Source organism: Lycorma delicatula, chromosome 2 (assembly GCF_047948215.1).
Source record: "Lycorma delicatula isolate Av1 chromosome 2, ASM4794821v1, whole genome shotgun sequence".
NCBI lineage: Eukaryota > Metazoa > Arthropoda > Insecta > Hemiptera > Fulgoridae > Lycorma > Lycorma delicatula.
This window is the reverse complement of record NC_134456.1, coordinates 162,474,494-162,618,672: the sequence shown is the minus strand read 5'-3', so window position 1 is coordinate 162,618,672 and position 144,179 is coordinate 162,474,494. Positions and strand designations below refer to the sequence as shown.

Genomic DNA, 144,179 nt, shown 5'->3' with positions numbered 1-144,179 from the left:
TATATAAAATGTTCATAAACAATGAAACAATAAAATAATATGAACAATATTTTTGTTAACAAATTTTGTCTGTGTCGGTGATTGTGTTATATAATAAACATTTAATGGCTAATGTAGCCAGGAAGAAATTTAAACAATGATTTTTGAAATATCCAGTCTAATCATTTATTTATTTTTTGGCTTCTGAAAAAAAGAAATCTATTATTTTATGTTTATTATACATTTAACAATATTAAAAAAAAGTGACCTAAATATAAACATCAAGAATTACATGCCAAACGAAAATATTACCTGTGTATTTTATGTATATATAATGTTTATATAAGATTCATTAATTCGAGTATATATTTATATAGGGGGCAGTCCAAAAAGTAATAAGACAACAGTTGTAGCTCGAAAAAACAATTTTCTTAATCTACATTTACATGTTTTTTTTCAAAGCAGTCTCCCTTAAGTGTAATACACTGCTTCCAGCGATTGATCCAATTTTCAAAAACGAAATTCAGGCCATATTTCTAAAGCATTTTGCATAACGCCTCCACAGTTTTTACGATCACTAGATTCGTCTCAAATTTTCGCCCTTTCAGTTCTTCTTCACTTCTGGAAGTCGCGCAGAGCTAGATCTTGGTTGTGTGGTGGAACCGTTTTAATTCTTTTTTCGTTCAAAAACTTGGAAACTGTCTGAGCGACATGGGGGCATGCATTATCGTGATACAGCAGAAATTCTTCAATTTATTTCCAGGACGTTTTTCTGAAGTTAGTTATTATCTTCAGCACTTTGATGACCAGAGAGCATTTACGATCATACCTGTTGCTACCTGATGTTTGTAAATTAATCCTTAATGATAAAAAAGATGATCATCATGACTTTATTCGCGCTGCGTGCATCTTTCGCTTTTTTCATAGGTGGGGAAGAAGTTGACTTCCATCGGGAGTTGTTTCATCTCGTTCATAATTGAACATCCAAGATTCGCCAACTGTTACCACATTATGCAAAAAAACGAATACGAAGAAAGGAACAAATAGCACTGCGTATTCGTCTTTGCAGATGAATACGCAGTACTCCACTTGATCAAGCGTTGAGAGTTGCGGATCGCAACGTTCAACTCGTTTCATAAGCATCCGGTCGCTCATAGTAATGTTTGCACTGCTTTTTGAGAGGCATAGCAGTTCCTTAGCAACACAACGACAATCAATACCAATACATTTCCCTAGCAATACCAGTATAATAATCTTCCTGAATGATGACCCACGCTGTGTACACCATAACGTAGTCAACCCGCTCTTGCCAAGTCTTTCGCGCTCTGTCGACCGGTTAAAAAAGTGGCACGCTAACGGAAACATGTTACACGAGACACACACTCTTCACTAAATGCTTCTTTCAATATTTCGTACTTATCGGAAGCTAATTTTTTTAAACGGACACAAAACTGATTCGTGTAACGTTGAGCGATATTTTTTCCATGGTGGGTGATTGCCCAACACAATTTATTCTAACGATCACTGAGACTTAAAGAATGTAACAATCAATTTGAAATTGACACTGGAAGTAGATAATAAATCTGAGTACTTGTATCCATGTAGGAGTGCCACTTTGTGCGCTTTAAATCTTCCTGCCAAAATCAGTCTCATTATTTTTTGGACCGCCCTCGCCTTTATATTTATATATACACTATACGAAATAATACTGCCTCACAATTTGCTAAATTAAAATAATTACCAAATCCACTGTTAAAAAGCCATTTATGTGAATCATTGTATGACTTCAATGTTTGTGTTAACTTAAAAGATTTAAAAAACTTTGAGTAAATTTTGTAGTATTTATTCTGATTCAGTTTGCCTCCATTAAATTCAATTTCTAATTTTCAAAAATAAATAATTTAAAAATATAAATTGATTATTTTCTGATTTTAGTAGTTCATCTAAGTTTTTTTTCTAGTAGGAAATTAAGAAAAAAAAATTATGAAAAACTTACCGTTTATAATTATGATTTGTTTATTCCGACCGGATAGTTTTGACCATTTTTCAAAAAAGTATTTTTACCTCCAATACAGTCAATAATAAAGCGACGAAAACGAAGCTGTTTCATTCCTGTACGTGATAAAATATTAATAAAAACAAAAATAAGTAATTAACACTAAAAAAATCTGAATCAAATCATTTAATTAGAAAAAAACCTCTCTATTATATAATATTTGGGAAGATATTTGTATAAAATATAATTCGAAATAGTAATAAATCTTCATCTGGACCAAATACTGTTTGAGCAACGATGAGGTATAAAAATTCCGAATTTATTATGTTAGTGTTGTTCCGTATCATGCATAAAATATAGAAAATTATAATGAAAGAATATTCGTGAAAACCATATATCGACAAAAACCAGGAATTATCATTGTATCAAATGCATAAATGCATCAATTAACAAAAATACAAGAAAGAGAAAGTTAAGATATCTTCTTTTATTTTAGAAAATAAGTAAATAAACTGCAATTTAAAATATCTTATTCTGTCACTTTTATTCTTTTTAGCGTACGTATGGCGATTCCGTAGTGTTTTCAACTTTAATAAAAAAAAATAAAAATAAAATAGAGAAAGAGAAAACAAATTCTCTCAGTTTTGTTTGATAACGCTAATTATTTTAGTTCATATGTTTAAAGGATAATTTTTTTTTCTTTAATTCATGAATTATAACAATTTCATCAAAACGCATCCTAGCAGTACAGTAATTTAAAAAAATTCAGATTACTTATTATATCACATTTAATATTTTTTATTGCTGCCAGTTCTTGGAAGCGTATACTACGTAATAAAAGCAATACAAAAAAAAGCTATAAAAACTATGTCGCTAAACTCTGGGAAGTGAACGCTGGTTTAAAAGTATAATCGTAAATGTTTCAATTCTGTCTGCCAGTCTTTTTTTTTCGTAGAAAATTGTATCTCAAAAACGAATTAGGTATAGATTTGTACATGAAAATAATCAACCGAATTACGGCTGAAGAAAGAAAACTAGAGTAATTATTTACAATGACTGGTAAGAAAAAAGTATTTAGATTGTTTTTCTTAGTGTACTATAGAAAGCTGTTAAAAATGATTTCTTCAGGTTTTCCCACAAATTGGTTGTTTAAACGTCTCTTTTACCATAAGATGGTTAAAAATTTACCTAATTAAATAGAATTCGAAAAAAATTGTATTGGCTAAGATATTAATGAATTAAAAATTATATTATGTTTATTTTAATGAAATAATGTAATTTCAAATCGGAAATATTTATTTTCGAAAAATGTCTAATTCGATTTTTTCCTTATTACATGAAAAAACACTTCCCAGAGTTTGGCTACATAATTCTGAAATATTGTCTTAACCATATTTCATAAATTATAAGGTTACATATAAAAACACTATCATATATATATATATATACAGAATGATTCAAAGAAACGAAAAATTTAAAAAATTAAATAACGTTAATGAAAAATTTTTTTTAGAAAATGAATTTTATTTCATGTAATTGTACAAATGTTGCCATTCTAGGATACATACATTTTAGTTTATTTTTTAAAGATGACATCTTGCAGGTGACCTCCTCTTCTACGTAAACACTCACGAAGTCTCTTCGTTAAATTGTTCATGGTTTGACGCAACATCTCAACTGGAATTTTCGCAATTGCTTCTCGGATCTTTGCTTTCAGTTCTTCCGTTGTAGCAGGTCTACTGTGGAACAGTTTGCTTTTAAGGTAACCCCACAAAAAGTAATCGCAAGCTGAGAGATCAGGCGATCTGGCAGGCCATCTAATGTCACCATTTCGTGAAATGACACGTTGTCCAAACAATCGGCGTACAGCTGCCATCGATATTCGTGCAGTATGTGACGTTGTTCCGTCTTGTTGAAACCAGGCTGTGTTAAGAATTGGTGGAAATCTCTTTTGTTGTTCCATAACAAAGGTTTCAAGCATGGCTACGTAACGAGCCGACGTCACTGTAATCGCAAGACCGTTGTCATCCTCAAAAAAATAAAGGCCTATAACACCGTAAGATGACATAGCACACCACACGGTCACTTTCTGGCTGTGCAACGGACGCTGGTGTAGCTGCGTAGGATTTTCTTGTGCCCAGTATCTGAAATTTTGCTTGTTAACAAATCCACTGAGGTGGAAATGCGCTTCGTCTGACATCCACAGTTCGTGAACAAACTCTTCGTTATCGTTTATCTTCTGAAGCGTTACATTACAGAATTGTACTCGCACAACTGCATCGTTCGGTTTCAGTTCCTGGACGAGGTGCAACTTGTATGGATGGTATTGCAAGTCCTTCACTAACATTCTTCGAACACTTGAATTATGCAATTGTAAGGATGATGAGAGACGACGGATTGACCGATGTGGACTTCGTGCGATAGCATCTTGTAAAGCTTGAACATTCTGTGGTGTACGGACGGTTCGCTCACGGCCTGGAAGTTTCTTTTTCATTGCCGAACCAGTTTCCTCAAAATTAAATCCATGTTTTAATTGCATGTGCTGATTGAACACGGTCGTGCCGTCCCAGATTAAAATGACGGCGAAATTCTCTACGCGCTCCCTCCACACTGTCATTGTTTTTGTAAAACGCTTTGATAGTAAATGCACGTTGCGCACCACTCCAAGGATCCATGACAACTAAATGGCAAGTTAGGTTAGAGAGGCTGGCGCCACTTATCGAGTGGTACCAATCGCCCACGGCTACCAACACAACTCTCCAAATTTCCCGTTTCTTTGAATCACTCTGTATATACACTGTATATACTGCGCTAACTGCAGTACATATAGTATACAATACTACATCATAGAGTATATATAGCATATTATACATATAATTAAGAAAATTATGTATTATATATAAAGAGCATTTAAAGACAAACCATTTTCCAAAATAGCATTTACCTTCAGGACAATTTATAACAAAGCGACGAAAACGAAGAGAATTCATTCCTGTAAAAATAAAAATAAGTTATTAATAAGTTAAATGATAATAAAATAAATGAATAAAAATCTGAAAAAAAGTTTACTTTGCCGTCTAGATAGCGCTGTAGCAGAGCCATAGCTTTCTCTAGTAGGGAAAGTATTGTAGTCGGTCCAATTTGGGCATATGCGGTTTTCACCGGATCTTGACGTTTTGACATCTAGGGAACCCAAAAAACCGGATGAAAATTTTCCGGATGTTAAAATTCGTATTTACGTGTGTTCGGTGTTGGCCTCTAAATCACCTTATATCTTCAGAACGACTGAACCGATTTTGACCAAACTTGGTAAGATTATATATATATATATATATATATATATATATATATATATATATATATATATATATATATGGGGCACTTATGCCATTATTTTCAATCTAAAAGGTCAAGGGGGTGAAGCTGTAGAGCAAGGCCTCCCTCAGTATCTGGAAATTTCCCCTAATCAAGGTCACAGGCACTTAAGGCGCTTTAGGCACATTTGTTAAAAATTAAAAAATAACAATATTTGTAATAAAATATCTTTACAAAATCGAACCCCCACCCTAAAAAAATGCTGTTTTAGTCGTCTGCTATATAGTGACGTCACAGGTGAGCGGTAGAATTAAATAAATGAATAATATTTAAAGTGAAAAAAGTAACTAGATCTGGCTGGGTGGGTCTCGAACTCGATCGCCCGGTTGACTCGGTACCTGGTGCGTTAAACCTCGCGGCTACTCCAGTCTGCCAACCGTACAAGCGAAATTTGTTCCATCTAAGTTGTGAAATTACATTAATTTAGTAAGTGCCGACCGTCGCCAATAGTACTGCTACACCCGCAGAAATTAAATATGGTGTGCGGCCGCGATTTAGTTAGAATCATTGAATTAAATAAACGAAAAAATATTATATTTAAATAAAATTATAAATATTTTTAATTAAGTTGTGTGTGTACGTGTGTGTAAGCTGTGCATCAGAAACAACCGACAGTGTAGGACTTTCCCAAAACGTGGCTTTAGCCCCATGACGGGATGTTCTACAGCTGTATTGTCAGCTTTTTTAATTCTAGAATAAATCACTTTAGAGATTAGCTTCTTATATAGTATAAGAGGGATGATAAACTTTGTTTGTCCCTTTTTAGAAGGTTTATAAGTCCGTTTAGAATTAAATAATAATCAGGTAGATGTTGATAAATAAAGATAACAGAAATCAATAATAGACCTTCGTCTAAATTAAATTTTGTTTGGTCAGTGATGAAAATACAAAATGTGTGATTATCACTCGCCAAAGTTTAGAAATGCAAATATTAAATGCGCAGTAATTCTACCTGGGGAGTCTTCAGTATTATTGGCTCTGCTAATAGTACAGTGGAGGGGATATTGTTTTGCGACAGGATGTGGTAGGTTGCCGGCCTCCGTGGCGCGAATGGTAGCGTCTCGGCATTTCATCCGGAGGTCTCGGGTTCGAATCCCGGTCAGGCGTGGCATTTTCACACGCTACAAAAATTGCCATCATCTCATTCTCTGAAGTAATACCTAACGGTGGTCCAGGAGGTTAAAAAGAAAAAAAAAAGGCTGTGATAGGTTAACCCACAGGGTTGGTCTAGTGGTGAACGCGTCTTTGCAAGTCAGATGATTTCGAAGTTGAGAGTTCTAACGTTCAAATCCTAGTAAAGGCAATTACTTTTATACGGATTTGAGTACTAGATTGAGGATACCGGAGTTCTTTGGTGGTTGGGTTTCAATTAACCACACATCTCAGAAATGGTCAACCTGAGACTATACAAGACTATACTTCGTTTACACTCGCACATATTATCCTCATTCATCCTCTGAAGGAATCCTGACGGTGCTTCCGGAGGCTAAACAGAAAAAAAAAAAAGAATGTGGTAGGTAGCAAACAAGAATCCAATTAATTACTTTGTTGCACTCGTATTATTAATTTTGCGTTCTTTGTTTCCACTTTTTATAAACAATATTTTTCATATCATACTTGTCATATTCATATATTTTTATATCATTAAGGCGGATAATAAGGCAATTTTCACTGGACTGCTCACTCACGTGCGTGCGTGCGTGTGGCGTATGTTTGTGATTATATTCTTCGTGCTTCCCTGACGATCTAGCAATTTCATCCCAACTCTGCGCGTCAACACATCTTCATAAACTTTGCTTGCTATAACCCGTTATATTCGATCATAATTAAAGGAAAAATATTCATAAAAAATTTGATTAACGTTAAAAAACCGAATCAAAAAACTGAAATACTGATACAACGAAAATTCAAACTGATGTATAAGGAAGTATTGGTTTACCTAAATACCATTAGTTTACTGGGTAATTTATCGCACAAAAAAGAGAAATATAAGTAATAGAATTTCAACTATAAAAAAATTTAGACCCTTTGCAAAGTCAACATCAAATTAATAAACACGAAATAGCCACCAACTTTCAGTAATGTTCAGATATTACGGCAGTAAGAATGCACAAAGGACCATCGGCAAGGATTCTTCTTACTTTGGAAAATTGAAGTTCTTCATATTTTTTATCTTTATATGTATTTTAAATATTGAGTTTAAGTGAATAACATTTAAAAATAAAATAAAAAAGAAATTAGAAACAACTAATAAAATTGTTTTAATTTTACACGGTATTTGTACAACAATACAATCGACCAAATTGGGGACAAAAACTGAAAAAATAATTTTGGGAAATCAAGCATTAAAAAACAAAAAATGTGGATTCAGATATTTACACCGATTACTAAGGAAATAAAGGATATCTTTACTAAGGAAAAGGAAGTTATTTTATAATTGGAGGAAAGGAAAACTAGCAAAAAATTATTATTTCAAATATCTGCCATAATAACAAAAACCCACCGGGTTTTCATCAGTTGATGAAGTCTCTCTTTACGGAGAAAATAGTGTTATAAATATTATTTAGCCGCCATTTTGTAATTTTAAAGCAATGTATTCAATTACGAGTACTTCATGACGTGTGAGATTTTAAACTTAATCTATTAAAATATCTCAAACCAGTCTTGTAGTATGACTTCCACAAAATCTAACATAGAAAGACAGAAAAGACAGAAAAGTAACATAGAAAGACAGAAAAGATATGTATTTATAGTAATTTTTTTTTTTATTCGGCAAGAAAGATTATTTCAGAAGTGTTCAGAGGGTCATAATTCTGATCTTATGCATTTGTGACAGAGTCTAACCATTGAATTATTCATTCTTTCCAACAAATATTAGTTCCCATTTATGACATCGACTGAGTTTCCAGTCCACAAAACTGGTTTTCAGCGCTGGCAGACAATCAGCCATCCTTAAGCAGGAAATGTCCACATTAGTTTATAGAAGATTCTAAACTGAAGTTTAGGTGTTATCGGCCAAAATTACTTCATGACTTAGTGAAGATGATTTTGACCGAAGGATGTGATTTTGTGAGAAATGTATTATTTGTTGCGAAGCATAATCTTATTTCTCTAGCTCAGTAATGCAGTCTGACCAAGTACGGTTCAAACTGAGAATGGCCTAGCAAACCTTCAAGATTGACATCGGTCTGATGAAAATCCTCATGGAATTATAGAGCTAGAGAAATGAGATTATGCTTCTCAACTTATAATAAATTTCTCACAAAATCACATCCGTCGGTCAAAATCATCTTCACGAAGTCATGAAGTAATTTTGGCCGATGATACTTAATCTTTTGGTCGTTTAGAATCTTCCATAAACTATTTTGGGCATTTCCAGCTTAAGGGTGGTTGGCTAGCTGCCAGGGTTTGAAACCAGCTTTGTGAATTTGAACCTTAATAGAAGCGTTTTTGGTTAGCGATGGAGAGCTCTTTATCAATAATATGTCTCGGTAACAAGTTGTGTGGATAGTTCCAGAGAACTATTCTATGATAGAGCATCTCTAACGCCACCAGTATTTTCAATTATCTATTTAATAAAATGTTGAAGGATCGGTAGTAGAAAATTAGGAAATATCGCATTGAACTCTTCATGGATGGCAGCAGTATCATTAATTTCTCATCGACAATGAAGGATAAAAAATCTTTCTTGTTTTGCGTACTTTACCCCTATTATTTTCAATTCAGTTACAGAAATGAACCGAACAGGAATTGAATAGAATTTATATCATTGTTTATTACAAACTGCAAAACCAAATTTCCAACCCGTTAAGGAATTTAAATCTACATGTAGATGAAATTAACTTTTCATCAAATTATAAAAATAATTTTTAAATATATATTTGTTTTTTATAGACTTTAAAAAAAGAAAAGTACGGTATTACTTTCGGTCGTATGGGGGGATTGGAGGGTGAAAATGAATTTTCTTTACGTTTTGAGGCATGAGGAGTATGAAAATACCATTTACTTAAAATGTATATATATGCTTATGTGAAAAACGTTGTGGCCCAAAAATCTCTAAAACTACTGCATCAATTTCACTGAAATTTAGATATGGTGTAGTACTGTATCTGAAGTTATGCCTGTGACAATTTGATGAAGATTGTCAGAGTCATTCTTGAGTTACGCTCAATTTAAGGTCGAAAAAATGTGAGAATATGTTCACTGTGTAAAGATGTATTTTTCATACGCGCTTATACAGTGAATTACAGTGGTGATTGAGCTGAAACTTGATATTTGTGTGTATGTTATACTGTTTAATAGAACGCATGTAGTGCACCGTACTCTGAAAATCGGTGCGTTTTTGACAGCAAAACAGAGGGCGTTCGAAACGAAACGTGTCTTCTTGCCCAGAACTGCACAACATTTTTATTTTCATACTAAATAAGTACCCGCTTCAATAAATTTGAACCGCTTTTTTCGTGATTTAGAGATAAATCGCATATTGCCTTATTCACCCTCAAAATTAAAAAAGAAATTAAGTCACTTCTCAAAAGAATTTCGATAAAGTCAAAATATTCAATTGCTACATGGAAATAGTACATTAGTATTTTATTAAGCTTAGCGTAACAAGGCATATTGTTTAGATATCACCGATGGTACAAAGTATAATAACACTAAATTAAATTTCTGAAATCTAACCGGGTGTGATCTTGGTATTTACTTCATATATATTAAAAAGAATGAGTTTATACATATGTAGTAGAAATTAGAAACAAACTTACTATAAAAAGACAGTAAATTAAATATGATTTATAACATAAAAATTATTACCTTTATTTGAGACAACCTTTGCTCCATCACTATTATAAGCATCGGTTCTAAAAGAAAAAATAAACAAGACGACGATTGCAAGCGCATAAAGGAGAATTGTTATTTGCTTCATAGTTTTTTTAGAATTAGATGGGTTCAGTGCAAAGACATAAAGTACAAATAAATATGTTATCTTAAAAATATTTTACATGTTCTGTTTCTAATAAACAATTGTAGGAAAAGGATTTATAACAGAAACTTCCTTGAAGTAGACACTTGAATGAAGACACTACATAAGGAAAAAACTGCATTAAATTAAAAAAAAGAAAAATTAAATAATTTATATTACATTAGTTTAACATTTTTAAACGTAACTGTTCTAAGACCAATCAATTTATCATAATTACTTTCTGTAGAAGTTTAAAGAAAGGTTTATTTTATTATAGTGGACCATTTTACAACAAATTCAGACAATTTTAACAAACTATATAGGATTATTTTTTTGGAAATGCGGTCGGTAAGATTTTTATAGGAATGAATAGAGTAGGTTTACATTGTGGTTGACGACCAAAAGGCGTTAAAAGAATGGCAAGCTTGTCAGAAGGTATTGATAGGAATACTATTTGTGTAATATGTAATGTCAGTGTAATAACTTAGATCTAACTGGATGAAAGGTTATGTTATATTTACATCTAATTCTGCAAGGGTTAATAATAGGGATAAGCGAAGCGGGAAATTAATGACACTAGTTAGGAAAAATATCAGTGGAAATGCAATGATTTTAAATTCAAATAACTACGGACTAGTATTTAAAATAACAATTTATTCATTCTTTTATTAGTTGGGAATATAAGTACGGAAGCCGATTGCATGTATGAAAAATGAACTGAGATGCCGTGTAACACATTTCTTAGAATTATCGGATTGGAAGATAAAGGTACTTTTATATTCGCTGGGTGAGTGTATGGAGTGAGGATAAGTTTTTTAAGTACGATGAAAAACTGTTTCATTATATAAATTTAATTGGTAAAGAGTATCGTGGAATATATGTAATATTAATAGTAAAAGAAATGGAATGTAATGGGATGATAATATTAAACGGAAGAAGCTCCAGTGATAATTCTAGTAATTTTACAAACCTAACCTTTATCGGTGCTAGCATGTTAGATATGACGGGAGTCACATCTGAACTTATTATAGTGCGGATGACTTACAGGCGATTCGGCTTAATACAACCGATGATTTCTCGTAATATACTGAGTGGAAAGGGTGACTGGACACAGTACAGGTATAGTAAAGTTATAATGTTAGTTTTTTACTTTTTTCCTTGGAAGAAGAATGGTGCTTGTTGTTTGTGAGCATGTAAGCATAAATTTATTTACGCATTAATATAAAAAAACAGAAGTAAAAAACTTTATAATCGTATATTTTTTGTGATACATTTTTTAGGTAATTTTTTCATTTTATTGTGTCTTGATCTAAGTAATAAACTCTTGCCGGCCTCCGTGGCACGAGTGTTAGCGTCTCGGCCTTTCATCTGGAGGTCCCGGGTTCGAATCCTGGTCAGGCATGACATTTTCACACGCTACTTGTCATTCATCTCATCCTCTGAAGCAATACGTAACGGTAGTCCCGGAGGTTAAAAAAGAAAGAAAAAAGAAATAAACGCTTATTTAATATTAATAATAAGAAAAGGAAAAACGCTTTAAGCAATAGTTAAGTAATGCTAATAAACGCTTTTAACTGTATACATATATTTTTATCTATCTATTGAAATTTGTTATTTAAAAGAATGAATCAAACATCCGCTTAGGTACGATGAAATCATTTCCAATGAAGTTTTACGATGAAGTCATTTACAGGATATAAAAACCAGTAAACTTAAATCCATTTCCTGGATCAACATAGAAAGAGTATGTATGATAAAAAAAAAAATTATCTGAATTTTGCATTTGAAATAAAGAAAATTATTCTCTTAAAATTATATCTCTTTTGTTTATATTTGGTTTTCATTATCATAAATATCAACATCCATCTTGATATTGTACCTGTTACCAGTTGCATTTCCACACCATCCTGGGGGTAGCAACCGCGGCGCGTAGAGATTCTTTTTACATGAGTGAATTCTCTCCCCTAGAGGCCTACTATAAAACACTCGAACCGGTTTTAATATGGTTTTTCGATTTTATACTTTTTTGTTTTTACCCTCTTATTCTTGCGAATGATTTTATGTGATCCACAAAGGAAGCATCAATAATATTCCCGGCATTAAGCCAAGATGGAAGGCTACAACTATAATTGAGACCTGTAACCAAAGATGTGGCTTCGTCAGCATCTTGCAGCAGACTGAGCTCTACAGCGGCAGCCCTCTTCGAGGATAGACTCTAATGACAATGGAATGTTTTCCTAGATGCAATTCCTACATTGTGGTAAATTGTGCGAGTTAATCTCTTCGTTGCATCAACATCTTATGCACAAATCGTTGAAGGAATAGTAAAAACCGTTAAAATAGTAAAAAGAAGAGGGTTAGCTTTGTTCCGTACGAGGTGCTTGCCGGCGTTGGAATATGCCTGTGTGAGATAAAAGCTATCGATGTTGTGACGTCCCATCGCAAAATACTTGCGAATATTATTTTGCTTTTCGCAGGCTACATCGTTGAAAATCATTATCGAATTTGGTTCCGCTTCGTCGGGCGCCATCACATGATCGTTTCAGAGTAGGCAAAATAACCGATCTCCGGTATACCAGTCATCACTTGTTCTAGAAATTTATATTTCGATTGGTAAAGCGATTTAGAAAACACGTAAATATTTCTGAACCTTAAACCATCGGGTGAAAACAAGTTGAATAGAACATTTGTTTTTCCGCAATTAGACGGTCCACAGATAATAGTTCTAATTGTATTCGGTAGAAGAAGAACATGACGTCGGTCTTTTCCCTCACCACACCCGGCTCCGGTATATTCGTCAAAATTTTGCAGCGTAATATTACCGACCTGTTGAAGTTCCAACCTCATGTTTATGACTGACTAGTTCACCGTATCAAATCCGCCTTATTTATCCAACTGTTGTATATTCCATCGAACCCTTGCCACTTTACAAATAATTTATCGCCTTTTCTTCGTAAGACATTCTCGATTAAATACACGTTATTTTTAACGTTAATTTTAGTGAGCTCTTCACCGTAAAATTTACCATTTGTCCAATTCGGCAAGTATCCTTTGGCGAAGGTTTTTTAAATTTGCTTTTTCGTACTCGATCGCCGACTTTAAATTTCGGTAATGTAGGCTTTCGATACAGTACCGTGTTGAGTCGTCTTAAAACGACGGATTCGTTTCTCTTATTTACATCTTTAGGTTTCATACCGATAGTACGACGGCGGGTACCGTTATATTTAACGATCAATTTCGGAAGTAAATCCAACCGCTTGTACTTCCCTGTACGGTAAATTTTCCCCACATCATTGTTTTCAGAGTTCGGTTAAAGCGTTCGACCATCGAAGCTTTTTTATCCGAATGTGTAGAATAGTGATTTATATTGTACGAAGCCAATAACTTTTTCACTGGTGGATTGTAAAACTCCTTGCCCGATTCGGTTTGAAAATGTCGCATCGAATGTTTATCCAATATAGGTTTAAGGACCTTGGCGATTTCCGCACCGGTTTTGTTTTTCACTGCCACCCCGATCGCCAGATTAGAAAAACAATTTATCATCGTCAGTATGTGACGATAACCTTTGTTGGATTTAGCATACGGTAACATCTCGACAAGGTCAACTGATACAGGTCTGAAATTCCTTTCAATTCAACGCGTCGTGTGGAGTAGTTTCGATGCGCCTGACGATGGAGCTAAAGAGCTCCATCGCCTTGACGTTCATTTTTGTACTGACCGTATTTCGTTTGTTGCTTGCTTTATGGATCACATAAAATCTTCGCAAGAAAAATAAAAGTAAAAACAAAAAAGGGTTTTGTTTTTATTTAGATTACAACCATTTCTCTTTTTTTTTCATTAATCGTTTGCATATACGATGTTGCTCTAACCAAGATTTTTCTATGATTTCCCTTGATTTTTCCTGGCTTTTTTGTTATGGGTGATACTGAACACCAGTAATTTCTACGTGATCTTTATAACGTATAATTATATTCTGGTCTGAATAAATATTTATTTATTTACTTTCTAAGAGCAAGTAATCCATATAATACAGTTTTGTAATGCTTACCGGCCTGTACCTTCAGCGATGTGTCGCTAAGCGTAAGAAAGCGATGAAGTTTTTTTTTATTGTAAAAGACTTTATAAGTATTGATATTTGAAAAATAAATAATTGCACTGTAATATTGAAATAATTGTTTTGCACTCGTGTTATTGTGTTATCGTATTATTCAAGTTCTTAGAGATTTTTACGCATTTTATTTTTTCTCTGAACGATAAGTAAAACAGTTTGTACTTTTTAAAGGATTTCACTTCCATTCCGTTTACAGGTTGGGCATGTATTTGATTTCATGAATAGTCTATAATATCTAGGTTATTATAAATCTTGTCACTAATATTAGCCTATTAATATAGTATTAGTATTACCTATATTAGGATACTGATAATATTAGTTTATTAATATTTATCATGTTACATTGAAATGATAAAAAAACAATAACAAAAATAAAACCGTGTTCAAAGGAAGTGGTTATTATAAATTCGAAGATAGTTAAAAAAATGCAATTTCCTACTTTTTATACCTGATGTACAGTGTATATCAATTTTCAGATATAAATATATTTTAGTCCATTACGCTGTACATTAAACAAATATATTTAATTTTTATGCTAATAATGAGAAAGATGACAATCCTCTTTTGTTTTCTTGTTATTTTTTTTAGCATCATCTGTTTTGGAACGGAGGCTTATAACAGTGATGTGGTTGCGGCTGTAGCTGTCTCTAAAAATGGTAACACATCATTTTTATGGTACCTTGTAATTTGTTTTTTTATTATAATTTTACTCTAATTATATTCGACCGTGCACCTAGCTGTTTAATAGTAAATTACATTATCGGTATGTATTACGGAGTAAATAACCCAGATTAATTTTTTTTTATTCACTTTTAGTAGTTCATGCGCTTAACGGGTGAAAAATTGGAAAAACCATATAGGTTAATAAAGGTTAGATTTTTCCTTGAATATTTGATGATCAGTTATTTAATAGCTGATAGCAACGTTGATGAGGTTGAAGTTAAAATCCTGTTAAATAACATGTAGCTAAATAGATATATTTTACTAGGTAGGTATTTACAGTTTATTATAAATAATTCTAAACTTTTTTCTCTTTATTTTATAACATAATAGATGAATGTAGAAAATGTCGAACACAATTAATTTATAGAAAATTTACGCAAAAACTAAATAAATAATTACACATGTTAAAAGCATTGTTATCATTATTAAACTTCGTAATGGTTAATTTTCTTTTTTTATACCGGTCGAAAATTTATACTGAAATTAAGTTTATAAATAATTTTTCGCCTTGTCCATTCAGACTAGAAGCTGATATTGTATCCTGTTACTACTTAACATACGCACTCCTACACGCGTGCGTCATTAACTGTGTTCAGTGCAAGGATATTCATGAAATTATAATTTTATCACTAGCCTTACTTTTATAAAAATTTTTGTTTAAATGTTATTAAAACGGGGATTTATTACTATTTTTTTTTTTAATTCCATAGAATTAGATAAATATATAATTCTATTTTGAGATTCCTACATAAAAAAAAAAATCATTTTGTATGTAACCTCCTATGAATATGTAGCTTTACAGTTTGTTTTAATTTAGTATAATATTCTTACAAACCCACAATTATGGGAATAAGCAAGAATTTTCCAATCGAATCTTGAACTGATTAACACGTTCTTCAGTATCTTGATACTAACATTAAACATTTCTATCTTTGAGTAAAAAGTATTTTAATCTTAGGAAAATATCTGATCAAGAAGGACATAAATGTTACAAAATTTTGTAATCTATAGCAAAACTCTTTCCAAGTTAATGGAAGTTTCAGAAATGCTAAATTTCTTTTGATGAAATATTCAGTTTCATTTTTTTTAACTCCGTATTTGCTGTAGTATTTGCTATAATTTTAATAAAAAATGTAGGCGATATGAAATGTTTTGTGTATTTTTGTATCATTTAATTGTACCTATTTTATTTTATCTGTAAGAAAAGAAGTAGAATTAACGTGATGAGTTTATTAATAATTATCTTGTTTTGACAGGAATGAGGTATCGTCGTTTTATTTGCATTCCTCGTATTTTTGATGGAAATTTACAAATTTCTCCGTTTGGTCATTCAATTTCAACTCATCGTTCATCCGTCGTGGGAAATTCAGGTATTTAAAGTAACTTTAAAGAACCGTACTAATAAATGACAATTATTATAGAAGTTTCATGACGATTCATGATGTTAGTAAGACATGATCTATAAAAGTTCTAAATTTAGATTTATCAAAATTGCCGACAATTGCTCATTAGCATGCGATGAAGTTTACTTCATGTTTGTGTAAGTAGGGGGACTATTGAAACTATTTTATTAAAGGTGCTTCCACTATAAGTAAAATTTTAAATAAGTTAATTTTAAATTATAAATTTACCCTTATCGAAGGCCTTCAATTTTTAGGATTATCCTGATGCATTCTAAGGTTGTGGAACCAATCAGGATATATAAAAAGATTAATTTATTTGTCATTTTATCTTACGGTGTTATTTGTGATTTTGCGATCCTCATAAATAATTTTCAAAGAACTTTTAATTTTTATTATAAAATCAAAATTTTTAGACTCAAATATGTTTATAAACGGGTCGACATGAAAATTTTGCTTTTTTAAAGTCGGCAACGCAGATTATCCATAAGGAATTTTCGTTTTGTATTCATATATTATGTTTTAGATCCAGTAAATGAAATGGTGGAGAAAATTATTCATCATCTGCTTGGAGTGAAATATTTTATAAACAACAGTGAAAGTTTTGGTGAATTCTGCGATTAATTCAATACCGTTTTGATATTTTTAACTTATTATTAATTATTACGACCTCGGACGTGCTACACACGTTTTTAAGCAGGAAGTTGGATAATTGTTTCGGCACCTGAAGTAGAGGATCAATTCCAATTCCATCCAAATTCCATTTTTTTATAGATAAAAAAAGTGAAAAATTTTGGGCTGGGCTGTTGAAAAATGTGCTGAGAATAAAGAATATGTAAATTGAGCCATTTTACTAAAAGATACTGATATAATAAAATAGTATATAAATATATTTCATTGTGATCGATATATATGATAACACTCAGATCCCGTCAGGAATATATCATAAAAAAGGTATTCCCCAGCATTTGCCTGAATGGATCACTGAAAACTGCTATAAATTTTTGATCACAGCATCCCAAAGTACAGGATTTATTGTAAAATAAAAAGATTTGATTATAATCCATATTATTTAAAATATAAACCCGATCAAATAATATTACGTATATAAAGATATTAAATATAAAATATGACAAAAAAATAAATCACAATTTAGAAGGCACAAATGAAAATTATTTGAGCACATATTTTATGAATTTATGAACAGAGATTGAGAAAATTCAGGGTTTTTTAAAGCAAAAAGATTACAATTAGTATCATTTAAAAATTTATCAACAGAATAATATTATTTCTGTAAAATAGATTATATTTTAAGTAAATTCGATAAGAACATTTTTTAAATGGTTCTGTAATTTATTAAAAATAGCAACGGAACCATAATAAGGCCCTTCTCGTAAGCCGAAGTATTCTGTTAAGATACATCAAAAAAGTTATGTTGTCTGATTTGAAAGGCAACATTGTCTTTTGAACTTTACATTACAAAAAAGTGTATATATATATATATATATATATATATGTATACAAAATAACTAATAATTGGTAAGAAAAACATTTTCATTACGTGAAGTACTGTGTCCCTCAGTAGGTAGGCAGTAATAATCACGATACAGAGTGACTATTGCGCATATTAAAAATGAAAGTTCTTGTTTTATTTTACGTAATATTGTGCAGATGAATTGTTTCTTCTCTATCTAGTGTTGAGAATGTTACAATACCGTCCTTTAAGCAGTGCATTCCATTCTGCAACCGAGATTGAACTAAAGCAGAGAAAAGCGATTATAGCAACTCATAACGCATATATTTCTTTAATACTGATAAAAATTTATGCAATTATGTAAGCTGATGTTATTTAACTCATGATGTTTTTAACTTTCTTACTTCTAATAAATCTATATATTTATTTTATTTTACTACAGTAAAAATTAATTATTATACATAATGAAGAAATATCACAGATATCTTTCACACCACACATTCTTATCCTGTATATTTTACCCAACTCTGTTCAAACTGCATTTAATTCCTATGAAGATATACTGATTCCGATAAAATTTCATACACCTTACCAAATATTAGAGATTTACTGTAGAAATAAATGTTGATCGATAGTTTGAATATTACATTTTTTATTTACTAATATATTTTTAGTTTTTAATGATAACTTATTTTTTCCTTTTTTTACAGGAATTGATTCGAAACGTTATCGTCGACTTATTAAGCCTTGTTCTAATGATTTTAGTCTTTTTTCTGGAAATATACAAATCAGTCCTTTAGGAAGTGCGCTTTCAACTTTTGGGTCAAAAATTCTTGGTAACTCTGGTATAAAGAATTAATCTTATTGTGACTTATGAGGGAAATTACCAGATGTAATTCACTAAGATGCAACAGATATATTTTTACTTTTGTGAAAAAGTAGAAACAATGTTAATGCAGAGGATTGAAATTACAAAATGGTATTGTTTTTGCAAATGTTATTAAAATATTATTTAATTAATAAAACTTTGACTTATTCAGAAACTTATAAGCATACCCTTAGGGAAAGCAGAATATTAACAGTTAAACAGTTGAATAAGGAGTTGTACTTCGGTTTGTGTAATATATCGAAAGCATGTTACGCATTAATGAATTATAGAGGAAATAATTCTCTTGCCATTTATTATCCAATATTTTTGTCATAATGAATGATGGATAAGTTGAACACCAGCATGGAAGAGTCGCATGTATTCAGGATTAATGATTAATTTTGTGATGTTAACATTTGGATGTAGTAAAACGGTAGGATGTTTCACTTGGTAGTGTAATATAGTGTTGCAGTCTGCCAACTACATGTAATAATACTGAATTATCCAGATATGGGGCAAGTGATATAAGTTTCTTTGATTAGCAATAATTTGATTATTTTTAAGTTTGTTAATTTCATTACTGAAATACATGTATTGTGATTGTTGTATGAAAAAGTTAAGATTATGGTTTAGTTCCTTTGTAGTTAGGGAACCACTGATTAATTCAGATTGCTTTCATTTAACATTGTAAAGAAATCTAAAATAGAAACTAAATGTGCGAATTAAAGTATGTAGTGATGAAAATCATTCTGTATAATCGAAAACAATATTAGATATGAATGATGTTATAATACTCGTATGTTTGCATTTTTCTATTAGACATTCAGTACTTATATTAGAGTTATTAAGAGTAATATCAATATCTTTGGTCAATGGGTAGAAGTTTGTGATAACCAATGAGGACCATGCCACAAAAGTGACATGTCAATTAATTAACTTGGTGAACAACTTCTTGACAATATGTCGGCTGGATTATCAGAGGATTTGAAGTAATACCACTTAGCATTTGTGGTAATTTGTTGAATTTCAGAAATTCTATTGTTAATGAATGCTTTCCAAATAGATGGTTGTCCATGAATCTAATGTAGTACTTACTATCCAATGTAATAGAATCAGTGTATGAATGGTAATTGTCAAATTATATGTTTAAGTCTTTGATTACCTTAGATAATAAACAAATAAGTATTAAAACACCACAAAGTTCAAGTCTTGGAAGTGTAATTTGTTTTAAGGGTTCTAGTTTTGACTTAGAACAAAGTAAGTTAGAAGAAATTGTATTTTTAGTGTATACAGTTCTTATGTAAATACAACAGCCACAGTCCTTGAGGGAGGCATCGGAAAATCCATGTTTTTGAATAGAATTAATTCTACTATCAATATTGGGTTTGATGGAATGATATATTTTAATGGATTCAATTAAATGCAACTGGTTTTTTAAATTGAGCCATTGCGTCAGTAACGTTGGTAATGTTTGGTCCCAATTAATTTCAATTGCCACAATGATTGCATAAAATGTTTATGTGAGAAAATAATAGGACCAGTGAGTCCTAAAGGATAAAATATCCCTGCTATGATGGAAAAAATATTTATTTTAGTGTATGTTTAGGAATCAGTGTCATGAGTAGTTTGGAAAAGTAATTTTTCTGAGGAATTATTCCACAGAACTCCTAAAGTATGTAAGTTCTGTTTTTAATTTGAAGAAATGGAAGTATTGTGTTCAGATGTAGAAATGATGTCATTATTGGAGAATCATTTATGTAGAGGAAAACCATATTGATTTAATAATTTAAGAAGATGAATTTTTAATTGAATAATTTCATTAAAATTATCTCAACAAGTTATGAGATCATTAACATAAAAGTCATTTCAAATGGAATTACATGCAAGTGGAAATTCATTTGCAATTTGAATTAAATACCATGTAGCAAAATATGGTGCACAAGTGGTCCCATACATTATGTAATGCATAATGTTTTATCTCCTGATCTGGAGAATCAGGTCATAGATACGTTGTAAATTGGAATCACTGGATTTAACTAATATCTGACAATACGTTTTAGCTATGTCAGAGGTAATGACGTAAATGTGGATTCTCAATCTGAGCAATATGGAAATTAGTTATTGTTGAACTACAGGTCCAACTAAAAGAATATCGTTGAATGATAAACTGTAAGTGGTTTTGCTGAACCATCAAAGACAACTCGAATGTTAGTAGTTAAACTTGATGGTTTAAATACTGGATGGTGCGGTAAATAACACATATTTGATTTGTTAATTAACAAATCATCGGAATTGAGTAATGTCATATGACCTAAATCAAAATATCCCTAAATAGAAAATGGAATAGTCTTTTTTAAGGTTGGAATTGTTACTTAGCTTTCTTTCCAGTGATAAAAATCTATTTTTAATATTGATGAAGGAATCACCTAATTGAATGTTGTTATTCTTGCGTGGTAATGACTTGACAAATGAAATGGCTCTCAGTAGGACTGCCCACAAGCAGCCCTACTGAGAGCCATTTTATCTTCTTTATTCCTGTAGTATTGCCATTTCCGGATTCTCCTTTTACTCACAATAAGTTTCAAGACTTCTCTCGGGTAAACTTTGCCTTCTCTCCTTATATTTGTCTCAGCGGGTGTGAGCGCCAAGTTGCCTCCCGCATGATTGAGGTGAAACTCTTTATTGAATCATCAATATTCTGTTCACATTTCAATGGCACAACTGTAGGAAGCCTATCCTTGACCCTGCTCTGATTGGATTCCCAGTCAGTTTTATTGTTGTGAATAAGAGTACCTCTTCTTTATCACCGTTGTGCTCATTGTTAGTATCACGGGAGAATGATTGAATATGAAGTCTAGGTTATTCTTCATATCAACATTTTAGACCTTTTTCTTCAAAGATTTTCACATATTGATATGATAGTATAGTTTAGTTTATTAAATTATTTTTTTATTAAAAATATTATATAAAGATTATAATTTATTGTGTATTTATAAAAAAAAACTAATGACTTCATTCTAAAAATTAATAACTCTTAAAAATTATGAATGATGAAAGTGGTTTCATCAGTTCTAAAATTTCCCCCCCCCCCTATAAAAATTTCTGTATAAGAAAAAACAAAGCGAGTTGGTTTTTATGGAACTCATCTGAAACTAATTATATTTATATGGATGAAGAAAATTGTAAGTATAATTTCCACACCTAAAAAACTCCCTCGTTTAACACTATAAGTTAGGCAAAATTAGGAAATTAAATAAATTTGTATTTCATCTCAATGTTTCAACGAGTTACACAAGTCGCTGCAGAGGGAAACACAGATTAGAAAATGTGACTCATGTGCTAGACAGTAAAGTGAGTAGAGCTATTCGATACTTCATCATGTGGTTTACAAAAATTTCAAATCAACTAGATATTTGCAATTTATGTGGTCAAAATATATTTCTTGGGATTACCTGTATTACACAAGCTACACTCAAGGGAAAGCCTACGTTACAAAGTAAATCGTTAATCTAACGCTTATTTTAGAGATAAGCAAGATGTTAATGACATCACTGACATTATCTTTAATCTTATTATCAACAATCTAGACTAAGGAATTAAAAGAATTTTTTTATACACACAAAGGTTTTGGCACAGTCATACAGTTTTCTTAATTTTAAAATAAAGTTATTTATTGTATTTTCTTATTTTTAATTTTGAAAAATATGTAAAAATTATTTTTTCTCATTAAAAAAATATTAATAATATTTTTCAATGAATTTACACTTTATTTGCATTGCCATTATTGAAAAAATATATTCTACTACGTCAGTGAATAAAGAAAGAGACAATTTACATGTTTTATATAAATTAGTAAAACAAGATCATATAGCTTTGGCGTTACGTCGTTGGTGATTTGAATTATTATTATGTAATCTGTCCTCTGAATGAGTTTTTATCGCATATCAGATGTGAAAAGAGAGACGATAAGCACTTACCTCGCTCAAGGATGATAAACGTAACACAGTGACAACGGCACAATTGTGCTGTACAGTTCTTAAAAACTGGATGTTAATTTACCTAACAAATTACATTTTTTCCCTGTATTATTTTTCTACGGTAAACTTTGGAAATTTAAACCTTTTAGAAAATTGTAGTTCTTGTGCAGATTGTAGTTTCTAATATTAGTAAAAAGTTTATGGCCGTTCGTTTTCAATTCTGATCATTATTTGTGCATTTTTTTAGAGATCGTACAAACAATAGATTTAGAGTATTAAACAATAGATTTATTGTTTAAAATAACCAGTGATTAAATAATTTCTTGGATATATATTTTTTGGAGTAGGATATCTATCCATTGTTCTATATAATGTATTATTATTTATTGATCGGAATAAAGGATTTATTTATATCCTGAGTTTTATGCTTTCAAGATCATTTTCAATAATAAAAAGTGTTTCTAGGATTTTCCTTACTTCTTATAGCGAATGATAAAACCTCTATTTAAATTAAAATATATGGTTTGTATTGTTACTCTAAAATTTATTACGCAAAATCATTAATGTTACATATTAGTTTACTTACGAAATAAATAAACTTGGAAAAAATGTTAATACCGAATTTAAGTTATTATTAAAAATAAAATCTAGGTTTTTCAATACATATTTGCATGTTTAAACATATATTTACGCTTGAAAAAATTTAATAGAAGTAGAAAAAATTAAAAAAAGTATATTTATACATAAAAGTAAAGTAAAAATAAGGATTTACATTTATTAATTTTTCTGACTTAACCTAAGTGCGTAATGTCATCAACGAAATATGAATCGCTCAGTGGAACTGATACCGGGACAATAAATAAGACTCAGGGTTTCACTGGCAGGCCGCGACAAACCAGGCTTAGGGGCCTCCATATCGCATGAGCCATAAACGGAATAGTGCGTCAGACGCGTTTCCGGGGTCGCGAGTGAAAAGTTTTCGCGAGTTATATAGTTTGAAGACGTCAAACACGGTAAGTCGCGCATAAAACAAAAACGCGGTCTAAATTTAAAAAAAAAAAAACTTACAGTAAGACAAAATATCCCAGCAATTGCGACTCCTCCGGAAAAGGGGACGCATTGCTCCCTCCTTATAGCTAGTGCCCCGTTGTGGCGTATTCCTGCTAGCCTATTAAAGAGTTAGCACCGAAAGGACTTCAGTGGACGGTCTGAAGGGGAATTACGTCGGGAGGACAGGCTTTATAAGCCTAGCCTTCCGCGGTCGGCCCATGAAATGGGTTCGATAACGCTGGTTTAACAACGGATTGGAATGCAATTAAATCCGTCTTAAATTCACTAAAATAATAATAGACAAAACTTGAAAAATTAGATCCGAGATTAAAAAATAACCCTTTTAAAAACAAGCCCGATTAGAATGATCCAGCAGCAAGGGACTCTGTCCAGGTTCTGCGATAAAGTAGGGAGTAATAGACTCCTGCCAACTTTGCATTCCATTCCATTCCACTGGCAGGCCGTACAGAGTCAGTGACGTCATAGGTAGCAAGCGGGCCGGTCAATATACGAAACAATATTTTGAATATTTATGCTTCTTAATCTGCATTTTCTTATTGTTCATTAATGGTTACTTTATTTTCGGTTTTGGATTAAAAATGCATCTTCATTTAACTAACAAGAAAAACAATTAGGGAAGGTAAATCATTTCAACAACTTAAAAAAACAATATAATACTACTCAAAATACAGATTTAATACTTATTTTTGGTACAGCACACAAAATATATATTAAATATTGACCTTGTTCTTTGGGCTGAAGCAGTCAGCATTGAAGTTTTACAGTTTCTTTGGTTTTTTCAATTAACATCAATAAAATTCATTTTATTCTTTTAAGGTATCTCTTTTTATCCCGTCATTTCATTTCAATAAATCCGTCTATTCAATTCTACGTTATCAAAAGGGCTTAATGGATAAGTCCCTTCTTAACATTTGAATATTGATTTCACTATTTTCCGATTTCCGTGAAATTTTTCAAATTCTCCTTCAAATTAAACGATAATTTGTAACTATCCGTTACTAACACGGACTTATAAGAACGCTTTTTGATATAATTGATGGGTCATTCACTGTTTTTCAGCATGTTTTTTATTTTCATTTTGACCAAAGTCAACGCAGTTTTTACAAGGAGATTTCTTAAAATCATTAGTTGAATTTAAACAAACTAATGCTAATTGCAAAATAAAACCTGATGGGATCGAAAATTGACTAATTTGGCGTTTTATAATTAATTTTCTAGAAATCAGAAATCGGATAACCTTGAATTTTCTTGACTAGTCTTTTTTGTTATATTTGACCAAATTCCAGCCTTTCGATAAATCTTCAAATACCAATTTTTACCTTTATTTTTACGAGTACTTTTCTAATTATAGCTCTATTGATGCTGCATCAGCATAGCTATATAGGGAAAGTATAGTGATAGAACAAATTTTGGATATTGGGGATTTTGTAGATGTCGATGTTTCAAGGTCCCTTTAGTTCAAAAAACAAAAAAAAAGCTATTGAAATCTCCGTTAGATGTGTACACGTATGTACGTGTGTTGGGCTATGTTCTGATTAATATTTCTGGACTGGCTTAACATAAATTCTTTGAAAGTGCCCCAAAAAATTGTTATATATGGGGAAATTATAGCAAAAATATATTCGGCCCAAAGAATATAATTGATTAAGAAGCGTTATTTTTATTTGTAATATTGTAATATATAAAAATATAAAATATATGGCTATATATATATATATATATATATATATATATATATATATATATATATACACACACACATATATATATTTTTTTTTAATATAATTTTTTTAGCCTGATTGAATAACATTATACAAAAATCAGATCAACATATTGAAGTAAGTAACACTGGTATTCAAAATTTGATTTATTTTTTATCCCAGAAATGAAAATGGGTTAATCTAGTAGTAGCATTTTTTGCGCTGAATTCAAATATGGATTCAGAATTAGTCAATCCATAAGGATTTTTAGAGACAACTATTTTAATTTTATAACATTACATATTTAAAATCTATTCTTAGTATAATATAATCTTACCTAAAAAGTAGAATGTTTGATTTTCTATGATATTTTGCGTCATGAACATCTCGCTTTAGGGTCCAACAATAGTCAGCTATAATGCTCGAACTCAACTTGCCCTGGTACTGCTTTTCCATATCTGAAATATCCTAATGGAACCGTTCACCATTTACATCGCTGACTGCTCCTAGTTTTGCTGGGAAAAAATTCCAGTGCTAGTCCAAGAAGTGAATCTTTAGTGACATATTACATCCCATGTTTTTATAACATTTTAAAAGATCATCCACTATTTCTTTGTAATTTTAGGATTTTTGGTTCTTACAAAGTTGTGGAAAATGCTCTTAAAAGACTTTGAAGCTTTCTCCGCCTCATTTAACAAACTATCAATATTGTCATCTTTAAATAAATCTCTAATTTGAGGTTCTACCAAGATTCCTTCTTTGAGCTTTGTTTCACTGATTTTTTAAGTAAGCAAATCCAAGTCCACTTTAATCCATTGCTTTCACAAACTTTTTCATAAGGCCCATCTTGGAGTGGAGGTAAATAAACCTTTTTTGAATCAACAAATGGTGTATTAACAACATTATTCTTTCCTGGAGTTAATACTGTTCAGTTTGGCCCGTCTTTCTGCACATTTTAATTTTTTTGGTCTCTGTTGTTCCATTCACAAAGAAAACAACAATATTTGGTGAAACCAAGTTGAAGAGCTAGGAACTGAGCAATTACTTTTAAATCACCATAAATATTCCACTGAAATTCTTCATACTTAATTTTATCTTTTTTTCTTTTTCCTGTTTAGCCTCCGGTAACTACCGTTTAGATAATTCTTCAGAGGATGAATGAGGATGATATGTATGAGTGTAAATGAAGTCTAGTCTTGTACATTCTCAGTTCGACTATTCCTGAGATGTGTGGTTAATTTTATACTTAATTTTATCTAGCAGAAGTTTTATGTTCATCTCTAAGTTTCTTTCAGATCCGTAGTGTAAGATAGTGTCATTGATGGAAACTCATTCCCAATGTGCAGAAACATAACTTTTAGACTTGCTTTAGACGAATCAATAAACAAATTCCAATTCTCTGTTTTGTATTCATGATCAAATGATTCCATTACAGACAAAACATTACTACATAAAACAAGTCCATCTTTAAATACAAAGGAATTCTTGAAGTCATTATGCCTATTTCTAAAAACACTTACTTTTCTTTCGTGGTAGAAGAGGTTCCAACATTTTAGTTGTGAGTCTAAATGTTCTGCCTCCTTTTTTGATGAATTAAGATCTCATACAAGGTCACTGAGGTCTCCTTGTATTAGTAAATGTGGTTCACCAGACAAACACAAAGCTTCATAGTTTGGATCATTCTTTACATCATCATTATCCTCTGCCATATCTTTGTGTTGTTAATCATCATTAAGTATGATATTTTCTGGTGGTTTAGGCATAGGCAGTACTTTACTGTGAGCCACAGGTCTTATGGCAGATGGTAAATTGGGGTATGAAGTACTGAGATTTGATTTTGAACAAATGCCTACAATATTAGACAGACAAAAATAACAATTGGTGAGCTTCTGGTTCTCGCCAAATAATTGGAACAGCAAAGTTTGTGTGCCCAGAACACTTTGATCAGCTTGTAAGGCGCCTGATACAAGCAGCACAACAAATGTGAGGTGCACAATGTTTGTCTAGGTCACAAACTTTGCAGCCAAAATAAAGCTCATAACATTTTTGATAAAAAGAGTGAAACTACATTTCTGAAATTTAAATGTTACCTCACCACAAAAGTAGCAAAATCTGTCTGTGGGATTTATACAGTTTCTAGGCATTTTGCAAAATCAGACAATAAACAAACACTGCAAAAAATATTCACTACATGTCTTGAATTCAAAAGATGAAATGTAAATTTAGAATATGTCAAAACTGAGAAACGTTTACACTGAAATGACTATGGCAGTTCAACAGGGTGAACAGTATGGCTTGAACCAGTAACTCATACATTATAATCTAAAAAGATGTTGCTTGTGACATCATTTTGACAAACAATGAGTCTGTAAGAAAGCCATCTTCTGACTCATTTTAGAATTGTATCATCTAGCAGTTATGCCTAATTGTATTGTTTTATGCCATTGCATACCGTCTTCATAACAAACTAATCATTTTTAAATGTTTAATCAATACAATTTTTTTATTCATTTTTGTATTATAAATGCAATACCATAATATAATTTCTATAATATATATAACCCTGAACTGTGTTTAACTTGAAAACTAAGACTAAGAAAAATTTTGCTAACATTTTGAATTCAAGAGGAAAAATACATTTAGAAACCATTTCTACTTGCTCTGTGACAAAAAGTTTGTGTATCACTGTAATTATTCCAATAAAATTTTTAAGCCCCAAAAAACAAGCAGGCTGAATGGACCCATAATTAAAATATCAATATTTTTAAACTTTAATTTTCATGTTTGAAAATCTAGCTTATCTAATATTAATATAGATGACATAGTAACTTTCAAAGAACAGGGCTTCCATGGGACTCGCATTAAAAATTTCAAAATTTTTTATAATTTCTAATTTATCTGTTTTTCAAGTTGTGGTGTCATTAAAAATGTTGCATGAGGTAATTGTGAGCAAGGGGGTCAACCAAACCCATTATTTTTAATGCAAATTTTGAGTTTTTATTTTCGGAAATCGTATTCAAAGTACAGTATAGTTTTGATGATAAAAACACATCATGTGATCAAGGAGGTCAAATCAAACTCATCTTTTACCGAAAATTTTGATTGTTTTTCCAAATGCACTCTAAATATCGCATAATTCAGTCATTAATATCTTAAAATCCAACAGTGTATTTGAATTAAAATCTGTTGGGGACAAGCTGGAAAAGTTGTGCAACCTTTTGCCAGCTTTTTTAAGCATATGTTGCTGATGGCATGTAGAAAATATTGCTTCGTACTTTTCTAAGATTACCGTATTTTAAATGTGATGCAACCAAACCAGTAGTCTGCAGTTCGTCATGTTGTTCAGATAAGAAAGTATTTTTTTTATTGATTCCATCAAATCTACATTACAGTGTCCTAAACCAACTGTTCTCATTATTGCTATTATCAGAATATTGAGGAAAATTGATTTTACTCTGTGTGGGCCTCGCTAAAAATCTTAACACTATTTTCAGATTTCAGTGTGGTTAAATTTTGATGATAGTAGTTTTGATGAAAAAACTACTGACAATTAAAAATGTAGTATCTGCAGAACTATCTGTAATATTCTTGTGATGTAGTTAAGAATTCAAATTTTAAATTGAAGAAGAGACCCAAAAATTACAACGTATTAGAGCTGTTTTGAATTGAATTCAGTTTTTATCTTACAAAGATGAACCCACTGTTTGAGAAAATTGTTATTAGAGAACTTAGGAAATGAAATTTCTAATGTTCTAAGGAATAGCTAATGCATTCACATGGTAAGAGTCACTTTTAGCAACACTGCAATTATCAATTTTAATGTACTTTTAGCAAATACAATATGATTAAAGTAGATTATAAAAGTAAAATGACTGTCCATACAAAATACAGAATGAATATACATTAAATAAGTGATACAAACATTGTACAGATTAGCAGAACTGAGTTTAGACAAGCAAATAATCGCTGGAGCTGAATTTGTAATCATGACACGTTACAACACATCCAGCTGGTGATCTCTACTGTTATTCTAATTACCTTGAATCTGGCCAGTAAGCTTACCCTTATTTATTTCCTTGTCTGAATGATAGTTCAGCAAATGATCAAAAAATAAATAAGTGGATGGCACTTGGCTTTATAGAGCCAAGAGCCACCCACTTAAGCCAGATGAAATCATTGCAGTCACCTGTTTATTTTTAAGGGTCATCAATTCTCACCAATAGTACAAACTTGATGCATACAACATTAGTGTCACCTTAGTAGACCATGAAAGATTTTCTGCTACTCACGCATCAGCGTGGGTCACAGAATAAGATTTTAGCATTCACACCAGGCACTCACATCCAACTCAAGTTCAGAAACCAACCGACATAGGTCTGGCTTTATTTTTTTAGGTTTTTCTAAAATCGTACTAATCTTGTAGAAAATAAAAGTATTATTACTTTATCTAGTAACGTGTTAGCATGAATTTAACTGTTAAAAAAGTTAAATATATAAAAATTTTGATTTTCTTAAAAACCTGTTGATTTTTCCTTTTTAGCTGGTCATCAAATACGATGAAATTTCTTGTGTTGTTCTTGATATTATAACAAGGATAACAGAATCAATAATTATAGATTTTTGTTTGAAATAACAGAGACGTTCCTTTCTTAACAGCTCCTTTAATATCCAATTTTTATATAATCTCACATTACTAAGTCTTTTTAGCCGTAAATAATTTCTACCTAGATATTGTGAATGAAATATAGTGAAAGTATTGAAATTATTTTCGTGAAAGATTGTTTTAAATCTGGTAATCCAGACTGAGGTGATGAATTTCCAAATTCAACATAAAAAATTTGTACTAAATTGACTGTGACAACACTGGGTGATACGTGTTACAGTCTGTATATTTACACTGGATTTTACTACAATTTTTTGTATTAATTTTTAATTTTAGTGTCATTTACCTTCTTACAGTTTTTCTTTAGCGTTTTCCTCTAAAATTTCTTTTTAAAAAAATTATGTTGTATTAAACATTAATTTAAATAATGCATAAAATTGTTTGTTAAAATGTTCAATTTCAATTAAATCCATGAAACCAAAATATAAAGTTAAAAAAGTATTTGTTTTAAATCTTATACAAAGAGTGTTACTTCATATAAAATGGATAAAACAATTTATAAAAAATAAAAACCGACTTCAGCTAATAATAGTACTAAACAGTTACAAATAGTAATATTTTTATTTATTAACTAAAGTAAAAGTATCTACAACAAAAAACTATTTTTGAAGTCGGTGCCAGCCAACACAAATTAAACATAAAGTTAGTACCTCAACTAACCGCTAGGCGGCTAAACGGGATTCCCACACGTTAAATGGGATCTCAAGATCAAATAAGAGAGCGTCTCACAATAATACCTCATCTTAAGTTCGCTAAGGCATATGTACTTGGTGTAACATATGTACCTAAGCATCAATAAAATATTTTTAAATCATACTTTTATATGTCGCATTTTATTGTTGTATTATATTTTTGTAAACCTATTTTATTGCAGTAAAACTTCTATTATGCATTGTTTGAAGTAGGATTTGTATTATATAGATCATAGGTTTTTTTTTTGTTTGACTTGTGTTGGCTGGCACCGACATCAAAAATAGTTATTTGTTGTAAATACTTTTACTTTAGTTAATGATTAAAAATATAATTATTTGTTGAAGTCGGTTTTTATTTTTATTTTTAAAATATATATTTTTATCTTTTAAATATATATGACTATATATATGTTATGACTATAATATATTTTATATATATTGTATTTGATATATTTATATAGTTATATAATTAAATTATGGATATGCTTACTAAACGTGCTGCTCAAATGAGACAGCAACGTTTAAAGGAAAGCTGGCAGAAAGGAATGATCGTTTAGAAAAATAGAGAAATGCCATGTTTTTTTGGTATTTTACCTAAGATTATCATCGGATTTGGTTAAAATTTATATGGAACCATTATGAAAACGTACACTTTCGATTAACAAAAGTATGGTCAAAATCGGTTTACTGACGTGGAAATACAGTTGAATTGATAACCTCTTCCTTTTTTGTAGCTCTATCTTCAGTTTGAAAGCAAACACAATAATAATTAGCTGGTCTTGGAAAATAACATAGCACTATAAGACACAAAAGGTGATAAAAAACTTGTTTGAATCAGATAAAACAAATAAAGGAGATTTATTCCCACCAGTGAAACAATGGTTTTAATTCCACTCTGCATATAGATATATATCTACAAAACACATGTCCTGACTGTTTCATCGACGCCCAGCAAAAACTACTGAAAATAAATTGATGAAAATTTTTATACAAGTTCTTCTTACGGTGTAAGTTCACACTAAGAAAGGATTTTTTTTTAAATTCCGAGTTTAAAAGGTTTATATATGGATTTAAATTAAAATATATGGATTATGAATTTTAACTGAAACCCGGGTATTTTTTTAGTTTCTCATTAACAAAGGAAGATATCAATTTGATTTTTGGTGTGTGTAATTTTCATGTAAATATTTTAAAAACCAATTTCCATATTTTTCGAAATTCAATCTTGAAAGAGATGAAGAAAGGTAATCAAATTTGAACAATACTTGTAAATTTTCTCCACTTTCGATTATATTAAACTAGATGTTCACTAGATTGGGGTTTGCAAATACTCTTCAAATAAATATCTAAAAATCATTTTCGGTTTTTTTTGGAATTTCGATTTTTTAAGGGGTACGACGGTGTACCCCTAACCTAACACGGTGGCTCAACCAAAAGTCACTGCTACTGTTACGGTATGTGCGACGCGACTGGGTGCACCTGCCTCTGATTACTTGACTAAAAAAACATAAATAAAAGTAATTAAACAAGAAAAATGAGAAATGAAATACGGTAACTTCTTAGTGGTGTTTGTCGGGTAACTCTAAGAACCGGGTCAAATACATTTTTACCTGTTCGAAGTCCTGTACTGACCAAACTGTTGCTCTGAAGAAATTACAATACACTAATAGCTTTTAAAGATTAAACAGGCTTTAATTTTTATTTATTATTGTTATTTTCATAAGTATGAGTTTAATGAATACAGGGGGTTCAGGGGGGCAGGGCCCCCATTGGTAGACGGAAAGGGCGAGTGAAGCGAGCTCTTACCAATTAAATATCCCTTGACCGCGACTGGAAACGCAAGTAACCACATAGCGCAAAGCCGCTATAACCATATAGAGGTTTTGTGTTATATGGGTGAAGCCGCTATGGGTATGCTAGTATATATATATATATATATATATATATATATATATATATACATATATATGTATTGTTATTTGAACTATTTACTGCTTATTTTACTTTCGAACAGTATAGTAAAGAAAAGAAAAGTTCTTAGCGGCTTTAAGCACTATAACACCAAAGTAAAATAAAAGCTAAAAACTGAATCGGGCTGGCATTAAGAAGGAAATAGGAGGGTAAGAGATTGGTGGGGAAAAAGGTAGTTGGGAGGTTAAGTTAGAGTTTAAAAAAAAATATAAAAAAGCTATAGCAATATGAAGATGAAAAGTTTAAGATTAAGAAGCAAGAAACAGTGAATAAGAGAATCGGTTTGGAAAAACAATAATTCAGTGTGATGATAATACTGCATGATTTTTATTTCACAGCATTAGGTAGGATATTTATAATTTAAAAAAAATCTTTTGCGATTAACTTGCTCCTGGAGTCAAATTAAGAAGCTTGTTTGTTGCAAGATGATTAACATTTAATTTACAAACAAACTCATAAATGACAAAATAAAAGAGAAGATAACTGGAACAACCGAACTTACAGATTGAGATCCAGTACTCATACCATCAAAGCTAAAAAAAGAAAATATATATTTATATAAATAAAATACACAAAATAACGGTAATAATTATAGTGATAATGAGCATCATTACTTTCAAAGAAATAAACTCAGAATAGTATTATTTATATCTCAGGTGATTTACGTGTGTTTCAGGCGTTAGAAAGATAGATATAATAATATAAACGAATTCATTTACCAATTTTTGTGGGGTAAATTGTATTAATACTCTCTCCACTTATTAGGAAACAGGTGCTTTTTATTTGTAGTACCTCTTTAACTTCTTCCATTTAAAAAAAATACTCTGTCCTAATATCGTGATGATGACAAGAGTACCGCTATCGACTCGATCTTTAAATCACACTTCAAAAATTGTCTTGTTATTCATCAAAATCCCTCATCTATTTATGTTCAAAATGGAACCGTATTTTGAACTCCGTTTCTTGTTCTCTATAATAGTGCTGTATTCGTCTTTGGTCCATAAACTCTTTATAGTTGTATTTTTAAATTTTAATAACCCACAATTTGTTACGTAGGAATTATTTTGAGTCTCGTAACGAAATCGCGGGCTGTGCAACTACTACATGTTATCAGCAAATAGTTTTTAAAAACGGATCGGAATTGTGTTTTAGGTTTAAATTCATAACCCACCGGGTTGGTCGCGTCTTCCCAAATCAGCTGATTTGGAAGGCGAGAGTTCCAGCGTTCAAGTCCTAGTAAAGCCAGTTATTTTTACACGGATTTGAATACTGGATCGTGGATACCGGTGTTCTTTGGTGGTTGGGTTTCAATTAACCACACATCTCAGGAATGGTCGAACTGAGAATGTACAAGACTACATTTCATTTACACTCATACATATCATCCTCATTCATCCTCTGAAGTATTATCTAAACGGTAGTTACCGGAGGCTAAACAGGAAAAAAAAGTTTTAAATTCATAAAAATCGGATTTATACTTAGAGGTATGTAAAATTTAATTTCTTCAATATGTCGTAATGGTTTAAAAATTGATATTTTGTCAGTAACTTTACTCTTCTTTTCTTTTAATGCAAAAAAAATTAAATAAAAATTTCATAGTAAATTTATTTTGGTTTTAAGTGAATTGTTTGATTTTTCCTATAATTTTTTTCTGTTACCTAATTATATACATTTAAACTCATTTAGGATTAGGAATTCATATTTGGAACTCATACGTTTTAAATTAGTAAGGAATCGATTATTATTATTATAATTATTATAAAATAAATACTAGTAATTCTATAAAGAGTACATCTCACTGATTTTGTGGTAAATTTTACAATTTGAACTCAACAACAAAACTGAATAAATAAAATGAAAATTCAAATAAAGTTTCTTATTTTTATTTCCTAACGTGTACGCTACAATCTGTTCAACTAGTAAACAATAAGCAAACCTCCCCCCCCCCCTCCAGGTTCGCGGCCCAATTATATGACAATGATATGTATGAGATCTAAATGAAGAGATCTAATCTCTTGTATGGACAGGCCTACCATTACTAACCCACCGGGTTGGTCTAGTGGTTAACGCGTCTTCCCAAATCAGCTGATTTGGAAGTCGAGAGTTCCAGCGTTCAAGTCCTAGTAAAGCCAGATATTTTTACACGGATTTGAATACTAGATCGTGGATACCGGTGTTCTTTGGTGGTTGGGTTTCAATTAACCACACATCTCAGGTATGGTCGAACTGAGAATGTACAAGACTACACTTCATTTACACTCATACATATCATCCTCATTCATCCTCTGAAGTATTATCTAAACGGTAGTTACCGGAGGCTAAACAGGAAAAAGAAAGAAAGGCCTACCATTACTAACCCACCGGTTTGGTCTAGTGGTGAACGCGTCTTCTCTTATCAGCTGATCTGGAAGTCAAGAATTCCAGCATTCGAGTACTAGTAAAGTCAGTTATTTTTACACGGATTTGAATACTAGATCGTGAATACCGGTGTTCTTTGGTGGGTTGGGTTTCAATTAACACACATCTCAGGAATGGTCGAACTGTGACGGAACAAGATTACACTTCATTTATACTCATACATATCATCCTCATTCATTCTCTGAAGTATTATCTGAAAGTTAATTACCGATGGCTAAAAAGGAAAAAAAAGGCCTACCATTACTGAGATGTGTGATTAATTAAACCCCAATTACCAAAGTACACCGGTATCCACTATGTAACCGGTATGTATGGTGTAACTATGTACACCGGTATCCGGTATGCGTATTCAAATACGCATAAAAGAAACAACTTTTACTAGGATTTAACCTGATAACCTTCGACTTTGAAAATTAGCTGTTACAGAACCGATTTGCAATGACGAGTTTACAACTAAGCCAGTCCACTGGGCTAAATAAAATTATCGATGGTAATTAATAGTGGAAGGTTAAGTCCAGTGCCAGAAATAATCTTACTATATTAATAATATCACAAGCACTGTTAACGGACTCATGACTGCCGAGAAGGTACTTCCACTACATTTCCACTTTATATCTTTTTTAATACATATTGATATTCTTTAATTTATATTATATATTATGTATATATATATAATGTATCCAAGGGGAAAATAATAAATAATAATTTTAACGTAATAATAAAATATTTAAGATGTATGAAAAATTCATGGTGCTTCACAATAGGAGAAAAAAAATCTCAGATACAAATGTTAGGTTCGAAGGTGAAGTAGAATGTGCAAAGGCGAAGTATTTAAAGGTAACCGCTGGGCACGACAAACTGGAACGATGAATAACATCAGGTGCGGAATGAAGTGAGGGAAGACCATATATTAACCTGCAAACGCAGTGATTTGTGGGCGGAAAGTTCCTCTTCGTTGCGTCTAAGAAAGGTATCCGTCACTATTTTTGTACGTGAAATTAAAAGCAAAAACTGCTTACGCATGTGTTGTTCTGCTAAATAAGCAAACAAATATAAAACTACAGAATAAATTCAACGATTTACTTTTAGCTTCAACGTATCTCTTATCCAGTACATCCTTTCTATCTCTTATGTTCTAATCTTATTCTTTATTTTTCTGTTTATACTCTTTGATATTTCTTTCTGGAACTAAATTTACTGAACACGAGTGCCTTATTATATTCATTAAAATGGCCTGCCAGCCTTGCGTTTCATTTTATAAGACTCTGTCAAAAGTTCCTCTCTTCTTAAAATTGTTTTTAAATTTTTTTATTTATTACTCTACTAACCAATTGATGGGATTATTATGTGACTAAAATAAATTGCAATGTTCATAAAAATAAAAAATCCGACTAGCCAAAACTGCATTATACATACGCGCACACACAGTTCAAAATTTCGTCATTTCAAAAAGTGTAAAAATTAAAACAGCACTTCGCTTCTCTTAGTAAACTAAGTTAGTTGTAAATAAAACTGTAGAGGGTAGATACAGGCTATAAGTCCGAAGTCAGTCTTGTGTACATACTACCCTAAAGTTCTTAACAGAATCATACCTGTAGTTTTAAATTAATAAATAATTAAGTTTGAAATATAAAATAATTCGGGGATGAACTTCTCTTGTAATGAGGTTAAGTTGAATTGGACTTTGCTATGATCCACTTGATCGTTGTGTCAGTAATTTCCTGTAAATTCTTATAGTCGACAAAATTAAATTTAACGCGATAAGGTTACCATTTTTGATTTTTTCCTTTTCTCTGGATTTGCAACAGGAAACAATTTTCCAGACATCTATAAATTTAAAAAAAATTTTTCAAAGTATATCCAATACACAGAATTATTTTTATTGCAATCCATACCAAAACTATAGCATACCTTTCATGGGGCTTTTGCTACATAAAATCACTGTTTATAGTCAATATCCCAATTCTACATTATCTTATTTCTATCTACAAGAATATTATTTAATCAAATCTTAATATTTCTATTCACTGATTTTGTTGAGTTTATGGATAGCATTAGCGATACTTATGCTTCTGATTGATTGACTGGTGCAATATTCCAGAACTCTTCTTATATATTAGGTAATTTCAAGACCATCCTCAGTTGTGCTATGAGAGTGCACAAACAAGAGACATAAATTTTAATACGTATTAAATTAATTTTCTTAATGCTTATTTTATAGAAATATTAGGTATTATAAGGCTAACGAATTGAAATGTAACAACTAAATAGTTAGGTTAATAAAGAAATATTTTTACCTCTCTCCCTTTGTTATGTGACCGTTCACATTAGAGGCAAATGCATTTCCATGAGGTTTGTACTGCACATTACCACTATAATAATCTTCGGACCTAATACCTCTCCCCTTTCCTCCATCGGGGCTATCAACATTTCCTCTGCTCATTTCAACTCCTGGAATAAACCAATAAAACAATTATCTTTATTTATATTATTATTTATGTAGGTATTTTATTCGACGAAAATAAGTTTAGCAAATCTAAACTACACTTCTTTCCACTTATATTTTATTTCTTTGTTTCTGAGTGTTAACAGTTCATTAAAGTATGCTATCGGAAAAAAACCTTAAGCAAATTTTACATTTTCGAGATCTTCCGAATCCAAATCTATGTTGAACTCTTTTTTGTACGGTCAAAAGAACACCATGAACACCATAATTGTGGAAATTTTTAAACAAGTAATTTTTTTTTCTTGCCTTCACTGATTTGACAAACTTGATGTCTTTTCCATTCCCATCTTTATATTTTTATGGTCTTGGTGATTCCCGTCTTTGATTTGCACTAAACTCTTGGCTTCAATGTATTTCTTATTTAATACATCCTACGTTATCTCTTTTATGTTCTAATCTTAGACTCTTTTTCTGTTTTTCCTCCCTACATTTCTTTCTAGAACTAAATTTACTGAACATGAGTGCCTTAATGTATTCATTAATATGGCCTGCCAGCCTTGCGTTTCATTTTATAAGATTCTGTCAAAAGTTCTTCTCTTCTCAAAATTGTTTTTAAATTTTTTGTTTAGTACTCTATTAACCACTTAATTTTGAGCATTCTCCCATAGTGTCACATCTACCTAGTTCCAAGCCTTTTATTCTTGCTTCCATATTTAAATATTTTATTTATATAATCACATATTATTTTGAAATGATTTAACAGTTTCGGCCTATATCTTTCAGAATGAAAAATATTCCAAATATGTACAAATAAATGCAATTCTGGAAATAATTAAAAAAGAAAAAAGTTGATTACAAAAGGAGACTTTAAGAATTATTTTTTATTTCAAATATTTTAAATTGTAAACTTATATTATTTATTTTTCAATCCAATATTTTTTGTCACCAGTTTTTTCTTTTTAGCTGCTAATCGGCTCAATGGATGTGATTAAATTTTTTGCTGTTATCTTATGAACTTTTAATAGTTATTAAGGAGCAACTTAGGTAGATCCAGTAAGGACTTAAAATTCATATTGCTCATTTTAGTTATTTTAGGAATATTTTTATTGTGAAATACAATCATGAATATTATTAATTTTTTATTACAATTTTTAAATTAAAAACAAATAACTGTTAACTACTTTGTTATTATTAATAGTTCTCTCTGTCGTCATAAAAAAATAAAAGAATGTTAAAATATTACGTTTAAATAGTATTAATATTAAAAAAAATCTAATCATGTTAGTTTATTTTTTGTTCTAAAAGTAAAAGAGTAAGTCTTACTGAACTGCAACAATTTGACTTTTTTTCTGTTTCAACTAATTATATAAAAATTAATTACTTCCTATTATTTATGCTGATCTGGTACCTTTTTTAATTGACAATATTCATTTTTAAATTTAATTAAAGCATTAGCTGTGCAACCTGAATTTTGGAAATATGTATGAAGAAATACGTATGAAAAACATTTAACTATCATTGTAGTTACTTAGTTAACAAAAACATTGATTGAATGATAAACAAATTAGCTAGCAAGATAATCAAGATAATCATTACGTAAACTCATCGACAAGTCAAAAAAAAATTCAAATTTAACTAGATTATAGAAGAGACAGAAATTAAGTTGCACATGAATGTTTTTTTTTTTGTTTTTGTATGCCATTGGCATTGTGTGTTAGTGCACCGCATTACAGTATTGTTCTTTAGCGCATTTTGATTGTGTATCTGAATGTGTATTGGTACAAGTCTCCAGTCAGTTTACCGGTAATAAACCTCACACAAATTTCATTGTTTTTAAGTAAGACAATTTTATTAAACCTGAATAAAATGTATTTCACATATTCGAGTATGAATCTAGGGAGAAAAAATAATTTATAAATAAATTCTCATGAATAAGGAATACTTATTTTAGTTGTTACTTAAGTTATCTCTTTTTTTGAACTCTCTTGCAGAAATTTACTGTAACAAACAATCTTTTGTTGAATTGAGAGGTTGGGTAAGACTAATAAGGTAAAAAAAGGAAGATATGAAGCTCGCTTCATATGCAGTTTCTTCTTTCTCTCCTTCACAAGTAAATTGTAAATAAATTTCACTTCTAAACCATTTTGTATGAATAAAACAAATTCATGTAAATGAATTTGAACTAAAGTAAATTTGAACAAAATGTTATCAAAATTATGGATGAAAGTTAGAGTGAAAATAATGAAAACGTTAAATTAAATTGCAGATGATGTACGATCACTGAATCTAGATTATGTTACACTTTTAATGATTTCTTTTAAAACAATATTATGAGTTACTCATTGTACTATGCATTTATTTTACTTGGATATTTAAAAGATAAATTACAACTGTCAAGTGCAATCTGACATCACTACAAAAAAGTTTTTGATAAACTACTTATGAATAAATAAACATTTTTGGCTAATATAACCTTCTAAATGCCAATTGACTTGGTTTTATTATGAAAAGGTCTTTGAAGATTGAGTTGATTTTATCAATGGCATTCCTCAAATTTCTTAGAAAGAAGTATACCTTAAGGAATTTTTCTTGATCTCTGAAAATTGCTTGAATAAGTTACTAAAGACAGACGTCTGGATAAGCTAAACAGAAAGGTTGTTTAAGGGAACGATCATATTTAATTGGTTGGAAGGAGTAATTCAAAGATTCCATATAGGTTTTTGGTTATTTGATTTCTCAGTGTATGTGTCAGCACAGTTTTTGTTAATCATTTTTGCGATACTGATGTTCATTTATAAGATACTAGAAGGGCAAATAATTTCTTTTATTGATTCTTAGGACCAGACAAAAATAGTACTCTGAAACTTCACCCTCAGTGCCAAGAAAATATCAGCAACACATATATTTTTAATTAAATCTCAAGGAAATTAACAGAAAGATTAGAAAGGAATTTAACATATGCTTTACTGACAATTACATAACATCAAAAACTCCAGTAAATTAAAAATATCTTTCTTTCTTTGTAATCTGATTAGGCTTAAAAGGCTTATATATAAATGTAATGTGTACTTGTTTATGTTATCTTTTATATAACTTTAATTTTCCTTTGATGAATGACATCATTTATTTATATTTTTTAATGTAAAATTATGTTTACAGGGAATTCATTTATTTTTTCACATATTTTACTTAACTGAAAAATATTTAATACTGCTGGTTGTAAGAGTTTTTTAATTTTTTACTATTAGCAACAAAGGATACACACGCACACACACACACACACACACACACACACACACACAGAGAGAGAGAGAGAGAGAGAGAGAGAGAGAGAGAGAGATGCAGAGACAGACAGACACAGACAACTGCAATTACATATGTGCATTTAAAAATTTACATTATTATTTGGAGAAATAAAAGAATTGTAATAGAAAATGTCTTATGTTTGAATAAACAGTTTTAAAATTAAATAAATACATAATATTGATCACATCAAATGTTTTTTATTTAATAAAAAATGCACTATTTTTCTATAAAATACTGTTTATAAATTTAGATACATCATAGGAAATAATGATACTATTTATTTCAACATAACCAATACTGGATATGTAAAAAAATGAATGGAAATAATATGGCAGGGGAAGCATATTTTCTATAAGTGGATTATTTTACTTTAAGTACATAGGCTTTGATCTATTTACTACAGTCAGGGATTTCTTAAGTAAATTTGGATAAAAAAAATGAAATTTGTTAGGGAAAAATGAAGCTGGTGTATGACTATGCATCTTACAACACGCACAACCTAATTTCTTTGGTTTTTAAATAAAAAAACAAATTAAATTACTTACTGCTATCTTTCTCTGGCTGAATGTGTTTAAAATACGACTCCAACATACTTTTTATTGCTTATTAAATAATCTATTTGTCGAGTCCCAAATTTTCTTTGGTATTTGCTATAGATGTAAGGTTAAGTTAAGAGGGCGGATCCCTCTATCAATGCCTGAAAATAGTTTTACATCATCCATATACATGAGGTGACTGTAAAATTATACTGCCCCAAGGTGTTACCATGGCTGGCCAACTTCAGCAAGCTCAAAAGGGGGTTCAATTCAAGATAAAACCAGAGAGCACTAAGTGCATCACCCTGAAATATTCCTCTGGTTATCTTCACTCTGTCGATCTTTGAAATCGCCTTATTAAGGGCAGTCATCAGAAGAGCCTGAATTACTGTTTTTGAGTCCAATTACTAATTGTTCTCTACATTTTTGTAGATTCTTTCTCATTATTCAGTATAATTAGAAGCAGTTATTATTATATTTTATAATGAATTTAAATTCATAACTAGTACTGACTGCTAGGATCATTAGTCTTTAATATTTATCAGACAGCAAGGAAAATGAAGACAGTATCATTTAACTACCATGAGCTTCAGGAATCAATTTTTTTAATATGAGTGCAACCACTGGCAATTATTTTTACCTTACATCCTTGAACCTCTAGGATGTGCATTCCGTAAGATATTCTGGGTATTGTGGAACAATATGTTGCAGGAGAATGTATTTCATCATCTTATAAAGAACCCAAAATCGATTACTATAATACTTTTGTTTATATATTTTTACATAAACTGTACATATTCTTAAAAAATAAACAATAAATCTTTTTATAACATACGTAATTAAGACTCAGTAATAAGGTGATCAGTAACAAGACTAAGTAATAAATAAGACACTCAGTAATAAGGTAACTGGCATACAGAGATAGAACAATAAAAAACATAACCTTTTATTGTGATTATCTGTTAGAAAACCATAAGTAATTAGAAGAAATGCAATAAATCATTAAAGTAGTAGTATATCACTACAACAGAATTTTCTTGTGACAAATATAGTACCAAACTTTTTTTTTTTGTAATTTCTTTCAATACTATTTAGTCATTTCTAAATAAAAAAATATTAAATTATATTATAAAATATTAAATATTATAATATTAAATTATATTAATATTATTTTTAAGTAGTATACATTTAATACTATTTTCTGAATCATTATGTACTAATTTCACTAAATATAATTTGATTTATTTTATTTTTGAGTGTAGAAAGTTTATTTCATGTTGATTTAACAACTTTTTTTTGTACATTTCTGTTATTATTTTGATTTTGTGCATATTAAATTTTGTTACAATTATGATTAATTACCAATTTAGATAAACTAAAAATAACAACATGCAACTATAACATAAATATATTATAATCTAATGACGCACATGTAATAAAAGCTATTATACTTTTTTTTGTATAACTATCTCTATTAGAATTAAAAAAAAAAAAAATTCTAATACCTTGTCTGGATGTATAGCTTTGTTTCAACTGTACAATATGCATAATTGATAATACAATGCAGCTGCCATCTTCTGGAATCTTACATACATTATCTATCTAGGCTACTTGGCCACATTAAGTTGTAATGGCCAGCATATCTTAAAATATTTCTAGTTGTGTGTAGTATTTACATTATAAATATATATACACTTTTTGTGAATTATTTGTATATTACTCAATGAATTATCCTAATTACCTCAATTGGGACAGTTTCCAATTATAAGATTATTATGGTTGTATGCAAAATTACCCAATAACCCTGTTTGATATTGGGGAACTGGTGCTTTGAGAAAATTTCACAGAGTGAAAATTACATGCTGATAAATGTAATTTGGCATAAGTGAATATTGAAATCATGCAAACAGTAATACCAATAATATTTCTTTAATTTTAAGAAAACAACTTAGTATGGAAACAAAAATTGAGTACATGATTCATATCTTTATGGATTCTTTTATGGTTAGTTTAATACAGAGTAAGTGTGGTAGGAGTATGGTTAGACCTGTCCTTAAATGAACATCTGTTTCCTCTGAATATCACAGCTGTGTTGTATAAATAATGGCTAAGGATTTGTTAATATTATCATATTTTTTAATGTTTTTTTTTTCCAACATAAGTAGTTTTCTTAAACAACTTGTGGTTTGCTTTATTTATAAGTGCAAATTTTTTTTAATAAAAAATATCAGATTTAAACATTTAATATCATCGATTAAATGATCTTTCATTAAAACATCATTTAAAATATTTCTTTCAATCAATTTTCTGAAATCTTTGCAAGATAAAAATTAAAAGTGAAAATAATAAAGTAAATAAAGAATAGATAACTATTACATTTTTTTTTGGATAGTATTCACAAAATGCACATCTTTGAAGAATATGTATAGGTATACCCACAGAATAAACATATGAAATGAGAATATAACAATTTTACAACATGCAGGAAATGAGGATAGAACTGTTAATAGCAGGAAACTGAAAACTGTGTGTGTATTAACTAATATGGTATTCAGGCAATAAATCAGATGTAAATTTAATATACTAAAAACAAAAGAATGGCTAATATCAATGAATACTGAAAAACTGGTGCTTTGTTATTACCAGAAGCCGACATAGGTACTTCCTCACCATTTATTGTATGAGAAACCAGTTTATTATTTATATAAACCATTTTTTCAACTTTATCCATATTATTTGATCTAAAACAAAAAAAAGTGAAATAAATAAATAAATATTCTTTCTAAAAAAAAAATGTATATATATATATATACATTTATATACATTTTATATATATATATATATAAAATATAAATACTAATAGTATATTATATATACTATTTCAAATAATGTATTAGACAACTTGTAAAATAGGTAACAACATAGCTTCTGTGAGATAGATAGATATCATAGAGCTTTAATGAGCTCATTAGAAAGTTAAAATTTAACTTTACAAGCTCTATATCAATAATAATCATAAGATATTTAGCAATGTCTTCTCAACTATTCAACCAATATTATTTAATTAACAAACTACTATAATAACCATTCAGAAGATCTGGCAATTCATTTAAAATTATATTAAAAGATATCTATTTATAAAAAAAAAATCTGTTAAAATTTTTGGTACATAATTAATTTATAACTGTTATTAATTTCATAACTATTAATTTAATAACTATTAATTTCATAAACTTAAATTATACATTCACATATTTCTAAATTAATGATTGCAAAATTATTATTTTATTTGTTTATTATTTTAAATCACTAGTATTAATTCATGTAATAGTTATTTTTATTTATAAATTCAGACTATAACTATATCTCTCTTTTTTAATTGATTTCAAAAACAGACCACGTTATGTATGCTCAATCCTCTTTACCAGATGGACTGATTATGATTTTTTTTTTGTATGGAAAGTTTTTCTGATAGTTCTGCTGTAAGTTTCTATCAGATTTCTTAATTCAGAAATATTTCAAATGAAAAATTATTCAGGAAAAATCAAAAAGTAAAGATCTATTATTATTTTCCTCCTCCAAATTATGTCTTGCAACACTGATTGTTCTTTTGTAAATCATAATCTCATGTCATCAATTCATAAGAAATATTGCTTAATTCTTAGTTGTTTGAGGTTCTGTTTAAAATTAAATCTCAAATGATTGTTCCTTTGCTTGATTACACCAAGGAAAAAATGCTAGCAGTGATATATTTTCTCAATTTAAGAGGGGTGAAATCAGAAAGATTATTTGTAGAATGTGGCAGCAATTTGATTGTTTGAGTGAAAACAAGATCTATGAATGAATTGATCACTTTAATAAGGTAAAAAAGGTAGGATTTCTTTCTGTGATGAATAGTGGGAGGTGGAGGGTTGGAGGCATCTCCTTTTCTCTGGACAACCAAGATATCCTCCCATCTGGCACGGTCAAGTATCTGGGTGTGTGGCTGGATTCAGGAAGATCGTTTCAGATTCACATCCAAAGGACGAAAGAAAGTGGAAAGAGTAGTTAAAGCTTTCTCCAGGATTATGGTTAACATCTATAGGCTGAGTTATGAGAAGAGCAAGTTATATGTGCAAGTAGTACAGCGTAACACAGCGTCATCCTCTATGCGGTTCGTGTTTGGAAGAGAGGACTCATGTTGCATGGTGCACATGCTCGAAGTTGCAGGGCCTACAGAGGTGTCTGACATTGAGAGTTTGTTGAGGATATTGGACTGTTCCATGGATGCTATGTTGATGATATCGTCTGCCACTGATTGACCTTCTTGCTTGACAGTAGGAAGAGAGAGCTGGGGTAATGAAGAAGGAGCAGGTGGCAGGCCAGATGGGAGGAATCTAGGAACGGTGGTTGCTCCCTACAATTAAACCTTGGGTGGAGAGAACCTATGGTGAGGTGGGGTATGAGCTATCCCAGTTCCTTACAGGACATGGGTGATTCTGCTTGTACTTCAAGAGGTTCAGACGGATGGAATCAGACCTGTGTACCTACTGTGGACAGGTTGACTCCATTGAACATACCATCTTCAACTGCCACTACTGGTAGCAATTGCAGGCAGAATGCTATCAAACTCTAGAATATCTAGATCCTGATAATGTTATGGGCTGTATGTGGGTAGTGACAGCCAGTCTCCAGGAGTGGGTAATGGGGGCTCATCTGGGTCGTCATGCCTATGACTCCCAGTGAATGTCAGAGCCTGCTGCTCAGAAGCTGGCAGTACGTGAATCCTGTACCCGTCACATAGGAACTGTGTTCATGCGCTTTGCTACCAAGTCCAGTTCTTAGGGAATAAGGCAGAGTTTTTTTTAGTCGATGAGAGACTGACACTACCATCTGTTGCAAACAGACGGTAGCTGGCAGAGATTTTTCCTCTTCCTATTAGAAACGAAAAAAAAAGTGGAATAAAGAAAATGATTCTAAAGCAAGTCATTCTATTTCTTTGTAAATAAATGGAATCAGTCGTTACCATCTTATTTTACCCAAATACAAACAAAAAAGTATTTGAATGAGCAAGAAAAGTTTTCCTTGTCCTCCAAACATAAACTTGTGCTGGAGTTAAAGTGAATGTGTCAACCTAGGGACCCATCGATCTAGTTGAGAGGTCACTAATTGATAGAAAGAAAATTTTGGAAAATTTCTTTACTGATTTTATTAATACTTGTAACTAGGCTTAAAACTGCACTGAAGAAGCATTATTTTAACTAAAATATATTTAATAAACTAATACAATCAAATAAATAAAAAAAGGAAATACTTACGGATAAATCAATCTCTTATTGTTATTCGTTTGTGCATTATATTCATTTGAAGAAGGAGCTGCTTCATTTGATTCTCTGTAGATCTGATATTTGTATGGAGCAAGTTCTTCTTCGGAAGAAAATGTATTAGGTAATTGTCTGAAATGACGATTGTAACGTCTAACCAAATTTTGATCAAGAGAATCAAAATCAGGGAAGTTATCTTCTGTTACTGGAGTGCTTCTTAATGAATAATGAAGGGATCTTCTCCGTTCATTCACTGGAGGATAATCTTCACCTATTAAAGTAAATCAATAAGACAAGAAGAACATGTATCTTTAAAAAAAATAAAAAGTTTCAATTTTTCTTCATGTTTGTTTCTATTTATACATTAGGAAGGATTAGAAGCCTAACTTTACTTCAGTTATGCTTATTGATCATCTAACTACCAGAGAACAGAATTCCTGGGGAGGTCCATAAACTGACTTTTCTTCAACAATGATTTGATGAAGAAAAGTCTCAATGGCCCACAAGACCTCTTTCTCATGATGGGTCTTATAGAGACTTGATCAAAGCCCAAAGAATCCAAACTAAAGAAGAAATGCGAAAGGATAAAGAAATAAGGTTGATAGTAAAAAAGACAATCAAATCACAGAGGAGCCACATAATTAGAAAAAATATTCTATCCAAATTATAGCTTAAAGGCCTCCTTCAAGAAGGATGTGAAAGGCACATTCTACCAAAAGAATAGCAACAAGGTAAAAAATATATTTTTTAAATCACAATTTTAAAATTATTGTGGTCCTAGGAAATTGGTCCTTTACTTGGAAATGGTAAAGACAAAAATAAATCTTTTGTAAGGGTGGAAATTTATAAAGATAATATTTGTGACTTAGGATTAATGTACAGCAAAGTAAAAGAAAAATTGAAACTAGAATAAAGGAGAATTTGACTTGTTAGAATATAGAAGACCAGAGAAATTAATCTTAGCCTACTGTTGTTTGAAAATTCTTTGCAAAATTAGATTATTAAAAATGAGAGTTTCAAAAAATATCTGTAACAGGAATCAGGCGGTTGGAAAATTTAATAATGCAGAAAAATTATTCTTGACTAATGATGAGAAACCAATATTTAATAGTCTTTCAGGATTTTAAATCCATTAACATAAAAAAAAAAAAAAAAAAAAAAAACATTAATGGTTATCCCTCTCCTAAATTTTGTTCATGGAAGAGGATATCTTTTTGATTCACTGATGGTTCATTTTTCATACTGTGTTTAACTTTCTTAAATAAACTTTTGTCTTAATTACTCTACAAATGATGACATAGTGGGCAATCTGAACTGGAGGTTTCAATGATTTAGATATTTTTACTTGGGGTTGTCTAGAATGGTTATAGTTGTTTATATTTCTTACTTTTTCCTATTAATAAGATATTAATATAATGAAACACTCATTTATAGTGTTTCATATGTTTTTATTGTTATTCCTTTTATTTATCTAATTATTGTTTTTTTTTTGTATTTTTATTTTTTTTTACATTTATTATTTCCTTAGTATCTATTGAAGATGACTGATTAACTTCAAAATGGTTATCTAATTCTAGATTTTAAATATCAATTTTAAGCATTTTCTTGGTTTCCAACTTAATTAATATAACAATGTGTTTACATAATCTGTATTCAAATAATTTCCATTAATGCCCTTCTAGATTATTATTTTATTATGTTTAATTTATTTAGATTGTATCTTCATTAAGTTTTTTTAATATTATTTTTAATACAAATATGATCTTAACCTCTCCTGTTTGAAAAAAATATATTTTTTCAAACATCAAATTTACCCAGTGGTAAATTTGATACAGTTATCAAATAAAATAATTTAAACATTATAATCACCTGAAGCAGTCAGAACAAAAAGGTAACAATAATTACCTAACTGTAGTGCTTAACTACATTAGTGCATTAACTACAGCTAATAAATTTATTTAATTAATTAAGAAAAATTATTTATTTACCTTATAATATAGCAAAACAATAATAACTCTGTGAAACACAACACACAGTGTAGACAAGTATAAACTATTCTTAATTGTAACCAGTAGCATATCAAAATGAGTTTATTATAAAAAGATTTTACAAATTTACGATTTACGTAAAACCTTTATGTGGTAACACAATTTCAATAGCATATTTGAATTTAGCACCCAAATTATAGTAAGAAAGGTTGTGTAATATCTTAAGTACAAATTTTGTGTTGACTAGTGGAGATAAAAGATAAGTGAAAAAATGTTATTTTATTTAAATTACCTTAAATTTTGTAATAATGATGAAGTGTACATTATCAATAGTCAAACTTCTGTTGTAATTATACATAAAAAAAAATAAATAAAAAATAAAAATATATATATAAATATAAATGAAGTATTTAAAATTTGACTATACAGAATTCTTTTTCTTTCATGAACTCGGATGGGGGACACATTCAATTTGTATGCACCTGAAATCCTTGATATGTCCCTAATTCCTCATGCTATATTTGCTATTATATGTATGATTTATAAGTCATTTTGATTATGTTTGTAACTATAAATGATCTTACCACCGTAAATTAATTCCCTGTCCATGACAGCATCACTGGGATTCATCATTTGAGCAGTTGAACATATTCCAAAGAATATTATCACTGAGATGTGGTAACATAATATAAATTTGATGGTTAACATCATTGATTGTTGTTTCATTATACTTTAACTGTACATGACATAATATATGTTCATTAACTTGTTGGTTAAGGAAATGATTATTCCTTATCTTTAATGAGCAATATTTACCCGATTTATCAATATATTTCCTTTATATTTTTGTAACTGAGCTTTCCTTATAGATCTGTTATCTCTATGTTCAATACAAACAATATTTGATATATAAAAACCAGGTTTACAAAGTCTGAGGAAAAATCTAAAATGTGAAACAAAAACTGCTTATATCAATAATTTTGTGGTTATATTGTGGTTAATTTTAACAAAACCATACCTTAACTGTAGTCTTATATTTGCCTTATGTTTTATTAATATTCAACATTATTATCTAGTTCATATGATAATGTAACTGGGAAACAATATGAATTGTCTATTTAATTTTTTTTTGTCTTCAGTCATTTGACTGGTTTGATGCAGCTCTGCAAGATTCCCTATCTAGTGCTAGTCGTTTCATTTCAGTATACCCTCTACATCCTACATCCCTAACAATTTGTTTTACATATTCCAAGCGTGGCCTGCCTACACAATTTTTCCCTTCTTCCTGTCCTTCCAATATTAAAGCGACTATTCCAGGATGCCTCCATTCTAAGGCATCCTGGAATATAAGTCTATCTCTTCTTAAATATATAAGTCTGTCTCTTCTTTTAACTATATTTTTCCAAATGCTTCTTTCTTCATCTATTTGCCGCAATACCTCTTTATCTGCCACTTTATCCACACATCTGATTTTTAACATTCTCCTATAGCACCACATTTCAAAAGCTTCTAATCTTTTCTTCTCAGATACTCCGATTGTCCAAGTTTCACTTCCATATAAAGCGACACTCCAAACATACACTTTCAAAAATCTTTTCCTGACATTTAAATTAATTTTTGATGTAAACAAATTATATTTCTTACTGAAGGCTCGTTTAGCTTGTGCTATTCGGCATTTTATATCGCTCCTGCTTTGTCCATCTTTAGTAATTCTACTTCCCAAATAACAAAATTCTTCTACCTCCATAATCTTTTCTCCTCCTATTTTCACATTCAGTGGTCCATCTATGTTATTTCTACTACATTTCATTACTTTTGTTTTGTTCTTGTTTATTTTCATGCGATAGTTCTTGCGTAGGACTTCATCTATGCCGTTCATTGTTTCTTCTAAATCCTTTTTACTCTCGGCTAGAATTACTATATCATCAGCAAATCGTAGCATCTTTATCTTATCACCTTGTACTGTTACTCCGAATCTAAATTGTTCTTTAACATCATTAACTGCTAGTTCCATGTAAAGATTAAAAAGTAACGGAGATAGGGAACATCCTTGTCGGACTCCCTTTCTTATTACGGCTTCTTTCTTATGTTCTTCAATTGTTACTGTTGCTCTTTGGTTCCTGTACACGTTAGCAATTGCTCTTCTATCTCTGTATTTGAACCCTAATTTTTTTTAAATGCTGAACATTTTATTCCAGTTTACGTTATCGAATGCCTTTTCTAGGTCTATAAACGCCAAGTATGTTGGTTTGTTTTTCTTTATTATAATTATTAATAAATCAATATATTTAAATTTAAAAAAGAGTTAAAAAAATATATGAATTTGAAGTCGGATTCAAACCGATGTGTGCATGGTAAGTTCTCACTTATACCACATAACTACTTGAGTGAAAGAAAATTAATATGTAAATTAGTATAAAAAGCTGATACGGACACCAGAAAAAAATGTGATACAATGTGGTTTCCACCACAATGCATTTGTGTAACTGTCCAGTTTATTAAAGAATTGGAGGATCGTATCTCGCTTTCAAATGAAATAAGTTTAAATGAAGTGCAGCAAAAAATGTGTATATGTATTTTAATAGGATTACATGGAAGTCACGTGGTGTCCATATTACATTTTTAAAATATATTTTAGTATTACGATTTATGACAAGCAATGCATATATTTTTGGAAGAAAGATAGGTGAATAAAATGATAGGTCAAAAAATATCACCAGAAATTAAATCTAATACCGGGTGATTTTGAAGCTAACCATTACACCAATCATTCAATACATTTTATATACTTTTATGAACTCAGGCTTTTCCTAAAATGGTAAAGATTTTAAAATAAATTAATCATTTTTCTTGTGCTTCATTTATTTCTTGTCTACTTTGGAAAAATAAATCCAATCTGCATCGCTCTAAATATAGTTCAGTAAATTAAATACTTAATTTTAACATTTTTAGTTTTATTAGAAATGAATATAAATGAGTTTAATCTACTTTTACAAAAAAAAAATAAAAAAGTAGATAGTATATTCATTAATTTTATATCCAAAGATATACAAGTGAATGTGTTTAAAATAGAGTGATTAGATATTTTCTCTGATGTTTTTTATCAAGAAAAATGTCTACAGTAACCAAAAAACTTAATCCAAATCAATATTTTAAACAAAGTTCAAAGTTTTCATTATTTGGACTACATCATTAACCAAAGCTGCAATCACGAAGGGCAAGTTCTTAAGTACTTAATGTGAACACAGTACAAAACTGAACACTGTAAGTTAAAATAATAAAAAAAATAAAAATAAATAAACAATTTAAGTATACAAGGTTAAAAATTAAAGTAACAATAAAATTATTATAAATTCTGTATCATAGCAATAATTTAAAAATTATTAAAAAAGTAAATATTCACATTCATCATAAAATTTTGACAGTGTAAGACATCATTACATAATTTAAAGAAATACTGAAATATAAATTCAAATGGCATTATAAACACAATGAGTAACAATGGATAGAGACGTGTAACTATTTAATATTTTTTTCAACATTTTATTCTCTGCAGACTGGATTAAAATAAGGTAAGTTGAAAATGTAATTTAATATTTACGTATTTAATATTTCTGTCATTTATTTTATATTTGTTTAGTAATTTAATATTACTTTTTTATCATTTTTTATCGTATGGTATATATATATATTTTTTTACTAAAAACACAAACGATTTTAATTACCACCTTACCATATACATTTGTCATACAATAAAGGCTATATAATATGGATGCGTAGGAAAGTTTACGAATATACAGAAATAAAATAATCGCTCAGTTCAAAATTCATTAATGAACAAATAAACTTTGAAGATTAATAGTATTTTAGTTCAGGCCTAGAATTAGTTACATGACAATTTGCTTGCGTGCTTCTTGTAAATATGTACTATATAATATTGTGGTGTGATGTTATGAGTTTTTTGTGTGTAAGACTGACGCAAAACGTTAATTGTGGATATTTTCATTCCCTGATGATGCTGATACATTGATGAGGCGAAACATGTAGGAAATTCCTATGACAAATAAATGGCAAGACGATAATTAAAATTATGTATACTTTTAGTAAAATATATATACATATATATTGTGTTAAATACAAAAATTTTAGTTATGATTTATGAATTATATAATTTCAAAAGCAGATACATCTTGAAATGTACATTTTTCAGGAGAGCTGAAAAACTGAAAAACTTTCTTTCAAAATTATTAAATGATACAACATTGTGACTTATTTGTGAAATAGTATTAGGGTAGAGTATTTTTCATACTGAAATTTAACTTCTTAACGATTTTATTTTAAGAGACATTTTCAAACTTTATGTGGATATATGTTTTTGAAACCCAATCTGGATCTATCTGGTTTTGAAATAAACTTAAAGCCGTAATAATTGTATAAAACACATGCTTAGTTCTTGTAGTTTAATTAAAAGTGAAGAAAAATTTTGATTCTTATGTAATTATGTAAGATTTTTATTTAAAACCTCAAATAAAATAAAGATTTTGGTAAAAATGCCCAATGCAATAAATTCTATACAAGTATATTTGGAGCTTCCTCTGTTCTTCACATGGTTCACAGATTGATGCCTCAATTTCTATTGCCGTTTCTAACGCACCATCAAATAATTCCTTATAAAATGTTAAATTTCTCCATGTTTACCCGAAGTGGTTTGATAGTAATTTTTTAACATCATTATTTTTGTTTTTAGAAATTACCATCTTCCCTTTTCGATCATATTCGGCTGAGGAACCGAACATCTTTAATGACTTTCCCAGGTTCGCAAATACTTTTAAATTTTCTAATGTCATTACGGCAATTGACCTCTCCACGTATTAGTATATTATTATCTTTCTTGTTCCTTCTGAATTTTAATTTTTTGGAGGGTGAAATCTAAAATGCCACTTCCCGGGAGGTTTAATTACTGTTTGGACAATACTCTTTCAATCAATATTATCTTTTAATGAGACTACAGTTCCAAAATATAACATCGTACTACGCAGGGTTAACAATATAACATTCTTACCTTTAATTCATTTTTCAATGCGACCGAAAACTGTCTTTAGGCAGAAACGAGTGGGCAACTACAGGGAAAACTAGTAGCAATTGTTTCACGTTTTGGGAGAAAAATTCAGAAACCACACTAACAACATTGCAACCACGGTTGTGTTCTTGCTTTGCCCCCCCCCCCTCCAACCTACACAGGCAAAGCGAATTTCTCTAATACATTCTGGAATTTGAAGTTTTGTTAATCAGTGGTACAATGCTGATAACTCGTTAGATCCTTTATTATAATCAGCTTCATTCTATTCATAGATGAAGACATTTTCTTTTGTTTGTTTGCTTTTAGAGCTGCCAATTATAATTGTGAAATTGCATTTGTGTAATGGTCTCAAATAATAAGCAATCTGATCAGGGATGAGTGGCAGAACCTGATTTTTTCGGCAACCAAAAGAAATAGTTAAAGGATTCTCCCTTTCTTCTTTAAATAGATAGTAAAAGGCTTTGTATTTCAGCCGATGAATATCTTTTCTTATAAGGAGTCGCTTTAATATGATATATTTTTCACTCGTTTTATTTTTTCCTTCAAAGAAATACAGGTTGAAAATTCGTCAACCCGTGGCCTACTAAAACCAATGTTGAACCGCGTTCTAAAAATATGATGAAAAAACATTCTTTGACTGTTATTCTTGAATTATTATGAAACATTATTACATATTTCATTATTGTGCTTCATTATTATGAAGCTTTATTATAATGTAAATAACATTAGTAACACTATTTTTTGATAACAATAGTGTATCAAGAAAGGTCTTCTGGCATATTTAAACCTTTTCTTTCTTAGGGACTTTAAAAATAAACTATTTTGTGGACAAGGAACAAACTCCTTTTCTGTTAAGGTTTCGGTTTTTTTTGTTTGGAATACTGGCATTGCATATTTTACAATAAAATTATCTTGTTTCAGTTTCATGTAATTTTGATGCACTCATAAGTCTGTTTTTTATGATGGTAAGTTATTCTCTGGGCATTCCGGGAGCTCCTTATTTGTGAAAAAACCTTGGGCTTTAGTCATTTGAAAAACCTTTAGAAAAATGTAAAACATGTAGGCATATTTTATAAACTGAAAATTTATGGTATAAATCAAACGCTTCTCAATACGAATAACAAAGTAATATTAAATTGTACATCACTAGAAGCCTTATAGATAATAACCAAACATAAAAAGTAATAGCATAGGCCTACACTAGCAAATTACTAAAATTAGGCTATGCATCTAACAGTAAAAAGCCTGCGTTAAGATTTTTTCGGCTATAAATTTAAAATTGTAAAACTGCTTTCTTAACTGTAGGTCTACACCTATTTAAACAGAAAAAATCCTAATATCACAAACAGATTTGTCTTTTTTCCATATTTTGCTTCCATAGTTTTCGTTTTTAAGCTTTTTTCTTTTAATAACTACTTCAGAATAATACTACAGTCCAATTATTAACTATTATTATTAAAATAACCACAAATTCTAATACTTTTTAGATAAAAACGTGGGCGCCAGAGGCGGCTCTCGTATAAGCACTGTGGAAGTTTGTCAGTAGCCATCCCCCAGTTTATGAAAAAGATACAAAGATCTTTGTATGGAACTGTGCGCTTCACAGTTCCAGCGGAGTGGTGTTTGGCTGTTGTGCGCATGCGCACATAGGAAGCTTCATGCGAGGCTACAAGGGAAGAGAGAGCACTGTCGCTCCCGCAATGCCGACCCAGGCGTGCTGGTGGAAGATAATTTTTTTTACTCCGCATGTGTATGGAACGTTCCTTGTTCGTTTCCTTTTCTAGTTTAGTCGGTGGAAGAAAAATATAAGTTTAGTTGTTTCAGTACTGATCAGAAGATGGCGGAAGGGCAAGGGCTCTTTGATTCTCAAATCTGGCCAAAAACACACTAGAAGGGTGAAAGAGGGTAATTAGTATTAACTAATTATGTATTTGTTTCTGTGTACATAGAAATCTAAATTAAGCACCACTGGAATATAATGATTTTAAGCGTTATAGTGTTTTTAACATTTTAAGTTATAGTTTTATTTAACATTTTATTATTTATTTGGCTAAACAACTATTGAAGCACATGTGCTTAATAAGAGTGTACCACATTCTTGAATGTGATAAAGATGTAGAATTAGATTATTATCCTGCTTCCAGTTATTATAGTTGATTCATTTTTTTTCGGTTCATTTATTTTACAGAAAACTTCAACCATGGCCTTGAAAATGCCCAGAATGCGATATCATCTGTGATTCAAGGTTAAATGGAAAGTTATCTGGTTTTGCAACAAACCGGCGACTTTATACATGATTTTTTAAGGATCTGTCTGTTTTTAAATCACATGATATTTACGGTGCATGTACGAGATGGTAAACGGTTAGAAAATGAAAAAATGTAAACCTGAAAATTTTGGATCTAAGTGGTTTTGTAACTATATATATATATATATATATATATATATATATATATATATTTATATTATATTATATTATATTATATAGATATAAATTATAATATATCATAATTTTAAATAATGGTAAAATTCTATTTTATATATACATATTTTCAACAGAGAATAAATTTTGCGAAAATTTGAAAAAAAATTAATAAAACTACAAAATTAAAGAAATACCGAGGATACGGACATGGACTGCCGCGGTCATTAGCTTTTTACCGAAAACAAAGAACATAAAAAAATCTTTCCCTTCCTGTTAAAATAACTAGCGACCTAATGAAAAGAAACTAGTCTTGTCAAACAGATTATACAAAACTAGAAATTAATTCCTTAGAATACGATATGTTGAAGGTATATACGCTCTTGCCAGTAAGAAACATATTTCATTTATAAAGAAATGTCAAATTTATCAAAACTGCTTTAAACTCCTTTAATTAATAAAAACTCATCCTTTCATGAAATTAATCAGAAGAACTTATAAAACTGATTACCTGCACATCTATTGCCTAGATTTACCTTTAGGCTATCCTTATTTGCTTCTTTTCTCCATCCTTCTGATTTCCTCCACCTCTGATTCCAGAGTGTTCCAGGCTGTCTTAGCCTTCTGAAATGGAATCATCCATTCCATCTTCGTAATAGATACCGGAGGATACTTTACTGTCGGCATTAGATAGTACTGAGCCAGTGAGCCAGATGGTGCGGTGAGCATTGCATGGGGCGACTAAAAAACTCGCTCTTTCTTTTAGAGTCCTCCGAGTATTCCGGGGCTCGATTGATGTTTGTCTATCACTCTCTCTTCCAACAATCATAATCACGTCGTCTTCTTTCCTGATTCCTTGAATGGGAATTTTCTCTATTTCAACTTTTACCGTCGGTGCATTATGTTTAAACAACTTGTGCTGTTTAGTTTACTTTCCTTCCATTTTGATCGGTCGAGAGCTCATTCTCAGGTCTGGAACAACTTTTGTTTGAAAACATCCGCTTTTTTTCTGTGTTGGTTTTGGAATAATTTCTGTAAAGGACAGTTTTTCAACTTGTCATTTATGATACGTTTCACCATGTTCACTAGATCTGGTGCCAGTTCAGATATTGCGACTTTTAGTTTAAAGGAATCTGCGAGCTGCAGCAACTTGAGCATAAGACTCAACATTCGGTGAAATTTCTAGCTTCGAATTAGTTGACTTTTTAAATAGCCTTTATCTCTTGGATTGCTAATTCCTCCTTACAAATTCTACAGTTGCACGATCTCGCAGAGTGATTCCCATGGGAGTTGACACAAACCGGTGGATCCCTGCACGGGTCATCCGGATATAATGGTTCACCACAAGAACAGATCTGTTTCCTAATGCTTCATGCCGCTGTATGTTCGAATTTCTGATATCCAAAACACTGCAATAGTGTTGAATGGGCTAACATCTGTTAATGAAAACCAGCCTTTATTTTTCTCATACTTCTCCGTTGCGTCGCGTGTTCAGTCAACATGCAACAATTCCTTGTCCATAGAGTTCCTCTACAATTTCGTCTTCAGTGGTGTTCAACAAATCCCTTCACACAACTACTCCCTTGAAGGTATTTAGCATACCATGCGGTACAACCTCAACGTTTATACGTCCCATCTTCTTGGCCTTGAGTAGTGGTGATGATTGTAGGTCGTTAACGGTTTCAACGAACAGTCCCATAGCAAAATTCATTGTCTCCTTAACAGGTTCTCCTGCAGCTTCTGTGATTCAGATTTTAAAATCTTCTTCTTTCCTCTTTATCACCAAACTCAACGCTGTTTTGCTTCGCTTGCAAAGCCAAAGGCTCTCCTAGATGGACATTTTTATGTGGATTATCTGCCACAGAAATCGTGAAAGTTTCCATGAGTAAAGTGACGACATTCAATATGTTGCTAGGTGCGGGCGAAGAGGTGGTTGGATATGCTCAGGATCTTTCATCCTGCCTGAATTCCCCCCAGTCAACCGCCTCCTCACATAGTAGTAAGGGCTCTTAATACTATGGGCTATTTAGGACTATTTAGTCCTATTTGAACAAAAGGTAACTGAATAATAAATTGCATACCTAATCTTTTTAAATATTTTCATTTTGTCTATACTATAAAAAATGTATCTAGGTAATATTTATTTCTTTTATATAATCGTAATTTTAATTTCAGTTATAAAATAACCTGTATTATTTTAATGTTTCTTAATTTTTTTTTGCAGATGAAAGAAGTATAACTGATGATCAATTAAGCAAAAGACATCTTACAAACATATTTCTTCAATTGATAATAGAATTATCAATTTCATTGATAATAGATTATTTAAAACGGTATGAATGAAAAGAATATATATATAATATATATATATATATATATATATATATATATATAGGTAATCCCGATTTTTTAACCGACTGGGCTCGCCTGAGAACTGGTAATGTTGTTAACTTATATTTGTTCCCATAAATCCAATCAATTACAATTATATTTTATCAAACCAAGTTCATATTTTATTAAATGTGTCGGGGACGTACATAATAAATTAATAATTACATGTGATTTCAGTAATTTTTTTTTATATATTTGTTATTAAATCTAATACACAAGCTGTATGAGTTGTTAAAATACCATCAAAAGAACTGAAATGTTTATTTAAAAATTAAGATTAACTTTTTATACAAAATGATAACGGAATACTGACCTTGTACGTTTTATTTTCAGAGGGTTTTGGCTTTGGAGAGGATCCAACCCACCCGATACGTGTTCGAAGACCCAATCAGGCGTACAGATGGGAGAGAGGACCAAATCAGGCGTACAGATGGGAGTTAGAGGACCAAATCAGGCGTACAGATGGGAGTTAGAGGACAAAATCAGGCGTACAGATCCTGTAAGTGACGACCCGGATTTGACACACCGGACTAGACACAGCGAACTAGATACAGCGGACTAGACACACCGGTCTTGACACACCGGACTAGACACAGCGGACTAGATACACCGAACTAGATACACCGAACTAGATACACCGGACTAGACACAGCGAACTAGATACAGCGGACTAGACACACCGGACTAGACACAGCGGTCTTGACACAGCGGTCTAGACACACCGGACTAGATACACCGACCCGACTAGATACACCGGAATAGATACACCGAACTAGATACACCGCATCAAAAAAAAAAAAAAAAATAAATAAATAAACCCGACTAGATACACCGGAATAGATACACCGCATCAAAAAAAAAAAAAAAAAAAAAAAAAAAAAAAAAAAAAAAAAAAAAAAAATAAATAAATAAACCCGACTAGATACACCGGAATAGATACACCGATCTAGATACACCGAACTTTACCCACTGAACTTGACCCGCATGGACTGGATTCACCTAACTTGACGCAGCTTAGGACACGACTAGTGACTAGTTAGGCGTGCAGAGGATCCGATCCAGCAGAGAAAATCGTTCAGGTTAATATCATTGTTAAAATTTGATTGTAATATAAGGTTAATATTATTATTATTATTATTATTATTCTCCATTATAGCATACTACTATAGAGATATTACAGTTTACCATTTTTAATTCGCAAATATAGTATCATTAATACCTGAAAAACGAAAACAAGTGATACGTGAAAATTAATCACACATTAGTTAAATCGTATTATAATTTATTTTGTATTAGATAATTAAATTTAAAAAAAAGGTAGTTGTATTTAATTTTTGATGGTATTTTAACATTTAAAGTATATATATATATACACACGTTTATTTATTGAAAAATCTCATTGAATAAGTGTTTAAGAAAATTAATTTATTATGTATAAACCCTCAACACAATTAATAAAATAAAAAATATATGTGGACAAACAAAATACTATCAGCCTACACATATAACACAAAAAAGCTTGTAAATTAAAAATAAGCTTGTTTATTTCATGATAAATATTGTCTTTCCATTTTTAGTTATACCGAAAATTTCCCTCCAAATACTAATCATAGAATATAGTTCACATTTTAGTTTTGTTCTAAAAAAGTGTATGTATATATTATATATATACATGCCTGTCACTGGACAACTAAAGAACAGATATCGACTTCTTTCTGATTGCTGGCATTCATTGATACTCTTTTTTGCTGAACAACCATTCATTTAAAAGCCTTCTTTTTAAGTATGATCTCACTTAAAAATTTATTTTTATGATGTAATTTTTTTATTTCCTCACTTATGAAAAGAACACAACTAAATTGCAAGAGAAACATTAAATCACATGTCAATTTAATGATATATTATGATCTTAAAAACAGATACTTTATTTTGCTTATTTATTCCTTTTAGTAACTATGGGGACTGAAAAATACCATCTACCTTAATAAATATCTAGAAAATGAAACTCTAGGAAAATAAAATTTTGAGAAGCCCACAAAAAAGGGAGATCATGTGTTTGGATTAATCTAAATCATTTCCTATTAGTAAGGCTGAAAAAAATTAGTGTTATAAATAAAGCTAAAAAAAATAAAAATAAAATAAAATAAAAATTAGAAATGATTGTCTAGAATATGTATTATAGAAGGTCCAGACATGATTTCATTACCAAAACATTTTTTGAGTTTTCTAATATCATTAATCAGATAAAAAAGTACACAGTCACAAAACAAAATTTTCAGATATTAGATATATGTATATTTATTTCAGTATCCTACAAAGATATTATAAAATATACTGAAAAGACAGTAGCCAGATTTGAACCAGAAACTTCAGGGTAATGAGAATCTTTTATTTCAAAATTTGTATGTTGCAATCCGTTCAACTAGGGAACAATAAGCAACCCCCCGCCCCATACACCAACAATGGCACAATGAGATGAGGATGAGGTCTAAATAGTTAAAAAATCAGTTATGTTTATGAAATTAAATTGTTTCTAATAATAGTTGCTGACATCTGAATAATCTGTTTTTAAAGAAATTAGTATTTGTTTTTTTTACATATGAAAAATGAATCAAATATGACCAAAAAGATCTTATTTTTATTTTGCTCAATGAAAAGATTAATTTCTACTCTTCACTAAAATAAAGACCTGTAATAAAATAATTTTATCGCAATTTGATTTTATTTACCCCATAGTGTTGTTTTTATGTAATCATATCAATTTCTTAATTTTTTTTCAAAAATAAATAATACCTGTGGTAACAATCTGCAGTGATAGCAACTCCAGGATTATTGTTGGAGAGAGGAATTGTAAATTTAAGTGTACTTGGAATCATACTAAGAACTTTTACCACTGCTAGATAAAACTGAATAGGGCAAGCCTGTCCTGAAATATTGAAAAGAAAACTGTTAGAATTTTATAATACAATTTAATTGTGTACTGAAATATTAAACAATTCTGTTGTATCTAGAATAATCTAGGATAAACAACAATCATTTAAATCAAATGTTTGTGGAGGACATTTAGAAACATTGGTATGAAATGGCTAACTGGAAATGGGATAGCTCTGAATTCAGTTATTAACTCGGATACTTCCTTTGAAATTATTTGCTCTGTCATTTAGCAACACTCCACAATATACTATATTATTATTATTATACTGTATTCTATAATATACTATGTTATAGAATATAAGATAAAAAACTTTGTCTGTTAGATCTCATAAGCATAATTGTAGTAAGTTGGTGACCTGACAGGACTACAAAAACAGCGTAGACAGTTATTTGCTACAATTTTTTTTTCTCAAGAATAAGAAACTTCCCATGTCTGGCTTACTACGGAAAATTAATAGTAAAATGGTGTTTCCAACTGTTTTTTTATTAGGATGTCAGTAAATATACTGTTGCATACCAGCTTGCCAAGCCAACATAATTTTTTGGAGTTATTAATCAATTGGTTTGATGCTATTTTCTCTTCCATTTTGTTCTTTGCTGATTTTAAAACTGTAACTTAACTATGTTGCTTCTTTAGAAAATTTTGCAAATTACATCCTCAATTATCTGTTTTATACATTGTAGTCTGACTTCCTCTATGGCCTTTATCTTCTACATTTCCCTGTATTGCTAAATTAACTAATAGGCCAACCAGCCATCCTTGGTTGACGCTACAAGACTTTGCTGTAAACTTTTCACTTCTCCAATTCACTCTTCATAAATCCACCAAAATAAAGTGAATATTCAGCTCTTACCAGTCTGTTCACCAGTGGAAATGGTTGCACAATGGGTATCATTCTTCTCAAAGTAAGCAAAACTAATTATTATCTCACTTTGTAACATTTTATCTGTGAAATAATGCCTGGTACATACTACCTTGACTCAGTGTGAGAAATAAGAGTGCATCTGTAGCTAAAATACGAAAGTGAACCAGAAGAAAGAATATGTTATCACTTATAAAAAATTGATGGATTCAAATTATCATAACAAAACATGTACCAAAGTTCAAATACATTTCGCTACGTTAAATGATTGCATTAAAGAAGATATGTTTGGGATAAAGCAGGTTCTCATTCCATTTATGACAGGTGTACAAAAAATTGCCATGTGGTAGCCTGGATGTAAAGGACACCATTGCCATTTTTGTCAAAAATGGGTTTGAATGATTCATATGATATCTTTGGCACTCTTTCCAGAGGTATACAACACTATTCCCAGTTGAGAATAATAAATGAGGTAGCTACTTTTAAAATGACTAAAAGTACAAATTTTACTGAAAACACCTAATGCAAATATCACTGTATACCTCTTAGAACAATTAGTCTTAAGTACATCATGTGTATATGTTGTTTTATACCTCTAACTCGTATTTATAATTTTAATGTGGATAGTGTGAGATGAGATGAGTCACAAGGTGACATATGATAAAAGAATGAATTTCATAACACAATTAATTTGAATTTTAAAATATTTTGAAATCATATTAAATAAAGTAATTAATTTTAAGTAAATTATAATGGTATTCATTTCATATTAGTTCCTATCTAAACTTTCTAACATTCACAATTCTAATAATTTATAGCAGTTTTTTCTAAATAATAATTTCATTATAATTATTATTATTATTATTTTTTTTTTTTAAATTTATTATTTATTAATAATAATAATTATTTTCTTGAATGGGATATGTTTTGTTAAAATAATAGTTTTTAATTAATGTTTAAAATATGTTAAAAAATGTTTCAATAGCTGTTCAAAGAAACTTCTAAATGTGCTAATTTTTCCTAATGTGATTAAATAAGAACATTGAATAATGTAAGTAGTTTTCATGATATGTCAGAGTTCCAGTGGACTGCTCAACATGATGTTTTACGTGCTAATTGCAATTGTATTTTGGCTTATAAGATTATGAAAATCTTAGTGCCACTTCCTTTAGGTCCCCTATTCTGCCTTTGAACGTTACAAGGCCGAAGTAATATGACTAGTTGTTGTTAGGCCAGTAATATGCAGCTTATGAAATTCATTGTTGAGTAATTGAAATTGAAAAATCAGCTTTTAAACAAAAGATTAAATATATGATCATTCATAGTAAGTAAATAAAGAAATCAGGAAAAATTTTTTTAATAGAAATCAATTACCTATAAAATTCACATTATCCATGTTGTGGTAACAGCTGGTTATAATAATATATATTTGTGCTTTAATGTGGGTAATTCTATCCTGGCATTTGGGAAAATCTTACTGTAAATGCTTTGTATCAATTTTCTGCTAATTATTCTTGTTTTTTGAAGGCTTTCAATATTTTGTATTTTAAAATTGTTAATTTTAATTAAAAAACACGGTAAAATATTCAATTTTTCGACTAGCTGCACAATTATAAAGGTTTCAGTTTATTCAAACTGTAATTGTACAAAAATAGGTAAAAAAATGTTGCTGTAGAAAATTAATGTAAATGAACCGTATCCTTTATTTTCAAATGATCAAGCCCATGAAGGAACCTCAGCTTCTCCCAATTGCTCTCAAAATGATCAAGTTAGAGTCACATTTGTTAGAAAAGACATGTATTTGTGACTGAAAATACTTAAGAGGATGAAGATTATGTACCATCTTCAAATGTATGATCTGATTCAGAGGATGAAACACATAAACCTAAGAGAAAGGTATTAATTAAAACAGTTATTGAACAGCAAGGTAAAAAATTATAGAGAAAATTGAACAGTAGACTTGTTATATTAGCAAACAGAAATACTTAGCTGGTGAAAGCAATCAAATAAAAAAGGTAGAAATTAAGCCTTCGTATGTGTGTAAAATGAACCGTTATCAAAAAATTACTGAGTTACAACGGAATTAAATTTTTAAGGCTTACTGGGATTCAAGAAAGGGCCACGACTTAAAAACACAGATCATTGCATCCTATATTGAAGTAAGACTATAAGAAAGATGTATAGGTATGGATGGTACAAAACCAAAAGAAAATTCTTGTTATTATAGTTTAAAAAGTAAGACGGCATACACCTGCTATGAAAATACCCGAGGAAATAATTCAAAATATTATTCAAAACATAAATGCTATCCTGAAATATGAGAGCCATTGTTCATGCTTGAAAACTAAGAAACTGTTTTTAAGTCCTGATTTAAATTTAGAGAAGTTGTATTTAACAATTATGTGCTGAAAATAAGGTAGGTAGAGAAAAGGTATCAAAAAAGTTGCTTTACATAGTCATATACTGTGATACCTCTGATTTATACCTAGCAAAATTAAAGGTGAATTAACTTCAGATGGTAAAAAAAGTAATTCTAAACTGCACCTTAAGGAACCATGGAAGTGTTATGATCAAACAATAAAATACTCAAGATGCAAAGAAGTGTGTGTCGACAGCTGATTTACAAAAATGTTTATCAACACCACTGTTAACAATAATCTAAAAGTTTCTACTGCAGGAAGTTGCGAACATTAATTTCACAATTTATGACATGGTGGTAATGAAATATCTTCTTTGATTCTAAGATAGGCTGAACAAATTGTCAAATAAAAAACTGAGGAAATAGTATTACGGTCATAAAATTGCTATGCACAGTACAAAAATTTGGATATGTGTTTTGTCTATATTTTACACCGATATCCGTAGATAAAGTGTATTAGTCATAAATTCTTGTTAAAAGGCTATATGCATATGGAAGCAGTAAATGTTCAAGCGCTGATAGAATGAAACAAGAAAAAATAATGAATTTTTACAGATACTGACACCTAGGGATTGACAGCAGCTGGTTTGCCAATGTTCAAAAAAGTATTTTTGCAAAATGGAATTACATGATTTCAAGAATTTTAAATCACTGTACAGTAATACATTTCCATTTATTTACAGGAAAGTTTTTAATAAGCAGTCAATAATCCTGACATAATTTGTTCACATTAAAGTTCAGAAAGAAAGTATTGATGAATTATTTTATAAATATGATGTTGACAAATAATTTCTTTCAGTTAATTTATGAAAGAATTTGAGAAAGAATGACGTCAAGTTTTCAGATGTACTTGTTGTCATTAGGCGATCCAGAACAGATATCACAATTAAAAACAAAGACCTGTTAATTCTGCTTAAATATTTACCATCAGAGTGTCGTCTGTTTAATCAAAACATAAGTAACTGCAGTGAGGTAAATGATTTTTCTGAAGAAGAAAGTGATAAAAACTACAAGAAGTAATTATTTTTAATGAAAAATTTAGTTTAGAATACTTTTCTGCTATTTTATCATTTTTTATTATTAATTTTCAATGTTTGTGAATTTTTATTGTACAGTAGATAATATTACTTCTGAGGAAATTATATTTTTTCATTCTTTGTAAATTTTTGTTGAATGAATGTCCTTAACAATATTACACTTTTTTTTTATTACTTAATATAAAGCAATATAATTTATAACTTTTCATTGCAACAGTGTTACAATATTTTACAATCTTTTTTCGAATCAGATTTCATCTCCTTTTTTTAACTATTTTTAATTTGTTTTTTTGTAAAAAAATTTTACAATAAATAATAATTCAATAATAATAAAAAAGCAAAAAAGATGTGAAAAATTTCTTAAGTTATCGGTGAAATAAAATTTGTATACTTTTAAAAATGTGTGTATGTAATTTAATACATAATTTAGAAACGTATTTTTTTAATTTTCTTGTTTAATTTCTGTTTAATTTTATTTATTTATTCTGGAATTTCTGTTATACAAGAACAATATACACTGAAACAAACATACTTTAATAAATTGCTAAAAATTCTTACCTTTTAGTTCATTACACCTCTCATGTTATCAGACAATATTTTCCCTAAATTAGAGTTCATCATCAGTTCGTTTGACTTTGTTCCCTATCATTTAATGTAAATCCTTTTTACTCTCGGCTAGAATTACTATATCATCAGCAAATCGTAGCATCTTTATCTTATCACCTTGTACTGTTACTCCGAATCTAAATTATAGATCTGTTATCTCTATGTTCAATACAAACAATATTTGATATATAAAAACCAGGTTTACAAAGTCTGAGGAAAAATCTAAAATGTGAAACAAAAACTGCTTATATCAATAATTTTGTGGTTATATTGTGGTTAATTTTAACAAAACCATACCTTAACTGTAGTCTTATATTTGCCTTATGTTTTATTAATATTCAACATTATTATCTAGTTCATATGATAATGTAACTGGGAAACAATATGAATTGTCTATTTAATTTTTTTTTTTGTCTTCAGTCATTTGACTGGTTTGATGCAGCTCTGCAAGATTCCCTATCTAGTGCTAGTCGTTTCATTTCAGTATACCCTCTACATCCTACATCCCTAACAATTTGTTTTACATATTCCAAGCGTGGCCTGCCTACACAATTTTTCCCTTCTTCCTGTCCTTCCAATATTAAAGCGACTATTCCAGGATGCCTCCATTCTAAGGCATCCTGGAATATAAGTCTATCTCTTCTTAAATATATAAGTCTGTCTCTTCTTTTAACTATATTTTTCCAAATGCTTCTTTCTTCATCTATTTGCCGCAATACCTCATCTGTCACTTTATCCACACATCTGATTTTTAACATTCTCCTATAGCACCACATTTCAAAAGCTTCTAATCTTTTCTTCTCAGATACTCCGATTGTCCAAGTTTCACTTCCATATAAAGCGACACTCCAAACATACACTTTCAAAAATCTTTTCCTGACATTTAAATTAATTTTTGATGTAAACAAATTATATTTCTTACTGAAGGCTCGTTTAGCTTGTGCTATTCGGCATTTTATATCGCTCCTGCTTTGTCCATCTTTAGTAATTCTACTTCCCAAATAACAAAATTCTTCTACCTCCATAATCTTTTCTCCTCCTATTTTCACATTCAGTGGTCCATCTATGTTATTTCTACTACATTTCATTACTTTTGTTTTGTTCTTGTTTATTTTCATGCGATAGTTCTTGCGTAGGACTTCATCTATGCCGTTCATTGTTTCTTCTAAATCCTTTTTACTCTCGGCTAGAATTACTATATCATCAGCAAATCGTAGCATCTTTATCTTATCACCTTGTACTGTTACTCCGAATCTAAATTGTTCTTTAACATCATTAACTGCTAGTTCCATGTAAAGATTAAAAAGTAACGGAGATAGGGAACATCCTTGTCGGACTCCCTTTCTTATTACGGCTTCTTTCTTATGTTCTTCAATTGTTACTGTTGCTCTTTGGTTCCTGTACACGTTAGCAATTGCTCTTCTATCTCTGTATTTGAACCCTAATTTTTTTTAAATGCTGAACATTTTATTCCAGTCTACGTTATCGAATGCCTTTTCTAGGTCTATAAACGCCAAGTATGTTGGTTTGTTTTTCTTTAATCTTCCTTCTACTATTAACCTGAGGCCTAAAATTGCTTCCCTTGTCCCTATACTTTTCCTGAAACCAAATTGGTTTCTCCTAACACTTCCTCCACTCTTCTCTCAATTCTTCTGTATAGAATTCTAGTTAAGATTTTTGATGCATGACCAGTTAAACTAATTGTTCTGTATTCTTCACATTTATCTGCCCCTGCTTTCTTTGGTATCATTACTATAACACTTTTTTTGAAGTCTGACGGAAATTCCCCTTTTTCATAAATATTACACACCAGTTTGTATAATCTATCAATCGCTTCCTCACCTGCACTGCGCAGTAATTCTACAGGTATTCCGTCTATTCCAGTTGCCTTTCTGCCATTTAAATCTTTTAATGCTCTCTTAAATTAAGATCTCAGTATTGTTTTTCCCCATTTCATCCTCCTCAACTTCCTCTTCTTCCTCTATAACACCATTTTCTAATTCATTTCCTCCGTATAACTCTTCAATATATTCCACCCATCTATCGACTTTACCTTTCGTATTATATATTGGTGTACCATCTTTGTTTAACACATTATTAGATTTTAATTTATGTACCCCAAAATTTTCCTTAACTTTCCTGTATGCTCCGTCTATTTTACCAATGTTCATTTCTCTTTCAACTTCTGAACACTTTTCTTTAATCCACTCTTCTTTCGCCAGTTTGCACTTCCTGTTTATAGCATTTCTTAATTGCCGATAGTTCCTTTTACTTTCTTCATCACTAGCATTCTTATATTTTCTACGTTCATCCATCAGCTGCAATATATCGTCTGAAACCCAAGGTTTTCTACCAGTTCTCTTTATTCCGCCTAAGTTTGCTTCTGCTGATTTAAGAATTTCCTTTTTAACATTCTCCCATTCTTCTTCTACATTTTCTACCTTATCTTTTTTTTTCAGACCTGTTGCGATGTCCTCCTCAAAAATCTTCTTTACCTCCTCTTCCTCAAGCTTCTCTAAATTCCACCGATTCATCTGACACCTTTTCTTCAGGTTTTTAAACCCCAATCTACATTTCATTATCACCAAATTATGGTCGCTATCAATGTCTGCTCCAGGGTAAGTTTTGCAGTCAACGAGTTGATTTCTAAATCTTTGCTTAACCATGATATAATCTATCTGATACCTTGCAGTGTCGCCTGGCTTTTTCCAAATGTATATTCTTCTATTGTGATTTTTAAATTGGGTGTTGGCAATTACTAAATTATACTTCGTGCAAAACTCTATAACTCGGTCCCCTCTTTCATTCCTTTTGCCCAGCCCGTATTCACCCACTATATTTCCTTCCTTGCCTTTTCCAATGCTTGCATTCCAATCTCCAACTATTATTAAATGTTCATCTCCTTTTACGTGTTTAATTGCTTCATCAATCTCTTTGTATACACACTCTACCTCATCATCATCATGGGTGCTTGTAGGTATATAGACGTTAACAATCGTTGTCGGTTTAGGTTTTGATTTTATCCTTATTACAATGATTCTATCGCTATACCTCTTGAAATACTCCACTCTCCTCCTTATCTTCTTGTTCATCACGAAACCTACTCCTGCCTGCCCATTATTTGACGCTGAGTTAATTACTCTAAAATCACCTGACCAAAAGTCGCCTTCCTCTTCACACCGAACCTCACTAATTCCTACTATATCCACATTTACCCTATCCATTTCCCTTTTTAAATTTTCTACCCTACAAACCTTTTTTAAGCTTCTAACATTCCACGCTCCAACTCGTAGAATGTTATTTTTTATCTTTCTGGTGACCCCTTCCTTAGTAGTCCCCACCCGGAGATCCGAACAGGGGACTATTTTACCACCAGAATATTTTACCAAGGAAGGCGCCTCCATTATTATGTGAAAATGCAGAGAGCCACATTTTCTTGGAAAAAAAAAACAGCTGTAGTTTTCCATTGCTTTCAGCTGCGCAGTACTCAGAGGACTGAGTGATGTTGATATGGCCGTTTAAGTCATTGTGATTCACGCCCCTAACAACTACTGAAAGAGCTGCTGCCCTCTTTCAGGAATCATTCCTTAGTCTGGCTCTCAACAGATACCTCTCCGATATGGTTGCACCTTCGTTCCAGCTACTCTGAATCCCTGAGCACTCAAGCCCCCTCACCAACGGCAAGGTCTCACGATTCATAGAGGAGGAGTCTATTTAATAATAATAACAACCCAGGGGGGATCTTGTCCCCCTACTGGGCGCGTCCTCAAGGTGGCGGATAGAGGAAGGCCCTGTAGATATACAGGGTAGGTGGTGTTCTTTAAAGACCCACACGTGGACCATAACAGGTACTTTAAATCCAACGCGTCTGTTCCAGATTGGGCGGCGTTTGGTCGGCGTCTGTTTCCTATATTAGGGAGGACCGTTTATAGAGGTGTTGGAGCCTTGCCCGCAGGAGCTTATCCTGTTACCCATATGTTTTGAAAATTAATGGTGTACATCGATGTGAGTAAATACCGGGGCGGTAGGGTGTTGCGGGCTGACACCCTTCGGAGTCGTCGTGATGTTCAGTCTGGGGTGAGGAGTGCTGGAGCGAGTGGCGGCGCCTCACCTAATGGTACCACAAGGCCTGGAACGTCTTCTGTAGCTTCCGTTGTGGCTGTAGTTCAATCCCCCAGTGCTGTAGAATCGCGGGGTAGGAAGCGGTTTAAATGGACAGATGAACATAATGCCTTCCTTTACCGTACCTACCTAACTATAACAAAAATGGAATCGGACATCAAACTTTATAGTGTTCCGTTGCACCAAGCGATGGTTGAGAAGTTCCCTGAGCTACGATGTAAGTCTGTCCAAAACATCCTGCATCAGCGCAGATCCCTTTTTAAGTCTAATAGGGTTTCTGCGGATGTGGTGGCGTTAATCCGAGCTGATGTTTCTAGGGGGTTAGGGTTGTTGTCCAGCCCATCTTCAGATGAAATTGCTGTAGAAGAAGCGATAAGAGCCGACAATCCCCTCTCCGATCAATTTGCAGAGAACGAATGTATGGTGGTATGGATCCGTCGGCCAAACAGCGTATACCAAGGCTGAAGGTTAATCGCGGCACGAGAAACATAGTAGGCCTTATTAATGAGATTCTTGAAGAAAAAGTAAGATTAGTACCATCCATAATTGAGCTCCATGAGTTAGTGTACATCGCTGCGATCACGGCATTCAAAGCGAATGGCCAGCGAATCGTCGCTCCTGCAATGCGTAAGAGTCCCCAGCGTCCACCTTGGGAGTAGAGACTGTGTAGGAAAGTAGATAAACTGAAGAAAGAGATTGGTCGTTTGTCCAGTTTCTTAACATCTGCTAACCCCAGTGGAAGGATCCGATCGGCGGCGGAGTCGATAATCCGAACGTATGAGAACCCGGAAATCACCACTGGCCATGAAGTCCTCTTCTTCTTTCTTACTGTTTTCTTACTGTTTAGCCTCCGGTAACTACCGTTTAGATAATTCTTCAGAGGATGAATGAGGATGATATGTATGAGTGTAAATGAAGTGTAGTCTTGTACATTCTCAGTTCGACCATTCCTGAGATGTGTGGTTAATTGAAACCCAACCACCAAAGAACACCGGTATCCACGATCTAGAATTCAAATCCGTGTAAAAATAACTGGCTTTACTAGGACTTGAACGCTGGAACTCTCGACTTCCAAATCAGCTGATTTGTGAAGACGCGTTCACCACTAGACCAACCCGGTGGGTCAAAGACCATGAAGTCCTGGATTTGTTAAAGCAACGATTGATGGTACTGTCATGTCGGCTACGGCGGTATCGGCAGAGTAACATGCGCCGGAAACAAGCTCACTTGTTCCGTACCAATCAAAAGGAGCTGTATAAGCAGTTGCAGGTTTCACCTCGGCAACAACCTCAGGCGAACGCGTTCCCTACTAGTGAGGAGGTCTTGGGTTATTGGGGCCCGCTTTGGTCGTGTTCCTCACAGCATACCAGTGGGACAACGTGGATCCGTGAGGAACGAAAACGAGTTGATAGAGTCCACACAATGGTAGATCATGTAATCACTCTAGAAGATGTACAGGAGGCGGTTAAGAAAACCCATAATTGGAAGGCGCCTGGGATTGATGGAGTGCATAACTTTTGGTTTTCTTCTGTTCACAACTCTGCCATCTTGCGAGATGCAGGTCTAATGCCGACCTTTTTCACCAGGGGATGATCTATCTGATCCTGAAATCTTCTCCTGCGACGGCAGACCCGTCCAAGTACAGACCTATTACCTGTCTCTCTGCAATATATAAGCTTTTTACTTCTGTCCTCACTGCCAAAATCAATAAGCATCTTGAGAGACATCAGATCTTGGCTGAGGAGCAGAAAGGGTGTCGTCAGGGTAGTAGGGGCTGCAAAGAGCAGCTAGTGATTGATAGCATTATCTCTGTAACGGCAAAGAAGAGTCGAGGCAGCCTATATACTGGGTATATAGACTACAGGAGGCCTTTGACTCGGTTCCGCACTCCTGGATGATGGAGGTCTTACGTCTGTACAAAGTCGATCCTGTTGTCGTTGAGTGCCTACTTGTCGTTATGGGTAAGTGGTGCACAAATCTTTTGTCGACCTTTTCAGATAAGAACCCCGTTATGGTCGGAGTAACACAGATCAACCGAAGCATTTTTCAGGCGATTCCTTGAGCCCTCTATGGTTTTGCTTAGCGTTGAACCCTCTGTCTTCCATCTTACAGAAGTCCAAGAAGGGTTTTGCTCTTGGGCAGTACAGTTTTAGCCACCTCATGTATACGGATGATATTAAGCTTATTTCTGACACTGAAAAAGGGGTCCGGCAACTTGTCAAATTATTCGAGAAGTTCAGTGTCAACATATGCATGAGTTTTGGTCTTGCAAGTTTTGGACCCCATCTTGGGATCCAGACCCCAAGATTTTGGTATGCAAGAGTTTTGGACCCTACAAGTGTAGGGTCAATGCCATGAAAAGAGGAAAATGGTTGCAGATTGAGGAGTGTGATGTGCCGCAGATGGATGCTCCTGCAATCATGAATTCAATGCAGCGTATTGAGACATATAAGTACTTTGGTTTCCTGCAGGATATTGGAATTAGTCATAGTCGAGCGAAAGAGGCCCTTACATCTGCCTTCAAGAGTAGAATAAGAGCCGTCATGAGTTCCCAGTTGTGTGGTTCTAATAAGGTAAAGGCCATTAACTTATTTGCCATTCCGTTGATTTCCTATAGCTTTGGCGTGATAAATTGGACGCGGATAGACCTTGAAGGGCTTAATAGAATGTTGCGTGTATCGTTCACGCGACACCGCTCCCATCACCCGTGCAGCTCCGTTGAGTGGTTTCACCTGTCCAGGAATAGAGGAGAAGAGACATTGTGGATTTGTGGGAGGTTCATGCAAAACAGCTGCTGAAACTCCGGAAATACTTCCTAGAGAAGAGCCAGTCCAGCTTGCTCCACGGGATTATAGTAAACAGTGACAATAATCTAACCCCACTACGCCTAAGTGATGAGAAATTCCAGCCCCTTGAGGATACCTTCTCCGAGATCACACTGATCTCGGAGAAGGATAGGTGGCGTTCGAGGGAATTGCATGGGAGGTACTATCCGGCGTTTATGGATGAAGCAGTTGATCGAGATGTGTCTGTAGCCTGGTTGGAGTATGCCGAGTTGTTAGCTAAGATGGAGGTCCTTGTATTTGCTATACAGGATAGGGTTGTCAGCACACTCAGCTACAGAAAGCATGTCGTTAAGAATCCTTCTGTAACCATTGACCTGTGCCGTCTTTGTGGATCGACCAATGAGTCCATCGAACATATTGTTAGCGGGTGTCAGTTTTTAGCTCCAAGGGAATATACAGTCCGACGTAACAACGTGGCGAAGATGATTCACCAGAGGCTTGCTTTGGACCTAGGTCTCCTTGCCGTTTCAGCCCCGTATTTTAAGTTTGCCCCTCAGTCTGTGCTAGAAGACGATCGGTATAGACTGTACTACGGTCATACTGTTCTGACAGGACAGTGGAGCATAATAGGCCAGACATCGTTCTGACCAAGAAGCAGGAGATCACCTTCTTGATTGATGTCACAATTCCATTGTCCACCAACATAGTGAGGAAGTATACGGAAAAAATAATGAAGTATAGGGATCTTGCAGATCAAGTCAAGGAGATTTGGGACCAGGAGAGGGTAATGGTAGTGTCGGTGGTTTTGGGCGCGATGGGAGAGATTCCATGTTCTTTGCATGATTCATTAAGATCCGTTGGAATACCAGCAAATCAGTTCGACCAATGCAGAAGGCTGTTTTGGTGGATACATGCCGCTTGGTCCGTCGGTACGTCACAAGCTCGAGCGATAAGATGACGCCTGTTATTGAGGGGGTTGATCAAGGGAAGCTGCAGGCGGGAGACAATGGCCGTTAACATGTGGCAGTTCATAAATTTTCATGTCTGGTATTTTGTCTTTCATTCATATATCTCACCCATAATATTCAATAGTTCATGTTCCCATATACAATGCATGTCAGAACAATAGTTATAGCTCCTGCGCCTTGCCTTTGGGCTGACCAGGATGCTTTTTACTGGGCTTGCCCAAGAGAATAATAATAATAATAACCCTGTGTGGGGTTTTCTGTCCCCCCACTGGGCACATCCCCCTGTTGCAGATTGGGAAATGCTCCACATTTATATGGGGAAGGTGGAAATAAAATAACACTCACAGACCAAAGCAGAAACTCAGTGACAGGATAACCACCTACACTGATGTTAATATAATGAATTTTATGTTTTGTTTAAATTTTGTGTAAAAGAACTTCCTGTAAGATTGTGATGTTATGTCTGTTTTTATTTGGTAGGCATTTTATAGTGAATATTTTTTTTTATATCGTCTTCAGGTGATAAGAAAAACACTTATGATTGAACCCATAGTAAACACACAAGAGGTCACAAGAATGTTTAAACTTATTTCAAAGTAAGTTACTGATAATATTTTCTTTATAAAATTGGCTTGATTTGTTATCTCAAAATTTTATAGTTTGAATAATTTTCATTGCTGATAGTTATGGAAATAAAAGTTTGTTATATTTACAAAACTACCAGAACCACCATATGCTGCAATTGTCAGCCCTTTCTTAAAAAACCTTAAAAAAAGATTATAACTATAAAAAGAAAAAATAGTCAAGAAATTAAGTCACTGTGTTATAATGTTTAAATTTCATTATAAGTAACACCTAATCGTACAACATGATGAGTAAGATGATTACTGATTATATTGCCAAATTTAACACAGATGATTGAATACATGGAACTGTTGTGTACATTATTTTAGTCAGCTCAAATTCAATCATTTTGCATCCGATAGTTCCTGTATATTATCTGATAACTATCTGAAAACTTGTATTATCATATTCCTAGATCCAACTGTTGAAAGCAGTCTGTATAACAAAATAACAATTGTTATAATGTTAAAAGGAGTGTTACTTTGTTATTTAAAAAGAAAAATATTAATAGAAATTTTTCACCTTCTTGCTGTGGGCCACAGACTGTTGTTCTTAACAGATTATTTGATATTAGGACCAAAGATCCTTTACAAAGTATCTATTTACTTTTCTAGTTTATTAGATGATCAATTTTTCTGCTCTTCATTTTTCTCATCATAATTCTTTTCTTTTATTTCCATATTTCTTTTATTTTATTTCATCCTTTATTTATGAAAATCACCATTTTGATATAAATGTAGTATTTAATCAATAGCTATTATTTCAGTCATATAATTAGCATTGAACATTTTTTTCTCTTTAGGATTATATGAAAAGTCAATTAAATACTTATGAAAAATCTTAAAAAACACATCCATGCTCACACATGAATCTTTGTTTTGAAAAACATTTTGTTGTATTATTTTAAGAAAAAAATGGATATAATAAGGCCAATGTAATGAAATTTATTATAATTTTTAGTTCTTATATGAAAATATGTTTGTAATATCTACGTTTGTCCACTGCCTTGATTGAATGGCCATCCGCTTCCAAATGAAAAGCTCTTTTTAGAAAAATTGTTTCCAGAAAAAGGAAAACCTTTTGCAGAATTACCAGATCCATCAGATGATGTACTTGTACTTAATTCTCTATAACAAAAAATGTCATTTAATTATAAAATACAGTATTTTAATAATCTTACTGTAATTATTGGTATATACGAGAGTTATTTTTTTTTCAAGGTCCGATCGGTCGCGAAATAAAAACCCGCGAAAAATCGGATGAACCTTTGCGCATATATGTTGCACAGCGTCTCTATTAGGGCCTTCAATCACGCCGCGTCACTTCGTTCAGTTCTGAAGACACAGCTAGAACGTAAACACGTCTACAACAATAGCATCTGCCGCCAAGTGTGAAGTACGTACGGTAATTCGATTTCTTCAGGCTGAGGGGTGTAATGCAGCTGAAATTTATCGACGAATAAGTAATGTGTACGGTGAAACTTCAATGAGTGACAGTAAAGTGCGACAATGGTGTACAGTCAATTTGTATTTTTATTTGAAAATCCTTACCTGCCGATTGATGTTTTTTCCATATGTTAGGGGTGATGAGGGAAGCTTAACTCCAGATTTTTAACATCCCCTCCCATAGATTTTTCAAAAACTCAAAAAGTTTTTGAAATGCATTTTTCTCTGAATCTATGCATTTTAGAGGAAAAAATTGTTTTTCGTCTGTGTTGCATTTGGAAAAGTTGTTAATCTCAAAAAAACAGACAACTTTTATTCAAACAATTTTCTTGTACGACTTACCGTTTTGGAGCTGTAGCTTGTGAAAGTGTAAAAATGTTGTGAATTGGGCACGTGTTCGAAACCGGTCTAGTTGCTGAACAATGCCGATCTCCCCGGCTGCAGTAACAATAGGATCGCTGCATTGCATTGTACCGCTATAATTCTGGAATGCTAAGTCGTACAAGAAAATTGTTTGAATAAACGTTGTTTGTTTTTTGAAATTAACAACTTTTCCAAATGCAATACAGAAGAAAAACAATTTTTCCGGTGAAAAAATCGAAAAAACACTTTTTTTACAACTTCAGCGGCACCTAGTATTTCAATTTCAAATTATACGGCATAACTTCAAAAACATTAATTGTAGAGGAGAATGTCCTCTACATGTTTTGTTTGAAAAACTTTTCTCTAAAATCCATAGATTCAGAGAAAAATGCATTTCAAAAACTTTTTGAGATTTTCAAAAATCTATGGGAGAGGATGTTAAAAATCTGGAGTTAAGCTTCGCTCATCACCCCTAACGCTTGGACAAAAGCTCAATCGGTAGGTAAGGATTTTCAAATACAACCTATTTTGATGAGAAATTGCCTGTACTTGCAGGAACTTTAAAGCAGGACGTACAGATGTTCATGATGCAGGCGGTTAAGGAAGAAAGCGACTGTCAACCGATGATCTCGTTGAGCGATTGGATGAGACAATTCGAGAAAATCGTCGGTTCACAATTTCTGTATTGAGTGATTTGTTTCCTGAAATTTCAAGGTCAGCTCTCTTCACCATTGTGAGTAAGAGACTTCAGTACCTCAAACTGTGTGCGAGATGGGTTCCCAAGATGTTGTCCGACCATCACAAAACAATGAGAATGGACGCCTCCCTAACGTTTTTCCAGCGCTACCACAATGAAGGAGAAGATTTTTTGAACAAAATTGTCACAGGGGACGAGACACGGGTCCATTTCGAAACTGAAGAAACAAAAGAACAATCCAAACAGTGGATCCATTCTCATTCTCCCAGTAAACCAAAGAAGTTGGAGAACTTCTTGAAAAAATCGAAAAAAAACACTTTTTTTACAACTTCAGCGGCACCTAGTATTTCAATTTCAAATTATACGGCATAACTTCAAAAACATTGTTGGAGAAGGTTCGCTTAGAGCGAACCTTCTCCAACAGAAAGTGTATAGCTACTGTATTCTGGGACCGGAATGGAATTCTCTTGGTGGAATTCATGGAACGTGGCACGACCATCACTGCAGCCTCATACTACGTGACTCTTCAACGTCTACGAAGGGCAATTCAGAATAAGCGGAGAGGAATGTTGTCATCAGACATTGTCTTTCTTCATGTCTTTCGACAATGCTCGGCCGCACACTGCAGCTGTAACAAAGAAGCTCCTGCAGCGTCTTCGTTGGGAAGTGTTTGATCACCCACCATACAGCTCAGACTTGCCTCCATCCGATTTTCACCTCTTTGCTCACATGAAACGCTGGCTAGGAGGACAACATTTTGGCACAGACATCGAGCTGCAGACCAGCGTAGAAACATGGCTGAAAACATAGGCGGCTCCGTTCTATGACGAGGGTATTGGAAAGTTTTACCACGCTACGAAAAATGTCTAAATCGGAGTGGCGAATATGTAGAGAAATAGCATAACTATGTAAGTACTTGTTACAAATAAAAGAATTTTTTATTTTCACTGTTATTTTAATTTCGTGACGATCGGACCTTGAAAAAAAATAACCCTCGTAATACAATGTGATAACTAACTAAAGAAAAGATCATTGTGTGAAGCTATCTATCTCATTGATAACAAGTTATACAATTGGTTTCTTAGCTCATTTTAAAGATTGCTCTTTTCTTAAATAAAAATGTTCAGTACAGTAATAACAACATTCAGATTCCTTTCCGACTATTAGTAATTAAAAAGTATATGTTTTTCATGTACTTTTTCAAATATAATTACAGACAATTAGTAGGCCTAAAATGAAACAAAAATAATGAAGATTGATGTTCATTTTAACAAGTTATTTCTTTATTTTGGGGTAGGTTAAATATATATATATATATATAAAACAGATTTTTTTCACTTTCTTGTGGACACGATAACTGATATAATTTTTGCACCAATCACTTTCAAATTAATACATAAAATGTAATGACCGAAAATATCGGTCGGGGTTCGTTAATGAACAAAATCTGCCATGGGAATGGTAATGTGGCGGCCTTTTCAAAAAAATAAAATATCGCTATAACTTTCTTATTAAGAAAAGTATCAAATTCATTTAAAGTTCCTACTATTCTTTGTAAAAGGACCTAAAACTTATCTTAGTAAAGTTGTTTGGTATCACCAACCACTGGCCCAGGGGGGTGGAAAAAATGGGGTTTCGAAGACAAAAAAATCATATTTTCCTTAATAGGGACAATACTGAACCGGTTTAAAGTATTCGTTAGTCCTCTAAATATTACCAAAAACTTTTGTCTGAAACAAATTTTGATATGATCAACCTTTACAGCAAGGGATAATCAAAATATTGCTGGAATTGTAAGAAGATGGAGCTTGTCGTATGCTAAACATGTAGAACTTTTTTTTTACATGCAACCATTGTCGTAAGTTTGAAGTTTTTTTTAACTTTAAGGTAGAAAACATTTTTAGCCCCTACTTAGCACCGGTGAGACCTACCTCCGTCTTCTGGCGTGCTGAAAGGGATTTTTTAATTGAATTCTGTAAGTCACTCGTTATAAAGAACTTTGAAAATAAGGATATCATCTGCAAAACGCTCCAAATTTTATTTCTTTAAAAATAAAAGTATTCACAGTGCCAAAGTATTGTAACAAAAAACAGTGATTTCCTTTACTTTTTTTTGAATTAATAAACCAAAAGTAAATACTTGTACTGTAACTTAATATTCGTATAAATATTTAAATTGATAATTAATAGCTATGTTTTCTAAAAATTAGAAGTTGTAATAAAATGGTATTATTGTTTATTTATTATTATTATAATAAACCTTGCGAAGGTCGAATTTGTTTTTCTTTTCTTTTTTTAATGAGATGTACGGGCATTGACTACTCTGATCATTTAGCTCAAATGGACATTCTTAGCGTATTGTTTTTCCGAAATTCAGCCCTAAAGCGAGCTGAATTTCGGAAAAACTTTTACTTTTTAGATTCTAGGAAAAGATCTGTGGCTTATTTTATTTCACAAAAACAATAAAATGTTTTGGTCTGATAATATACGTAGTTTTTACAATGGTTGGATACTTCATCATTTTCTTTCAACTTAATATTGCAAGTTTGTTTTGATGAAATGGTGCATATGCAAAACTTAAATGACTTTGTCTTTGCAAATAAAGCTACTAAATTTTTGAATTTTAAATCTCGTATCAGATTTGGCGAATACTCCACGATGTCTAAAGGTCCATAACCTGCGTTAACTTAATTTCAAAACTTGTGGTAAGTAAAGGATTCATATAAGGTTTATTTATCGAAGTGGATTCCAGTCTAGGGGAAAAATTGATTTCAGAAAAATTAAGTGAGCATAAATAAGAAAAAAAAAATATAAGTCGTTACCAATAGAGGCGTAAAAAGTTTTTTCTCGTTAATCAATAATACGAGGGTAACTCAATTATTATCTGCAATGTAGTTATACATTTTATTGCAATACAAATAGGAAACTTACATGTACATAATTTTTCAACATAGTCCCCTTGCATTTTAACGCACGTGGTCCATCATTGCACAAGTTTCCTGATGCTCTCATAAAAGAAGGTTTTCGGTTGAGCTGCGAGCCAGGAATGCACCGCTTCTTTCACTGTTTCGTCCGAGGTAAATCGACGGCCCTTTAATGCCTCCTTGAGTGGACCAAACAAGTGGTAGTCAGAAGGGGCAAGATCAGGAGTATATGGAGGATGAGCCAGTACTTCGAAGTTGAGTTTATGGAGCGTTTCAGCAGTGTGGGCAGCAGTATGTGGACGGGCATTGTCATGGAACAACACAACACCTTTTGACAGCAGTCCTCGGCGTTTGCTTCGAATTGCACGCTTTAGCTTGGCTGTAAGCATCTCACTGTAACGCGCACTGTTTATTGTCGTGCCCCTTTCCTCATAATGTTCTAGTACTGGGCCTTGTGTGTCCCAAAAAACCGTAAGCATCAGCTTTCCTGCGGACGGTTGGGTCTTGAACTTTTTTTTGCAGGGCGAATTGGGATGTTTCCATTCCATACTCTGCCGTTTACTCTCCGGCTCGTAATGATGGACCCATGTTTCGTTACCAGTGATGATTCTGTCTAAGAAGATGTCCCGTTTGTTACCATAGTGATCCAAATGGTTTTGGCAGATATCCAAGCGTGTTTGTTAATGAAACTGTGTGAGTTGTTTTGGGACCCATCTTGCACAGACTTTATGAAACCCAAGTCTATTGTGGACGATTTCGTAGGCAGAACCGTGACTAATTTGCAGACGATGTGCCACTTCATCAATAGTTACTCGTCTGTCTAAGAAAACCATGTCACGTGCACGCTCAGTGTTTTCCTAATTTGTGGCGGTAAACGCTCGTCCGGATCCTTCGTCGTGCGTAACACTTGTGAGACCGTTTTTGAATTTTTCAATCCATTCGTAGACTCTCCGTAGTGGCAACACACTGTTCCTGTACTATACCGAAAGTCTTCGATGAATTTCGGCTCCTGATACACCTTCCGACCACAAAAAAACGGATCACTGAACGTTGCCCTTCTTTGGTGCAAACAGAAAGCGGAGCAGCTGCTGCGACACGAATGTTCTTCAACTTACAGATTTTATTTTAAATGGAATCACTAGTGCAATTGTACATTTTCTTATAAAATATAATTAATTTTACACCTCGATAAAATGTAATGCAGGTTTGAACTAAATTAATATTTAATGTGATTATTTGTTACACATTAAAATTCAGTTAATAAAAAATACAAGTACACTTTTTATCCTCGTTCAAGTATAGATGATTATCAAAATGGAGGTATGGAGGAATGACACCAAAATCCTAAACTATTTTGTTGATAATTTTTGGTCCAAATTAGCATAAATAATGTATGAATTAAAAAGTCATAAAATATAAATTTATTGTTTAAAATTTCATAAATCATAGAAAACCATAAATTTATCATAAAAAAATCTATGATTAGAATGGGGGTGTCTATATCACTATAAAAAAGAATTTTTTTCTCAGGATTTATTAATAAAATAATGTTTAGTTTATGAGCACAAATGAGTAACGTAAACAAATATCCGACAATCAAAAATAGAAGAGCTGGCGACATAATTGCAAAAAAGAGTTCTCAAAATTTTTGGTAAGAGTAAGTAGAAACAATGGTTTTTGGACAAATGGTAAAAAACAATAGCGAAAATGAAATATGAGAAGGGGTTGGCTTCATGCTTGCATAAATAATCGATTTATTCATATCATTTTTTAGTCATTGAGCATAAAATCAAAGTTTTTCATGCATACACGGTAGGAGAAGAAAACATTTTAATTTATTTCAAGGATAAAAAATCAGGTCACTAGACCTCCTAGTCTGTTCCTTTACTCTGTTTTGATAGAATCGTGCTAAAACGGAAATTTAAATGAAAAAATTGTAGAAAATATTGGAATCGAAAATGCTAGATGAAGGATTAACATGTCGCCTTAGAAAAACAATTGATTTGCTAATCTTTTTCAGCAATATTTAAACATTTGTACAAATGCGTACAAACGATTGAGGCAGTTGGTAAAATCATAAGCAAGAGAGTGATTTCGAAGATGCAGGGTTGCTAGTGACATCTTGTATTGCTGGGATAATTAAAAATAATTGACCTAATGATAATACTCATACTTTCATAATTCCATGAGTTTGCATTGAAAATTATTTCATAATTATTCTATATTTTCCATTTCGTAAATTATTATCATCCAGCGTACTGAAGTTTTGCGTGTTTTGCACAATTCTTTATCCGCGACTGACTGACTCCTTACAGTGCAAGTGAGCGCACGAGCGGTTAGAGAATAATGATCTGCTTCAACCGCTTGTTCACTTCCTTGTGATAACCAGAAAGGACTTGGTCGAAAAGATAGCCATGTGCTTTCTACTCGTATACTACCGCATGAAAGAAGAAATCAGGAGTTCATCTCAACAAATAAAAGTATTGATGCTATAGGTTATTTGGCGATTTTTTTTAATCCAAAAAATATTTTTTTGATATTTTAGATTCAACAATTTCATTTCAACAATTCATTTCAATTCAACAATTCATTTCATGAATTGTTTCACATAATATATTTTTTAACATCACCTACAATGTAGGTGATTTTAATGTGTTACATCAATAATATGGGAATTCTCGTACCATTCGAAGTAAGATTAACAAGTATACTGAAGTAAAAAAAAAAAAAAAAAAATTACTTTCTTTTTTATTAAATTGAAGGATTGTATAAAATATATTTGAAACAACGATTAAAAAATAACTTAAAAAAATGAATAAACAAATATACTAATTTCAACTAATATGGATTAAAATTATGCACAGCCCTTCTTGAAGTAATAAAGTTAAAAATATTTTTGGAAAGCAATATTTCGTTGCTAGTTGCTAGGTTTAGTCTTTTAACTCCACAATTAATTTTGCCCTATCAAAATAATCTGTCATATTTACGAATACAAATAAAAATTTAAAGAGTATAAAATAAATTATATTTTGTATAAATTATTACAAAAAGTACATTAGAATACTTGACAATGTACTGTCAATAAGCGATGAGAGCAACCGAAACGATTATTTAACCTCTTCTGCGCTCACTGTGATAACGTAATCATACGTTCTATAAATTGACAACCGCAAAGTTGCCGCGGGGAATCTATCGCCTGTGCAGTCACTCTTATGAAATCTATGTGCTCATAAAAGCTATTTTTGTCGCCATTAAGCGGCTAAAAACTCGTTCATGCATGCGTACACCTATAGTCATTGTTTCGATAGAACAGGTCGTATTGAATAGAATTAATGTTAAAGCCCAGGTATTCTATTATGATGCCGTCTTGTTCTTTTGTCTCCTGTCTTATTTTCTTCTTTTTTTTTGGAGAGATATTTTTTCGTTACTTCTCTGATTCTTTGTTTTTGATTCACATTTGTATTTTCATAACCGGCTTTCGTATAATTACCTGGTGTTTTTAAAAGACCATAAAAATTTATTACTATATATAAATATGCTCAAATTTTTAATAATGATTAAAATGATTGTAGTATGGTAGTGTAGCAGTTAAATGCTTTTCGAACGGAAAGGTGAAAAATGATAGAATTAGTAAAATTTTATATTTTTATAAAACTTGATTTCTCAATTAAATTCCCAGCAATTATTAGGCTATCATTAAGAATACACCCAGCCTGACGAATCTAGAATTTTACATAGTCCTATTAATTTAGGAATAAATAATGTCAACAGATGAAATGTTGATTAAATTTAATTTGATCAACAGAAATTAATAGTGATAATGATCATTTGCTATTCTACTTACTTAGAATCAAGATTATTGCCGTTAATCGTGCTCTCTGATCCAGTATTTAAACTGAAACAAACGTTAAGAAATTATACATATTATTTAGTTGATCTAAATAAATTACTGACAATTTTAATCATATGAATGTTTCATTTTTAAAATGACGTATACAAAGAATGTAATGTTATTTTATATTTTATTGTAAATAACTACTATAAATGAGCTAGATTTTTCACTTTTTAGATGGTTTAGAGTGCTTAAACGATTTAAAATTTCTGGATTCCAGTAAAAATTAAAAAAAAAAAATATATATCTGCATAGAGCAGCCTCTATGCAGATCATTGTGATAAGTTATGCAACATGGATTTTAATATATTTTATAACACATAGTTCACTTGTACTGATTTATACAAATCGGATTAAAAAAAAATCAATAAAAATAAATTATAAAAAATTTGTACTGTTAGAATATTATAATAATAATAATACCTCTTGTATGAAGCATAAATAATTTGAAAATGGTAGGGTATTGAAAAATGATGTACGTAATAAACTGTCAAATTTATTTAAATAATTTTAAGAAGATCTATTTTCCAGTTCAGATGAGTGGAGTCAAGTAAACTGGAATAAATGTTTACTGCTTGAAAATAATGTATTTCTTAAAATGCAGCGATTAGATTGTTGTGTTTTTATGAAATAGATCGTTTTATTTATAAGGACTTTCTTTCTTTTTCCTGTTTAGCCTCCGGTAACTACCGTTTAGATAATACTTCAGAGGATGATATGTATGAGTGCAAATGAAGTGTAGTCTTGTACATTCTCAGTTCGACCAATCCTGAGATGTGTGGTTAATTGAAACCCAACCACCAAAGAACACCGGTATCCACGATCTAGCATTCAAATCCATGTAAAAATAACTGGCTTTACTAGGACTTGAACGCTGGAACTCTCGGCTTCCAAATCAGCTGATTTGGGAAGACGCGTTCACCACTAGACTTATTTATAAGGACTGTGAAAATGATTTAGTCCGGATCAATGTGTATCTCTCTATGACACGTTTTATGCTATAAGCATTTAAACCTATATTCGTGCATTGGTCATCGAAATTATAGATTACAAATTAATAATAGTGTTATATTTGTAAGAGATTATTCTGAAGAGGTAAAAAGTGAAAAATTAAATTTTAATTAAAAATGTATTCTAGTAAAACAACGTTAATTTTTATAGAAAAAATATTTTGTTACTTTTCCGTCTAGCGCTGTAGTTGTAGAAACGAAAGTATTGTAATCGGTCCAATTTGGGCATATGCGGTTTTCATCGGATCTTGCCGATTTGACAACAAAGGAACCCAAAAAACGAAAAAACCACATGGAAATTTTCCGGATGTTCGTATGTACGTGTGTGTATTCGGTGTCGCATTCTAAATTACCTTATATTTCCAGAACTACTGGACCGATTTTGACCAAAATTGGTCAGATTACTTGTATATATGAAGCATTAATGCCATTAAATTTTCAACTTAAAAGGTCAAGGAGGCGAGGATTTAGAGCAAGCCTCCAGTTACTTGACTGAAATAAAAAAAATATAAAAATGACTAACGAAGTTTCAACTTCATCACCTCGTGGTGAACCGTACAAAATAATTTTTTATCCTCTTTTGCACGGATAACAGGCTATAACTACTACTTTTAAGATGGGACCGAATATTCTGACACCTGCATACTTCAGATCTCTTAAAGTTTCGAGTCCTGTACTGACCAAACTGTTTCTTTGAAGAAATTACAATACACTGATAGTTTTTATAAATTGAACGTGCTTTAATCGTTATTTTCAGTAGTATTTTCACAAGTTGATAATGAATGTAGTGGGGATCCAGAAGCGGAGCCTGACCGGCTAGTTTTAAATAAAATTATGTAATTCTTACTATAAATTTAATGACGCATTACGATGGAAATGATGATTAAATTAATAAAAAATAATTACCCCTGATAACAAATATATTATTTAAAAATAACGTGTTTGTTAGTAAGAATGAAATATTAAATTCCTGAAACAAAATTACTGTTAGAAATTTTAATCTAAAAAGAAAGTCTAAAGTCCATCTACGAGTAATTTTAATGTCTATACGTCCATAATTACAGAAAATTTTGAAATATAACAAGCAGAAGGAAAAATAAAAAAAACAAATCTAGTGACGGAAAATACTTAATTCTAACATAAGTAATATAAAATTGCCAAAATGTTCAGGATACTCTGAGAAAATATAAGATTGTGCCACAAATGTAATATATACAGATAAGTAAAGAAGCACAGGATTAGCATATTCAAATTAGTGACTGAATCTAGGTAATTGTAGAAGTTATAATGCTAAAAGAGATTTTTCTACAATTTAAAAAAAAGTCTTTTTAAAATCTTTCCACCTTGTGTTTCTTTCTGTATGTCATTAACCATAGTTACACATGCCTTATTATATTGACTAGTTCTTAATACGTGATAGTAGACGATTATATGTACATGCTTAATTTACTGTATCAGTTTTTAATTTTCTCTTTCCTCTGCTTCACCTTTTCTTGTTTGTATTATCATTTTTATTTTGTTTGATTTAATCGTCGACTTCTCCGGTTTATACTAAAAACTGAAATTATTTCATCAGTAATTTCAACACTTTACTGAACAGGCAGTTTTCTTCAGCATATTTTTCCAGAAGACAAACTAGTACTAAACTATTTTTTTTCCCACTTTACGATCATATCAAATCGTAATCAAAGTACTTAAAACCTAAAAAAAATAAAAACACTGGCATATTTACAAATATATTCTTATTTTACATTACACTTTGGTCTATTAATTTAATGAAAATTAGATAACCAGAAGAAAAAAAAAATATAAAAATATAATTTTGATATGAAAACCCATTAATTATATTTACTTTTGTTTACCACCTTGACCAAACGGCCATCCTTGTCCAAAAGAAAAACCTCCGAAAGGAATCTTGTTTCCAAAAGGAAAACCTTCTCCAAAATTAAAGCCCTTTATAAAATCATCAGGTGATTTGTTTTTATCTAATCCCCTGTAACAAAAAAGTTATTTTTACTGATTGAAGAAGTGATGCATTATTTTACATTATTTGAATATTGTTACAGTTATACTGAATAGACTTAGTTTTATTATAAAATTATTGTACATAAATAAATATTTTATTGTGATCGGTTAGTAGTGTATTACAAAGATTACGTCAGAAATGACGTAATGTTTAACGGATAAGAATAGCAACTGGAAAAACAATTCCGAGTTGGATAGAGGGAAACCATGATAAAATATATCAAGGTAGTGTCATAAAATATTCAGTGGATTAACTGTAAAATAAATAATAGAAGTGTTAAATCTCGACTTAATAGTTAACAATCATAAATACATGAAATAAGAGAAAATTAAATTTAAAAGATACTAAGTAAATCAAATACAACCCACCGGGTTGGTCTAGTGGTGAACGCGTCTTCCCAAATCAGCTGATTTGGAAGTCGAGAGTTCCAGCGTTCAAGTCCTAGTAAAGCCAGCTATTTTTACACGGACTTGAATACTAGATCGTGGATACCGGTGTTCTTTGGTGGTTGGGTTTCAATAACCACACATCTCAGGTTGGTCGAACTGAGAATGTACAAAACTACACTTCATTCACAGATACCATCCTCATTCATCCTCTGAGTATTATCTAAACGGTAGTTACCGGAGGCTAAACAGGAAAAAAATAATAAAAAAGGAAATCAAATACAAAATAAATAACAATTCAGAAGGCGTTGATGAAATTTATTTGAGCATATATGCTCAAAATTATGCAAAACTTTTAAATTTTCACTTTATTATTTTTTTGTTCGTATTATTTAAAATCTCATTGAAAGAGTAATAATGTTTCTGAAAAAATTATTAAAATAAATTGTTAGGAATATATTTGAAATGGGTCGGTTATTTATTAAAATTATTTCGAAAGACCTTTTTCGTAAACCGAAATGTTGTATTAGTAATCAAAAACATCTCAGTTGTTTGATTTAATTAGGATTGATAATGCTATCTTGTAGAAATGAATGTTATTTTTTTTAAGCAAAGGTTATACATTTGTAAATGTAGACTTGTGGGTTAGTTGAGATAAACTAAACATATCCTTGTACTTTACTAAAAATCGGTCTACATGATTACAGATGTCAAATATTGCTCTGAAGCCTACTTTTTCAAACTCATTCTGAATTTTTAGGGAGCCCAGAAAATTATCTCAGAAGGGAATTTGCTTAGGCACAATAATATTTTTAAATGATGACAAGATCTTTTCTATTAAGACATTTCTAAGTACAACACCGTGATACTGCTGTAAAGGAAATCAATTTGATCGTCCAACGAAAATTTGGCAAGTAACAAAACATCTACAAAACTGTGATACTGACGATAGTAGTTCTACCTACTATCGTCAGTATTAATTAGATCACTAATCACACGATTAGCAAATTACATTACCTGAAAAGGGTAATTCAAAGGTTTTATCCATATTTAATGTTAGATATTAATTACCTTTGAAAACAAAATGAAAAGGGAAACTTGTTGATATTTATCTATGATATTTAAGATATTTTCTAAAAACCAGGAATTGGCTATCAAAAAAAAAAGAATCAAATTTAGCCATTCAGTCGTTTCCGACCCTTGGCAATTCCGTAGGAATTTTCCTGGCTGGTTTTACGGGTAATACGCCATTGCCTTTCCAAAGTGGTTAATTGAAACCAAACCACCAAAGAACACCGGCATCCACAGTCTAGTAATCAAATCCATATAAAAGCTTTTACAAGGACTCGAATCTTGGAACTCTTGACTTCGAAAATTAGTTGATTTTGCGTCGATGAAATTAACCATTAGACTAACCCGGCGGGTTGGTATACCATTGCAAACTTCTATCAATATGATTAACTTTTCAAGCAATTTTAGAAGTCTATTTTCATAATTTTTTCAACTTTTTAAAATATTCGGACAAATAACAAAATTGGCGTGTAATGTTATAATTTTAGTAGACCTTATGAACCATAAAAACGTTTGTTATAGAAGCGAATAACAACAGAAACCTTAAAGAAACTGGGAAGTACTTCACTGTTGGGAAACAGACTGAGCTTATTTGGTGTATTTTACATACATTGAACTTGGTTTTGAACAAAAAATTGGTTTAATTTTGATAGCTCTGAATATTTGATCAGATGCGGTGGTAACCAACTCGAATTTTTCTAATATAACATTTTGCAGGTTTCATTCTCTTTTTTAACATGTCATTTATTAATTCCAGTCTCTTTCCTGCTCTGAGAAAAAGACATTCCTGATTTTCAGAAGAACCTAAAAAGAGAGATTTCAAAATGACAAACTATGTTTTCAGTTAACATAATTTTAACTATTAAAAACAAAAAAAATAAAAATTGAGTCTTCAAAATTCCAAGCCTTTCAGTGGTAAACGTTTTTTGTTTTAAACATTTTAATAATGAAACGCTTGCGAACAGAATTGTAGAAGTCAGGAAGATGAAGGAAGTTGTTACTTGATAAATGAGCTTTTACGAAGCAAGAAACAATGCTACAAATACGAGTATTTCACTTAAATTAAGAAATTTAAGGTTAAATTATATCAATAAATCTTCTACTTTAACATGTATTAATAAATAAATAATTTACTTGAAACCATTATTTTCATTAACGTTTTTGTTTTGTTTGTTTATAAATTCTGCCGAAGGATTAATCTCATCTTGTCCTTGTTTGGTATTATCAACACCATCAATAAGCAGTTTTGCTATGTCTTGACGACGATATCTTCTCTCTGAAAAAGAAAGATAGCAGTGATTATAATATAAACAAAATTTGTCACCCTGTAATAATTACACAGGTTTCTCACCAAGAAACAGAAACTGTAGCTTGAGAAAAATTTCACACAGATTTCTGCTTCAATGATAAAGTGAACAATACACATAATTTTGGATAAATTAAGGGGTGAATCAAATGGTTTCACATTGTTTTTGACCTGAAAAATTTAATAAAACAGGTCAAAAATTGAATGAAACTACTTGTATTATTAATAATGTTTGTATTTTTAGTAATTATTTTGAAAATTACACTAGTCAACAAAAATTAGTTTTTTGTTTGTTAAATGAGAGTGAATGGCTGTTTCTTATAGTATTTTTTTTTTGCTGATTTCATATATGTTAATTGATTTTTTCTATTGGGTCTATTTTTTTTGTAATTGAAATTTCTTTTGAAATAAAAAGCGTTTGGATGATTAATGCAACTGCGAGGCATTGTTAATACATTACAATAACTAATATTGCTTAAAAAGAAACACTTTATAAACACACTAATTTAATTAAAATACTCACTTTACTGAACAACATATACCCGCAAAAATATGAAAGCCAGCTACAAAACTGAATGTTACACATACGAGAACTCGCACTTGAATGAGAATTAAAAATATTTCTTTAGTCTGCACAACAGTTTATAAGTAAATATAATAACAACAGAAATAACTGATGAATGGATGATATATTTATAGCAAGATGAAAATACGAAGAATGGGTAACATTCTTGTTCATTTTAATTAGTGTGTAAATAATAAACATGATAACTAATGTCTAAAAAATCAATGTGACAACAATTAAGGGACTGTAATAAATAAACAAAAGCTATTTAGTTGATAGAAAATATACTACATTCTCAAAATGCTGTGCTTATTGAGTTCATGCATGATATTACCTGAAAATAAGAATGGCAGTTACAAAAAAACTAAGCCTGATAGAAGAATTCTGATTTCATATTTGAAATCACTGCAAAAAAGTACTTAGTATAATTTATTTAGGGTGTATGTTTATTCTATCATAGCAGCTCAGCAGCTGAACCGATTTTGATGTATTACCCCATGCTGGAATCGTTATGTTACTGGGTGTCATAGACTAAAGAAATATATTTGTTTAAATAGATTTTAAAAATTAGAAAAAAATATACTATATACAAAATTGTCACCCGCTTGCTCTTTAATTATCCTATATTAGTAATTATTACATATTAAAGAACAATGCTTTTTTTTTGGCAGTTGTGTTTTTAATTTTTAATATTCATCTCTTGTTTTTTGGTTTGACATACAGTAATTTCGTTAAATTGCCAGTAAATAAATTAAATTTTGTAATAAAATTTGTAGAGAATTTAATTAAAAAAAAGAAGAGTTTAAAAAAATTTGACTTTTGAAATGGGGCAGAAAAATAGTTCATTATACTTTTAAACCAAAACAAAAATCATTTCAATATTGGAAAGTACCTAGAAATAAAACCAATTATTAAAAATAAATAAATAAAAACATCTGACAAACTAATATATAATAAAATTGTAATTAATTTTCACCGATAAATAATTCACCAAAATAAGCTTTAAGTGAAGGTTATATGTGAAAATATGGTTGTCAAAATTTTGGTTTTGAAAACTTTTAAGTTTGATTGGAAACTGAACCAGGATCCTTTTAGATAAACGTGTATCACTTAATTTTAAACTTCTGTACAAATATATTGGATGAAAAAATCAAATCTTCTCCTGGAAGATCTTCTTCTGGAAGTGTTTTATCTAATGGAAGTTTGTCAGAGATCCAGGTATTATTATTGCATTCTTCTACAAAATCACTTCAAAGCATTTCTAAAAAGAGTGGGATATTTTATGGAATTGTTCAGAAAGGAAATAAAAATATTGAGTCTCTATCAGAATCGGATTAATGTAATATGTACATTTTTACTATAATGTTTGAGATGATATACCAACTTCTTTAGAAATAATATGACTTATATAAATCCTATTTTATGAAAGAAATATTGCTCCATATAATTAAAAACGGTTTGTTGTTTCTCTAGAGAAATGTAATTACTAAATCCCACTTCTATTTGAGAGTTATCAAGAAATAATTATATACTTTATTTGCATTAATAGAGTTTGATGAACAGTACGGTTAGGAGCAGCAAAATGAACCATTAACCCTTAGAGCAAACTCAACTAAAATACAGAGATTTGTGTAGGGACTAAATAATACATGTACAGGAAATAAAATAGCAATTTAGAAAATTCACAAATTGGACTTCATAGTGGGAAAGTGATGTTTAATCTGAATATATTTACTCAACGATGACTGGATATCAATGAAGAAGTGGACTCGTGTTATACTGTTTAGAAGAATATATCTAATCAGTGAAATAAAGATTGGGATGAACAACAAAAGAAAACATTGTGGAGTAAGCAAATGGATACGTGAGACTATGTTAAGTTAAAAGAAAACTTATTTCATAACTATCAGAATTGTAATTAAGCACTCAGAAATAGCATTTAAGTGCGGAATATCTGAGAAATGTGTATTCTTTTGTTTGGTCTTTAGCGTGAATTCAAAAGCTATCGTGAGATAGGTGTAATAAAAATTTCTTTTTCATGAAATTACAGCTGTAAAGTTGTCAGTAGGGTATTAATTAAACTTTAATGCGATGTTAACATGCTCCTGTAAGAATATCATCTAGTTTCAAATAATTAATCTGAAAATATATGGAGCTAGTTTAGCTTATTACAAAAGCTATTATTTGGATGAAACAAAGTTTTTAGTTTTACCAAATTACTGCTAATGTTCTTTTTTTTCATATATAAGATTAATCTCTAATTTTTTTATCGGGAGTTGACTTAAACAAATAAACAATTATTTACATTCAATTCATTATTTACATTTTTCTTCCACTTTCATTTACTTTGCATCTTATTTTGTTAACTAATATTTGATTTAATGTTTCATTTAATTCATTTGGAAACGCTGCATTTTTGCAATAAATACTATTGGTATTTGCTTTACCTCCAAAAATTCTTTGAATTCTCTCAAATTTATCCCAGAATACTGGTCTGTGAGAAGCATACCAATTTTATCCATTTCTTGTATGTTGTTGACTAGTTTTATAAAGTCACTTGCATCTTGTGTTTTTGAGGTTAAAATATTTGTGTTCCGTGTAAAGTGATCCACCAGATGCAAATATTTTTTTGTCCATCTTGAACCTCCAAAACCTCCAATCGTATCTATAGAAATTATTTCAAAAGGTTCCATGGCCAGGCCTAGATCAGACATCAAGCCATGTTTTTCACACCCTCGTGATTTGTTTTTTGTACAAACATCACAGCTTCTACAGATTGTCTTGATGTTTTCTATTAATTTTTTGGCTGTGTATAGTGGACTGACCTTTTTCTGTATTTTTAATCACAATATGGCATGAGTTTTTATGTAGACGTTTCATGAATTTTATACTAAATTCCTCTGATAAAACCACTTTTTACCTCAGCAAACCACCCTCTCATGAGCAGGGCTGCCCCTGTGAGTCCCAAACTCCAAACTACATCCTGTCCCATTCTCAGGTGTCACAATCTTTGGCCTTTATAATCCTCTTAACCATGGTAACAACAGTGTCCCATTCACATTTACCCCGTAACATGAACTCAATTGTATTCTCTGGGGTCAATCTACACATTCCAAGAGCTTGTCTTACTTCATACCATCTATAGCACAAGTATATAGAATGTTTAATGTATCAATGCCATTACAATAGCGATATTCCGATGTTGTTCTTCTGGTGAGCTGGTGGAGGTAGGCTCTAAACTTTCCTAGTTAACAGCTGCAAAAGGAAAACATATCTTCCCATGACACCTGTTAACCCACATACCAACCTGGGGGATAAGTCTTTTAGTCCAGCTACCTGTTCTTGACGTGTCCCACTGTGTTTACCACTCTTCAAACTGTCTGCGGGCTTCACTTCTTGATACACCACTATGTACTCTCCTCAACATGAAGACACAGAGGCTCACAGGGGACATCCCCACTATCACTTAACAGCGTTTTTAGACACTGTTTTGTATGCGGACACAATACCTATGTTCACTCACCACTGCAGTGCTGCTACTCACTCAAGATTCCTCTTTCTTTTGAAAGCCTTGGGCCAAGCCAGAACACAAATTTCACTCTGAAACCCTCTTTTCTTTCTGCTTCAAACAAATATAATTTTTGTTTGATAATACTGATGCTGTTGTTGAGTCTGTATGGGGATTAAAAAATTTCCTTATATTACCAGAAGGTAGCGTACTTTACCCTCATGTTCTCTTCCTTTGCTTGCCTTCTCTAAATTTGGGGCCGATTTCTCCTTTACTTCTTGTGATTTTTCATCATACATCTATTGATGTTCTTTTAATAAGTCAGTATAAAAACTCAAATTTCCCATCCACTAATAAATCATCTTCTCAATTTACTATTTTGACCTGACTACCTGTTTCCTAATTAACTAACTCCTTTCTCTTAATTTGTTCTTTGTGACACAATGTTCTGCAACAAAAATCATGATTCCCTTCAATTTTGTAGAAAACTAAAAAATTTTCTTTTTTTTAATATTTTATGAAAATGATAACACAATGGGTTTTATCTAGCCACGGTTCTTCCTGAGTGTTAAACATAATTTAGGTTACCTATGGTCACTGGCAACAACATCTTTTCTTCTAATACTTCTACTAAAATAACAGCTTGTATAGTTTTGGGACTTTTCTCTTTAGCTCAATAATTCCATAAAGAATAAAATTATTAAGTTTGTAATTAATCTGTAACAATTTCTTTTGCCTCAATTAAGAAGTTTTTAAGTCCTTATTTTTACTTTTTAATTGATCATCAACTTTTTTATTTTGTTAATATAAAATTGACAAGATATTTAAATGACAGATTTTCTTATGGATCACTTGCTTTATATTTTTTTGTATAACCTTTTTAAAGATTTCAAATAAGCTTTCCAATAGATTAATTTCTACAGGCATATTTCAGGACAACAGACAAATAAAATTAATAAATAGTATAAGATTAGTTTAATAATGAATAAATTAAATTGATTAAATAAATACAGTTTAATTACTCAGCTGGTATACAGTACTTAAATTCGTAAATAAGAAACGAGACGTACTATCAATGACCCTCAGCCCCACCCTCCCACTATACACATCAAGTCAAATGAACAGCCGTTCAAACATTTACCTGTGGTTTTCAATTCTTCAATAGCATGTATTAAGCTATTTTTAACGTGTAATTTTTAATTAATTATAATAAAACCATATGCCAGAAAACTTGATGAACTTTACTAAATCATCGCAACAAAAATGAAAACCTTGCCAAATTTTGTAATGAAATATAAACAATAAAACCCGACTCTTTTCCACAAAAACAGAGTAATAAAAATACGTTTGCCCTCTACAAACTCTTCAACTTGTGTACATAAATATTTTTACAAATAAAAATGAAAATGGACTTCTTTTAAAAGAGTGATTATTTCACATATTATTCTTGAACTTACATAACTTTTTTTTTCAATACACACTTTGTTATTGCTACAACAGTTGCAGCGATCAGTATACTGACTTCTTAACCAGATATTAGAGCCTATTCCTGACAAAGATATTTAATCAGAAGCAGAAAAAAGAAAATTATTTTAGTGCAATAAAGGTTACTATTTCTATAAGAGTGCTAAATTTATGTTTTTAAATCCATGATGAAATTCTGATGTTGATGTAGACTGTAGGGAATAGAGATATTAACAGGCTGCAGTACTTACCTGATAATCATTGCGATCTATTAAGCTTTCCATAGTTGCTATCAATTTAAACAAGTTGTGGTCCACTATACAGCTATCGGAAAAGAAACTTTCAACTATTTCTGGACACAACTGAATGCAGTCCTCACTCCTGCAGAGATCTGGCACAGAGCCAGATAATTCAACCAAAGAGGAGTATGTGAAGTATGAGAAAAGTGGTGGAGACTAAGAAGGATGGTCTACCCAAAAAGATCAGTAGCAGATGACTCATCCAGAAGTTAGTTTCAAGACAGAGTGTTTTTTACCAGTTTCTACAACATTAAATCTTGAGTCTATCAAACAATATACGAGTAAAATGGAATTTGAATTAAAAAGCAATAAATATAAGAATTTTGGAACAAAGGGAAATTAAGTTCAATAAATAAACAGACATAAGAATAACTCTTTTGATCTAAATAGTAAACAAATAAGGTGAGGTATAATTAGTAACCACTACTTATTACGATTGTAATTTGTTACTCGCATTGCCTCCAGGTCATTATTTGTTCTTAGGGTGTAATTAACAGTGAAATTTTACCTAGTGCTCGTAGGATATTCGTCATATATCTTATGTGGAGAACCACATATCTTAGAATACAGAAAATAGAAATTCAGAAAATAGAATAGTCACTTCAGAAAATAGAAATTTAACTACCTACTAGTTACTATTAGACATAACTAGACCAGATATACTGTAGCTTTCCTGTAAACTATATGACATATTCACCCACATACTATATGTTATTGTAATTACATTCTAATATAGAATATTTAAATAAAAGTTTATTTACCAGCAGAATAAGTAAATGTTGTAGAACAGATTGAGGTGAAAATTGCAACTACTATGATTACCAGGAAACTCATTTTTCTCATTAACATCATTATTTATAATTAAATAATCGGTTATTTATATGATTATACATAAAAAAACAAATTAATGCAAATGAATTTAAATCCTTTTTATACTAAAATTTATCGTTTTATGAGGAACATCCGTTAGTTTGTAGTATATTGAATAATTTAGCATATTCTTCATTGTTTTATTTTATTGTGGTTTTGTTTCCTGGATAATTATTAAATAATAGTTTTTATACAATAAGAAACAATATTATTAAAACGTTAGTGATTTCCGTTTTAATTTACCGTATTTACTCGAATCTAAGCCGGATCTTTTTAATATCCAAAAAATCGGGTGTGGCTTACATTCAAACTTTTTTTAATTTGACAAAAGTTTTACTATATATTTTTTTAAAATTCTCTTAGGTTTTTGTTTTCAAATTCCTAAAATATTGTATATTATAATAATTTAACTTAAAATAACAATTGAAAATGGAAACATCTCCAGATTGAAATTAATATTTATTCAGTTTAAAAGACCTGTTTGGAATTAATTTATGTATTGCGAATTTATAATATTTAAACTTTATTTTTACTACTATTAGCTTATTAAATTATCTATTTTTTATACGATTTTTGAAGTGGGGTAATTCTTACTATTTTTTTTTTTTTTGTAATAGATTTTTTTCTATTAAATTTTATTAGTGTTGCTATTTTTATTTATCAATTTTTTATTTTTCAACTTAATTTTCAAAAAGATTTGCGAAATTTCAAAAAATTATACAAAAAAAAATTCCAGTAAATAAAAAAGATGTCATAACATTCAAACGTGTTTCTTTATAAACAACAACAATTAATTAGCATAAATTCCTTAAATTGATGTAGTCAAATGAGATTTGTAAATAAGATAAATAATTCAGCTGTTTTCTATTAAGGCTAGTTAGTATAAGAAGTCTCTTTGTAAGTCATCTGAATTTATTTTACCACAGGGGAGAAATTGTATTTTGATTTGGATCATTTTTGAGATTTGTATTTTACAACTTTTTTTTTACCGTTTAGCCTCCGGAGCCACCGGGCTCCGGAGGCTAAACGGTAAACGGTAAACGTAAAGTATTACTTCAGAGGATGATTTGTGTGAATGTAAATGAAGTATGTGCTTGTGCCGTCACCTGGTGTGATTAATTGAAATCCAACCATCAAAGAACACTGGTATCCACGATCTAGTATTCAAATTCGTATAAAAGTATAGAACTTTAAACTTCGAAATCAGCTGATGACGAGTTAACCACTATACCACCCTGGTGAGTTTGTGTTTTACAACCCAACAGCTTCAAAGTTAACGAATAATCAACCTTTGATACTGTACTACCACCAATGGTGGATATTATGTCAGATATATGTCCTTTTGTGGGAGAGTTCGAAATTACTACTCTTTGCAAATACTGTTTATTGTAAAAAAATTTTCAAAAACATTTATTTCGATTATTCTAATGATAAAAAAAAAAATAAATTGCCATTCATTTTGCTGAACTTTCCGATATTCGCCTAAAGCTTTCAAATTTAACCGCTCTCTCAGTGAAAAGTTGGAAATTATTGCTACCTTTGCTTATTTTCATATATATGTAAATATAAAGAATGTTAATTTCATTTCATATATTAGTCATTATTATCGTTCAGCTTTGTCTGATACCTTAAAAAATATTTATTTCTTCACTCTTTATCAACAGAAGTAGACAAATTAAAATAGACATAAAACAAGATTAAAATATGTAGAATCTTATTACTATTTAGTTCAATAATCTCAATTAGATATTGGATAAACTGTTAAAGCTTATTACAGTTGACAATAGAAGTTACAATGTTAAATAGCTGAACAAATATTTAATTTTTACTCGTATATAAGTTTAAATTATAGTTGGCAGTTACTATCCTATAAACTTTTCATTAATAATAAATTTAATAACGTTAAAATTGGCAATGCACGTAACACTAAAAATCTACAATAAAAAGGTTGAAAAATCAAAAACTGATATTTATTAGTAACTCTTTTTACTTCATTGTAAGATGCAAAGGAAGTATTGTGATCGCGAAAATTTTCGGTTTCCAAATTTCAACGGAAATGTCCATTTTGACTAGTTTCGGCGTGACTTCTGTACGTACGTATATATGCATGTGTGTTCGTACGTATGTATCTCACAAAATTCAAAAACGATTTGCCGTAGGATGTTGAAATTTTGGACTATTGTAACATTCAGTTCTGCACCTCCACTTTTGGTTGCAATCGACTGGACAAAAAGTGTCAAAAAAAGCCCAAAATCCAAAAGAAATTGGATTTTGGACTTTTTCTTAACTGCAGTAATAAGCCCTCATCGAGAGCTTTTCAACAATATACGTAAGTGGTAATTTTCATTGGTTCCAGAGTTATAGTCAAATAAAATTTTAATTAATGAAATTTTTTTCTGATTTAAACACCCCTAAGGCAATCAGTCCGGCAATCGAGCTTCACTCGGTCACCTCAAGGTGTCGTGGCAGCAGTTTGCCCTCCCTGTTTAGCCCCTTGTAGAGGCATCCCATCGGGGTCTCCCTAGCGACATCAGGACACGCTGACTTCCTCTCTGGACAGCCAGCCCATCCCTCAGCTGGAGAGCTGCCCTTTCCATCCTTTACCTTTGAAGCAGCAGGTGAGTGTTTCGCACATCTGGTGTTTACCTCATGCGATACCCCATGTGTCCTCTCACACTTTGAGGGTCCCTTATACCATCATCGGGTAGCTCCGAATCCCCACTCTTGCATGTGGGTGGACCAGAACACCCTAGGCATAGGGGCTACTTCTCTGTTCTTTTCTCTTCTTTTTCCTGTTTAGCCTCCGGTAACTACCGTTTAGATAATTCTTCAGAGGATGAATGAGGATGTATGAGTGTAAATGAAGTGTAGTCTTGTACATTCTCAGTTCGACCATTCCTAAGATGTGTGGTTAATTGAAACCCAACCACCAAAGAACACCGGTATTCACGATCTAGTATTCAAATCCGTGTAAAAATAACTGGCTTTACTAAGACTTGAACGCTATAACTCTCGACTTCCAAATCAGCTGATTTGGGAAGACGCGTTGACCACTAGAGCAACCCGGTGGGTTTAGGAGCTACTTCCCTAGCCCTTGACATCGCTACGCTTCGTCCCTTGCTTCATAATTTTAGTAGATCTCCTCATGAAAGCAATAGATCCCTCACCACAAGACTGAACACCTCACCACAAAACAGTCAGGCTGCACACCACACGATTTACTCTGACTCCTTGTTCCGCAGAATCACAGCAACCATTGCCGCAACCGTCTTCCATTGCTCGGCACCTCGTAGCATAAAGGCTACTAGGTTCTCCGCCGTGATCCGTGCCAGGCCCGCTCGTGCCTTGATCTCGTCCCATCTGGGGCACTCATAAAATGTATGCTCCGTAGTATCCACTAATCCTCAATAGATATAATTAGGGAATTCCCTTCTCCTAAACCTGTAGAGGTAGGATCCGAATCCTCCGTGACCAGAGAGGAGCTGGCAGACGTAATAATCAACGTCCCCATGCTTCCTCCGCAACCACTCCTTCAGCCTTGGAATCATCCGATGGGTCCAAACTTCCGTATACGCGGTATCCCACCTCTCCTGCCACTTCTGAAGTAGGAGGGGCGTGGAATCAGGCTGTGGCATTCCCTCATAGACTCGCTTCAACTATAGAGCTCTCAGTCGAACTGGCGGGACACCCGCCAGGACTCCCGCAGCCTTCCTTGACACCGTTCGGTCAGGGGATTTATTTTGGGAATTACTTTTTCAGATTATGATGCTTCTCACAATTCAGAACAATATTGCAGTTCAGCTATTTTCATCCTTCTCCAGATAATCAGTCCGGCCAAATTAATTATGGCAATTGAAGAGATTGATGCAATCGGTTGATTTGTTACTTATTCTTACAATAAAAAAAAAAAAAAAACTAGGAAAAATTAATTATTTTCAGTGCTTATAGAATACTGAAAAAATCTGACAACAAAGTTGTAATACTTTCCTGGCACTGGTTATTTGTTCTTAAATAGTGGATAAGTAATTATGAAATAGATACCTAAGATTTCTTTTTTGGGGTTGGGGTAATTTATGATGAATTTTTATTATAAAATTATTATTATATGTTTAAATAAAACTAAAAAGTTTTAAAAATTAAAAAAAAATCGGTATTTTTTGTCTTTTTTTTGTTCCCCCACTTCCAAAATCACCAAGCTATCTAAAGAAAAGTTTCAAGAAAACTATGTAAAATGGAAGAAACTAAAAAAAACATCCATTAGAAAATGTACGATTTTTTTGGGGAAGTGGGATGAATTCTAATGAAATTTTTTATAATATTATTACTAAAAGTCCTAAGTACTATTAAATGTTTAAATAAACCTAAATATTTTTTGTAAAATTCAATATTTTTAAATTTTGATCTTTATTTTAACCGTACTCCCCAGGGTTTTTGGATTTACTCCCCCACTACAATACGGCTTCAAAAGTATTTTCTTTAGGTCGCTTGCACTACTATTATGCTTAGATAGACATGAAAAAAAATTCGTTAAATACATGCAATAATTGAAAAGCTTTTTTCGATTTTTTTGGGAAGGAGGGAATTTTAGGGCAAAGTTTTTTTTTTAAAAGGTGATGTAAACCATTTAAGATTTTATGCACGAATAGATTAAAATTAATATAAAGTGGGGTTATATTTGACAAAATTTAAGAAAATTTACCCCTAAAACCATCCACCTTCTGGAAATATTGGATTCAAAATTTTTCCAGCATATTGTTCCATAAACGCTAGTCTCTACAAAAATTCATCAAAATATGTCAAAAGTTATTAAGCTTCAAACACGCCAATCCATCTACATTCATACGTACGTATGAATATCATACCCTATTTTATTTTTGTTTTTTGGGTCATGAAACGTCGTGAAATGCAAAAAACCAGTACCCCACTTTTTAACTGATTACCATACTTTCCTTCTTGCAGTATTGCCCTAGAGCTGTGATGCCAGGAAAATAAAATCCTTTCACTGATCGAGTTTTTTCTTATGTTCGTGCTGTTTTCATCCCCTTCTTGATTTGATGAGTTATTAGGTACAGATAAATACTTCTAAGAAGCATTATGCTACGTAATAACGATTGATATAATAACCTTCATCATGTTCTGACTGATCTAACCATATAGATATTTAATAAAATAAACGTAAATATTCTGAAAACAAGCTCTAGTAGATATCGCCACATATATTCCTGCATCATAACAGAAAATAAATTTAAGACATACATCAAATGAAGCTGATTAGAGTTCTGTAGGAAATAATTTGATAGTTCATCGACATATCTCATAAGAAAAGATGTTCACTTTACACATAATCCTATAACATCAAATTATTTAAATATTGCGCCTTGCTAAATATTCTTGCATTATTGCGTTGATTAATATCAGTGGGTAATAATGTCATTCATTTATTTGGTTTTTTTTTTGTTTTGTTGATGAATCGATAGTTTTATTTTCGGTTAATACTCAACGATTGATAAATACTATTTTGAATGTAAAAATTCACATCATATCGATGAAATTCATTTACTATTTTTGAAGATGTTATTACTGTTCCTCTTCCAAATTTAATTATCTTTCACAAGTGGCATATTTCTTCATTGCCTTCTTTGTAATTCGTCTTTATAAGATTGATTTTGTTCTCGATTTATGAAACTACAGCCCAACTTCATTATTATCTGTATTTATCGATTCTTTTGATATTTACTAGTGTTTAATTATCCCTCGAGAAGGAAACGATAACGGTAAATGATTTTGAATTTTAATTTAACCGTTTGTCCAATATTTCAAGTATAGGTATCGATTCAATTCAAAAAGTTACAGAATAATTTTTGTTTGTTAGATTCGGTATATGGGATGGAATCTTCATATATTTTACGTGGCACCCTATAATTTGCGCATTCGGTTTTTTCTGAGTGGTAAAACGAAAACACCGGTGGAAAAAGTAAAATATTATTCACTAAATTTTAGAAAAATTGTTAACTCCAGGAAATTTGGAAAATCTAGCTTCCCTCTGAGAAGTTTAGTCTGAGAAGAAATTAATTTACTTCAACAAAAGTTTTGTTATATATGCTAAATATTATGTATGCTCGGAGATCTGTTAGTAAAACGCAACTAACAACATACAATTACTTCGTTTGTGGTGGTTTACACAGCTGTACTTACATAAATTAATTAGCGAAGGATTACAAGATATAAATGAAGACTTAAGACTTAACCTACGAAGAAATTCTTAATATATTCATACATGAATATCCTAGTATTAATGAAATGAAATGAGAAAACATTTAATTCATATATGAGTATTATTCTATTTATTTTAATTCTTCTATTACTAATTAATATACGCAAATAGCGTAATTTAAAAAAAAACGACTATATTCACCGTTCTATATAAATAAAATAATTTGATGAAAACAAGAGGAAAATAATACTAGTGATTAAATATGTATTCCATTAATCCAATTTTTAGATTACCGTTTCAAATTTCAACTTTGAAGCACAGTTTTCCGTCAATTTTAGAATCTGTAAATGAAGAATAACTTTGCTATTTTTTTATTTGAATTGCTACTTATATTTTAAAAATGGTGGTAGTTTTAAAATATTGCATAACAAATATCATGTATGTAATAACAAAATAAAACAAAAAAAATTAATACTTTATTTAAAATTTATTTGATAATTAATTTTTTTAATTAAATTCCAATTAAATAAATTTGTAATTAAAGTAAAGTCAATCGTTTTTTATAGTATTTTCACGTTTAACCATTGTACTGAAGAACTTCTTTCTAGCCACGTCGTTCAACATCGTCTTACTCCTGACCAGTCGTATTTTGATGTAACTATATTTCACTCTAGATTTTGTTAATACATCGAACTCTGTGATTTTACTGCTCTTAGAAAATTGTACTAATTCACAATCGCTTTCATCCAAAGTGAATATAGTATACGGAAAATTTTCCAAAGTATCTTTTTTAATTGGACGAGAATGCGGACTGTAAATCACATACATATTCTGATCATCGTAATTTAAGTTAAATACCGTATGCTCACTAGGAAAGATAAAATCTATTAAAAAACAAAAAGAGATCACGTTATTAAAAAAAAATTCAATCAAATACTAAATTATTTTTAATGAAGTTTTAATAAATACTTGCTTATTTTGTTGGATTATATCACTATTATTATTTTGTATTCTTAAATTATTTACGAAGAATCCCCTCGGTTAAAATCTTAGAATCTTTGAACGAAATCATTTCTCCCAAACTGTGAAAATTCATATATTTTCACGTATTTTACGGTTTTAAAATCAGAAATCCCATAATAACCTTATAAGGAAATTCACAAATGCAAAATGTAGATCAGTGAATGTCAATAAGAGCAACAGATTGTCATCTTATTTATCAAAATTATTTGATACCATTTATCCAAATCTATTTGAAAAACTGATTCGGCATAATGTCCAATCTTGTTGTAAAATACGTTGACTAAATTTATTGTAGTCTTGTAATGGTTTTAATCTGTTTCTAATATACGTGCAATTTTAATTCTTCAAATGGAAAATCTTTAAAAGTCATCGCACTTGCTTAAACATTATTATTATTTTTGCTTATTATTATATTAATAAGAAAAGAGTTCATTAAAAACCTATCTAAATAAAAAAACTACTTTAATAACAACACACTTATGGTAAAGTCGGATGAATCTGTACGTCAACTTCTCTCTTAAACTTGAGGTTAGTTCAAGGTAAATATTATAAATCCCTTTAATTTAAACGGTTTAATTTTCCATTGTGCTGATGAAACACTCGTACTATATATACGGATACAAAAATATACGAGTACATTGGTCAATATCGGTTAATATACTTGTGTATTCATGTATACAGATTGTATTATCAGAACAATAAAATTTTTTCCTACTAAAATAATAATATTGTTTCAAGTAGGTACGATGACATTTAAAAATCTTCTTCCATTTGAAGAATTAGTTGCATATAGTATCATTAAAACATTATTTTATAAAAACTACAGAATAAAATTAGAAATAGATTAAAGTATTAGAACCACTTCCCAATTACATAAAGTTGTAGATTACATTAAATTTAGTCAACATATTCCTGAATAGTTAGTTCCTTAATTCAGAATGACCTTACCTTCTCAAAATAACAATGGATATAGAAGATTACGTGTATTACATAAGTTACAAGATCAGATCTACTGACAGATTCTTTTGACTATTATAAATTGTTTCTGATACTAATTGCATAATAATTATATTAAAATTTAATTAATAAAAATAAGTAGATTGCAATTTTCGGTCAGAAATCTCTAAATTACTTTATGATTACGTTAATTTACGCTTACATTAGTGGTTTTTATTTTCGTTTATTATTTTACACTTTAAAATTAATTGTTCAGTACTGTTGCAGGACAGATGTATTTTAACAGTGCTCACTTATCTAACTGAATGCAGACATTCAATACTTGCTTTTGATTAAAATTACTATAAGTTTTTCAAAGCGTATTTTGTAGCGTATATTTTTATGTTTTTAATTTTAATTTAAATAATATTACGAATATAACAAAGATCTTTGTTACATGTTTTTATTGTAACAAAGATTTACCAGGGAACGATAATTTATTCCTAGATGTGGATCGTGTAATAAAAAAATGCAATTTTTCTTTCATTAATAAACAATCATTGATCGACGTGGAAAAGTATGAATGAAGAAATAAAAACTTCGACAGTGTTTAAATTGTAAAAGGAGTAATGATTATACATTTTTTGAAGAATATATTTCGAAATTGTTTAATATTTTGAGCCAATATGAAGGAGCATTTTTAGAATTTTTTGTAATAAACTAACGAGTAGACGTTAACAAGATTGTTGTTAAATTTCAGGGTTAATAGTTCAAAGGATACTGAAATTGTAGACCGTCGTGTGGCTTGCCGTCTTAAGAACAATGAAACAGAATTGTTAATATCGAATTACTTACTTTTAAAGAAAATATTTTGAAAATGTATCGGGTAAGAAGGTATATAATTCAAAATATTGTAAGAATTCCATTCGACCAAAATGGTATTGAAGCAGTGTATCGCTTACGAAGAAAAATGGATAGTAAATTTGCATCTACAGTTTAAAAAACAGAATTTTTACATAATTGATGTAAAATCATGTTGATTTCGTCAAATGAGAGAAGTTAATAAGAAAAAAAGGAAGGCGGCTTTGTCACAAATAAAATTGTTTGCAGATAGTGATAAACGATACGTATACAGGTTTTAATAGTTACTAATGAGACTGATAGTGGAGAGAAATTGTACTAAAAGTTTAATGTCGTATTTAAAAGGTTGCTCTAGCAAAGTAGAACCTAGAAAAAAATAATGATTGCAAATATGCATACGTTGTAGCGTACTTTGGGTGTAGAAGTGATTAGAAAATTAGAGATCTTGATATTCAGATATCTTGATATTCATCGTAACTATCGGTGCAATCTTTAATAAAACAAATAAAAAATAGCAATACTTTGTAGCGCGTGTGAAAATGTCACGCCTGACCTGGATTCGAACCCGGGACCTCCGGATGAAAGGCAGAGACGCTATCACTCGCGTCACAGAGGCCGGCAGCAATACGTTTTTAAAACACAGTACCCTTACGCACGCTCATGTACTCTCACACATGATGAAATTTATAATAGTCGTTCATTTTCAGTAAATCGACAAAAAGTTTAATGCTAAGTCAATTACATATTTTGTTTTTTTTTTTTTGTTTAGAGGAGCAGGAATTTAAAGCAATCCAGTGTTTTCAACAATTGTGGATATCTTCCGTAGAGGATATGAGTGAAATAACGGGAACTATAATCGTAATTCAACCGGATAATTTAGCGATACGAATCCTAACAGATGCAGATAATCTTGTGTTGTATTTGTAATTGACGGTTCCAACAATTTTTCGTCGAATTTTATAAATGAAAACAGAAAGTTTCCAAATAAACAACTGATGAATAATAAGAACCCCATTTCGGCAAACAATAAACTTCAGGGATACTTTCTAGTTTTCCTTAAAGTAATTCTGATAACGCTTCTAATGTAATTAACAAAGGCTCTGTTTTCTGAAGTTCCACCTTTTGAAATAATTCCATACATTAATACAGTATGATATGTATAATAAGTTTTTTTAAATTCATTCTAGTCGAATAATTTAGATATTTTTCAGGAAATTGTACGAGGTAATTCAATTTATATTTATGTAGTGAACATGGATCAGAGTTGTATGCTACTTCCACGGGGACTAGCAAATTTTCATACCAAAACAACTCCAAAGTACTTGTAAAACTCAACTTGTCCAGAGACTTACAATCATTTTAAAATTTGGAAAAATTTGCAAGATAGATTCCAAACGACAGATTTTGATTTTTCAGTTAGAAAAATTGGCATACGAGTATATTTTTTTTAGAAGCATTAAACTTTATTAAATTGTTTCGAACCTGTTTGTAATAAGATACAGATTCTTCATTGCCGTATTATAACTTCATTTTAGTGACCTAATCAATAACAATAATTCGTTGGCTGGTGAAAGTCACCAGCAAACGAATTAAGCATCCCAATAATGCTAAATTAAAAAAAAAACACCATAAATAAAAATTAAAAATAACAATGGTCCAACTTTCTAGCAAGAATAACATCTTAATCAATTTTATTTTCATTGCTGTTGATTCTTTTTGTTTACATCAGTTGAATCGAATTTGTTAGGTAACTCTTAATCAAATTTGATGTAATACCTCTAATCCTATATAAAAACAATTTAATTAATTTTATACTGTTTATTGAATCAAAGGCAATCACAAGATCAAGAAAAATGATAATTATTTTTTTTATTATGTCGGTCCTAATTTTTAATAAATTTAATCGGATTAAATAATGCATCAATGACATCCTGAACATTATATCTGATTCCAGTCTAAGTAACTTAATTTTAACTATCTTCCCATTAACTTTAGAAAAAACGCTAAGCATGAAATAGATCTATAATTGCTAATAACCGATTATCGTACAACTTGAATACTGTAATTACTTCACCTCTCCTTAAAAAATATATATATATATATATAAAATAAAACATTAAACAATAAACAATACGGAGAGGAGTTTCTGTTTTATTTAAACTCAGCAGCTATTATCGGAACCAGAAGAGGAACCAAGATCGTGGCGTAATATACTGCTCTAAACCAGGTTCACTATGGTGTATAAATCTACAGTCGGCCTTATATTCAGCACCATTAACTACAGCCTGAGCCGATAGAGATATTGTTCAGGCAAGGTTATTAACGACTTTGTAACAATCTATTTAAACCATTGATTTCATTTCTAATTTCTCCACAATTGGGATATGTACTCGTATATTTAAATCGATAATAAAAGAATGTCGTTATTAAACACTAAAACCACACAATAATCAGTTCTGTTACATTAACTTTGAAAACATATCGATCTTAAATAAAGATATCTATCAGAAATAAATTACAATAAAAGTTACTAAAGTTGCAAAGAGTAAAATTTATCAGAAACTGATAAACATTAACAGGCATCTGAATAAAATAATTAAATCTCTTTATGTAACTTTCATGTTACATATTATCGACTTCCTTAAGATAAATTGTTAATTAGTTTAATATCAAAATCATTAATTAAACGTGCTTTAAACAAAATCTTTTCACTGAAATTGTAATATAAAATAAAAGTTTTTCAATCGAAAATAATTTATGTCCAATACGAAAAAAAATTGACATGACGTTATGAACAACAAAATCGTCGACCACAATATCCTGTAAAGGGTTGTTTTGTTTTATTCAATTATAAAATCTGATGTGGACACCACATAACTTCCTTTTACGCCAATAAAATTACATATACACATCATTTTAAAATGAAAAGTACATAAATTTTATTTCATTAATAACTTCTGATATTTTTTGGTATTTTTTTTATTGTCATTATTGAATTATTATTTATCGGTGAGTTTTTTTACAATGGGAGATTAATAATTATTAATAAATCAATATAATTAAAGTTAAAAAAAAAAAGTTAAAAAAAAGGAGACGAAGTCTGAATGTGCCTTCCCCTTGTAAGATCCAAATATTTCATTAATTAAAATTTCATTTGGCTATAACTCAGGAAAATGAGCACCACTTTGATATATCGTTGAAAATCTCTCAATGAGGGCTTTTTATTGCAGTTAAGAAAAAGTCCAAAATCAATTTTTTTTCTTTTAAAATGGGGTATTTTGGACACTTTTGATTTAGTCGATTGCAATCAAAAAGGGACATGCTTAACTAGATGTTACAACAGTCCTACATCCAAAATTTCAACATCCTACGGCTAATCGTTTTTGAATTATGCGAGATACTACGTACGTACAGACGTCACGCCGAAACTAGTCAAAATGGATTCAGAGATGTTTAGAAATGATTCAATGATTTCCATTGAAAGCAGAAAACCAAAATTGTTCGCGATCACAATACTTCTTTTACTTCGTACAAGGAACTAAAAATCAATTTAAATTTTCAGATCACTGTAAATTAACTGAAAGATGTCAAAAATTTAACTCAAGAATTTAATAATGCAGCTAACTGAAAGTTCAAGTAATTTAGATGACATTGATAAAAAAGTAAAATTTTTAAAAAAGGGTAGTCAAAAAAGGAACAATAAATATATCGAAAAATTAACGTAAGTTAATAACTTTGGGGATTTTATTAACTCATTAAAAGATGTTGCTCACAGGTATATTATTGAATTAATAATAATTTTATTATTTAAAAGTAAACTTTTAATTATTACTAGAAATTATTTTTATATAATTTAAGTGATGAAACTGAATACTGCACCGTGTTTTCTGTATTATTTATATAAGTTGGTTGTTTATGAAAGGCATATTTTATTTTTATATTTAAATTCGTTTTAAATTTTATTTAGTTTTTGTATTGTACTATGAACATTGAAGTTAATCCTTATTGATGTTTGTAAAGTATGATTATTAAAAAAAAAAACATAATAAAATAAAATAAAATACAATTATTACGTTTTTGTTATCAATTTCCAAAGGCACTTCTGTTATCTGTTTCTATTGTTAACAGTTATGATTATGGTATCTTTTTTGCGATCAATTTTAAATATTTTTTGTTACCATTGTTATTTATTTATTAGCTATTATTCATTATTTTTAAATAATAATTTATTTTAATGTAGTTAACTAATCGTCATTTTTTAATTTAGATTGAAGTCTCTCTTTACTAAGTTGAATTGACTTATTTAAAATATTTATATTTTTAAGATAGTATATATATATATAAACATGTATAAATCTCTCTCTCTCTCTCTCTCTCTCACTGTGTGTGTGTTTGTGTGTGTGTGTGTGTGTGTGTGTGTGTGTGTGTGTGTGTGTGTGTGTGTGTGTGTGTGTGTGTGTGTGTGTGTGTGTGCAAACTTACTATTAATAATACTCTCTTAATTTATTATTATTATTATATTTCTAAAAAAAGGTCTATCAAATCACAAAAATGATTTGATATCAGACCTTTTTTTCTAATATCGATTTTTCTTATCCTTTTCACGATATAAATTATTTTATTTTATAATTATTAGTGTCTTTAATTTATAGTAATACTATTTATATGAGATGTCTACCAATGTGAAAGATGTGAGAGAATTTATTTAAATATTCTCTCAATTCGTAAACATTGAAATAAAATTTTAGTTATTATTAGGAATCCTTGTTCTTCAAATAATATTGGTGGTGAATAAGGAGGAGATGATCTTTTAGATAGGTTAATTTATCAGATAAGTAAATTAAAAAGCAGTCATAGAAGTGACTGCTTTATCTGACACAGTAGTTATGTCAATAATTTTGTTGTTAATTTTGAAGGTTAGTGTTTTTGAATCGATAAGCGCATTGAAATGACAACCTATAAAACTGCATCGGCCACCAAATTTAAGTATATTTTATTTCCTAATAAACTTTCTCATCGTTTTTGACAGAAATTACGATATTAAAAGTACGTATTGGAGATTCCAATACTAACCTGAGTATAGAATCTACTTGGATAAATGTACTGATCTCTTATACTCTCTTATTTCAATTTAAGCGAAATATAAACCCGTTTATAAGTGACAAAGTAGTAAATGGAAATTTAATACAATCTACTATTAATAATGCAATTTTATGTCTACCCCTTGTCATTCATTTCACATTTTGGTATCAACAATGACCTCTGATTACTTTTTAATAGTAACTATCCAATAATAATATTTATATTTATGATTTAATAATAAAAAATGATAATATAAAAAATGTTGACTCAGCATTTAATGTAAATTAAATTAGAAAAATGTTAAATATTAATTTTAATGATTGCGTTTTTTCTTTTTTTTAAATTCTGAGAACTTTTGTAATTATTTGATAAATTTCTAAAAAATCCCTTTTAATTATTAGTAATAAATAGCGGTGTAAAAAGAAATGGATGACATCGGATTTTGTGAACCATATTAAAGAAAGAAATAAACTTTCTGAAAATTGTAGTTATCCAATTGTAAAACCATAAACACCTTCCACAATCCATTAAATTGAAAAATTAAAAAAATGAACTAATGAATTTTACTTTAATAAATTAAATTTATTTTGATAAATATAGATGATGTTAAAAATCATAGAAGCTGGTAAATAAACTGTGGGGAAATCAGGATTAGAAATTGGAGATTTAATTAAAAACTTTCGGACATATTGATTGATGTATTATTGATATTATTATTAAACAGTTTGCTGAAATCAGTAATTTATTAATGGAATCAGTGTACTTAAGCGTGATTGTAACATAACGCTTTAATTTACTAGCCACTGTTGTAACTAAAGTAGCATTTCAGATATCAGCTATCATCGATAAAGAAAATAAGGAAATTATTTTATCTTTTAATGAAAAGAAATCTGTGGGAATTGATTTATTAAGAATTTCTGACCTTAAATGTTTCAATGAAAAACCAAGTATTCTTGTTATAATTCTTTTAACATACATATCAGGGAAGATGTTTTTTGACTATTTTAAAGAGTGCAACAGTTCAATCCATTTAAAAACATGGTTTTCACGGTGCTGTATCAAATTATTGGCTGATTTCGATGCTTTCCGTATAATATCAATTATGAAAATGTACACTAAAGATCTTATAAATACGTTGAGAAGAATGAATTTTTGAAGAACAGTCAAAAATATGGTTTTAGGAAGAGTCTGGTAGTTATTCCCTGATTTTTTTTTCAAAACACATAAATTTGAAAATAATTCATTTTATTCACTATCTTTTAGTATGCATTTAATATGAGTTCTCATTCAGTAATGTTGGGGAAACTTTAAGATATGTAAATGAACCGGTATTGCATTGGTTTAATAGTTACTTGGCTAACTGACACTTCTTGTAAGAGTAAGTTAAAATAAAATTGATTGTAAATCAGTTCAACTCGAGTTTTTGCAATCGCTTTATAAAAACATTTTTTCTACAGGAATAATCTCTATATGTTTGCATTTTACGAACTTAAAATTCATTAGTTGCAAATCATTTTAGTCGCAATTCAATTTTTATCTTTATGTGCAAAGAACTATTTGTTACTATTCATTTAAATCTATTTTAATCCAAAAAAAAAAAAATAATTTCCATAAATTTAGCATGTGAACTAAATCGGGGAAACATTACCCGTGGAAAATGTTGAATTTTACAATAACTGTTCACTACTTTTTAAAAAAATTATTTAAAAACAAAAAAAAAATTTGATTATGTAACATGAAACAATAGTCCGTATGTTCGCATTCGCCTGACAACATTACGGTTTCCGCACTTTAGAGTATTTACTTTCTGAAGTATTGTATTACTTGTCGTCTGGAATACTTAATTTCCATTCAGTAATGAACTTGAAATCTAGTAAAAAGCAACAGTGCTTGGGTTTATAACCCAATTTATTTTTGTTTTTTTTATTTTAAACTAAATCTAATTTTTATAAGGATATTTATACTTTTATTTTGTTTAATGTAATTTTTATTTATTTTGTCATGATTTATTCCTGGTATCCTTATCAAATTACTGATTATAATTATACATTTTTTCTTTATAATGCGTTTTATTAATTGTAAATTTTACTTACTGATGTAGATATTCTCTTCTTTTAATTGATTTAAAAACACTCCTTCTTTAAGATCCTTCCCCTGTACGAAAAATATAATAGTGAAACATTTTACCATATGATTAATTTATAAACCAGAAATTTAACGAAATTTTTATTCACAGTTTAACACTTTAAATATAAATGTAGCCTTTAATATTTCCCTAAATGAATTAAGTAGCTACAGCTATAATTTTTAAAATTAAATAAAATCTCGTATCATTCAGCTCTGGTCTTATTTTATAGTGAAGTTATTAAGTCAGATCGATTAAATTTTTCAAAAAAAAAAAAACAGTCTTCCGTTTCCATCTATTTTAATAGTAAGAACTAATCATCTGAAACACAAGAATGATTACATTTTTCCTGTTGAATATTTCAAGTGGAATGGTAGGACTAAACATGAGTAATATTTTAAAAATATTACTCAGTTTTGTTTTCTTGTTGGGATTAGGTAGAAAGAAATATGAAAAGGCTGATTTAGTTAATCTTTAATTAATTTGAAAACGAATAATGAAAACAGAGTAATAGAAACATAATCAATAAAAAATATAATAACGAGTACACTATGAAAAATTACTTAGTGACCGAGCACCATTTTTGTTACGATCAGAAAAAAATCTATGGCCATAATAAGGCCATTTAAAGATGTAAAGGAAAATATTTAAAGGTTTTGAGCGTTCGATTGTTAAAAAATAAACGTATGTAAAAAAAGTAATAGTTTTGTGCCGTTAGGCAACTATAATTATAAAAAGCCGTTTGAAGTAAACAAACAAGCTAATATAATGTTCTTCCTATAAAATAAAGATATTTTTGAAAGAGCTTAGATGTTGAAAAGTTATGTACGGTGGTTGCAGGTTGCCATTTATAAGTCATATTTCATTAAAAAAAAATTAATAAGTAGTGTCATTAAACTGACATGCAGACGGAGTTAAGTAATAATAATTTAAATATTTATTGACTAACATAATACAGAAACCGAGTTATTATGTTTTGATAAAAGTTATCTAATTTTATAAATAAATACGGGGTATAAGCGATAAAGTAGTTTTTATTAAGTTGTAAGTCATCAGATTAAGCAACTACAATAAAAGAACAAACAGGACACAAAAAAGCATACTCTTAACTGTGGAAATGTAGTCTTTTAAATGGAGTGCTCCTGTAAGATAAAAAATCCTTTTCGGCACGCCGGAAGGCGGAGGTAGATTTTACCGGTGCTAAGTAGGGTATAAAAAATATTTCCACCTTAAGTTAAGAAAAATTTCAAATTTACTTAATACGACAATGGTTGCATGTGAAAAAAAGTTTCAGATGTTTAGCATAAGACAATGCTGCTGGAATCTTACAATTCCAGCAGCATTTTGGTCATCCCTGGCCGTAAGGGTTGGTCCATATCAAAAATTGTTTCAGACAAAAGTTTTAAGTAATGTTTGGAGGACTAACGACTATTTTAAACCGATTCGATAGTGTGCCTATTAAGGAAAGTATGAATTTTTTTGTTTAAAAATCCAATTTTTTCCACTCTCTGGGCCAATGATTGGTGATATCAAAAAACGTTACTTATGTAAGTTTTTTAGGCCTTTGTCCAGAGAATAGTAGGAACTTTAAACGAATTCGATATTTTACTTAATAAGAAAATTATAGCAATATTTTATTTTTTCGAAAAAGTTCCCCATTTCTACCCCGTGGTCCGATTTTAGCTGTTAACAAACTCGACCGAGATTTTGTGACGAGTTATTTTTAAAGAACAATTTGAAAGTGATTGGGGCAAAATCACCGTAGTTATCGTGTCCACAATAAAGTGAGATATATATATATATATATATCTCACTTTATATATATACATTTTTGAGCTGACGGTGGTTTGGGGTCTGGGAATGTGAAACGTGAAGATATGTCGAAATTTGAATCATGGTACCCATTACAATAGGTAGCTTTCTTATGAAATCTACCTAAAAGCGGTTTGCGATAATAGTAATAATAATTCTAATGTTATTTTTCGTATTTAAAAAAATTACCAAATGGATAAGTAAAATTAGGTAATGCATCCTTTAAACACAGTGCTAGTGTTTTTATTTTATTATTATTTTTTTTTTTTAGTTTTTTTAAGCACTAATACAGTGTGAATTTAATAGTCGACTACAAACATTTTTATTTCATTCATTGTTGACTTCTTTAAACCCCACCAGTCATTTCACGCAGCTGATCAGTAAAAAAGGAACAACGAATGTTATTTACTTCTGTTAGTATTAAAAAAATCTGTTGAAGGAAATTTTTAATTTCTGTAATTAATCATTTTTGTCACCAAATACCGAAAGAAAACCTTTTTTATTTTTTCAAAAAAATATATAGTTTTTAATATTAAAAAATATATTTATATTATAAATAATTTTTTTTTTAATAAAACCGTTTTCAAATAGCCTAAAAGTGCTTTGAACCTCAACAAAGAAATGTTATAATAAATAATTTTAATAGTTCCTGGAGCATTAAAAAAAACCCGTTCTAACTTCTCATTACCTTTTCTGCAGTTATCTTATAAAAGTTTTAGTCAACAGTTTACTGCGCCTGTTATTCTAGTAAAGCAAACTAAAACTGCAGTTCAAGTTAAATAAATAGGAATATTTTCCTTAGTTTTCTTTCGGTATTTGGTGACCAAAATGATTAATTACAGAAATTAAAAATTTCCTTCAACAGATTTTGTTGAAGGAGAATAAGTAAGACCCTATGATGATCTTTAAGCGTCATTTGACCAATTATTAAATTCGTTACCAATTCGTTTTAATAAATAATAAAATAGTAAAATGAGAAAAAATAATTATAATGATTTGAATATTATTCTATACTCTTCACCGTAAGTTTCTATGTTTTATATCATACCTTCAGATTAAGCGCACAGTAGATCACTTCAAAACTATTACTATCAGGAAGCTTTATAATAATTATGATTGAATAATATGAATCCTGCAAACAAAAAGTACTTAAAAAAATTACAATTTACATTTAAGTTTTTGAAATTTTAATAGCTATTTTTTCTTCTCTGATTTATCAGATTTAACGGTTTCATTTCTTTTTAACAGAGTAAAAGGGTTAACTGTAAATAAAGTGTATATACATTTTTTTTAAATTCTCGTATACGGGACAATTACTGAGATGTGGAATAGCCACATACCTTATCAAACTTCCAGAATGATTTTTTTGTTTGTTTTTTATTGTTTAATTTTATTTAAGCGTGTTTTTTTCCCACATTTTAAATAAACTAAAATTTTATCTATATAAAACAACATGAGTCACTTATAACCGATGACCAGCAAAAATTGCTGAAGATAAATTGATGAAAATTTATATATATGTTCTCCTTATGGCGTAACTGCATAGCTGAAAGAATTTTTTTAAATTCCCAGTATAAAGTGTTAAAATGAATTAACAGTGAAATTTACTATTTTATGAATTTCTCCGTAACAAATGTAGAGATCAACTTCATTTTTGGGGTGTATAATTTTCATGCGGATATATAAAACCAATTTCGAAATTTTATGAAATTCCGAGTTTAAAGAGTTAAAATGGATCTTTGAATTTTGTTTGAAACCCGACTAATTTTTGAATCTCTCGGTAAAAAAATGAAGATATCAACTTGATTTTTGGTATGTATAATCTTCATGTAAATATCTAAAAACCAGTTTCTAGATTTCTGAAATTAGACCTTGAAAGGGGTGAAAACAGGTAAAATTTTGAATTGAAAAATTTTCAATCATTGTTTAAAATCTACTCGTAAATACTATACTAAATTGCTCAACATCTGACTGTACTACACGTTTTGGCTAAGCCAAACATTAGGTTAATGTGCCTGTGTGCCGTTAAGTTAATATACCTGTGTGTTGTCGTTTATACTTGTAGTGTTGTTGTTTTTTAGTAGTTATTATTAGTAACTAGCTGCTTATTTCCTTTTTTATTTTTTAGCTTTAAATGGAATTTCGAAACAAAATCCTTATAGACGTCGGCGATGCTGTTTGACGGGCTTGTTGGCAGGATCGGGGACATCACTAAAATGATCCGCGGTCACATATAAGAACGCTAATCGCGAACTGAAGCAGGCCGATGTGAAGCTGGATCTCGTTACTCAGCTGACTGGACTTAAGAGAAAACTGGGAGACGCCGAATGTATCGTTAGGTTGTTTGACTGTCGCGACAGAGACCGCAAAAAGGTTGATGTTCTAGATATTAGGATTCTGCAGGAGGAGGGAGTCTCTGACTACGAGTTTGTCTGGCTAGTGTCGAGGAGATAGCCCTCGGAGGTGCTTGTCGGAACCACTGAAGTTAAAGAGTCGTTGTTCTCTGTCAATGATAGAGCCGTTTGTTCTGATCTACGATCTGGCCATTGGAGACACCGGATACGCCAAAAGAGTCAAGGATAGGTCCCTATATCTTAAGAAACTTCTCGAAGGAAAGAAAGGTTAAGTCCGAGCACCTGATTAGAGAGAATAACGACGGGTTGATCCTAATGAGCGATGACCTCAATTTAGATCGTTGTTGTACTTACATTATAGTTGTAAATACAGCATAAGGCGAAGAGCCAGCTATACTCGCTGCCCAGGAGGCTATGAAAAACATCTTGGAGGGCTCACATGGGTTGATATTTGGTCTACTAGATAGCAGATTAGGCATACCTATTCAAGTACGCGGGTAGAAGGCAAAGACAGACATTTGATGTCTCCTTTCCCAGAGAATTCAAGATCGGGGCTAAGGAGGGAGCTGACTCTAAAAAGAAACAGGAGAGAGCTGTCCAGTCCAGAACACTTGTTTTGAAAGTTGGTGGATTGTCTGCGTAAGACTGTCGTAAGCTGTAGACTGTCGTAGGTATGCCTGTCGTAAGTTGGGCGAGATTCTCTCTCTTAGGAGAGGGATGAATAATGAAATCCATATTCACTCTTCATGAATGTGTAGCGGAGGTTGATGTTTGTTTCCGTGGCAAGGCGGATAGAAGGGTCGTTGCCCATATCAAGAAAATCGAATCCAGTACTGATGAGGGCGCGATAAACGAGGGTATCGCTAAGGCGGTCCGACCGGATGACAGTTTTAAGCTAACGTCGGTTAAGCCGGCTTATGGCGATACTAAGAACGCGTCAGTGATTCTTTCTGTCAGATAGGCCAAAGCCATTACTGCAAAGTATAGATTCAAACTGGCTGGGTTCTTTGCTGGGTTGTCATGAACCGTGTTTCAGTGCTGGGAGCCAGGTCATATTGCGAGTAAGAATCAGGGCCCTGATCGCTCCGAATTTCTGTGCGGCCATACTGAAAAGATCGGATTTTGAGAGACAAAGTTCGATCTCGCATGAGATCCCACTAAGCGATCACCGTATCATCTTGCTGGAGGTAACGCTGCGTTCTCAGGGGACAGCAGCGTCTACCGGGTAGCGGTATGCTTAGATGGTTGTATTAGTTTCTGGGAATTAATCGCGGCCAGGTTAGAAGAGGAGGATGCGATGAAGCTGGATGTCCTCGTGGTCACGGAAGAGGTGGTCACGGAAATCTGTGAGACAGCAGGAGACCAAGCCGGGGGGCCAAACTGGTCTACTGATGGTGGGCTGAACTTGCCGAACTGACGAATGCTTGCTGGTCAGCACGAAGGCGATTCCAGAGACTAAACTATGAGACGGACTTGGATTGGAGATAACTGGTAATATTTTGAGAGATATAAGTTGGCCATCATGAAGTACAAGAGGGATGGTCCTGGAGAAGACTAAGGTATTGATCATGGCCGGAAGGCGGAGACTGGGGCACATCACCTTCCAGGTACAAGATGTCTCTGAGCTTCCCAGTACTTCAGTGAAGTACCTTGAGGTATGGCTGAATGAGAGACTTTTTTTAGGAGACATATAATTGAAACCGCGACAAAAGCAGACGGACGGTAACCACAATGAGCAGGCTTCTCACAACGTGAACGGGCCAAGATCCTCGAAACAGCGTGTGTTCTCCAGTGTCGTGAACTCAATCCTGCTATATGGGGCACCTGAACGGTTAAGAGCCCTAAATACACAGCATAAAAGACTGACCCTTGAGTGGATCCAGAGAAGGATGTCTCAGACACGAGTCTGCTCGTGTTACAGAATTTTCTCTTTTGTGGCGGCGTTCGTCATCGCCAGTAAGCTGCCGATAGATTTGCTGGCACGGTTCAGGTATGACTGTTAGGAGGGGGGGGGAGATAGGGCGTCTTCTTGATGGTGTTCTCCTAGACAGGTATCAGTTCCAGATGGGATGAGTCTGACAAGGGAAGATACAGGCTAATTAAATGGGTTGCGCCGTGGGTTAATAGAGGGGATTTGGAAAGGTACATTATTTACTTAATCAGTTCGTGTCGGTAATGGCTGCTTCAGATCGTATCAGGATGCTATAAGCTGCATTAGGGAGCGCAGAGAGGACGATATGTGCCTGTATTGTGGCGATCTTGATGATGTCAAGGACGTGATATTCATGTGCGATAAGTGGATAAATCCTAGTAAAGCCTTTATGTGGATTTGAATACCAGATCGTGGATACCGGTATTCTTTGGCGGGTGGGTTTCAATTACTCACACATTTCAGGAGTGGTCGCCATGAGACTGTATAAGCCTACATTTTATTTACATTAATACATATCATCCTCATTCAACCTCTGAAGTAATACCTTACGGTGGTTCCAGAGGCTAAGCAGAAAAATAAAAAGGGAAACCAAGAGCGCGATATTAGCAGTAACGGGCTCGCAAGATACGAACAACATAATTGATGTCATGCCCGCTAGCGTTAAGAATGAAATGCGGTCTTCGAGTTGATGAGGAACGTCCATGTGATGAAGGGAGCCGGGAAGAAGGATGGGACCAGCCTGCGAGGGGGCCTTCATTTACGACAGTTAGATTAGGTTAGGTTAAACCAGGCATGGCAACCCACAGGGTTGCTCTAGTGGTGAACGAGTCTTCCCAAATCAGCTGATTTGAAAGTCGAGAGTTCCAGCGTTCAAGACCTAGTAAAGGAATTACTTCTATACGAATTTTGAATACTAGATCGTAGATACCGGTCTTTTTGATGGTAGGGTTTCAATTAACCACATATCCCAGGAATATTGAACTGAGACTGTACAAGACTACAATTCATTTACACTCATACATATCATCCTCTAAAGTAATACCTGAACGGTAATTCCTGGAGGCTAAACAGAAAAAAAAGAAAAAAAGATCAGGCATGGCATTTTCACACGCTACAAAAATTGTCATTCATCTCATCCTCTAAAGCAATACCTAATGGTGTCCGGAGGTGGTCCTGGAGGTTAAAAAAAAAAAAAAAATTTGACCAGGCTAAGTTAGGCCTGGAGCGGATGTATGTGTTTTGTCAGTACCCAAGGGCTTCACTGTGTTCCTTGCTGGTCTATTTGTAACAGGCGATCTAGTAATTTACACCAAAGACTGTGTTGTGCTTATGGCAGGTGCAGTCTCCTTGTGTTGTTGAGGGGGAGGAATTTTAGTTGGTGAGAGCCGGACACTACCATATGTGTGCAGATGGATGGTGTCTGATAGAGATTTCCTCTCCTTCAACATAAAAAAAAATAAATAAAAAAGGAACCAAATAGAGCAGACAAAGCTGTGATGTGGACCTAGTTGTTAAATAAAATAATTCTACTTTAATTAAAATTAATAATAATCCAGGACTCAAATACTCACAAAACAATAACTCTTTCAGTAACAGTAATTCTTTTATAAATAATCTTTTATATTTCACATGTATAAAGTCGGACAAAATTAAGGATCAGTGAACTGTTAATATTTGTTCTGGTTACTCATTTATCATTAAAAAGGTCTATAGTTTCTATTATTTAGTGGACATGACCATCGATATATATAAATGGATTGTGCACTGTAATGTTGAAGTAGGTTGTTTTTCAATCCATCAGTGTACTGCTCCCAGATGAGCTTTAATTCATCTATGGCGATTAAACAGCATTCGCTGATAAGTTCTTATGTGGTTCTTGTCCAGAAACAGAAGAAGAGGAGCGGAATAACATTTCATCTGTAAGTATATAAAATATTTCTGGATGTTTCATGATTTTTACTGTAAATAGAAAGTATCTGTTCTAGTCAGGCAGGGTGGGAATTTGCCCCAGCCAGTTTTCATATAAGTTATTAATTACAATGTGTGGAAGGGAGAGTTCATTGAAATTTTTACCTCTATATAGATCTCACAAAATTTTTGAATAACTAATTTAAACAAATAGTTTACAACCTAAAAACAGACGTTAATAGGAAAAAAACAGTTTTAACTTTGTTACGCATGTTGTACATACAATGTTATAAATTTGGCTACCCTGTTATAAATATGAACACATGTACATGAATTGATTAAATTTATGTACATTAAACACAAGCAATTGATTTTGCTTAATTAGTGCAGTGCTTGAATTTTTTTGCCTGAACCTCTACAGTCATCATCACGCAACCCATACACATAGGAGCCGAAAACATTGCAACAAGGATTTGTTGGATCGGCAACCAGGATCCTATGTGTGTGAATAATTATGACTTGTATAAAAGTGATATCAAAATGTCTAATAATCAGTATATGAAAGAATAATGGCATTATCAGTTAAAATTTATCATTATATGCAGTTGTATAGCATTAGTTTTCTATTTTCATAGAGTAATAAAACAATTCACATATAAATTATATATGTTTTAAAAATTAAAACGTTAAAATTTTGTGGGATCTTAAATATTGCAAAATTAAATAGCCGATTTGATTGGCACCCAACAATAACTTCTTGAATCTTAATTGGATAAAAGAAATAATTTATATTTTTTGATGTCCTCATGAGCAGAAAAATTTCTCACAAAATCATAGAAATAAATATTTTTCTAATTCAAGTTTACTATACTCATAATAAGAATATTTTTGATTGTATGGATCTTAATAAACTAATGTACTCACTATATTTAAGTATGATCCAGTTATTTGTATAAATTGCGGTTTTGATTTCAGCATATTATAACTAATTTTATCGTTATGTAACAACACTTGACCATTTTCAAATATCAAAGCGGAACTAGGTTTTTCGTTTGAAAATAAATTATGTGATTCCTTAATTGCAATAAAAAAAAGAACAATAATTACTGCAATAATTTTCATTCTTATGATGTTTTGTGAACAAGAATAGCAGGGAACGTTAAAGAACATATAGATTCTTTGTTACAAGTTTAATGATGACAAATAATAAAACAGTTAACATCTGAACAGTTTTTTGTTTGTTTGCTTTACTTCCTTTAAATGTGATAAAAGTAACAGATCTGTTTTAAAAAATTACAGTTGTGTTTACTATTTAATCTAAACGATAAACAAGAAAGTATTAAAACCATTAATTAGTTGATACTGACTAGAAATTAATATTAGATAGATTAAACATCTAATACTGTGTGTCAAACCCGTTTATTTGCTTTTTTCTACTGCTAGTCTAATGAAAAAAACAAAAAAGAAATCCATTTAAATTTCTAACAATTGTTTTAAATTTATTGTTAAACAAGTAAATCCAGTTTCGACATGCTGAGTTACCGAGTTACTGGTAATTTTGATGCTCAATTTAATTTACTGATTGATTTTCAGTAGCATTTTTCTCTGATGCAAGGTGACCCACCTCTAATCGTGAAAATTAATGTTCAGTTATGGTCTACATTTATCATAAGTGTTAATTATGTTTATATAGCATTTATAAAGACTTCCCCAAAACTAAAGACTTTCCCCAAAAACTATTTGAAAATATTTTAAAATTTATATGAAAAAAGAAACAGCTCAATCACTCGCATAAAGTAAAAAAAAAACGTATTTGATTGAAATTTAACAAACAATAACATTTTCTTGATCAATGAATAAACAGAATTAGAGAATATATTTTTATTTAATATATAGATATATTTTTATTTAAATCTTACTTACACAAAAAATTAAACATTTTACTCCTACATTTTTTTGCTTTTAAATACCGACAATTTTTTGTCCCACATCTTATTAGATGTGGGACAAAATATTAGACTGTCATAGTGCAAGTGTACATGCGAACTTCAAATCAAGAGACAGAAGGGGTAGGACTATGACAAATTGGATATTATTATGAAGGATGTTAAGAAAGAGGAGAATTTAATCATTGCGGGTTTGGAATTCGGTGTTAGCTGAGAATGCTGATGAACTTGCTATAGGATCTTATGGACTTGGAAGAACAAATGAAAGAGGTGATCTTTTGGTTGAATTTAGTACAAGATACTGTCAATAGCAATTAACATGTAGTTCTAACTCGGTCCAAGGAGGCAGTATGTTTGGAAGATGCCTGATGACATCAAGAGTTAACTGTAGCGTATTCTTAAATAAAAACCTAGTTCCTTAGCCAATGACTGAAATTATTCCTGATTTGGAAATCGCTTAGTAAAAAATCTTAAACACAGTGATAATAATAAAGATACTCGTATATGGACTGATTACGAAGAATACTCCTTATAGTGCGATGACCGCGAACACCTTTATGAAAAATATTTGTTTGCATACAAATTCTGAATCCTCTTAATTTTTTTCTAAACCTAATTCTTTGATTGAGATATGTAGGCAGACCTTAGCGTACTATTATCATTTATCAACTCTTCAAATGTACGAATCTCATAGATCTTCTACTGTCTCCTGTCTCTAAGTCTTCTACACTCTCAATAAGATTTGAGATAAAGCTTTTGAGTAAATCCCTTTGCTTTTTCTTAAATCAACTGGATGTCAACCAGTTAATGGATTTAGAGATGTAGATTTGCTATTTATCGTGGAAAAATTAGCAATTTCAAGGTATTCAAAAATAGTCTTAGTACATAATAATCACAAATGTCCTGTTACTAGGTTGAAAATATTAAGATTAACTGTAATTTTAACTTTTATTTTAAATAAATTTGCAAAGAAATTTATATTATAGCTTACTGAATAAAATATTTGTGACTAAATAGAGGTAAAACGTGCTGGAGATAAAATCACAGGTTTAGTGGTATTTGAGCAATGTCAACTATTGATTAGTATGGACTAATTATTATCACTATTATCATTAATTATTATCACTACTGGTATTAAAATAATAATAATTATTATTATTATACTGACTCATTTATATTTAGTGGATAAGATAAAAACTACTATAATGAAATTATTTTGTAAAAAATCTGATGTGGACATCACACGACTTCCTTGTACGTCTATTAAATACATATAAACATTTTTGCTGCACTTCATTTAAACTTATTTCATTTGGAAATGAGATATGATCCTCCAATTCTTTAATAAAAGTGGACAATCACACAACTGCTAAAATATTGGTTTTTATTAACATCAAATATTTAAACATTATTAATTCAACAATCTTACCTGAAATATCAGGTTAGAGTAAAAGTCCCTTGATTACTCTTTAAATAAATTGTTTACCAAATAATCCAATAATAAATACTGATTATTCTAGGCTGTAAGGTCAAAATCAATATTTATAACCGTATACCGGAATTCACTAAAGGAAATAGTTTAATTATTATTAACTTTTATTTACACGACACACCAGATATCTGAAATAACACCAGAAATCTTGTGCATATTACGCACAAGTGAAAAAATTTCAACAATCACTTTAAATTGAATACAATTCAAAAATTTATTTTATTTTTCTGTAAAATAATTAAATAAATTGATTTTTTAAAAATAAATATACAATTTTTACAAGAAATTGCTAACAAAATTAAAAAATAGTACGATTCTAAATTATAATTTTCAATTAATATTAAATAATCAGGTGTTTCACCAAATCTATTACATATGTCTATTAAATTACATTTACACATTTTTAAAAGTACATCAAATTTTATTTCACTAATAATTTTTTTTTTATCATTGACTTATTATTTATTGATTTTTTTTTACAATCATGGGTTAATAATTAATTATTAATAAATCAATATATTTAATTTAAAAAAAAAAGTTAAAAAGTAAAAAAGAAGATGAAGTCTGATTGGAACCGATGTGCCTTCCCCTTATAAATACAAATATTTCATTAATTAAAATCTCTATAACTCTGGAATCTGGCTATAACTTTGGAACCAATGAAAATAACTGCTACTTATGATACATCGTTGTAAAACTCTCAATGAGGGCTTATTACTGAAGTTAAGAAAAAGTCCAAAATCCAGATTTTCTTTGTGGATTTTGGGCTTAGTTGGACACTTTTGGTTCAGTCGATTGTAATCAAAAGGGGAGGTGCACAACTAAATGTTACAACAGTCCTAAATCCAAAATTTCAACATCGTACGGCTAATTGTTCTTAAGTTATGCGAGATACGTACGTTCATACATACATACGTACGTACAGACGTCACGCCCATCTAGTCAAAATGGATTCAGGGATGGTCAAAATGGGTATTTCCGTTGAAATCTGAAAACCGAAATTTTTCGCGATCACAATACTTTCTTTACTTCGTACAAGGAAGAAAAAAATGGCAACCACACAAATATTTTCCGTAATTTTTTTGAAGTCCCATTTGAAAAATGAAAGTGTCATTTTTTACACAATGAAACCCTTACATTTTTACTAATAAAAATTCCTTCATAACACTAGTAGTTTCGTCTCTAAGGGAGTGTAAAATTAAGACGGGCTCAATTTTGAAAGTGGTAAACAAAATCTCCATATTTACTACAGTATCATTTTTTTTAACCTCCGGGACCACCATTAGGTATTGCTTCAGAGGACGAGATGAATGATTTGTAGCGTATATATTTACAGTACCTATTTTTCGGAAAATATTAGTTTATAAATATGTGACGAATTTTACTAACAAATTTGTTGTGAATATGTAAATTCATATTTAAAAAACACATAATTTTCGTTGTTATTTTTAATTGAAAAGGACAAATGAACAAAACAGTATACAGAAACTATGAAAATGGTCAAAAAGGATAAAAAAACAGGATAGTGTGTTTACTAACATTTCTTTTCTTTAACTTCCTCTCCCCCGGGCGGGATCCTGCAGTGAAATATTACAAACCCAGGGGAATGTCCTTTACTCTAACGGGCCTCCACGTCTCGGCCCGCCGGTCGAATCTCACTTTGCATCCGCTTCAAACCCTCAGAGTAGGATCCACCAGGCCCGGCTATGCCGTCCCTGGGTCCCCACTCCAGGAGCTGGGATTCGGTCTTTATGCCAATGCCTCTAACGGGGACACCCTGAGTGGGGCATCCTCGCCGGGACTCGGTCTTTTTTGCTAGGAGGTGCGAGAGTCCCCGTGCCTCATCGCTACCGCCCACTTGTGCAAGCACGTGCGAACGGCAGCTCCGCAGAGCTGTCCCTCATCCCCGCTTTCTCCTGAAGAACCCTCGCCACGAACCCCGCAATGGTATTAAAACTCTTGGGGCTCCGCATCATGGTGGCGATGATGTTCTCCACGCTGAGCGGTTCGGTAATCGTTGAGCTAGCTAGGCGGTAATCATCTAACTGCGGGCACCAGAACACCACGTGTTCTGGGGTATCCGGGTCGCCGCAGTAAGGGCTGTAAGGCATTAGAAAGAGAAAACTGTTCCTTTAATCATAGATTTGGAATCACCATTTTCTCAAATACTTCCAAAACCATAAAACCTTTACTTACCTTTTACTAACCATATTTTTCTTCGGAAAATTGATTTAATAAATTTTTATCAGTCTTACTGATTAAGTAGATATGACATATTCTGAGCAGATACACAAACCACAAACACGTTCACAAACCACATGAACTCGGGTAACGGAGGTGGCTATGATAATGTAAAGGAAGTAGAAACCATAATAGTCATATACTAAAAAATATATTCCCGCACTGTTCGTTTTTTTTTATGCAAGATATTTTCTTAAAAACAATTAATATGAAATAAGTCCTTTTTAACGAAAAAAATAATTATGTACTCTTAAGAACAAATCTTAAGAAGACATACGCATAAACAAGCTTGGGCAACGCAAACAGAAAAAAATTAAAAACTCCGTAAAACTCTTTACTCTTTTAGTTATTATCACGGAGAAAAAAACATTTATCTTGAATGTTCTACATTTGTCACGGACATGGTAATACTAAAACAGTATTTTAATAATCACTGTGTAGTGGGTATTTCTGTGGTTATTTCCACTTTGTAACCTTTACTTTTTAGTCACTAACTCTGTAATAACTGTTCCCTTTTCTAAAGTTATTAAACCAGTATTGCCTCTCAATAAAATAAAATTAATTGCTTTATTGCTGTTGTACTGTATTTATTGTGTTAGTATTTAGGTTTTCAGATAATTTAAAAAAAAGAGGAATTTTTGTAATAATGCACTGTTAAATAGTAATATTAATTCGGATGAAGATCATAAAAACATGCTTTTTTAGGTTATGAAAAGAAACCATTTTTTTATGCAATTTGTTGGATGATTCTTTTCTTAGCCAGTCAGAATCACTAACTACTAAACTGAAAGTTTTAGTTTGATTTTAACAAGGGCCGAAATTTTCATGACATTATGCCTCCTTCACAGTGAAATTCATGTTTAAAAAATTCTCCATCTGGAAAAAAATAACAATAAAAATTTTTATTGCCTAAAACAGAAAAATGTGAAGAAAAAATAGATCTCTTATTTTTAGCAGTAGGGATTTATTCCTCAAATTCTCTGATAGCTTATTTAGCTTGAAATACTAGAAAATCAGCACTTGAAGTAAACAAAGTAAGGCATTCATTAAGTAAAGGAATAAATGAAGCCTTAATTTCAGTAGGATTGGATTATCGATATTATATATAACCATTTCACGTCTCTTTACATAATATGATCGATATGGCACATTTTTTTGTTGTTGATCCTCATTGTTAAAATTAAGAAAAAAATTATTAAAAATTTTAATGATTCTAATATTGGGTTAATTTGGCCTGTACGTCAGTCAGGGTTTGTTTAACAGTACTGTGTTAGGAATGATGAATTTTTAACTTCAACTTCTTTCTGTTGGATGTACTAAATTTCAAGCTCTCTAGAAATATTTTCCTTTAATTAATGATGTTTAATGACAGATTCTAAAAAAAACAGTGTTCCAAAATAATTAAAAAATCTGAAAGGTCTACAAAATATCAGTAAGTAGGCCAATTTCTTAACATTTTTCGTTTGAAACAAATATGTTACAAAAGTTAAATAGTAAAATGTTTTGTAATATTTTAAGTTTTCCGATCTTTAAGGATTATTTTAATGATTGGATATAACGTTATGATGTTAAATAAAGACAAAATTTGATTGAAATTTCACTTTTGATCATAGCCGTATTACACAAGTTTTAATATCTGTGACTAAATGTAGAAATTATATTTACGGACCGATTTGTTTGCCAATTTAATTGAACAACAAAACAAATAAAAAAAGATAAAAATATCAGCCTTTTCTTTTAGAAATAAAATTAAGTTTTAAATTTTCAACAGTTAAGACAAGTTATATTGTATCTGTTAAAACTACTGTTATAATAAGCTGAAATTATAAATTTTTAAAAGTTAACATTTTCCATAATCGTGAGGAATAAAAAGAAGTATAATATGACTACTGTACAGCTACGCATTAATAGCAATGCGTTGAAGATGACGAGTAAATATACATGAATGAATTTATCTATATTTGAAGAATTTCTTCTTGAATGCCTTAAGTATTTATTTATTTAGCATTACGGTAACTGATCGATATTCCTTGAAACCTCTACATCCACTTTTCGAAAAAGATTAACTGATCGGAAAAGTTGATACAGAAGTTCCATTTAGGATTAACTTCACGAACCTGGATAACTCGAGAAGCAAAATCTGTTTATCCGACTCGCTTTCAAGAAAGACATAGACAATCGTAAAAACCGATTTTATTTTTCCTTGCAAATATCTCTGGTAACTAACTGTTGCGAGAGATTACTAAGAAATGTTATAAGACTTTATAGCTCAAGTACAATTCACTTTTTGGTTGGTTCATCGAATTGACCATGATCCGTGAAGGTATTTTTATACATTTTAAAATAAATTTTAGATTATTATCATTTATTTCATGTTTTATAAATATGCAGTAGCTCTCCAGTAGCAATGATGACGAAAACCGAATAACAGTTGACATTGTATTGGCTTTAAGAAGTTAAAATGTTTGAAAACTGGATGTTTATTTTGTTTCTATTAATGTGTCATCATTTCATTTTTATACAATAAAAACGAGTGATAATTTGCTATTATATCTTTTCTCTTTTTCTTCGTACTTAAATTTGGCTATGAAATTTCAGCCAAATTTATTGATAAATTAAATATTGACAGCAATATAACCACATTCGCTTCCCCAGCGAATCTAAGAGCTTGTGACGTCGCGTGCTAAGATTTCATTATATTATTGTTTTCCAAAACATTATTTTTGTGCGTAATTATTATTTTTATTCCATTTTTCAACTTACTGACAATAAGGGCGCCCAAACAATAAATTTATGTTGTTGTGTGTTCAATTCTTTTCATTTGAGTTGATTATATATATACAAAAATACTTAATGACTCAATCTTGTAAACAGTAACAATTCCTTAACCAATGACTAATGAATGCTCTGATTGGTATTATGTACAGGCCTATAAAAATTTATACATGCAGTTAAAAATGATATCTTTTGTCACGATTATATTTAGATCCCTCATTTGTAGTACACAATGCGTGCATAGGAAATAAACTTTAGTTTATATCTTGTTCAGTGAAGGTATTCAGGTAGCGTTTTTGTGCGGTCATATTATTTTATAATTACTCATTGTTTTTCGGAAAATTTTTGTAATATATTATTTTTTGTTTTATTTTTGTTCGTGTGTTATTAGACGGTTTGTTATGGCAGAATTTAAATCCTTAGTTAAGAAAAAAAAACTTAGCAATCAAGCACGTGAAATTATCAGTAATGTTTATGATTTTATGAAAAAAGAAGCTCTAAAAGTAGGTAAATTAACTGATGACAAACATATAATTGGCATTCAAAAATGAGAAGAAAAAATGCTGCTGCTTGTAGAATATCAAGAACACAAACTCAAAAACTCAGAAGAGAAAAAAAATACATGATTCTTCAATCAACATCCCACTCGTGTTCTTTCAGCACGCCGAAAAAGTATAAACGACGTTCGAAACCTATCAGTGGACTGGACAGTTTTGATTTAGGTGTAGTTTAAAGAACAGTTAATGAATTTCATTTACAGAAGAATGATTTACCGACTTTTAAAAAAATAAGGCAAGAACTTCAGTTATCTATTGTTTTTAAAGGCAATGAATCAACTTGAGCTGTTTTTTTGAAATAGTTAGGTTTCAAATGGCGTAAAACTGAAAATAAGAAAAACATTTTAATTGAGAAATCCGATGTCAGGTGGAAGAGAATGGAATATTTTCAGGCGACGGCTAAGTATAGACAAAACAATGCTACATTGTTTATTTGGTTGAAACGTACGTTTTAAATTCGCATTGTTCGACAAATTCGTGGTCTGATAGTATTGTTGTGGGACTTCATGTGCCGATTAATAAAGGTGATAGTTTAGTAGTAATTTATACTGGAGGACAAATCGGTTTTATTCCGAACGCATTACTTACTTGGAAAGCCAGTTCGAAAAGTGGTGACTACTATGATAACATGAATACATACAATTTCATGAAATGGGCGCGTGTAAAGTTGATTCTAAATCTTCCACAAATGTCAGTAGTAGTTGTTCATAACGCCCCTTATCACAATACAGGTATTGATAAAGCGCCAAATTCTAACTCCAGAAGAAAAGATTTGACCGATTGGCTGGAGAAAACCTATATCCATTAATTCAAAAATGCTGAAACCACAGTTATATGAATAAGTAAAGTTACATAAAACTAAAATACAAAAATATCACTTGGATGAACTTTTGAAAAGATACGGGCATCCTGTTCTTAGACTCCCATCCTCATTTGAATCCTATTGAGATGGTATGGTCAGCCGTAAAACGAAATGTGACGAGTCATAACACAACATTTTCTTTCACAAATTTTGAAAAATTAACTACGGAGAAAATTCTTCCATGAATGAAGATGACTGGAAACCCTATTTTGAAAATGTAAAAACTATGTAACTGAGTATGTAAAACTGAAACCACTGATAAATGAAATAACAGAACGTCATGTTATACATGTAGACTCTGATAGTATAAATGAAAATAAAAGTGACAGTGATTCGTTTAGCGAGGATGGTGAACTTGCTAAAAGTTTGAGTTAAATGCATGAAGAAAATTTAAGTAAGCTCTTGCTTATAATTAAAAATTAATAATTTAATCCAAAAAAGGTTTTAAAAGAATTATTTACGTATTGTTTATAATTAGTAATTGTAAATATGATACTTATTACCGCGTACAATATGATAATATCTAATACTTCGATTTTATACGCGGAGTTGAAGTTTTCAGGCCGAGTAATAATACGCAGTCACGTAATAATACGGCCGAGTAATAATACGTGACGTCACAAGCTCGTACTTTGGCTGAGCCAAGTGTACTCGTTTATCTTTTTGATGGACACAGACAATAAAGGACATACTGTATAATATACTCGTATGACCATGTAGGTTATCAGAGAAATTCTCTAGGAGATGTGACTTCTGAACTATGATCTACATTCCTTCCTAGTTCTATTTTATCATTAATCGTAATTAGCGATGTAGTTTAATGGAATACGGAGGAAATAGGTAAATTATAATCTTTATTTATTATGAATTAATTAAGTAATATTTCGGTTTTTTAATAAAAGATTATCAAGAATTCTTCTAAAAATAACTTAGATAAATCTATTTTATTTAAAGGAAGCAAACCCACCAGACAAATACATATATCATTAGAGATAAATTATTAAATGTTACGTTTCAGGATATCCGATGATATATTTTTGTATATAAAGACATCAAATTCTTACCGATTCACAAACTTCACTCAAGTCACCTTCGTGTGGGAACTGAGCTTCCTCTTGAGATCTTAAAATGCAACCAGCTACAATAATTCTGTTTGCCGCCGTAGCGGTATTCTGTTTATTTTCTACAACAGAAGGACGTTTCACCGAAGACAAAGTCGTGAGCTTCTATAGAAACAATTACGGTAAGAAAAACGTAAATATTCGTATTAAGCATTTTTTACTTTACGTTTTTTTAAAAATAAATTAAAAATAATTTGTGATTAAAACTCATAGATAATGATACTTTAGTTATGTTTATCTAAATTATATAATTTTAAACATGTTTTGAATTAACGTATAATTATTTTGATAATATCACTAAAAACGAGTAGGAATTAAAAAAAGATAATATATTAGTATAAATTTTTACTTCTACTTATTGATGTACTTTATGATAAGTAAAGCTATTATGATTGACAAAAATCTGTTTATTTTTAATTTGATAAATTGTTTTAAGTAACTTTCCCTATTTTGTATTTGTAAAAATAAAAAAAATTAATCTATGAATAATTTCATAATTCTTTAAAACTTGTTCTAGCTAATCAGAACATCATGACACCCTATTTGTATTTGTTCAACCACACAATTAGTTTCTTTCTAATTATTAATTAATTCCTTACTGTTGAAGAAAGGAACGTCGAAAAAGGAATTCACATTTTTAGGCAATTAAACTACCTTTAATGACTGCAGTCAGCATGTTTTACAGTAAAATTAGAACAATGGGCTTTTGAAGAAGTACTTCCTAATTGTGTCCTGCTTTAAATGCCAAAATGAAAATAATTTCATCGAGAATTTCAGATTTCTATTGAGAAAAAGATTTATAAAAATATTAAATATTCAGTAATGCGCAAGAATCATACAATAAGGTAATGGTATTCCAGAGAATACCATTAACTTATTGATAGTGAGTTACTTCAGAAAGTAGAAAATAATTTACGCATATTTCTTTTCTTTTAATGAAATGTATAAAACGTTTATTCACGACTTGTTTTCAAGTTTCACGTTGTTTTAATTTTCTATTCATAAGTTCATAAAATCGTATGAACCGTTTTTAACAAATTTTGTTGTAAAATAAAAGATATTTTTAGGGAATTAAGATAGTATCTTATCAATATTTTTCTAAAAATATTTCGAAAATTAAATGGAAAAAAATCATACCATCCGAAAAAATTTCATTTTTAATTTTAATAGAATTTTGTTCCTATGCATGATTTGTTTTTTTTTTTAATACTTTTATGTTGCTTTAGTTTTAAATCGATTTAGTATCATTTTACACATTAAAATAATTTTAAAATTCATTATAGTAAAAGAATGTAATAATATTGAGTAATATTTTATTTAAGAATATTTTACTCTCTCAACTTCAGTTTACTCATTAATTTAATGATACAATCTAAAATATATACTATTTCTTAATTTTGTAGGCGATAGGTACCGTCGTAGCTCTAATTCTGAAGATCCAGGAAGATTTAGAGATTTCAAAAGTTTTGGAAAGGTCAGAGCTTTTGGAAGAGTTGGAGGTTTCGGGGGTATTGGAGGTAATGGACGTTTCGGAGGCAATGGAAAATTCGGAGGTTCAGGAGGTTTAGGAGGTTCAGGAGGCGATGGAGGTTCTGAAGGCGTTGATGATAAAGGAAAACTAGGAACTTCTGGAGGTTTAGAAGGTCTTGGCGGTTTATTTGGTCATGGAAAATTTGGAGCTTCTGGAGGTTTTGGAGCTGCTGGAGGTTTTGAAGCTTCTGGTGGTGTCGGAGGTTCTGGAGGTTTTGATGGCTTTGGAGATTTTGGAGGTGATGGCGGTTTTGATGGGTTTGGAGGATTCGGAGGTAAAGAAGATTCTGGATGGGGAAATTTCTGGTAAATTTAGAAGTTAAATTTCACAAGGAAACTTTCATGCATCAAACACAACTTATCGACTGAGTTTGTAAGTACATTTTTTGGTAAAAATTTTATTTAATAAAACATATTATGTTTATTAAAAGTAGCATGCAATATCAGTGAAAAATAATGTGATTAACTGACTTTTACATTGGCGCTAAAATTAAATCGTTCTGATTTTGTAAGTTATTTTATTAAAATACAAATTACAATACAAATAAAATATTTTTTAAAAAGGAAATATAAAAAATGTAAAATTTAACTAAATTTTTTTATGCAATAATTATTATTATTAAAAATAATATATTGATTTTATTTTTAATTGTTAAAAATATTACATAATACTTTTAGGAACCAAGAAAACTGCAGCAGATAATTACAACAACAATAATAATAATATTTTTTAAATAGTTCATTCTTCACACAACCTTGTGACCCTACCCAAATCACCCTTAGCGGATATAAATAGACATCAGTAGGTATTGATAAAAAAAGACTTTACAGTTTAGCAAAAGAGTTTAAATAAAATTTAGAATGCTGATTTCATTCTGCACAGGTTTGTAAAACTACAACTGCAAAAGTATTATTATTAAAAAATTTGGACAAAAATTTCCTGTCATACAACAAAACTAATATTTTTTTTATAATTTTTTTTTTTTGCGTATAAATAGGAGAAAGTCCACCGTAATACAGTATGAATATATCTCAATTATTTCGTCATTAACCTATTAAGAAAGACTGAAAATCATTTTCGTAACTCACATAAATGGTATAAGGGTTTATAAGGGTATAAACTTACAAACTATTAACAATAATTGGAATTATATGCGAAAGATTCAGTAAAATTGTCTGGAAGTGAAACCAGTTTAAGAAGAATATTAAGATATTCATTTTAAATTAAAAAAAAAAAAAAACTTGAAAATAACAGGAAACTTCTTACTGAGAAGCACCTCAGATTTAAATGAATGCAATATAAAGGGAAGTGGTGAAACGATTCAAAACCGATAGGAGGTAGATTGCATACCTTGATGAAAACTATATTTTTCCAAGTCATAGCTCTACGAAGTCATGGGGGTGGTGCTTCAGGAGAAGTACTAAAAACAAAATTTCTAAAGGTAGTATTTTAATACACGCTGGAGGAGAAGTGGAATTTGTTCCAACCGCTTTATTACCTGTGAAAAAAAATCTAAAATGTGGTGATTATCACTAATTCTAGATGTTCAGAAAATTACTTAAAATGGGCTGAAAAAAATTAATAAGAAAACGTCCCAAAAATTTGGTAATAATTACATCGTGTCACTGTATGTTGAAATAAAAAAAGTCTACTTCGAAATTCAAGAAAACGAGAAATAAAGGACTGGTTGCTAAAACACATTATTTTATTTTCATCCTTTATTCTGAAACCTCAAATATAAGATTTAATTAAAGAAATAAATAAGAATATAAATTTATTTTTTATTTTTTTGTATTTGTTAGATGAACTAGAAAAAATATGTAGTGTTAGGAATACTTCCACACCGTCAAAATTTTAACTCTATTAAAACGACTCGTAAGTCTAAACTCAACGGTTATATTGATAGCCACAATGTTACTTTTGGTATTGACAATATTAAACACATATGGAAAATAAATTTACTAAAATAGATGCATCGCTTTGAATGTCTTTTTGCGCAGAAGTGAAGAAAGAAGAACAGAAATTCAATAGGAAAAAATGCGTAATTAGTAATCTAACGGAATCTTTTAGAATTTCTTTAGAAGATGACAATGAAAATGAAAGTGACAGTACGGAAAACTTAGAATTTATAAACCTGTATCAACGTTCGGCCCTTGCAGATTTTGTAGTGGTTTTGTTTATTTCTACTTTTATAAAATGAGTAGGGTTTTATTTTCTAAAGCTAAGAATAAGTAAAGTTAAAGTTATTATGATTTATCATTGTATCGGAATAATGTCAAATAGAAATAAAAATAAGGATTTCTTGATGAGGAAATAAATCAGATCATATTATTGTACTATAAAATTTGTGTACGGTAAAGTAATAAGTATATGTAATACTAAATAAAGTAACTAGTGCTTTTCGTGCAATTTATTTTAAGTTAATTAAATTAGAATTAACTTTTCTAATCTTTAACATTACTTTAATCGAAAATTTATTATATGTACATACATAAATATACTACTGCTTCATAAATTTCCTGTATAATAAAGCCAAACAATGTATAATAGTATAAAAAATTTCGACCATGTATTATACTAAAAGGGCAGTAGAATGTCAGCTGGAGCAAGTTCCGTTGGCTGTTAGTGTACAGTTGATTAGAGAATTGACCACACAAGTATAGATAGAGGTTTTTGCTGAAGCAATCTCCAGTGCACCCAACGCGTAATTTTTTACCTTTTCTAGTCTATATAATTCATTTTACCGTCTACTGTTTATCTTGTGTTATTACTTCTCTGTGGTTTTGTTTTTAGTCCCTTTATCGTACAGATAATTATTGTCTAACCTTTTATTATAAAATTATGAATTAATGAATTCATAATTATAGATTAGTTGGAATCAAAAAAGGAGTTTATTTTGATAATTAATTTCCAAACTTGTTGACTAATTATGAACACGTTTGAAATAAGAACTCCTTAGATGATGTCTCTCTACGTTTAAACTGTCTCTGTATTATTTGTTTACTTTTAAAATTTACCACTTTAAACTAATATAAAGAACTGTGTTTTCACAAATTAAAAAAAAAACTAATTTAAAAATATTTAGGACATAACCTAATTTAAATCAAAAATTGACACGAGTAAGTAACAGTTAGTAAATAAAATTCAATTTTAATGGCGTACTAAGTTTATAAAAAAATCAAAAATTCAATTTATACGTCAAGTCTTTCTTTAATATACTGAAACATCTTTAAAAATGAAATTCCACTTTGACATAGGGGTTTTAGGTAATTCTCATCATAAAATTATAGCAGAATATAATTTTTGAAAACGTAGAATTGTAGTAAAATTGTATTATATAAGTTGCGAAATGAGAACAGGAGTCTAATAATTAATAATGTTTTTTATCTGCACATAATTCTCATAATATTCTTTTTTTGTTTCAGAACTGTAAGAATAAGATGCGCATAGGAAATTTCGATACAGAGCAACTGAAACTTTTTATTTAACATACACTTTTATTTATTCGATTAAAAAATTAAAGTCTATTAATTTTAATTTTATTTGTTCATTTTATTCATAATAATAATCCGCTTTTAATTGCTTATTCTCTCCTAATATCTATAAGTACACTGATCCTATTTTTTCTGTTTCCTTCTCTTATTTTTATTTCTATGATCTATTGCTGAAGACAGTTACTAAGAAGGTTAAGGTCCTCACCATGAAGTCTAACTCCTTTTCATTAAAATCTGCTCCTCTTCCAATGTTCTTAATACTGTGAAATGTCTGATTCAGTCTACCTGTATCGGTTTTCAACTTTTCTTCATAACCACATTCCGAAATTACACAAGTGCTATTCTTCTATTCTTTTATTCCGACCATCGACGACTTATACCCATATCTTACAAAGTTTTGAAGCTTTCTTATATAGTTCTACACTAACTTTTAAAAATTTTGTAAAAACACATTTGATACAATTCGTTAGGCGAGTAAGCTTCTTTATAACCTACATTTCCCGTCAAAAAAGTAAAACTACCCGTCAAAAATGTATTAGCTGTCAAAAAAAAAAAATCATCTGAACAACTTTCGTAAATAATATATAATCTAGATTTATGGGTTATACAGCCAGCTATTTTAGAGCTTAATATGGAAAAAAAATTCGGAACGAATTTTATAATAGATATGGATGGATGATGAATATTTTAATTAATGGTCATTTCTTATAATTATTAGAAAGCGGCGTTAAAAGTAAACGTTCATTTATTTTTACAGGCTTTCTTTTTATTTTTTAACCATTATAAAAATAAATTCTGTATTTATATTTCATAATCTGCAAAGCTTTACCAAAAATGAGAAAATCTGCTCATTGGTAGCACACATGTATGCAGCAAATTGTGCATTATTTAGATCAGACTGTTTCATTAATAAAATTTTGTTTTTTCCTCAGTAGTGACAGTGTATACAGACCTTACACTTTGTTCAAACAGAAAGGGGTACAAACAGAAAGGGGTATTTGTATTTTTACCCTATTTATCTCACTTTTTCTTAACATCTGAGGTATATTTTTCAGACATCTGAGGATATTGATGATCATTATTAGTGAACGAATATTTCGAATATCTGGCTCAGTTTGCCGCTCTTGTAACTGCACTTTCCTTACCTACCATTAGCAAATGGTGGTCAGGACAGCAAAGGGAAGTACTGATTTAACGATAGGACTTACTTGCCGTTACACTACACCGTTACATGATTCATAGTTTTATAGAATAAATCCATTGCAGAGTTATTTCTTTTAAATTCATTAGTGCTGCGTTAGCTTATTTGGTACATCTAATTAACAAATAAGATCCGTGTTTTTGTATATTCCCATATTTACCATTACACGCCCTGAACTGAGGCTCGCCAAAGGGATGGGCTACAGAGCTAATTATAGTAAAAAATGCTTTACAAATCTACAGCCGTTAAAGTAATTTATCATTTAATTTTGACGAACATAAAAATTCTATAAAGTTGGTAGTAACCAAGGCAATAATCTGAAGAGAGAGAAAAAATCCATTGGGTTTTTGAGGTCGTAATTTATTAAGAATTATAGCTGGAAAAAATCTTTTATATTTTTTTAATAAGCCACCCTCACACACTCACACACACACACACTCACTCACTCACATATAAAAAAAAAAAATATATATATATATATTATATATTTACGCACTACTTCCTCCTTTACCGATTTGTAATGCTTTTCTGATGTGAATCAAACCAACATGTTATTTCACATCAGAAAGATGTACTTTAGTTTGCTGACTTACACTATGTCTCTTAGTCATTCTTGTGGGTATAATAAAAGTAAGACTACTGAGACATAATGTACACCATTCAGATCGATATCTCTCCCTCTCTCTAAGAGTACAATTTTAATTACATCGTCAGTTCCTATGGAAAACCGAATGATGGCGTCACTTACAGAGCTAATTATCAGTTGTACTTCAATATGTTTGATATGCTGACAAGCTACATATAATTGGTTTACTGAAAAAGGACGAGAAACAATTCGGTATACACTTTATCCAGTAAGCCTGATAATAACCTGAAATGCTCATCATTCTTAATAACGGCTCTGCCGTTTGTTCGGTTGTGAATCGTGTCTAACATATCAGGCCACATTCAACTTTTATTATTATTTGTACGAGATTATTTTGGTTCGTAGAAAGTACGAACCGTTGTATATATTAGGGCGGCATATCAAGAATCGAGATGTTTACAGAAGTACATGATCTCGAAAGATAACAAAATTAGTAATACGACTTTGTTAAGAGTATAATAAAAATTTATAAAGGAAAATTAAACTTATTATTTTATTATCATTCTTTGTTTTTAGTTCTAATTTAATACGGAAAAATCATTCATCCAACATAACAATCTATTTTTCTTTTTTATTATTAACTACAACAAATGTTATTTAAAAATTCATATTTTACAAAACCTCATTAATAAATAGGATGTGGTTTGAAACCTTTACTGCAGTTATGGAACGAAAAGCTTTCCTGGTTTAGATTGGTATAAAAACACAAGAATTATTATTCATTTTCATAGTTTTTATTTTACAGAAGTAATCGTCAGTAATACATACATTATAATTTTATATTTCTTCAGCAGAACATGAAGCAGTCAATTTTAATTCTGTTGGTTTGTGTTGCATTATTTGCTACCAACTTAAGTACAGCGATAGCTCAAATTCTAAACAATGATATGCAGATGGATTTCTATAATGATTACAATAATATTGGTAAGAAATTGTTGGATAAGTTTTATTTTAAGTCTAATTTTATTTTTTATGTAAATTTTTCTGATAAACGATCAGATTTTTATTTACATTAAAAAAAATGTAATATATCAAGGATATATATCAAGGATATTTTTAATATTTTAAAAATATCCTTTCTCATTTGAAAATGAAAATCAATAAATGCCGGTTGACATTTCTATAATGAATAAAATGAGTTCTCCATTAAGAATATAATTTTGATTTAAAATGATCCAACGGTTGCTTTTTGCATTATGTGGAATTTTATAAAAATGCATAATTCCCATACTTATTTGTCTCCTCTCTCACTACCTTCTTTTATCTGTATCCGATTGAATTTTATTTCTCTTATTATGCTTTTGCACATGCATTCTTTGCTGGTACACTCCAATATTTTGCCTATATCCGTTGAGTACTCAGCCAATCGAAATAAACTTTCGTTAATTGTTACCTCTAGAAAAAATTGTTATACCTCTGTTTGTTCGTAAGGTTGTTCAACTCATATTGATTTACACCAACAAACAGATGCTATAGTATCTTTCATCGGTAATAAAATCTTATTAATCTATGTAAATATTTAATATTTGCCACAATATTTTCTTAACCTATTATTCACCACTTATGTATTATAAAACAGAAATACTCTGCCGTATTGAATTTGAACACAAGTATTCATTACTGCTACAGAATTGTCCCATCACAATCTCCACCTGACCAAATGAAAATTTATAATAACAATAAAAATAGAAGTTTTTTAAATTATTATTGTAGTAATTGACTGAATTCACAATAATTTATAATTAACAAATCGTACTACAGTATTTTATTTCCGAGAATGTTTTTAAACGTTTATTTATTATTAAAAACTAACATTTTGTTTAATTCTTCATGATTTGTCAAAGTGCATTGTCGGTATTCCAGCTCTTTAACTAGTATAGTAATTAAAAGTATAAATTGTATTTGTATTTCTACTAATCGCAACCGTTAAAAAAATATCACTTTTTTCCAGGATAGTAAAAAATAATAATTTCTGTCATGATACAATGAAGTAATATGCTTTATTTTAAGATTTTATTAGGAGAATTGAAAAGAGAAGAGTTTTTATTGGCGAATAAAAATAGCGCTTATTACGAAATAAGTTATAAAATAAATAATTTTAAATATTCCAGTTGAGCGGAATTAATTACGGATAACATTATTTCGTCCTGACTATAATAGGAATTTCAAATACGCTTTCCCAAAAAGGAGTCTTTTAACCTTTTTTTACGTTTAATCAGTACAAAATGATTGGAATAGGAATTGGACAGGTAGCCGTTTAAAACAACTAAAAACAGGAACACTTTAAAGAAAAACGATTTTGCACATTTTAAAATAAGTTTCATCACTTGTTCATTATAATTCATACAGAATTATATTTATGACTGCATATAATGTAATAAATTACTTAATTTGATACACCTAGGTAAATAATCTCGGTTATCAATGCAGGTTTACCTTGAAATTATTGTTTACCTTGTTAAATCAAATTTTCGCATGCACAGATTCAGATACACTATTAAATCATATCCAAATTTTGCTGAAATTTATCTGGTAGTTTTCGAGATTTTTAAGCCACAAAACTTTATACGTAGGTCTAAATATATATATATATATATATATATATATATATATATATATATATATATATAAATGTTAAGTTCGTTTGTGTACGGCTTCAAAAACTCAAAATGTTCTGCACCGATTGAGCTCAAATTTTAGCTCGTTATATAACCCGCATCAAAGATTGTTTTCATCTATTTTTAATAAATCTATCTATCTATTTTTAATTTGTACATTTTTAATTTGGAAATGTAAACAAAGGAAAACCAATCAGATCAATGCAAGATGGCCGCTGTCAAACACAACGACCAAATTTCTTTGAATTATAGTTAACAGCTAAAACATCAGTATTTTTTTTTTTTTTTTAAATCACGATAAAAAAAAATTTTAGCACGATATATAACCCGCATCAAAGATTGTTTTCATCTATTTTTAATAAATCTATCTATCTAATTTTAATTTGTACAATTTTTTAATAAATAAGAGGCTAATAAGTCAGATGGAAATGTAAACAAAGGAAAACCAATCAGATCAACGCAAGATGGCCGCTGTCAAACACAACGACCAATCACAAAGAGCCCGTATGGCCGTTGCCAATGTAAACAAAATCACAACTGATTAAGTAACAAATTTCTTTGAATTATATTTAACAGCTAAAACATCTGTATTTTATTAAAAAAAAACAAAAAAAAAACACCAAAACAAAAAGAAAGGCCACCAAGAAGATGACTTACAGCAAATAAATTAAAACACCCAACTTTCTTATAGCCCAGATAGACTTAAGACTTTGCAAACAAAAAAAGTCGAAATAACCAAATATACAGAAAATAATATCAATACATAATGACCAAAAAATCCTTTGTTAGGTTATTTTTTTACATATATATGACCAAACAATCGTTTTTTGGTCATTTAGCGTTCTTTGCTATGTAAAAGCAAAGAACAAAATTCACAAATAGTAACACTGAAACCACACAACTAAGTATTCGTTTTTTTTTGTTTTTTCTAACCTCCGAAACCACCGTTATGCATTGCTTCAGATGATGATATGAATGATTTATAGCGTATGAAAATGCCATGCCTGACCGGGATTCCAACTCGGAACCACCGGATTAAAGTCCGAGACGTTACAACTCGCGCCACGGATGCCGGTAAACATATTCGTTAGGAGCCGAATAAAAACACGACTTACCAATATGGCGTTGTGTGTCAAACCAATTTTATACGGACTATAATTACTTTTAATACGCGAAACCCTTTGCAATGATTGAACATTAACTCTTATTAACATTAACCTCTTCAAAAATTATTCCTTTTGAACTAAGCCACATTTTGATATCATTGTTTTTCTATAACACGGCTGGAATTCTTTTCGTTTAATGATAAGAAGCGTTGTCGAAGACAATAACTGCATTCTCTTCCAAAGGACATAATACACCGCTAAACTGTTTCTAAATAATTCAAATTCGTGTAATTTTTTTACGAATCGCGTTTTTATCAAAATCTCACCTTTTTCTCAATTGACCTGCGGAGTTTTGTTTTCTTTGGAGACCGTAATTCATTAGTAGATTCATACTCGAGAATCACGTTGTACACTGAAGCAGCACAACTTCTACTTACGTTAGCAGTTTATTAACATCTGAAATCAACGCCGTTTGATTATTCTGTAATTTGTAAGCATTAATCTGCTTTTGTAATCATTTAAAATGATGTGTTTTTTCGCACGACTTAGGGCTTTTTTTCGCAGCCCACAAATCTTTATATATAAAAATGTTAAGTTGGTTTGTGTACGCTTCAAAAACTCAAAATGTTCTGCACCGATTGAGCTCAAATTTTATCACGATATATAACCCGCATCAAAGATTGTTTTTATCTATTTTTCGCATCAGTCACATACCCGCGACCGCGAGAAAACAGTTTTTTTAACGGTCAGCTGTGTACCAGTGACCACGCCATCTGCCGGAAGTGAGGGGAACACTCGCCATACTAGCAAACGACAACCGCGCAGTCACATGTGAAACAATACTTGTTCCCAATTACATTGTTTATTAACAAAAAAAAAAAAAACGTATCCACTTGCATCTGATTCAGATTATTATACAATCTGAATTAAATATTCACTTTAATCGAGGTACTTTTGTGTGATCGTGTCGTGATTGAGCTGCGCCTTTCACCAAGCTCTGAATTTATTAGAAAACGACCAACAGTGGGATATATGTATTAATGACGCGTGCAACACTGCACATCCAAACCAAATTCACGCATTATTCGCAATTATATTGACCGCTTGCTTCCCTTCATTTCCCACAGAGTTATGGGAAAGATATCGATCGCATATGGCTGATGATATTTTGCATAGAGTACGCCTAGAAAATACCAATATGACCATGGAATTTACAGAAGGCATTTACAACGAAGCATTGATAAATATTGAATATATTTATCAAATGCTTAGCTATTGCAAATAAAGTTTTTAGTCAATTGGGAATG

General features: G+C 31.0%; 6 protein-coding genes across 6 annotated transcripts in view; 2 read left to right on the top strand and 4 right to left on the bottom strand.

The window, feature by feature from the left end:
* The window catches only part of LOC142319992 (uncharacterized), a 4,498-nt gene extending 3,231 nt beyond the window's left edge, over nucleotides 1-1,267 (bottom strand). The window contains exon 1 of the mRNA XM_075357672.1: nucleotides 1,222-1,267. Within this exon, the coding sequence (XP_075213787.1) occupies nucleotides 1,222-1,267 (46 nt within the window). The remainder of the gene's footprint in view (nucleotides 1-1,221) is intronic.
* Nucleotides 1,268-10,848: 9,581 nt separating this feature from the next.
* On the top strand, nucleotides 10,849-20,788 carry LOC142320300 (uncharacterized). The gene is made up of 4 exons (XM_075358007.1): nucleotides 10,849-11,429; nucleotides 15,010-15,077; nucleotides 16,401-16,514; nucleotides 18,729-20,788. The coding sequence occupies exons 1-4, from the start codon at nucleotides 11,212-11,214 to the stop codon at nucleotides 18,875-18,877; spliced, it is 549 nt and encodes a 182-aa protein (XP_075214122.1). The 5' UTR covers nucleotides 10,849-11,211; the 3' UTR covers nucleotides 18,878-20,788.
* A 12,477-nt stretch (nucleotides 20,789-33,265) lies between these two features.
* On the bottom strand, nucleotides 33,266-49,739 carry LOC142320299 (uncharacterized). The gene is made up of 5 exons (XM_075358005.1): nucleotides 49,542-49,739; nucleotides 46,964-47,240; nucleotides 44,310-44,407; nucleotides 37,676-37,829; nucleotides 33,266-33,493 (listed from the first exon to the last, which is right to left on the bottom strand). The coding sequence occupies exons 1-5, from the start codon at nucleotides 49,681-49,683 to the stop codon at nucleotides 33,397-33,399; spliced, it is 768 nt and encodes a 255-aa protein (XP_075214120.1). The 5' UTR covers nucleotides 49,684-49,739; the 3' UTR covers nucleotides 33,266-33,396.
* A 26,391-nt stretch (nucleotides 49,740-76,130) lies between these two features.
* Nucleotides 76,131-97,077, bottom strand: LOC142320298 (uncharacterized). Its single transcript, XM_075358004.1, has 5 exons — nucleotides 96,926-97,077; nucleotides 90,157-90,298; nucleotides 87,392-87,532; nucleotides 84,482-84,532; nucleotides 76,131-76,336 (listed from the first exon to the last, which is right to left on the bottom strand). The coding sequence occupies exons 1-5, from the start codon at nucleotides 97,014-97,016 to the stop codon at nucleotides 76,198-76,200; spliced, it is 564 nt and encodes a 187-aa protein (XP_075214119.1). The 5' UTR covers nucleotides 97,017-97,077; the 3' UTR covers nucleotides 76,131-76,197.
* A 6,639-nt stretch (nucleotides 97,078-103,716) lies between these two features.
* Nucleotides 103,717-122,492, bottom strand: LOC142320297 (uncharacterized). Its single transcript, XM_075358003.1, has 4 exons — nucleotides 122,207-122,492; nucleotides 116,136-116,219; nucleotides 113,244-113,304; nucleotides 103,717-104,132 (listed from the first exon to the last, which is right to left on the bottom strand). The coding sequence occupies exons 1-4, from the start codon at nucleotides 122,450-122,452 to the stop codon at nucleotides 103,798-103,800; spliced, it is 726 nt and encodes a 241-aa protein (XP_075214118.1). The 5' UTR covers nucleotides 122,453-122,492; the 3' UTR covers nucleotides 103,717-103,797.
* Nucleotides 122,493-132,241: 9,749 nt separating this feature from the next.
* Nucleotides 132,242-137,315, top strand: LOC142320295 (uncharacterized). Its single transcript, XM_075358002.1, has 3 exons — nucleotides 132,242-132,398; nucleotides 133,680-134,179; nucleotides 137,233-137,315. The coding sequence occupies exons 1-2, from the start codon at nucleotides 132,284-132,286 to the stop codon at nucleotides 134,114-134,116; spliced, it is 552 nt and encodes a 183-aa protein (XP_075214117.1). The 5' UTR covers nucleotides 132,242-132,283; the 3' UTR covers nucleotides 134,117-134,179; nucleotides 137,233-137,315.
* The last annotated feature ends 6,864 nt before the right edge of the window (nucleotides 137,316-144,179 follow it).

What these genes read in the sequence shown, in the direction of transcription:
- LOC142320298 (XM_075358004.1), bottom strand. Translation starts at nt 97,016, where the DNA reads ATGATGTTAATGAGAAAAATGAGTTTCCTGGTAATCATAGTAGTTGCA. An exon ending in AACATTTACTTATTCTGCTG is followed by an intron (nt 90,299 to 96,925) that starts GTAAATAAACTT and finishes TTTCTTTTTCAG; the next exon opens with AGAGAAGATATCGTCGTCAA. An exon ending in AATGAAAATAATGGTTTCAA is followed by an intron (nt 87,533 to 90,156) that starts GTAAATTATTTA and finishes TTTTTGTTACAG; the next exon opens with GGGATTAGATAAAAACAAAT.
- LOC142320297 (XM_075358003.1), bottom strand. Translation starts at nt 122,452, where the DNA reads ATGTTCTTTAACGTTCCCTGCTATTCTTGTTCACAAAACATCATAAGA. An exon ending in CTGGATCATACTTAAATATA is followed by an intron (nt 116,220 to 122,206) that starts GTGAGTACATTA and finishes TTTTGTTTGCAG; the next exon opens with GATTCATATTATTCAATCAT. An exon ending in ACTGTGCGCTTAATCTGAAG is followed by an intron (nt 113,305 to 116,135) that starts GTATGATATAAA and finishes TTTTTCGTACAG; the next exon opens with GGGAAGGATCTTAAAGAAGG.
- LOC142320299 (XM_075358005.1), bottom strand. Translation starts at nt 49,683, where the DNA reads ATGAAACAACAATCAATGATGTTAACCATCAAATTTATATTATGTTAC. An exon ending in CAGGGAATTAATTTACGGTG is followed by an intron (nt 47,241 to 49,541) that starts GTAAGATCATTT and finishes TTACTTTAATAG; the next exon opens with GTGAAGATTATCCTCCAGTG. An exon ending in AGTACCTATGTCGGCTTCTG is followed by an intron (nt 37,830 to 44,309) that starts GTAATAACAAAG and finishes GGTTTATTCCAG; the next exon opens with GAGTTGAAATGAGCAGAGGA.
- LOC142320300 (XM_075358007.1), top strand. Translation starts at nt 11,212, where the DNA reads ATGGAATGTAATGGGATGATAATATTAAACGGAAGAAGCTCCAGTGAT. An exon ending in TGTAGCTGTCTCTAAAAATG is followed by an intron (nt 15,078 to 16,400) that starts GTAACACATCAT and finishes TTGTTTTGACAG; the next exon opens with GAATGAGGTATCGTCGTTTT. An exon ending in ATCCGTCGTGGGAAATTCAG is followed by an intron (nt 16,515 to 18,728) that starts GTATTTAAAGTA and finishes CTTTTTTTACAG; the next exon opens with GAATTGATTCGAAACGTTAT.
- LOC142320295 (XM_075358002.1), top strand. Translation starts at nt 132,284, where the DNA reads ATGCAACCAGCTACAATAATTCTGTTTGCCGCCGTAGCGGTATTCTGT. An exon ending in CTTCTATAGAAACAATTACG is followed by an intron (nt 132,399 to 133,679) that starts GTAAGAAAAACG and finishes TTAATTTTGTAG; the next exon opens with GCGATAGGTACCGTCGTAGC.